Source organism: Schistocerca nitens, chromosome 5, assembly GCF_023898315.1.
Source record: "Schistocerca nitens isolate TAMUIC-IGC-003100 chromosome 5, iqSchNite1.1, whole genome shotgun sequence".
Lineage (NCBI taxonomy): Eukaryota > Metazoa > Arthropoda > Insecta > Orthoptera > Acrididae > Schistocerca > Schistocerca nitens.
The window spans coordinates 718,505,583-718,649,761 of NC_064618.1; positions in this window are offsets into that span (position 1 = coordinate 718,505,583).

Consider the following 144,179-nt stretch of genomic DNA (forward strand, 5'->3'; position numbering starts at 1 on the left):
GAAATCAATTTATTTAGTAAAATGTAAGACATGCTTTTTGTGTGTGTGTGTGTGTGTGTGTGTGTGTGTGTGTGAGAGAGAGAGAGAGAGAGAGAGAGAGAGAGAGAAATTTTTTTGATGACAACCTGTCACAATTGACTTATATCTGCAGCACATCAGTGAAGGGGGAATCTATTAGATTAATCAGCCACATTTTAATGTTATGCAGTAATGAAGCATAATTATCAAATATTATCCATGAAAATGTAGAGTATCCACTCAAAAAGCCAAGGAAGGGGCAAGCTAATGGTGAGCAACTGGAAAACGAAATAATATAAAATAATAAGAAATGGATAGTACTCAGTGAGATTCAAACCATCTGTGTATGATTTAGAGAGGTATCTTAGAAGATCTTATAATTTTTGTGAATCCTAACTCCAGTTCATGTAATTTTGGATCTACAATGTTGCTCATATTTATTTGTTTATGAAACTACTAGAAACTACTAAATTGGAGCAAAACAAGCTACGATTAGGTACACTCTATGCTTACACATGTGACATGTAGCTAGATTTCCAATGATTACTGCCCATAACAGGCAAACATTGATAGTTCTTCCCATCACAGATGTCACAAGCAGGAATATCTAATAGCTGCAGTAATTATACCTTTTCATTACATGTGTGAGAAACAAACGAGCCTTACATTGCAAGTTCTCAATCTTAACTTCAACTTACTGTGAAATTGAACAAGTAGAGGTAATTGCACTACAACTTTAATATACCAGAAACTGCACAAAATGCGTGTCAATAATAAAGAAATAAATTTTTTAGAGCATGTGAAATTGAGAAAAATTTAATTATCTTCTGCATCTGAGCATTATTTCTTAAGAGCATGATGAACATGATATTAATTAATAGTTTTGTGTCTCTTAAGTTTTCGATTTAGCAACATAACTGAATGGTGATGTTCACTTTTGTGCAGAGGATTAGGAAGTCAATTTAAGCAAGGAAAAAAAAGAAAATACTCATAATGGGAGTCTTTCATGAGTACAAACCGGTTTCAAGAATGCAAATAAGTATCTATCACCTAACATGTTCATTACCAGTACAGGAATTAATGTGAGAAATATTCTTTTCACCTAATTTAAATGTTGTTGCATGTGGTGGAAACACATTTCAAGACACATTACCTTAATTTCTCCATCTTCATCAACATGCCCTTGGCAGAAACAGACAAAATGATAATGTTTTCCTTTTTTGCTGCTGTCCACTTTGAACTTCACCATGAGGGTTGAAAATCATCATATGTGTCACAGTATTTTCATTTTATTTCTTTTTTCATAAGTGAATTGGACCATCAACCACAAACTTCTCTAATTATACTGACAAGTGCAGCCACACAGTAGACAAGAACCAGTATGACTTCAAGGCCCCAAACAAAACATGATTTTTAATTGGTTATGGAGTCTCATCTTATTGAAAAGATTTCCCTTAACACTGAGGCTGCATCACTTAGCACAAACTACATTGTTATTCTTTGAATATGTTTCCTTTTCCACTGGCGTCCATGTGTATGCTATATTACCCTTTCTGGAAAGGTAAAATGTATTATCAAATATTGTAGTTTTAAGTCAGTTTACACATCATGTGGAGTTAGACTGCATTAAGATATTTTATGATATTCAATCGAATTTGTCTTGGTAACTAGTTCCAACATAGGTTTCATCAATGAATTACAGTTAACATTTATGTTCTTAAAAATCGCAGTTGTTAAAAGAAATCAGAAGAGGTTGCTGTTTTGTGCTATCAATGTGATGTGTCTTTTCATCGCTACAGGCTAATTTTCGTGAGTTATTTACAAAGCATTATATACAGTTGTATTATTTGTCTTAATGGTGCGTGAATCAAGTAGCAGGTACTGTAACTTGATGTATTAACAGAACCAATTAATCCTAACAAAAATGATTTTTATGAAAGCAATCCCAATTCTTCAAATAGTATTGCATCCAAATAACAATGCAGTATTCTGTTGGTGGGAAGAATAATTTCTTCAAACATCTAATGATAACATTTCCTAAAGCTCTGAAAACTTCATCAATTTTGTATTCCACTAAATTAAAAGACATCTATCTTCGTTATTGAACTTCAGGTCCACTTAAGTATGGGATATATGATTAGTACCCAAATGTGCACAATACACTGTATACATACAACCAATCGTGTCTCTTTGTGAAGATAGTGAAGTCTCTCAGACGTTAGTGTGTCATCATATACTTTGGGTTTCTGTGATCAATAAATAATGAGTGAAATAATGATAAATAATGATATGAACTTTTCCACAGATAATGTACAAATTCAGTTTGGCAACAGATAACAAAGAAATTCATGCATCTTACAAATACTGATAAACGTTTATGTATGTATGGGAAAGATAGCCATGTTTAAAATTCGGGCATTTAGCTTAGAATTATAAATGAGGCTGCCACTAACACATGGAACAAGTGCCTTTTGTACCTGTCCACTGTGGGAACAGGCGCTACAATCTTATGTTTTTGTGTCAAAGCCTGCCTCTTCCAGCAGTTCTGCCATTTTGATGATCTTCATCTCTGCCTTCACTTGTTGAGGTATTCACTGTCATTCTGGCAAAGAACCCTTGCAAGATACTATCACCCAGGTCAGGTGAATCAAGGTTTTTTAAAGAGGTGTTAGAAAGGATAAAAAAAAGCTAAAATTTGCTTACAAATTAATACAAAACTACCACAATAAGAAATCAGTATCCACACAAGCTAAGATTAGACATGTTAATTAAGTTATTAAGACACAAGCAATATATGGATTAGAGTGCCTAACACTGAGTAAGAAAGGCGAATCAAGGGAACTAGAAAAAAGAGAGAGCAAAATACTAAGAAAAATTCTAGGTCCTGAGGAAAACAATGAAAATTAAAAGGAGAAAGGCAGATCTGTATAAAAATACTGAAAAAATCAAAGCTAAAGCGAGGAAAAGGCGGTTAAAATTGTATGGACATTTAAAAAGAATACAAGAAACACGGATTACACAGAAAATTTTTAATTGTGTTAGTAAACTGGAGAAAACTGTAGGGTGGGTAGAAGCAGTGAAAAAGGATGCAAGCAAAATAGGTGTTACATAAAAAAAAACATGTGACAGGAATCACTTCACTCTGCTGACAGAAAACGCAGACTATGAAGAAAATACGCACATCTTCGACCAAAGAAAGTGTGGACAGGTGATCATAGACGAGCGCTTGGAGAGAAAATCAACAAGTACTGGGAAGAAAGAAACAAAAGAGAAAAACCATAATTCTTAAGTTGTATGCAGTCCGCCCCATAGTTGGCCAAATTCATAAATTAAAAAAAAAAATAAAACAAGCTTATAACATGAATCACTTACTGTTCGGAGACTATAACTGTGGGGGCAATGTGTGAGAAGGCTTGATGTGGGGGTACAAAGATAACTACGCGAGAGCTCGTATGGTTTATTCATATGACACTACTTAATATCTTGCAATAAAGTTTACGCACAATTTCAAATCTTTAATAAATTTTTCCTCGCTGAAAACGCCCACAAAAGCATGAAAGGAAAGAGATTCATCTATTACTGTGTTTTCGTTGTCGATGCAGTAAAACTGCCGCTTGGGGCATGACGTTTTAATTTATAACTTCCTTACTACTAACTTTCTTCACGGGATATTTTGCAGAAAATATTCACGCATATCTCTGAATGCACCTGCAAAATTATATCCGTGTATGACACATACTTCAGAAGAGACGACATCGTAGAGACTGGCACCAGTGGTCCAGGGACGCCGGGGCGGTAGCACAGTGTGTTCGGTCAGAGAGCTGGCTGGTCTCTGTAATAAAAAACTGAGTCAAGGGATCAACAACAAACTTCATCGAATGTAATGTGACGTCCGCTACGACAAAAAGCAACGAACAATAACGAAAAAATGGAAGAAAGGGGGGTTAGTGTCTTTGTTTAGTAATAAGAAGGTCATCAGTACCGGTTTCGAAACCCGACACAATTTAAATTTTGATGAATAATCAAGAATGGCGGCCGAAGACAACCGGCACAAGAAGTCACCCTCGTGCTGCCAACGGCCTTCTCAAAGAGGGCGGAGGAGCGGATCGCTGGTTAGGGCGCTCTCTTGTCCTTCGGGTGGTAAACTGCCCCTAAAGGCGGAAGAATCAGCAATGAGCAACTGCATGAGAATGAAGAAGGCGATGGAAACAATTGCATTACAGACACATAGTGTGTATCCACAGGACATGCAGCCTGTAATTCAAAAAGGGTCACGATGATCTCTCCATTGTAAAAGATCCGGAACAGTCCCCCATTTGGATATCCGGGAGGGAACTGTCAAGGAGGAGGTGACCATTAGAAAAAGATTCAATAACCATAGGAAGGATAAATTTCTAAGAGTCGGTGCGTGGAATATCACAAGCTAGAATGTTGTAGGGAAATGCAAAGGCTCAATCTCGATACAGCAGGAGTCAGTGAAGTGAAACGGAAAGTTAAGACAAAGATATCTGGTCAGATCAGTATAGGGTAGCATCAACAGCAGCAGAAAATGGGACAACGGTGTTATGAATAGGCAGGTAAGGTAGAGAGTGTGTTACTGTGAACAGTTCAGTGACAGAGTTGTTCTTATCAGAATCGACACCAAACCAACACCGACAATGATAGTTCAGGTATACCTGCCGACGTTGCAAGCTGAAGATGGAGAGATAGAGGAAGCGTATGAGGATATTGAAAGGGTAATACAGTATGCAAAGGGAGATGAAACTCGAATAGTCATAGGGTACTGGAATGCAGCTGTAGTGGAAGGAGTAGAAGAAGAGGTTACAGGAGAATATGGGTTTGGGACAAGAAATGAGAGACAAGAAAGACTAATTGCGTTTTGCAATAAATTTGAACTAGTAATAGCGAATACTCTGTTCAAGAATCACAAGAGGAGAAGATATACTTGGAAAAGGCTGGGTGATACGGGAAGATTTCAGATAGGTTACAACATGGTCAGACAGAGATTCCGAAATCAGATAATGGATTGTAAGGTGTAGCCAGGAGCAGATATAGATTCGGATCACAATTCAGTAGTGATGAAGGGTAGGTTGAAGTTTAAGAGATTAGTCAGGAAGAATCAATACCCAATTAAGTGGGATACGGAAGTACTAAAGAACGACGACATACGTTTGAAGTTCTCTAAGGCTATAGATACAGCAATGAGAAATATCTCAGCAGGCATCTCTAAAAGGACACTCACAGAAGTTGGAAAGAAAAACATAGGTACACAGAAGGTAATTACGAAGAAACTATGGGTACCAGAAGAAATAATTCAGCTGATCGATGAAAGAAGGACGTGCAAAAATGCCCAGAGGAATTCAGGAATACGGAAATACAAATCGCTGAGGAAAGAAATAAGTAGGAAATGCAGGGAAGCTAAAACGAAATGGCTGCATGAAAAATGTGAAGAAATAGAAAATTAAATGATTGTCGGAAGGACTGACTCAGCATATAGGAAAGTCAAAAGAACCTTCAGTGAAATTAAAAGCAATGGTGGTAACATCAAGAGCGTAATGGTAATTCCACTGATAAATGAAGTGGAGAGAGCAGATAGAGTGGAGAAAGCAGATAGGTGGAAAAAGAACACTGAAGGCCTCTATGAGGGGGAAGATTTCTCTCATGTGGTAGAAGAAGAAACAGCAGATGTGGGATACAGTATTAGAATCAGAATTTAAAAGGGCTCTGCAGGACTTACGATTAAATACAGCAGAAGGGATAGATACCATTCCAGGAGAATTTGTAAAATCGTTGGGGGAAGTGAAAACAATACGACTATTCACGTTTGTGTGTAGGATGTACGAGTCTGGCGACATACCATCTGACTTTCAGAAAAACATGATCCACACAATTCTGAAGACAGTAAGAGCTGATAAATGCGAGAATTATGGCACACTCAGCGTAACAGCTCATGTATCCAAGTTGCTGACAAGAATAATATACAGAAGAATGTAGAAGAAAATTGAGGACGTGTTAGACGACGATCCGTTGGGCCTTAGGAAAGGTAAAGGCAACAGAGAGGCAATTCTGACGTCGTGGTTGAGAATGGAAGCAAGACTAAAGAAAAATCAAGGCACGTTCATATAATTTGTCGACCCAGAAAAAGCGTTCAACAGTGTAAAATGCAGCAAGATAATCGAAATTCTAAGAAAAATTGTGGTAAGCTATATGGACAGATGGGTAATATACACTCCTGGAAATGGAAAAAAGAACACATTGACACCGGTGTGTCAGACCCACCATACTTGCTCCGGACACTGCGAGAGGGCTGTACAAGCAATGATCACACGCACGGCACAGCGGACACACCAGGAACCGCGGTGTTGGCCGTCGAATGGCGCTAGCTGCGCAGCATTTGTGCACCGCCGCCGTCAGTGTCAGCCAGTTTGCCGTGGCATACGGAGCTCCATCGCAGTCTTTAACACTGGTAGCATGCCGCGACAGCGTGGACGTGAACCGTATGTGCAGTTGACGGACTTTGAGTGAGGGCGTATAGTGGGCATGCGGGAGGCCGGGTGGACGTACCGCCACAATCAGGACTGCATACGACCGAGGCACACAGGGCCAACACCCGGCATCACGATGTGGGGAGCGATCTCCTACACTGGCCGTACACCACTGGTGATCGTCGAGGGGACACTGAATAGTGCACGGTACATCCAAACCGTCATCGAACCCATCGTTCTACCATTCCTAGACCGGCAAGGGAACTTGCTGTTCCAACAGGACATTGCACGTCCGCATGTATCCCGTGCCACCCAACGTGCTCTAGAAGGTGTAAGTCAACTACCCTGGCCAGCAAGATCTCCGGATCTGTCCCCCATTGAGCATGTTTGGGACTGGATGAAGCGTCGTCTCACGCGGTCTGCACGTCCAGCACGAACGCTGGTCCAACTGAGGCGCCAGGTGGAAATGGCATGGCAAGCCGTTCCACAGGACTACATCCAGCATCTCTACGATCGTCTCCATGGGAGAATAGCAGCCTGCATTGCTGCGAAAGGTGGATATACACTGTACTAGTGCCGACATTGTGCATGCTCTGTTGCCTGTGTCTATGTGCCTGTGGTTCTGTCAGTGTGATCATGTGATGTATCTGACCCCAGGAATGTGTCAATAAAGTTTCCCCTTCCTGGGACAATGAATTCACGGTGTTCTTATTTCAATTTCCAGGAGTGTACAAAGTATACAAGAGCCAAGACGGAAAATAAGAGTGGACGACCAAAAATGAAGTGCTCGAATTACGAATGGTGTGAGACAGGGATGTAGTCTTTCACCCCTACTGCTCAATATGTACATTGGAGAAGCAATGATGCAAACAAAAGAAAGGTTCAGGAGTGGAATTAAAATTCAAGGTGAAAGGATATCAATGATACGATTCGCTGATGTCAGTGCTATCCTGAGTAAAAGTGAGCAAACATTACATGGTCTGCTGAACGGAATGGACAGTGTAATGAGTACAGAATATTGGTTGAGAGTAAACCGAAGAAACACGAAAATAGCAGAAATGATAACAGTGAGAAACCTAACATCGGGATTGATGGTCATGAAGAAGATGAGGTTAAGGAATTCTGGTGCCTAAGCGGATAAATAACCGGTGACAGACGGACCAAGGAAGACAGGGAAAGCAGACTGGCACTGGCAAAAAAGGCATTCCTGGCCAAGAGAAGTCTACTAATATCAAACATAGGCCTTAATTTGAGGAAGAACTTTCTGAGAAAGTAATTGGAGTATGGTAGTGAAACATGGACTGTTGGAAAACCGGAACAGCAGAGAATCGCAGCATTTGAGATGCAGCGCTACAGAAGGATGTTGAAAATTAGGTGGACTGATAGATTATCGAATGAGGAGGTTCTGTGTGGAATCGGAGAGAAGAGGAATATGTGGAAACACCGACAAGGAGAAGGGACTGGATGATAGGACATCTGTTAAGAGATCAGAGAATGACTTCCATGGTACTAGAGGGAGATATAGAGGGCAAAAACTGTAGAGGTAGACAGAGATTGGAATACATCCATCAAATAGTTGAAGACGTAGGTTGCACAGGGGAGGAATTCAGAAGACTGAGGACTCAGGAAAAAACATACAGGTGAATTATGTGTGAACCAGCAACCTCCTACTGAGGCAGGGGGGGGGGGGGATGATAATATGGAGAAAGAAGGGGGGGAAGAGATGGACAGACATAGAGAGGGAAGGAGGTGGTGGTGGTGGTTAGTGTTTAACGTCCCGTCGACAACGAGGTCATTAGAGACGGAGCGCAAGCTCGGGTTAGGGAAGGATTGGGAAGGAAATCGGCCGTGCCCTTTCAAAGGAACCATCCCGGCATTTGCCTGAAACGATTTAGGGAAGGAGGACAAGGACACATATGGGGAAGGAGGAGCTAGACACACCGTGTATGTGTGTGTGTGGGGGGGGGGGAGGGGAGGAATGGACATAGAAAGGGAAGAGGAGGAGATGGTCACACAGATGGTGAGGAGCAGATGGACAGAGGAACGGAAGAGTAGGAGATGGACTGAGAGGAGGAGATGGACATACGTATGGGTGGAGTAACTGTTGTATCCCGCCTGGAAGGCGCCGCGAGGGTCTGCTCCTGAAAACTGAAGGGTAGGCCGAATGTAAGATGCTAGGAGGAGCAGGTGAGGTAGAACACTTGGTACTGCAATTAAAAGTGGTTTTATTTAACTCTGGCTGAGATGAGCACTTAGGAGCGAAGCTGTACATCACTCAAACATCGGCTAGAAGGTACAAAGGCAAAATCAGTAGTGGCTCGCCCACCATGAAATGAGAAACAATGTTGCTTCGTCGTCTACTCGGAATCAAATGGGCAGAATCCGGAGCGGCGCTGGTAGAGCTGCACAGCGCTGGCTAGAGGGCGCTGTCGTCGGTGTCGCTGTCTTAGTGCAAACCTTGTAGAGCGCCCCTACGTTGTGGCATCCTAGCTATCGATACCACAGTAACTAAACAGGAAGAGGAGGTGGATAGAGAGGAGGAAATGGACAGAAAGATGGGGGAGGAGGAGATTGGGGGCGCAGGACGACATGGAAAGAGAGGGAAGGAGCAGATTGATAGATAGATGGAGGATCAGATGGAGGATCAGATGGAGCGAGAGAGGAGAGGGAGGGAGGGAGAGGGGGAGAGAGAGAGAGAGAGAGAGAGAGAGAGAGAGAGACAGGAGGAAGTAGACACTGCGGGGGGGGGGGGGGGGGTTGCAGAGGAGGTAGACAGAGAGGTGTGGGAGAAGGAGATAAGGAGAATGACAAAGAGGAGGGGGAGGGAGGAGATGCGCTAATGAAATGAAATATATACATACCCAGGCTACATCGGTTGCTCATTTACTAAAGTAACAAAGGGAATAAAAGAAGATGCTTGCATACGTCTCACTATCCGCACTTTAAGTGAAACATCTCCTTGCTGAAATAGTAAGTCGTTTAAGATTAATTTGTCAGTTATCTCAATGTAACCATAAGCAGGGCAAAAGTAATTACTATCAGTGTAGAAGTTATCTCCATTTTTAACTATCATTTATGTAGAATTAGATGCACCTCTTACCACTCCAAGGAACAAACATCTCATACCTTATTAAAATATTAGTACTTTTTCGTCTGGAGCAATGTTTCACCTCATAGGGTTCTCACTTGAGTTGTGTGCTTCTTGAGTGCACTAGTTGTTTGTTCCTCAGACACTGGAGCCCGCCCCCTTGCCCCCCCCCCCCCCCTTTCATCTAATATATACAGATTATAATATATGCAGACTACACTGTGCTCCCAGTAGCGGATGGTCCTTACGAGGGCGGGGGAAGACGGGAGGTGGCGGGAGGGGGAGGGCAACACCCAAAATTTTTGTCTGGCAGGCACTGGAGTAGACAGTCTTCTGCCTGATGAGCGATAACGCCCACTACCGGCTCACCACTGCCAGCGGCGGTTGCCTGTGAACCGCGTAAATGTGCGCGCTTTTCTCATTGTGTGCGATGTGGTTAAGCTGTTTCGAAAATACACAGAAAGGAGGGAGAAGACATGACTGTTTCCTTTTGTCTCGTACACTAAGATCGAGACTAGAGCTCTGATTGGAGGCTAATATTTTGGCGTGGACGATAGCAGAGGACTTGTGACAGCAATTTTCCTTCTTCTGATAGGTCAACAAATAAACACGAAATATGGCTGGATGCAGCTGTTTTCTGGGAGTATTCTTCCAGATGGGACACCAGAATTAGAGAGACGCAAAGTTCAAAAGTCATTCAGGTTCTGAGGTTGGAGTAGTATACTTTCAGGATTGAGGCTGCTGCTTTGGCAAAGTGCAGACTTCTAAGAGACGCAGAGTTTCCCGTTGGCAGCGTGGTGGCGACTCTGGTGCTGTGAAGACTGGAAAGCTCTCGTTCCGGTGTTTAAATTTAACCGAGATTGTCACCGTGTGAATTTTAGGTATGTCACGATAATGTTGGATGGTACTTAAAGCCGTATTCATGATTCTTATTTTAGCTGTTTAAATTCTTTCGTGATTCGGGAGTGTATGCTCGTTACCTTGCCAGGTGCGGACATTACTTCCGGTGCATACCTGTATATAATCTCTCCTTGTACAATAAGTAAAGCAATTATTTTTGCCAAATCTTTTAAAATCGAGGCAGTTGCGATCTCTGGAGGTAACACTTCTTTTATAGTATATTTCTCTGTACCTTGCACGCCAATCATTTGTATCATATGCAACTAAGACAGTTTACTGCTTCATGAGCCCTTTGTTCTCTTGACCGAGTGTTCTTTTTTAGTTTTTTCTCCAGGACTGTACATTCTAGTAAAATAAATGTGCAGTAATTGGATTTCTCTTGTTATTCCAGTAGTTAATAATCTCTAACACGTTTTGATTATGGATTAACCAGAACCATCAGCTGGACTTATTTCTTTGATAGTTCCTTTGTGCAAACCTATATCCAGATGGCAGCGTTTCAGTTGGGTTACCCTAACAAGGATAATTTCCCATTAGTAGATACGTTTCGTTTAGCTTACCCTGCCAGGAGTATTCATTTTTAACAGAAACACTTTATTTATGAAAACTTTGGGTTGTGCTAAGTAGTAATTGTTAACAAAAAATTGGATACGTTGCGCCATTTCCAAGTTAATTAGCATTGAAGTTAGTCAATCAGGCCGTTGCTCAAATCCAAGCAGCCCACCAGATACAATTTGTGTCTGTTGTTCTCATAGCGTAAGTGATAGCACAGAAGACTGCTCAGCCTTTGGCTTTGGTTCTAACCACACCACCGTCCCGTGTCCAGTTTTTGTATCTCTATTCCTCTTGTCTGATTTTGGAACCTAACCGAAGAACAGGTTTGGCCACATCATTCCTGGAGGGGCGCTTGAATTTGTGTACACAATAGCCTCATTGGCTAACTTCAATGAAAATTAACTCGAAAATGGTGCAAAGAATTGAAGTTTTTATTTAGCAATTATGTCTCAGTACAACCCACTCTACAACACCCTTACAAGCTCTTCAGATTACATTAGTGTTGAAGTTGCTAGATTTGCATGCAGGAGCAGCACAGTTTTATTTAATAGTTAACCAGCCTCTCTGATACAGTTTTACTACCTTTATCTTAAATCTCCTCAGGTAACTTCTGGCATGGATCCTTCCAAGTGTAGTATAGTCACTTTTCGCTACACCATCTATGCCTGTCTAATGGAAATGTTATCAGTGAGGTGTCGAACATCAACCTTCCTTTGTGCCTGCTGAAAACAAATATGTAGATGTATATGTCTTGCAGTTTTTTTATTAATACGATAATCAATTACTGATGTTCCACGATTGGTAATGAAAACTGGTAAAACGTACATAACAGACAAGTGCAAGAAAATTACATTAATGTGGTACATTTACTAGTGTAATGTCATGATGTAGGAACAGACGTTAGTTAATATGAACAGCAAAGTATATTATTAAGGAGAAACAATTGGAACAGATACCAAAGCTAAAAAAATTAATAGTGATCTCAACTTGATTCAGTGCCAGGGTACCAAGTAGAAATGTTAATAAATTGTTGCATAAAGGTATATGGAAAGGAGAGACTCTGGAATGCGTGTGCGTGTTACTAAAATGTGAGTTAATCTGAAGTCTGGTTCCCGTCCGTCAGTTACTTAGAAGTAGAAAGTTTAGGGAGTGCTGCCTGTGGTTACCAAGCATTCTAACACTGGCTTCAGCCTTTCGTGACAATGAATCACGTATTTTAGACATATCCGGTTTCATTCGGATTGTGTCACATGATCTCGTCACACGCTCCTGTAATGACTATGCATCGTCGATGGGTTGGGGATACACGAATTCTTTAAATGTCCCCACTGCCAGAAATCCAACATATTCGTGTCTGGTGAACGGGAAGCGGTGCTACCTGACCACCTCGACCAATGCATCGTCCATTAAACGTTTTGGTGAAAAACTATTGCACAAGCGATAGAAAATTGGGAGATTCAAGTTGTGCATAAACCAGTCACTCTCTTTCCATAAGGATAATTTTCTGTAATAGCGCTGGTAATCCATCGCACAGAAACAATGAGACACAGCATCCGTTTGGTAAAGATTATGGCCCTATGAGACTATTACCGAGAATTCCTGCCCATATATTGGTAGGGAAGAAATGCGAATGCCTCACTACAATGACTGCTCGAGTATATACATCTTCCCACATGTTCGTCTCGCGGTTATTTACTATGACATGTCTTATGCATCCTGTCTCATCTGTAAGTAAAACTCAGATTAAACTGCAGATGTACGACGACTCATATCGCTACAAGTATTAGTTTCCTGACATACCGTTACAGGAATTTTTCATTCTACTTTTGACCAGCATTATAGAGTGCGCAAAATGCCGTGGCCGCTGGGGATTCACTCAGAGCGCTGTCGGGGAAGTACCAGGAGCTGTAGGGGAAGTACCGTTCTAAACTGAAGCCTACGCTCGCATATTTTTTTTTTTTTTTTTTTAAATATTACGTGGGGTCCCTCCACTTGCGTCGTGACCATTCAAATGTGTGTCACCTCTGCTTTCGTTAGCATCTAACAATTCCGCCGAAAGTGAAGCTATTTATTTTCGCCTGGCTCGTTAACCATTTGTAACTTTCAGAGAAGTCATGAGTGGCGAATTTGGAGTAAAACCTACACATTTCTCTGGTTGAATTGTCAAAATTGGCTTCTTTTGCCAAAACACAGCGAAGTTTACACTGCCTCACCTCAAACATGTTGTGCAGAGACAGTTGCGAGAGAATTCTGAACAGTAGTCTGCTAAGTGAGGAACTGAGGAAAAGTAAAGTCAGTAGGTTATGAAAAAGCAGATCTTTGGTAGAAAAAAAGAATGTGTATTGTCTTCAGATACGTTATACCGAAACCCGTATCATTTCTGTTTTCACCAGCTATAGATGGCCCTTAAAAACTGCAGCCTTTCGCCGAAAAAAGTCTGTAGTTATTGGAATACCATGGTGGATAATAAAGTTTTACATAATAACGATATTATAAAATACTCTTCTCTTTCCGTGCTGTCACCAAAATCTCATTTCCATGTCTGAAACCGCTTATGAAAGATGAATGTTGTGCATATTTCACTGTAACTTTATCGCTAGTGCGGCGCGATCGCAAAAGAGTGAGGTACACGACATCAATTTCCTCGAGATTGGTGACATGTTGTTGCTGTTGTTGTTGTTGTTGTTGTGGTCTTCAGTCCTGAGACTGGTTTGATGCAGCTCTCCATGCTACTCTATCCTGTGCAAGCTTCTTCATCTCACAGTACTTACTGCAACCTACATCCTTCTGAATCTGCTTAGTGTATTCATCTCTTGGTCTCCCTCTACGATTTTTACCCTCCACGCTGCCCTCCAATGCTAAATTTGTGATTCCTTGATGCCTCAAAACATGTCCTACCAACCGATCCCTTCTTCTAGTCAAGTTGTGGCACAAACTTCTCTTCTCCCCAATCCTATTCAATACCTCCTCATTAGTTACGTGATCTACCCACCTTATCTTCAGCATTCTTCTGTAGCACCACATTTCGAAAGCTTCTATTCTCTTCTTGTCCAAACTAGTTATCGTCCATCTTTCACTTCCATACATGGCTACACTCCATACAAATACTTTCAGAAACGACTTCCTGACACTTAAATCTATACTCGATGTTAAATTTTTCTTCTTCAGAAACGCTTTCCTTGCCATTGCCAATCTACATTTTATATCTTCTCTACTTCGACCATCATCAGTTATTTTGCTCCCCAAATAGCAAAACTCCTTTACTACTTTAAGTGTCTCATTTCCTAATCTAATTCCCTCAGCATCACCCGATTTAATTTCACTACATTCCATTATCCTCGTTTTGCTTTTGTTGATGTTCATCTTATATCCTCCTTTCAAGACACTGTCCATTCCGTTCAACAGCTCTTCCAAGTCCTTTGCTGTCTCTGACAAAATTACAATGTCATCGGCGAACATCAAAGTTTTCAATTCTTCTCCATGAATTTTAATACCTACTCCGAATTTTTCTTTTGTTTCCTTTACTGCTTGCTCAATATACAGATTGAATAACATCTGGGAGAGGCTACAACCCTGTCTCACTCCTTTCCCAACCACTGCTTCCCTAACTGTATTTAAACTCTGCCACCTTCAGAATTTGAAAGAGAGTATTCCAGTTAACATTGTCAAAAGGTTTCTCTAAGTCTACAAATGCTAGAAACGTAGGTTTGCCTTTTCTTAATCTTTCTTCTAAGATAAGTCGTAAGGTTAGTATTGCCTCACGTGTTCCAACATTTCTACGGAATCCAAACTGATCTTCCTCGCGGTCCGCTTCTACAAGTTTTTCCATTCGTCTGTAAAGAATTCGCGTTAGTATTTTGCAGCTGTGACTTATTAAACTGATAGTTCTGTAATTTTCACGTCTGTCAACATCTGCTTTCTTTGGGATTGGAATTATTATATTCTTCTTGAAGTCTGAGGGTATTTCGCCTGTCTCATACATCTTGCTCACCAGATGGTAGAGTTTTGTCATGACTGGCTCTCCCAAGGCCATCAGTAGTTCTAATGGAATGTTGTCTACTCCCGGGGCCTTGTTTCGACTCAGGTCTTTCAGTGCTCTGTCAAACTCTTCACGCAGTATCTTATCTCCCATTTCGTCTTCATCTACATCCTCTTCCATTTCCATAATATTGTCCTGAAGTACATCGCCCTTGTATAAATCCTCTATATACTCCTTCCACCTTTCTGCCTTCCCTTCTTTGCTTAGAACTGGGTTGCCATCTGAGCTCTTGATATTCATACAAGTGGTTCTCTTCTCTCCAAAGGTCTCTTTAATTTTCCTGTAGGCAGTATCTATCTTACCCCTAGTGAGACAAGCCTCTACATCCTTACATTTGTCCTCTAGCCATCCCTGCTTAGCCATTTTGCACTTTCTGTCAATCTCATTTTTGAGACGTTTGTATTCCTTTTTGCCTGCTTCATTTACTGCATTTTTATATTTTCTCCTTTCATCAATTAAATTCAATATTTCTTCTGTTACCCAAGGATTTCTATTAGCCCTCGTCTTTTTACCTACTTGATCGTCTGCTGCCTTCACTACTTCATCCCTCCTCAGAGCTACCTATTCTTCTCCTACTGTATTTATATCCCCCATTCCTATGAATTGTTCCCTTATGCTCTCCCTGAAACTCTCTACAACCTGTGGTTCTTTCAGTTTATCCAGGTCCCATCTCCTTAAATTCCCACCTTTTTGCAGTTTCTTCAATTTCAATCTGCAGTTCATAACCAATAGATTGTGGGCAGAATCCACATCTGCCCCTGGAAATATCTTACAATATAAAACCTGGTTCCTAAATCTCTGTCTTACCATTATATAATCTATCTGATAGCTTTTAGTATCTCCAGGATTCTTCCAGGTATACAACCTTCTTTTATGATTCTTGAACCAAGTGTTAGTTATGATTAAGTTATGCTCTGTGCAAAATTCTACAAGGCGGCTTCCTCTTTCATTTCTTCCCCCCCAATCCATATTCACCTACTGTGTTTCCTTGTCTCCCATTTCCTACTGACGAATTCCAGTCACCCATGACTATTAAATTTTCGTCTCCCTTCACTACCTGAATAATTTCTTTTATATCGTCATACATTTCATCTATTTCTTCATCATCTGCAGCTCTAGTTGGCATATAGAGTTGTACTACTATAGTGGGCGTGGGCTTTGTGTCTATCTTGGCCACAATAATGCTTTCACTATGCTGTTTGTAGTAGCTAACCCGCACTCCTATTTTTTATTCATTATTAAACCTACTCCTGCATTACCCCTATTTGATTTTGTATTTATAACCCCATAATCACCAGACCAAAAGTCTTGTTCCTCCTGCCACCTAACTTCACTAATTCCCACTATATCTAACTTTAACCTATCCATTTCCCTTTTCAAATTTTCTAACCTACCTGCCCGATTAAGGGATCTGACATTCCACACTCCGATCCGCAGAACGCCAGTTTTCTTTCTCCTGATAACCTGATAACGACGTCCTCCTGACAAGGGAACCTCCCCATCGCACCCCCCCCCCCCCCCTCAGATTTAGTTATAAGTTGGCACAGTGGATAGGCCTTGAAAAACTGAACACAGATCAATCGAGAAAACAGGAAGAAGTTGTGTGGAACCGTGAAAAACATTAGTAAAATATACAAACTGAGTAGTCCATATGCAAGATATGCAACATCAAGGAAAATGCGAGCGCAGCAGCGCCGTGGTCCCGTGGTTAGCGTGAGTAACTGCAGAACGAGAGGTCTTTGGTTCAAGTCTTCCCTCGACTGAAAATTTTACTTTCTTTATATTCGCAAAGTTATGATCTGTACGTTCGTTCATTGACGTTTCTGTTCACTGCAATAAGTTTAGTGTGTGTTTTCCGACCGCACCGCAAAGCCGTGCGATTAGTAGACGAAAGGACGTGCCCCTCCAATGGGAACCGAGAACATTTGATCGCAAGGTCATAGGTCAACCGATTCCTCCACGGGAAAACACGTCTGATATGAGGCACTGAGAGCACAAGCGGACTAACCCACACTTTTTGTGAATTTGAGGTATTGACATGTTGTGATAACAGTATACGAGTATTATGCAATGCATGTTGATCTGTTTGTTTATCTGAAGGTTTGTCTAATGTAGCAACGTAAACATTGCTGTTGCACTCAACAGCCGATAGATACCGTTGAGAGCAGGAGTGGACTATGCGTCATAGTCCATTTGTGCTCTATGCTCTCCGTCCACTGCCATTGCGCGTGACGCCGGCGAACGAAAGACTTGTGTATTTAGTGTGGAACAACGTATTGGACCAGTGACCACGTGGACGTGTATTTCAGTTGATCAGCATGGCAGCCCCTGCGAAAAGCGTGGAGGAGCAATTGGAAGGTTCGTTTTTATTGTGTTCCATTCCTTTTTTGCGGATGACATTGTCGATTGTACACTAACGCGTTCATATGCAAACACGTCTAGATGTACCGTATCTCGAATGGTGACTTTGTTCAGAAAATGCAGGTTGTTTTCCATACGAAAACAGAATGACATACAAACAATACTTTATGTATTGCTATTTTGTGTAATCAAGTAACGATCACTTGTAATGTTATGTGTACAACAATGTTTTACCGCCCGCCGAGTTGTGTTGAGCAATTGCTTCGCCTGTGGATACCAATGCACACGTTGACCATTACTGTAGTGTAGTTAATATTACACTGAGGGATGGATATTGTTATTACAGAGATGTTTGCGTCCGATGGGGAAGTGCCGGGAGACGCGAGAGCGAGCACGGCTGCAGCAACAACTGTTCCAGAGGACGTGCCAGAGACGAACGACGATGCCGTGGTACGGAGCCGAGGAAAGAAGCGCCTTAGAAACGAAGATAAATGGCTTCGTAACGTTAGGAAAGAACGGAGAGCTCTAGGTCAAGAGTATGTAAACCGTAAGGGTAACCTTGTACCTCGAAAGGAATTGCGGAAAATCAGCGAGTGTACGTGCCGGTATGAGTGCCACAAACACATCAACGAAGAACAGCAGGAACAAGTGTTCAATGAGTTTTATAATTTAGGCAGCCACGATCTGCAGTCGGCTTTCCTGTTTACCATGATTAAAGTCGTTGATAAAGCACGGTCTTACGTAGGTCAGCAACATTCACGTAGGGAGAAGACGAGATTGTATTACTTGCTCAATTCAAATGGGTCTGAAACGAGGGTGTGCAAAAGATTCTTTCAGAATACTTTAGCCGTATCTGCTGGAAGAATCGATAGGGTACTCAAGAATAAAGGGGAAAAAGCCACCCCTCCTCGTGATGGTAGAGGTAAAGGTGAACCTGGTAATAAAACACCTCGCCACAAAGTTGATGTAGTAAAACGTTTCATAGAAAAATTCCCGGCGTATGAAAGCCATTATGCGTATCATAAAAATAACGGTGGAAAGTATTTAGGACCAGATTTAAATTTATCAGTCATGTATTCACTGTACTGTGCAGAGGAGCAAATGCCCGTTTCTCATTTTATTTTCCGCAAAATTTTTTACGAAAACTTCAATTTGTCATTTCATCCACCAGTGTCCGACTCTTGTCGAACATGTGATGCTTTGCAGGTAAAAGTAACAGCTGCCGATAATGATAAGGAGAGGACGGAGTTAATTGCAGAACGTGAATTCCATCAGCAAAAAGCTGCGTATGCACGGGCAGGTTTACATAGTGATACATTGCTTAGCAAATCAGATGGTAACGTTACAGTGATAACATTTGATTTGATGAAAACTTTGCCTACACCGATCATCTCAACTGGAGTTTGCTATTACAAACGTCAGTTGTGGACATATTGCTTTGGCATCCACAATATGCACAATGATGTATACATGTTTCTGTGGCATGAATCCATTGCGTCGAGAGGGCCACAAGAAATTGGTTCTTGTTTGCTGTACTTCATACGCAATTTTGTCAGGACTGAAAAACTAATTATGTACTCTGATCAGTGCGGAGGCCAGAATAGAAACATAAAGGTTGCTGTACTGTGCCAATACATTGTCAACAGCTCAGAGTTCTCTGTGAAGGAAATAGACCATAAATTTTTAGTTAGCGGACACTCGTACCTGCCCTGTGATCAAGATTTTGGCTTAGTTCAGAAACGAAAAAAGTATTTTCCTAATATTTACCGTCCTAAACACTGGAATGATGTGGTAGTGAGTGCCAGAAAAAGGAATCCATTCAAGGTAATTAATATGAATGCGGAATGTTTCTTTTCAACAAAACAACTCGAAAGAAACATCACGAATCGAAAAATGTCTTCTGGCAATTGTAAAGTACAATGGTTGAACATACAGTGGCTGCGGTATGAAGCAACCAACAGATTCAAAATATTGTATAAATACTCGAACCAAAACCAAGAGCCATTTCAGGAAATTGATGTGGCCAAACGAACATCCACATGCATCAGCAATCTCGAACTGCTTTATCCTAATGGAAATGTAATTACAGAGGCAAAAAAGAAGGATCTGCTAAGTTTGCTTCCGTATGTACCTCCACTTCATCATGATTTCTACAAAACTTTACAAACGTCATCAAATGCTGTAGAAACATTGCCTGTGGATGATTTTGAAATGTAACACAATGCGTAACATTACAGAAACCAATGCAAAATGTTACATGTAATGTGTACAATGTATACTAGTAATGAATACTATTGTCACATGCATCAGCGTACTAACGGACCTGTCATTGAGAATGTTCAACTACTTGGAGCGAAAATGGACTAAGCCACAACAAAACTGCTAATATTCTACTATATAGTACTTTTGTAATTTATCTATGTCAAAATATTGTTCAATAAAACCACAGTTACATCATATGCATGTTACAAGGCTGCAATGTATCACAAACATACATTATTTTGTGGGCCCGTATTATGAGACCTGTTTCCTCCATATTGACTTCTCCGGGGTTAGTCCGCTTGTGCTCTCAGTGCCTCATATATTCTATACGACACTGGTGACGGCATGTGCGTCACATGACAGGAATATGTTGTCGACCCACCTAACTTGTACACTTAACGAATGGGTAAAAAGATTCTTCTACCTTGCCCGATTTAGGTTTTCGTGTAGATGTGATAATCACTCCCAATATAATGATGAAAACATAAGAGTTTGTCACGTAAACTGAAAATAAAAATTTAAACTTTTCACTCGAAGGAAGATTTGGACCTAGGACTTCTCGTTCCGTAGCCGCTCTCGCTAACCACGGGAGCACGGCGCACCTAGACTCCCAGTGCCCTTGTTGCCTATCTTCGCATGGACTACTCAGTTTGTATATTTTACTAATTTTTTTTTATAGTTCCACACAACTTCCTGTTTTCTCGATTGATCTGTGTTCAGTTTTTCAAGGTCTATCCACTGTGCCAACTTATAACTAAATCTGAGGGGGGTGCGATGGGGAGGTTCCCTTGTGAGTAGTCCCCGCCCGGAGATCCGAATGGGGGACTATTTTACCTCCGGAATATTTTACCCAAGAGGACGCCATCATCATTTAATCATACAGTAAAGTTGCTTGTCCTCGGGAAAAAAATACGGCTGTAGTTTCCCCTTGCTTTCAGCCGTTCGCAGTACCAGCACAGCAAGGCCGTTGGTGACATATCTCTAACCAAGTCTAAAGAAAAATTCAATATGTTAGCTAAATTTCATACGCAATAACGTCTCATGTAGTATGCACCAAAGGCAAAAATCAAAGCGGCCTATATTTTCATTGCACACTTCTCCGAGTTTCGGGCAGTATCCTACTTTCACATGAATAGAACTGACTATTAAAGAAATGACGGGCACATCATCGTGAACCTGACTTATAAAGGTATAAATCAAGCAGAAAAGTTTTATTTATTTTTTTTTTGCAGATTAGTTTCTGTGAAATCGTTTGAGAAAGATTTTAGGTTGCGCCTCGGTTCTGTCATCGCTGACCAGCTGAAAGTGGAAACACTTTGAGGCCTCCACGAACGAACTCGCCCAGCGCTTTGGACGAAAAATGGTCACTGAACATCGGCCACCGTATCCTGTACGAGCTATACCCTCTGTAGCAGTGGGGAAAAAAAAAAAAAAAAAAAAAAAAAAAAAAAAAAAAAAAAAAAAAAAAGCCGTATACACTCACATTCCAGAGTCTCTGTTAAGACAGCTTTCAGGATGGCGACGAATCAAATAAGCGCATGAATAATAATTGTAGTTTGCAGTTTATTATTTTAGACTGATAACCTTACATGGCTTGTGTTGGTTGGACCAATAGTGTATCCTTGTTAAGAACATAAATTTCTTAACGGGCAGAATGCTATTACATTTTGAGTATGTGGTACCTCCTGTGTTCGTTAAATATTTTTACAACTGGATTTGTTTTTCAGAAATGGCATGTGAAGAAAATAGCAAAACTGATTTAAGTGCACCTGTTATTTCTTTTACCCTGTACGTACGTTTCTATGCAGGAATGGACAAGTACTTTCATTTTAAATGTAGAGCAGACTACTGTAGGTAACCTCGCCATTTCAGGAGAGAAGTCAGTGACGTCTCCCCTTCCTAGAATGGAGTGAAAGAGTCATGGCAGCTAATAATGTCTAGTCTGGGAAGATGGCAAATTCTTTTTAGTAGGTAATTCACGAGGAAAAGTGATTAGTGGTATGCGTAAGCACACTGAAAGTGTTTATCGCAGAAACGTAATCAATAACAGTTAAGTGGCTGGTATGCAACATGTCAGCTGGGCTTCAGTGCTGTATAGGGCCGTAAGATAATAGAACCATGTGGGTAAATGGCAGACAAACAATTAAAGCCTAACCCTGAATACAGATGAGTGTACCGTAGCCTTTGTCACACTTTAAATCGTTTAAAAATATTACGAAGTTCATTTTAATCCTTACACACGTAAAGAAAGATGTTTATGGAGACAAAATGGCAAAGTTCTCTTGCATTAACAACTATGAACGCCTACGCCAATAAAACTGAACGAGTTATTCGCTTACAAAGACTAATAGACATCCGACAAAAACGCAAGGCAACCAAAGTCAGTGTGTGCTCTCTTAGAGGAAAGTTCTTATAATACGAGAGGGTGCTGAAAAGTAATGCCTCCGTATTTATCTGAGAACTAAAGCTCTTTAAATAAAGCTTTATTAACACTTTACATCTTTGTTCTTGTTTGCATATTTGCTTGAGATCTCAGATTTGTAGCGTATGGCATGTCGGTGTGTTAAGAGTAGCATACTGTAATCGAGTTCTGATTTCGGAAAGTTCGTCCACATAGAGCATTCCACAAACATTCTATACCGACGCTATCAACGAACTTCTCTCGTCGGGAGAAATGTATTCGGCGCGAGAGTGACAAGAGAAATAAGTATGTAGGCAAGAGGAATAGACGTATAACGTTAACAAAGTGTTTCATAAATAAAACTGAGTTTTTCATAAAAAACCGCGTAAATTGTCATTAATAGTGACAATAGAAATGTAGGAGAGTGAAAGAAAGGCCTTTGCGGTATGTGGAAGATGCAGGTTGAGCGGCTCTGAGATTTGCTTCATAATGGAGTAGTCCCAAAAAACAAAGGTTTCATAAAAATTTGAATACTGTGCTAGGAGAAAAATTAAATCCCATCCGGGAACGTTTTTTCGGACTTTCCCAACTAAAGAGACATTACTGCGGCAAAACTGAAATATTTGGACGCCCTTCTCAAAATAAAAGTAATGTATGACCTCTATATTGCGAAATACCACAATATTTGCGTGGAGTAAGTTGTATATAAACCACTTGAAAGTTTTAAGAAGTTGGTGTGCGGTAAACGTGAGGAGCTAGTACAAATCTGACAAACTGCAAAGAGTATAGTAGCTGTTGCACAACGTGTGGCTTAGTCGCCGCAGTAAGGAATCTTAATCCAAAATGCAAGAAATGCAGGAGGATGTAAACTACGAAATGACGCAATTGAATATGCTTCGCTTTATGTAGACGTTTCCTTTACCTAATATACGGAAGCAAGAAATTTAGTTTAGGCAACTGTGTGCGAACACTTTCTATTCATGTCATGAAGGTACTGGCCATAAATCTGTATTAGGTATGTTCATTTCTTAGTCTGCGGATTCGGGCCAATATTCGCTTCCCTCCCTAAAAAAAATAAAACGAAGCACGGAAACCTTTAAGACAGGTGCGGGTAATCAGTAAAAATCGTAACGTTATTATACTTCTAGTTTTACCGACACTTGGGAATGTTTCGTACGATCGTTCGCAATTTTACACTACTAGGTCATTATTTCTTCCGCCTGAGTAACTTCTATGCGGTAAAACTAAGACCAGACAGGGAGCAAGTGCCGAAAGAATATGCCTTCATTGACCATCAAGCGTAAAGAACTATGCTGTGACTGACTTATGTTACTGCTACTGCTACTGCTACATGTTCTGAAGTTTAAAGACGGATGACCAGAGTTTTAGAAGGGAGGCAGCTGCTCGACATGCACACTTTCGATTGAAAGCGGAGAAAGTGTTTTCTTTAACAGAGTTCAGTGAAGCTGTTATTCGAACGATAAACCTTGATGTATAAGTGCTACTGTTTGCATTGGCAACGAAGATGCTCGGCATACTTTCTTTGAAAAACCTGGTACGTTGCCGATACTCAAGGCATATACTCTGAAATTGCGATTAATATGAAAAATGTTCAAGACATTCAAATACAAACAGAACATGGAATGTACCGACAGAACAATTCCTTTTGTTAGGTTATCCTGTATTGGTTGTTCGTTACGCTGCACTGCTGTTACACTTACCCCAGTGACTAGATCAGATGATTGGCCGAAGATTACGAGAGTTAGCAGCGCTCTGTGTTCCGTAGTTTTAACACAAGGACCATTTTGGATTACCAGTATCATAACTCATTTCAACACTTCATACTTTGATAATATTTGTTGGAGTAGTATAGTTAGCCCGGAGGTATCGCATAAATTTGTATAAACTTATGTAACGGTCACTGTATAATCACCAGGTTCTACTAACTTTCTGAACCGTTTCAAATATTGTTAGCAACACTAAACTCCTTTAAGTTAACAGCAACACAATACTACTTAGGTTTTGCAGCCACCTAAGGCTAGCACCTGTACCGAATTCGGAGGGATCGTCCCTACTGTTCTATGATTTTCTTGTGTCCCACAAGTTTAAGACGGGACACACCCGAAAGTCCCTACTTTGTTTACTTTTAGAGTTCTTATATCGTACTGCATAATTTTTAATCTCTTGTTCTCAAGTTTACCTTCTTTAACCAATGTCAATGCATGTCGAACACACGAGAGGAACAAAAAGGTTTAAAATTGGTTCTTTTGCCGCCTCCTCTTAATAACAGGCTTTAAGCTATTCAGTTCTATCGTCATGTTCTAAGTGAGAGCAAATTTTTAAAGATCGCTATCTGAGACAAGCACGTCTGAAGTTTTATCCCCATTGCTTTTCATCAACATACAAGGGAAAACATTTGACATTTTAAGTTTCAGGTATGATATTCGTTGTTTAGTGTTGGTATGAGGTAGAAGATTAAAAGCGTCACTGAGCATTGTAAATTTCGTACAGTGACGTCTTACTAGAAGAGTCACGAATTTTTACTTTACAAAGGTAGCAATCTTATCACTATCCGTTGCAAGACTTTACGAAGGCTTACTGACTCACGCCTGCAGCGCGTAGTGGGCGACGAAGCTAAAAATGCTCTCTCCAAGATTATCGTGGACACGCAACTTCAAACATTCAAAGATAAGGGCTACGTTGGAACGACATTATGCTTCAAAAAATACATCTACTTTTGCATCTGGGGCAACATGTGAGGTATAGTCGGATACCGTGGTTAGCAGTGCAATGCCCTCTGTCTAGGATCTAGGTCAGCGTCCTTTTTCCACCGTACGTTATGCTCTACAGTAAGAAAACTATGCGCGTAGATCAACACCGCTCTGAGAAACAAACCATCAGGCACGGTGGAATCTAGATTTTTCTCCATAACGTTGCTCAGATTGAACTTCAGAAATTGTATTTACTGCTTTGTTAAAGAAAGAGGTTTTTCCTCTGGCTAGGAGTTGCTTGTTTACTTCGTACTCTCTTCATATACGCGCTCCTTCAGCTTCATTTCTCCGGCAGGTTTACAAATCCTGCCACCCTCCCGCCCGTCCCGCACGCGCGTTTACACACACACACACACACACACACACACACACACACACTGCGGTAAATGTGATCACGCAATGTACGGACGTACGAAGTAAAGCCGGTAACTTCATTAGCTGTTTCAACTTATTACCGATTGACCAGATCTGAACATGTTACACATTAGTTCAACCGTGATTTTTAGTCTGCGTGAGGTGCTTCTTGTGCAGTTTTGTCTGTTACTGGCGTCAGAACGTTACCATTAGCTGAATTGCCGTCATTTACTCCATACTACAGTGGCTGCAACTTAGGTTATCAAAATTCCAGCCCTTCTTAATGTTTCATAATCGTCTATCCTCCAATGGTTGCACGTGCAGTGAAAAGTCTGCTTTAGTAACAAATACATCCAGTTTAAAACCCGTTCTATTTACACGGTAGAAGCACTAGGTGATTGGATTTTAACTCAAACGCGCTTCCTCCGTTTGTCTTTTACACACCTCTAATCCCTTTTGTCACCGACTTCACTGTCTTCCCATTTCTTGGTTAGAATGTAAATTTCAATTTTTTCCATAAAAATTTTATCATAAAAATTACATCCATACAGTCCGGAATTGTCTTATTTGCCAGTCATTACACAATTTCTTAAGTGTGACGATAAATACTGATACAGCACTGCTTTATTCACTAGTACTGCATAAAATTGGCAACTTCCATAAAATTTACAACTGGAACAACATCTTATAAAATTGGTTCTTATATGTATATGAACAGCATGCTGATACTACAACATTAAAAACTTGCAAATGTTTAGGACAGTATTAAAATTCAAGTAGCACCATAACTGCTGCATATCCGTCCCCGTAGACAGTTACGTCAGATTCCATTCACGTGCACTAGTTGTTCCAGCGTTGCCACTATGACCGGCTATTTCGGTTCCTTCTTTTCAGGTACACGTGCAACCGTAGTCATTTTTTCTTCTAGTGCAACGCACAACCGTCTGGGCTGTCCACGGTAAGAGTTTCCCGGTAGGGCCTCTTCATGTTCTGGAACCTGCTGCAGTGGTTCGTCTGAATCTTCGTCCCTCTTTTTGAGGTCTAGGATGACTTTCCCGTAGTTCTCTCTCTTACAGAGTTGTGTTATACCGACTGCCACCTGTAACAATATTCGGTTGTAAAAAATTGCGTTAATGTCCAAAACAAAGCTTTCGGCGCAAAGATACTCACTTTTTCGAAAGGCAATACTGAATGAACGTGTGGTTCTATTTCTCCAATCGAGTGTAGATCGAACAGTTCATTCAGTATATCTTGCGTCAGTCTGGGATAATTTTCCATGAAGCGGCCGATGTTGAGGCCAGCTACACTTAAGTTCTTGCTGACTAACTCCGCCGAAGATATGTACTTGGTATCCCAAGTTGGTCTCATTCCCCAAATGGTTGTTTTAGGATATATAGCTGTGCTGTTGGAACCTGAAACAAGAAGAATGGTCTTGTCACCGGTACGTCTTCGTTTGAGACCAACACTGTTGAGTTACCAATGACGCTTTGGATGTATCATTTTTTACATTTCTGCTGCAAGCTATGTGTCCACTTATTCGAGACCGCCCATAAAAAGCTTTCATGAAAAATAACCCTATCTATCATTCCTACCTTGTGCCTTTTAACATGGAGACAAATACTGACATTGCGAAACTATTTTAGAGATCTGAAGTTTACTTAAAGCACTTCTTATTCAAGGAAGTCTAACAAACCCCTTGGGTGTAAGATCGCTGTAGAACGATCCATATAGTTAGTTAGTTTGGGTTTAAGGGCGCTCAACTGCTGAGGTCATTAGCGCCCAGTCACTGTTGTGAGAGCACATGGAATCTGGTAAAACTCAAGGGGATGGGGGGACACCAGAAGGACCTGACAAATATGCAGAGAAAATAAGGAAAAAGGTTAAATGTCTTTGGACAAGCCAGTTAAAGTTATAAAATGCAGAATACGAGCAGCTGCTCGAGCGTCATCAGCTAAAACATCCGGTAAAGTAGATGGCAGGGACAGGACAACACGAAATTGACTAAAACGGGGACACGACAATAAAACATGGCGCACTGTTAATGCCTGACCACAAGGGCACTGCGGGGCTGGGTCACCGGAGAGCAGGTAGCGGTGGCTAAACCGGCAATGCCCAATCCGCAACCTGGTCAGAAGGACCTCCTCGCGCCGAGATGGTCGGGAGGATGTTGTCCAAGCAGTTGGGAGCGGTTTTACTGCCCGGAGCTTGTTTCCTTGGAGGGATGACCAAGCATCCCACCACAACGACACAAGCCTCTTACATACATCCCCACGAACGTCAGATGACGGGACACAATGGGAGGCTGGCCGAGGCAGGAGGACTGCAGCCTTGGCTGCAGCATCCGCAGCCTCATTCCCAGGCACTCCTACATGTCCGGGAACCCACAGAAAGCTGACAGAACCACCATTATCAGCGAAAGAATGGAGGGACTGCTGTATCCGTTGAATCAAGGGATGGACCGGATAGGGAGCTCCAAGGCTCTGAAGAGCACTGAGTGAGTCAGAGCAGAGTACATACGATGAATGGCGGTGGCGGCGGGCATACTGAACGGCCTGATGGAGAGCAAAAAGCTCGGCCGTAAAGCTGGAACAGTGGTCGAGGAGCCGGTATTTAAAGGTGGCGGCCCCGACGACAAAGGCACATCCGACATCATCGTCAGTTTTGGAGCCATCGGTGTAAATAAAGGTGTGACCGGCAAGTCGAGCACGAAGTTCGACAAACCGTGAGCAATACACTGCAGCCGGAGTACCCTCCTTCGGGAGCGAGCTGAGGTCGAGATAAATACGAACCGGAGCCTGGAGCCAAGGTGGTGTCGGGCTCTCACCCTCTCTGAAGGTGGTAGGGAGGGCAAAATCCAATTGTCTAAGCAGGCGACGGAAGCGGACTCCGGGGGGCAGCAGGGCAGACACATACAACCCGTACTGACGGTCGAGAGAATCGGCGAAGAAGGACTTTTAAGAGGGGTGGTCGGGCATAGACAACAGCCGGCAGGCATACCGACACAGCAGTACGTCGCGCCGGTAGGTCAATGGTAACTCGGCAGCTTCAGCATAAAGACTCTCGACAGGACTAGTGTAGAAGGCTCCAGTCGCAAGACGTATCCCCCGATGGTGGATGGAGTTGAGACGGCGTAAGAGGGATGGCCGAGCGGACGAGTAGACGAGGCTCCCATAATCCAGCTTCGATCGGACTATGGACCGATACAAGCGAAGCAGGACAGTGCGATCCGCTCCCCAAGATGAACCGCTAAGAACTCTGAGGACATTAAGGGAACGTGTACAACGGGCCGCTAAATAAGAGACATGTGGAGACCAACACAGTTTCCTGTCCAACGTGAGCCCTAGAAACTTAGTTGTGTCCACGAATGGGAGAACAACGGGACCGAGATTTAAGGATGGCGGAACGAACGCTTTATATCGCCAAAAGTTGATACAAACCGTCTTCTCTTCAGAGAACCGGAAGCCATTTGCTACGCTCCATGAGTAGAGGCTGTCTAGACAACGCTGGAGGCAGCGCTCCAGGAGGCATGTTCTCTGGGCACTGCAGTAGATCGCGAAGTCATCGACAAAGAGAGAGCCTGAGACATTAGGTGGAATGCAATCCATAATTGGATTGATCGCGATGGCAAAAGGGCTACGCTCAAGACGGAGCCCTGAGGCACTCCGTTCTCCTGGAGGAAGACGTCGGACAATACAGAACCCACACGTACCCTAAACTTTCGATCCGTTAAAAAGGAATCAATAAAAAGGGGCAGGCGACCGCGTAGGCCCCACCTGTGCATAGTGCGGAGGATACCTCCTCTCCAACAGGTATCATAAGCCTTCTCCAAGTCGAAGAACACGGCTACCGTTTGGCGCCTTCGCAAAAAGTTGTTCATGATGAATGTCGACAAGGTCACAAGGTGGTCAACAGCGGAGCGGCGGCGACGAAAGCCGCATTGGACATTAGTAAGTAGCCGTCGAGATTCAAGAATCCAGACTAGCCGAGCATTAACCATGCGCTCCATCACCTTACAGACACAGCTTGTAAGAGAAATGGGGCGGTAACTAGAAGGAAGGTGTCTATCCTTCCCGGGTTTGGGTATAGGAACAACAACGGCGTCACGCCAACGTATGGGGACTTGACCGTCGGTCCAGACGCGATTGTAGGTACGAAGAAGGAAGCTTTTGCCCGCCGGAGAAAGGTGTGCCAGCATCTGAACGTGAATGGCATCTGGCCCCGGAGCAGAGGACCGGGACAGTGCAAGCGCACGTTCGAGTTCCCGCACAGTAAAGGGGGCATTATAAGTTTCCAGATTCAGCGAGTGGAAGGAAGGTCGCCGAGCCTCTTCTGCCTCTTTCCTGGGAAGGAAGGCAGGATGGTAATGGGCGGAGCTTGAAACCTCCGCGAAAAAGCGGCCAAAGGCGTTGGAGACAGCCACAGGATCAACAAGGACCTCATTACCGGAGGTCAGGCCAGGTACCGAGGAGTGGGCCTTAATGCCCGACAGCCGGCGCAGGCTACCCCAAACGACGGAAGGGGGAGTAAATCTGTTAAAGGAGCTGGTGAAAGAGGCCCAACAAGCTTTTTTGCTGTCTTTGAAGACTCTACGGCATTGCGCTCGGAGTCGTTTGTATTCAATACAATTCGCCAACGTAGGATGGCGGCGAAAGGTACGTAAAGCACGTCGTCGAGCGCGGATAGCGTCCCTACAAGCCTCGTTCCACCAGGGGACAGAAACGCGACGTGAAGAAGAAGTAGTACGAGGAATGGAACGTTCGGCAGCATTGATGATAATAGCTGTGAGGTATTCGACCTGACTGTCACAACTGGGAAAATCGTGGTCCGGAAAGATCGCCAGGGAGGAGTAAAGTCCCCAGTCAGCTTTCAGTATGTTCCAGCTCGAAGGACGTGGGGATGGGGTGTGGTGCAGGAGACGAACGACACAGGGGAAGTGGTCGCTCGAATAGGTGTCAGAAAGGACATACCACTCGAACCGACGGGCAAGAGTGGTAGAACAGATCGAGAGGTCCAAGTGGGAGTAAGTATGAGTAGAGTCCGAGAGGAAAGTCGGGGCGCCAGTATTGAGGCAGACAAGATTGAGATGGTTGAAGACCTCCGCCAAGAGTGAGCCTCTTTGACAGGATGCAGGAGAGCCCCAAAGGGGATGATGGGCATTGAAGTCGCCAAACAATAAAAACGGCGGGGGAGGCTGAACGATCAGGTGCATCATGTCAGCCCGACTAACAGCAGATGACGGTGGAGTGTAGATGGTACAAACTGAAAAAGTAAAAGCAGAAAGAGTAATGCGGACAGCTATTGCTTGGAGTGGGGTGGTCAATGGGATGGGATGGTAATAGACATCGTCCCGAATGAGCAACATGACCCCACCATGAGCTGGGACACCGTCCACAGGGGTGAGGTCATACCGCTCCGAGGTATAGTGGGTAAAGGCAATACGGTCAGTCGGGCGCAACTTAATTTCCTGGAGACCAAGGACGAGCAGACAGTGCAGGCGGAGGAGCAGTTGTAATTCCTCCCGATTAGATCGAATACCTCTTGTGTTCCAATGAAACAACGCCATCGCTTGTCAAAAAGTTGGGGGAACGAGACGGGGGAAGAGCTGGTCACCTCGACGGCCGCGGAGGGCCAGGTTGCGAGGGAACAACGCTACAACCGACGGGAGGCGGATCCGGTTCCATCGACTCGTCGCCAGCTGCGGCCGCTGTCCCTGGTTGTGTAGGAGGGGCAGCATCGTTTGCCGACGAAAGGCCAGCTGAGCGCCTGGCAGCAGAGCGTCCCGGCGAAACTGAGGACGGCCGGGAGCGGCGACTCACGGATGGAGCGTCAGACGAAACGCGCCGGGGTGGAGAGGGGGATAGAGAGTACTTCTTGGAGGCCTTCTTGGAAGGCCGAGGAGGCACAGGGATGGTGGCCTGGACCCGAAGAAGGTCCTCACGCGCGGGGTCCGTTTTGGAACGCCGGACCTCTGAAGCTGGGGTCCGGAACGTTTCCCCGATGGACGCCTGAGAAGAGGATCGCTTCTCAGGTGGCATGGGGGCAGGAGGAGGAGGAAGGGTGGCCCCTGGGGCAGAGGGGGTGGGGGCCACGGAGGAGGATTTGGAAGGGAGGGATTTGGGAGGCGGAGGCAGAGCCCCCTGATGGGCGGAGGAGGCGGAGGGGGGACAGGATAGGGGTGAGGATACCGCTGAAGGAGTGGACACAACTGAGGCAAACGAAGTGGTCAATGACACGGGATGGAGGCGGTCGTACTTCTTCCTGGCCTCAGAATAAGAGAGCCGATCCAAAGTTTTGATTTCTTGTATCTTCTTCTCCTTCTGATCTGCGGGGCAGTCTGAGGATCTAGGCCAGTGGACGCCAGGACAATTAATGCATCGAGGTGGTGGGGTGCATGTATGTTCCTCACGAAGAGGACGTCCACAATCGCCACAAAGGGGCTCAGCCTCACACCGTGACGACATGTGCCCAAAGCGCAAACACCTAAAACAGCGCATAGGAGGCGGGACGTAAGGTCGCACGTCGCACCAGTAGCACATCACCTTTACCTTCTCTGGGAGAACGCACACCTTGAAGGCGAGGATAAAGGCCCCGGTGTCGATGCGACGGTCTTTGGGGCCGCGCTGGACTCGCCGGACGAAATGCACGCCTCGGCGCTCCAGGTTGGCCCTGAGCTCCTCATCAGATTGTAGCAAGAGGTCACGATGAAAAATAACCCCCTGCGTTCTATTTAGTGCGAGATGTGGGACAATGGAAACTGGGATGTCCCCTAGGCGGTCGCACGCCTGGAGCGCCGCCGACTGTGTGGCGGAGGTGGTCTTGATAAGAACGGACCCCGAACGCATCTTGCTGAGAGCCTCGATTTCCCCGAAGATGTCCTCAATGTGCTGAACAAAGAACATGGGCTTGGAGGTGGCGAATGTCCCCCCATCGGTTCGAGAACAGACCAAATAGCGGGGGAAGTACTTCGCCCCAAGCCGGCGGGCCTGTCCCTCCTCCCATGGAGTGGCCAAGGGGGAAAGGGCAGGAGAACCAGAACTAGAAACGGTACCTTTTCTTTTGAAAGACTCGGTCGCAGAGCGACCTGATACGTGTTGACGTTTCATCTGCGAAACGTCCGCCCCAATACCACCCACTCCGACAGGGGCTCTCCCCACGGGCGCCACCCAGCCGCAGCAAGGGCCACCTGGCAGGACGACCATTGCCGGGAGTCCTGATGCCCCAAGGAGACGGGCATCTACTCCTTGGCCGACGTGGGGAGGGTGCAGCTCAGGTATCGGCAGTACGATCCCTGTGTTGTCAGGGGGCTACAACCTAGAGGGTACATGACGACCCCACCACAACGGGCTGGCTACCGTGCTGGATTTCTGGTGCCATGGAAAGTCCATCATGATCGCTGGTGCTGATGGAGATGCACTATGGGCGTAACTTGGACAACCCATCAGGCGTTTAGGCCCAATTTGAGGAATAGTGGGTATGGTTACAACGCCGGTGCAATGCTGAGTGCCAAGGTCTTAGTGCACTTAGGACCAGTGGTACACCACGTAAGGTGTCCTTCCCCAAAAGGCTCGTACTTCTGTAGAATTTTGAAAAATGGAGGTCAAACCCCAAGGGGGACCATCACATGGAAAGTCGAAACGGTTGAAACTCCTTTTAGTCGCCTCTTACGACAGGCAGGAATACCTCGGGCCTATTCTTACCCCGGACCCGCAGGGGGAGATCCATATAGTGTCTACCTTTAACCGCAGTATTGGCTGCTAATAGCAACAGGGGGCGGAGCTGAGGGTATCCAATGGTGAACACAGGGTGAGGCTATGGAGCGTAGTTAAACTGCTTAGTGGGAGTAACAACAGTGCCACCGTGCTAGCGGTGTTGATAAAAAGCAAAGCAATGGCAATGCTTCTTATCTGCAATAACTGTTAGAGAAGTTGAGATTTACTCAGAAACGAAATCAAAATTTCGCAAAGTCAGGAAGAAGTGCCACATAAACAATATTTCTGAAACATGAGTCAGCGGGATGTGTGGTGTCGTACACGCTCGACAGTGCGGGCAATGTACGTGAAGTGTACAATGATTACGACACGTGTTTAACAACTGAAAGTGACCTGACTTTTGTCAAGCCATGTGTTTTATCTTCCTTGTCTGACAGAGCCACAAATCCCACCTCCAATGAAACGTAGTAGAGAACAATTGACGCAGCGGGTACTAAACGTAATTACCTACTTAGGAGATCAGTCGCAGCATAGTAAAGAAACAATTTTGAACATATTTCGAATAAGACCACAGTTGTATGACTAGCGCAGAAAAACTACGGATATTCAAGGGAGGACAAAGTGCACTTTTTACAGAAGCTCGATACAATTTACAGTAAGCATAATAGTGGCGTAAGTTATGCACGTCAAACAGCGAGCCATATAGTTCACAGTTATTTCAAGGACACCCTAACTTCAGAGAGTGCTACAGAATTTGTAGTAAGGGAATGAAATTTCAAATAAAGCGTCAAATTGACGATGCACAGGAAACAGCTGAATAGCCCGGTAAATTTCCAGACGACATGAACTCATTCCACTGTTCAGTAAGGAATTTGTTTTCAACTCAAACCAATCGGGATTTGAAGAGGGAATGCATATGAACGGAACCCTGCAACTCAGAGGTACCTAGCAAGTTATCAGGATCAAGAAACATCAGTGCCGGAAACCTTTGTAGACAATTACGCCGACTGTTAGTCTGGACGGAAATTTGGCTGCGAAGTTATTTGTGCTGCAAAAGTTGGAGGTGCTCTGACCCGTAAGATTCTCGTGCGCGTTGTCTTGCAAGAGCGGTAGGGAATATCTACGTCACAGCAAGCACTAGTGGGGGAAGGCCGGAAGAGAACTGCAACTAACGTATGAACACTCCATTTGGCCAATAGCTGGTCAACGCAACTTGCTTTTGCTTGATTCCTGGTCTACGTATAAAAAAAAAAATCATCGTCCTTTACAACTCCTTCCTGGAAAGGTTGAGACATTGAAATTCATACCACGTGAAAACAGCACTAATTTAACCTCTATTTTTTCCGTGCCTGCTACGCCTTAAAGGATAGCCAGTTTCACGGTAAGCTCCACGACCGACTGTTTCGCATTCGGTTGCATGCTATCACATTTCATTCGTTTCCATCACCCCGTTACACCAATAGGATTCTATTGGAGTTCGTTAAGAATAGATACGTAGCTGAACGTCGTGCACGGTTTGTAACACCAAGGAGTTCGCCTTCGAACTTTATGGTGTTAACCTTATTGATCACTGGCGTGCCGTTTTTTATTCGGCGTTCGTAGTCTACGTTAATGGTTTTGGACATGCCCATTTTGTTGAGCGTAACACATACATGTGAGTCATTAGCAGCCAACATTTCTCCTGTCAGTTACTTTCAAATGAGTTATTGAAGAATGAACTTGCAATCTCGCATTCAAGAAGTTCCTTGTAAAAAGTGTTACGTTCGTTTATATACCGAAACAGGCTAGAGCTGAGAATTTTTACTGTTCTGAAACAAAGTTACTAAGTGTTCCCGCGGCAGACCACACAGCTAGTCCTAAAAACTCTACAGCTGCTTCCAACTGTGTGCTTTTGAAGTTTTAAGATAAGGGGCTAACGGTAGATTTTTTCGTATCAGTCTTCTCACTTATGACCCGATCTCTTCGAGCCCTTCAAATTCAAGTAGCACTTATCAGCTAAATGCAGTAGTACTAGGAAGTAATTCTACATTACTTTTACCAAAGCAAATATAGCCGATCGAACCACCTTACTCTAACCCAAGTTAGGAGTTTTCGCCAAATAGACACTTTTTTCTGGTAAGCATAGACTTCAGAGAAAATAATCGTGATACTCATTTTAGATTGAGAATCTGTTGTAACCCACGTTTCTTTTTAAAAATGGTTTCGTTTCCTCCAGTCCCCCGTTGATATTTACTATACCTTCCTCTCTACTCCCCCTCCATCCCCCAGACGTTCTACCTCCCTACGAATGTGAGAAATGGGGGAAACTGATTTTCGAAGAACGTAATCGTTGCATCAGGTAAATGTGTGTTGTCCAGCACACTAGAGTTATAACACCATAGGGATCCAGTATGATAGTGGTGCCCCGCAGCACATTTTAAGGCATGTCGTTCCCCTTACCGTTCCAGATATGCTATCAAACAGAGCCAGCCAAGAAGTACTTACCGATGTTTATCAGCATTCCACGCTGGTTCAATATCTTGAAGCACTTTTCAACATCACTTCCACCATTGCTGTTTATGACTACATCCAAGCCTTCAGGGTGGACATCCAAAATTTCTCCAACGTAATCTTCTTCATGCTCGAATGCGCGATCTATTCTAAGAGCATTGAGTCTCCCGTGCTTTGACTCTGAGGCACTTCCGTAAATTTTGACGAGAGGTATTGTTTTCGCGAGTTCGATAACGGCTGTACCAACGCCACCTGCAATCAGATGCAATACTAGAAGTATCATCACTGTAGAATATTGCAAAAGATTTTATTAATTTTATAACAGACAGCAGAAAACATACCTCAAAGAAGGTAGATTCTTCATTTTCAAATTTTTAAAACTTGCTACTGGATGGTATTGTGGATATGCGACATAACTACTGTGAAGTATCGTTTGTAACTTCGAAATTCGCCGAGTAGTCTCGTTACGGTGGAGAGAATTTACATGTACTGTGAACCTTTACGTTGGGCGATTGTTTGCCATTTTCATAAACGATTAAGTCAACAACGCCTCAGACCTTTTCGCCCAACCTTTAGATATCAGTCGTTTTCAAAGGAGATTTTGCAACTGATTCGTAGAAATCTTTATGACCGTTTTCCATGAGCGGTGAGTCTCGATGAGGTCGACCAAACTCGTCCGTAGCTCCAAGAAGAGCAATGCTGTGTGCAGCGTCATTAAGCAGTAGCGGCGTGTGACGTACTATGACAGATGTATATCGGCGCAGAACTATGGACTGTCCATCAGCTTGTAGATGTCAATAGCTGTGAAGAAATTCGACGGAGGCAATGCAAAATCCGTTTACAAAACCGTAGCAGAGCAGGGAAACTACGCAGTCTGCTATTCGGGCGTTCCGACATGAACCGAAATCCTGAAGTTACCTGCTCAAAAGGCGTTTCTTTGATATGATAGCTTGTTTTTCTAGTTACACAGGGCATAAACCGGGTAGTGGTTCACAAAACCAAAGCACAGTTCGTGCTGAATGGTACAGACCATTTGGTCACAGGCTGTAATGAAATCAAAAGAAACTAAACCAGTCATGGCCATGCCATGAATAGTTTCTCATACAGAACGTGGAACATTGGAATCAATATTTTCCGGTCTTTACCCAACTGGTTGACAGACTGGCTGTCTTTGTCCCTTTACGAGATAAAACACTTCGTGGACAGTTTTTCGCATCTAGAAGCTGTTTAATCATTCCAAGGCGTCGGTTTGATAGTGCCAAAGGTGGAAAACTTTTTTCCGGAAGTGTTTGAACCATATACAACAGTGCGAAATTTTTAAGGCAAATATTTTCAGAAGAAAAAAGGAACGGTTTGTACTGAAAAAGGGCTTTATGGCTGGTCTTGCAAAAACGCGAAACGCGGCCCTTGTACAAATAGGCTAAAGGAATTTTACAGCCCAAAAGAATTTTTACTATTCGCGTAAGTAAGGAACCGATTTGACATTGTAGTAGGTAACCGTTTTCTGAGATTTCTGTTTCCTTAAGCTGCGAGAAGTTTCATCAAAAGCAACACACTTAGTGGAAGGTTACTCGACTTTGCGAAACCCATGACAATCTCCAAGGATAATGTGCAGGAATGTTTTGAGGATTGGAAGGAGGGAGGGAGGGAACGCAAATGTGTGTTCTTATCTCATCCTTTTCTGAATGCGGCCCTCTTCCAACTACATCATTGTTAAGACTACAAATTTGCAGCTTCAGTGTTTCGAGTGTCAATGTGGTGGAACTTTGGTGAATCGAGGTTGGTTGGTTGAGGTTTAAGGGACCAAACAGCAAGGTCATCAGTCCCTTGTTTCAAATATACTCCATTCTGCTAACGGGACATCTCAGAAAAGTCAGAATAAAATGGAAAAAGGGAAAAACGTAAAAGGGCAGTCACGTTGTCATTGGTAAAAAACAAACGAGGGAAGTCGGCAAGAGAACGAACCCAACACTATGCTGAAGCAGCATAGGCAAGACCACCTGTGACTTAAAAGGTACAACTGCTATAATGCAGAAAGTACGTATGGGAATAGAAAGACTAACCAAGCCTTACAAAAAGGGTAAAAACAGAGGAAAAGGGGAAGAAAAGAGGATTCCTGTCAGGGAGGTGAATCGGGAATCTCTGAACACTGCCTACAGTGGGAGACACCCAAACACTCACCGCCCTGCCCCAACACCATGGAGAGATTAAAAACCTTAAAACTGAGAATAAAAACCACTCTCCCGGAGGAAACCGAGAACCAGAGAGACCATCCGGGAATCGTCAGCCAACATCAAAGGTAAAGTGTGGGAGAGTCTGTACTTAGCACGCAGAGCCAAAAGAAGGGGCCATTCAACCAAAATGTGGGCCACTGACTGGAAGGCTCCACAACCACATAGCGGGGGTGGCTCATCACGCAAAAGAAAACCATGGGTCAGCCTGGTATGGCCAATGCGGAGACGACAGTGTGGTCGAGTCCTTTCGGGAGAGGCGAAAGGAAGAACGCCATGGGCCTGGTGTCACCTTAATTGCACGAAGTTTATTAGACAGTGGAGTAGCCTCCCAAGAATTGGCCCATGACTGTGAGAAGTGGGATTTGATGTGAAGCCGTAAATCCGCTGCAGGAGGGTTTACAGAAAACGGGGGGTAAGTAACTGCTCCCCCAGCAATCGAGGAATGTACCCGGTTTGCACAGTCATTTCTGAGGTGCGTGCGCCCTTTCTGGAAGTATGTATTTAGATGCGGTTGAGTTCAGGTGCAACATTCATTTTTAAATCTTGCCTATCCCTACACCGCATAGGATCGCCAACAAATTGCGAACCCTTTGTGAGGCTTACTGAAACTAATGCTCAGAATGCGCGCTAATTTGTGACCACAGTTGCTGTTCAGTACTATAGCTGACAGTGTATACAAAAATGAAAGATGGCTAAACCCGACGTATTTGTGCATAACACTAATTCTGAAAAGCCATTAGAAAATTTTTGCGAAATACATGGCTACAGCTTTACAACAAATCCTCGTAAGTACAGCAAAGATACGAAACTGCTAAGATGAGTGCTTGATGTATCAGTTGGGAACAGTTTAAGGTAGCACCATTAGAAAGTATTTAGGTTGAGGTAGATGCTAGAGAATTCATTGGAGGGACCGTAGAGGAACGTACTTTACAAATCTTTAACATAGTTCAGTTCTTCAGAAACTGAATTTTTCAGAAATTAAGAAAAGCAGCCTTCAGTTGCAAGGTAAAAATGTTAGTTTATCTAGGTTTCGATGCCAATAGTGGTATCTTTTTCAGGACCTATAAATTAACCCATACGGACGTATGTTACACATCGAAATACATCTAATGACTCCGTAACGAAGAAAAATCGTAGTACTTAAAAAAATTTAATTATTTTGAGGGCCAAACGTTGGCCATGTCACAGAATAAAACTAAAACAGAATATAGACGCTTAGTCATAAGATTGTGTCTGTCAAAACTAGAAACATTAAGACAAACTTAGACGGAGCTACGCCAGCCAGTAGTAAGAGTCACTAGTCAGCAACAAGGAAACTAGGTGCCGCGAGCAGTTCCGCAGCGAGGCTCGGCCAGCGGCCAAGCGCATGCGCGAACGCAAGAGACAAGTCGTCTCAAAATTACTTAGAGCAAACGTAAATTGTAAAAAAATTGTGACGGGATGCAGTCCCACAAATGGACAAACCTACCTATTGGTACAAGACAATTTACCCCAGAACTAGCTACAAAGCCAAGGCATGAAAGTTTACATTCATATATTCTCTTAATTTCTGAACTTATTTACAGTCCATGTCGCCTAAGATTCTCTTCCAGTCAGTTCCTGAGTGTCATCAATCTGGGACGAAGACGTCCTGGATGAGTCACTGATTCGTTATGTTACTGAGAGTAAGTCACTGAATTTCCAGTGTAACACTGGAGAAAATCGTTTACGTTAAGCAGAGACAGAATAGTACGTCTTGTGCTTATGAGAATTTAATAGCAGTTCGGGGTTGCAGGAAGTGTTCTTTCAAGTCATACATTTCGCACATTTTGTAGTCTATGGCAGATTACCGGGCGATGATTTACATATTTTTCTATGTCTAGGGACTAATGACCTCGGCAGTTGAGTCCCATAGTGCTCAGAGCCATTTGAGCCATTCTATGTCTAATTTTCACCCATGTTTTCCGCTAATACAACCGAGTAACGAATTTGGTTCATTAAAAGCCTGCATGCGTGTATAGCGTATCGAACGTTTTAGTTAAGTCTAGGTACCTCTAAAGGAGCTACAAATTGATCATACCAGCACAGAATGCGTAGTGCAGACTTTCAAATACTGTAAGTCTGTTCGATATTATAGATAACGGGTCCAGTAAAGGTTTACCTTTTAAGTACACAAAATTAGCCTACCTGCAATCGACTGCATAAAAATTTTATGTCTTGGTTTTAAATCGCCGAATTCGAACAAGCAGACGTGCGCCACTAAGAAGTTTAGACCAACGGCGACAGCATCTTTGAGATCTGTGTCTCTGGGCAACTCGAAACAGTGCTTCCGTGGCACCTGAACAACATGACGAAACAGGCCGCCCTGCATTTTCAAACAAAGCACTTTCTGTCCTACCTGAAATAAAAGGTTACATTCTTTAGAATGATGTTCACACCATATTAAACGTTCAGCCTATAAACAAGTACACTACCTCAAGATCTATTATGTCTTCTCCCAAGCGCGTGATGACTCCGGAACATTCACTGCCCATGATTACTGGGAAATTACTATTTCTTATGATACCCAAGCGTAAGTAATTGTCTGTGAAGTTCAAGCCGCAGTAACGAACCTCTATTTCAACGTGGTTGCTTGCGAGATTTACCTCGAGTGGCGTCTCTTCGACCTAAAGTATGATCAATTTGCATTAGAATACTACATATAAACAACGTTTAAATTCTGAATGTCATACATATGACTAAGTCACTAAAAACTAAAAAATTGAACTGATAAACTTTGCCGTAAAATTGTTACCGTTAAGCTAACTATTTATTCATGAACGCCCTTTGTATTTACTTTGGTTGGTTGGGTGGTTTGGGGAAGGAGACCAGACAGCGAGGTCATCGGTCTCATCGGATTAGGGAAGGAAGTCGGCCGTGCCCTTTGAAAGGAACCATCCCGGCATTTGCCTGGAGCGATTTAGGGAAATCACGGAAAACCTAAATCAGGATGGCCGGACGCGGGATTGAACCGTCGTCCTCCCGAATGCGAGTCCAGTGTCTAACCACTGTATTTACTTTCCCCAAGCTTGTGCAAACGTAGGGAGTCCAACACTTTACAGTTTTACACTTCCTTATCCGACAACAATTATGGAGATTTGCTATGTAACGCTTGTATAAGGGTCCTATGGGGCAACGTTCAGTATTCTGGAATAACAAGAACGATCATTCAAAGCAATACAGTGTAGTACACATGAGCTCTGAAATTCATACCTTACGAACTATGAGCGCTGTTTCAGTGGAAGATTCGTTTCACAGTAGGGAAGATGAAGTGCTCACAGCTCTTAAGGAATGCGCTTTGGAGTCCATGTTTATCGGACGTACTTGCTGCGAACGATCGTTTCTATCGTATTCCGAAAATTGACCATTCCTCCTGGGACATCCGGTACAGGTTTAGTGAAACATGACCGTATGTAATCTTTACCTGGAGATTACGAAATACAGCAATGGGTGTCCCTTTTAGTAGTAACTATTACCATTACATTGCAGAAGCAATTACTGCACGGTTGTAAGTAACTCTTTGTTAAACACTTAGCTGGTTGCTGTGTGTTTTGTATTATCTCAGAAGCATATTTGGGACAAACTTCCTTAGGTTAACGAGCTACTTCCGCCCCTTTTCAGATGCATGCTAACTAAATCTTTGAGCAAGTTAATGGCATGCTAACACGCTATCCACTGCAATTAAACTTTTCTCCTCTTACGGAAAATTACTTTTTGATCCTAACTTACTAACACTGGTCTACGGGGAACGTTATCAGAGGGCAAGACTGATAAAGGCTGAAATCCAATACCACAAGTTAAGCCTTCAGTCTGCCACTTTCGCATGAAAGAAAATGATTGGGGTCACGAAAGATTCGAGCGCAGTTACAAAGAAATTTTGCTACTCGTTACTTCATCATGGCAGACATACAGGGAAAAGCCGTTAACCCAAACATACGCTACATTTACAGGACTAGCAAAACAGTCACAGATACTTTACTGGACTTTATCTTTGATTAAGAGTTCTTTAAATTTCGGAGCAACACACAAAGTTGTCAACTTGTCCTCTTAGTTTTACTTCATTAACGTTATTTGAAGTTCTACATCTAATGTCAGTTTAAAGAAACATGCATCATCGAACTAAATAATTCAGCTTACCTTGATTCTCCTAAACTGACCATGTCCATGCAGCGTAATGGATTTCACCATACGGGTAGTATCTGTGGCTGGAATCTGAAATATTAAGCGCTTTCAGAAAACAGTTGTTCAGCTTATTGACAAAGAATAGTGGCTATTTTTAACCAGAACAGCAATTTAGCTTTCTATATTCTGAAGACAATCTACTCATACTTCAGTTTACAACGAAGCAGGTGTTTTAATCTCAGAATACTTGTGGCAAATTGGCTAGGTAACTTACCACTGTGGGTGCTGTGTATTGAAGCGGGAACGAATCCATGGCTGCAGGGTACTGACTGAAATAGAAAAATCCGTTTTTAATTACTTTCGCATACTTCCATCACTTAACCCCATCCCAGTGCGAACGTCACTATGTTTCATAATTTCGTTTTAACCGTTTTTCGTAATCAGCTTTTATAGTGGCACACATTTAAAATTTACCACCTCTTCCGCTTGTGATGATACTTCATTTATTACATTACACAAATATTTACAGCAACCGTTTCCGATTTCCTTTGTCGTCGCTATGTTGCTGACGTGAGCCAAAAATCATTCTTTAGATTTTTTAGTAAATTAAGTACCATGAGCTTTTGACACGTGTCGTCAGTTGTAGCGACGCGAATAAAGCTACAAAATATTTTCTCAATCGTTCTTGTCGGGTTAATCGTGAAAGCTCGTTCAGGACAGAAAGCTTTTAGTAAGTATCACTTTCCTTCTCATTGGAAGTGTAACAATTTTCGTTTGATCTGTCTCACACAGTATTACTTAAACAGGCCATGAAATTAATGGAACAAGAAGCAAACAAACTTAAGATCGTAACCGTAGTTGAAACTTCGTTGACAGCGCGCCGGCATAGTCTAAACACTGATAAATACTGTAGTATATTTTAAACATAGGAACATTAACGGAAATGTAACAGCAATTCCACCACGAAATCGACACCAAAGAAAGGCTGCCGAAAACTAACAAACTAAATGACCGTAGATTGGTAACCGAAACAGAATTTAATGGTTCTATCCACCCCTTCCTCCGCCCTCTCGCTTTAATGTTTTCAGACATCGCGGACTGCTGGTCTACGTACTCAGGTACTTTTATTGCATCCAAGTTCTGAGAGACTTTACTATTACAAAAATAGTCTCAAATTTGAAAAGAAAAGCCAATAGGTGTAGCGTAAAACCGTTAAACAATTCGATCACCAACTCAAATGAAGAATGTAGCTGGTCAATGTAACATCACTCAACCTTTCTTTTCTTTATTACAAAATTGTTAAACGTCACGTCTTTTCAAATATACGATCAGTGCAGCGGTCATGTAGAAATGCAACGGTGAATCACTTTAAGAGCTAAACGAGACATAAATAGAGGATAATGAACATTGCGTCCGACAAATCCTCTTACATTAATCAAATTTCACAAATAATACCTACCACGTAACTGAGAAATCAGACGCAACTGTGAAGAATAAGTTGTCATCAGTTCCTTATAAGACGCGATACATGGGCTTGGCTGTCTTCCAAAGTTGACTGGCCGTCCGCCTGTCACGTGGTGATGCGTATACTTCTGTCAAATCAAGACGTGTCTCATCGGGAATGGAGCTAAGTTGCTACGACTGACCGAGTTAAGTGGGCAGTATGTTTACGTTATTTCAGAGACTGACGAGCTATCCACACAGAGAGCTGAATTTATTCAAACTACTAACAAAAAGAACGTTGTCCTGTCTTGTATTTACTTCGCACTCACTTAATTTCTCACTGGACTCGCATTCGGGAGGACGACGGTTCAATCCCGCGTCCGGCCATCCTGATTTAGGTTTTCCGTGATTTCCCTAAATCGCTCCAGGCAAATACCGGGATGGTTCCTTTCAAAGGGCACGGCCGACTTCCTTCCCTAATCCGATGAGACCGATGACCTCGCTGTCTGGTCTCCTTCCCCAAAAACAACCAACAACCAACTTAATTTCTCACGGTTTACTTTGAGCTTCTCCTTGTACTGTAGCACATCCGGCCAGAAAAATACTCCTCGCAATACCACAAGGAAACGCTTGCAGTTACAGGGCCCTACAAGACGCACCAACCAACCGACCGACTGACAAGTTGAACCTGTGTAGGGGTTCTAAGTGACCGACCGACGAACTTTCCTTGCTGGGGTGTCGTTCGAGGTAGGACCACCTGATTTACAGCTCTCCTCATGCAAACGCCGCCCCCCCCCCTCCCGCGTACGCGTACTGAACACTCCACCCAATAAATTGTGCCTTGTGTAGAGCTGTCGTGTGTCGTGCCAACCACCCCACAAAAGTCCGTCTTTGGCTTTTGTCACTGCGCGTGGTTTTAAATCCTGATACACATAACAGGGTGAGAGTCGTACGAAACTTTAAGGACCTAGTTTCTGGAGAAATTTAACCTATATATGTTTGTGGTACATGTTGTGCAAGGAGTGAAGCAATATAGATGTGATAAATCAAGCACCTGTTCTATTTTTTAACGAATCGATAATGCTTTCGTGTGGCACGTAGAGAGAATCCGTAGACCTTCTGTACGTCCATTTTTAAGTTTTACTACCGATACTTACCAGAACTGAAATCTAAAAACAGAAATGTCGCCTTTTAATGGCTTCAATTCATAAAATGTACTTGTTTCGTTGTTTAAGTGTTTAAAACGCACGGCGTATATATCCAAGCCCTCATTTCTAACAATTGCTAAATGCTTCATATCTTAAGCATTCGTTGCTATATTTATTAGATGATGTGCGCCACTACCATGTGTAGTCTCTCTTCTTCGAATGTGAAATAAGTTTCTTAAACTTACAGGTCATATTTTATGCTGCATACATAGGTAAATTGATAACATTTACACAAACATCTTTCATTTTATTTATTTTCCTTTAACATGACGTATTTCCTCAGTCAACTATAAATCACTAGTAAATTTCAGAAATTAGTCTAGTTAATTATTGTGCGGATAAAACAGTGCTGAATTGAAGGTCTTCTTAACTCCTGCCAGTGGCCAGAAATCATAACGGATCTGACAGCCCCTCCTCGCAGCTTACAGTCTTTCTCAAGACTGTATTCTTTTCGCATTAAGCGTCATTTGATGATGTTCAGTAGCTCCGAAATGTATGATTAATCCATTCTTGAATCATTACGAAAATCATCGGCTCCATGCAGCTTAAGTAACAGACCGCATTAGTCACTTCTTTGTCCACAGCATCCTCTCGACTTTTTTGGTCTTGTTGCCTCTAGAACAGCCAAGACAAATCCCGTTTTTTTCTATGTTTAACCAAGCGAGATCTCATAAACTCAATGAACCTAAGACAAACAAATCACTGCAACAGTGCGTCGTTGTAATCGAGTGCAGTGGGTTGGGATATGTATAAGCTGCCACGAATTGGTCGGACGGTTGGCCGCTAAATTGATACGTGTGTAGGGACCTTAAAGAAGCGTTCTTAATGTACATGTATTTTCACTTACGTTCAAAGAACATCCGTGTTTAAAAATTGCGTTATTTAGTAATTCCATTTTTACACATTTCCGTGTATATGCACGTAGATGAAAGCTTGACAAGCATACCTGTACAATTACTTTGTGCAAAGTTGTCAAAATTACGTTCCATTCAGCTTTACCGGTGTGACAGATAAATAAAAAGTAATAAATACATAAATAAGTAAAAAGCACATACACACGGAAAGAAAACATGATGTGTGGTGTAAAGACTGGTTAATGGAACGAAAAACTCATTGTGAAATACTCAGTGAGTTGACAATATATCCATAGGAAAGTCATAAGTATTTCAGGACTGATGAGGGAAAGTTCGTGAGGTTCAAATGTGTGTGAAATCTTATGGGAATTAACTCCTAAGGTCATCAGTCCCTAAGCTTACACACTACTTAACCTAAATTATCCTAAGGACAAACACACACACCCATGCCCGAGGGAGGATTCGAACCTACGCCAGGATCAGCCGCACGGCCCATGACCGCAGCGCCTGAGACCGCTCGGCTAATTCCGCGCGGCGTAAAGTTCGTGAACTTCCTATCACTCACAACACCACTGATTAAAAAACAGGATTCTACATTGAGAGAAGCTGTAACAACTCACGAAATATTGACAGATATATTGCATTTCTCTCGAGCTGAAGTGACTATGAAACCTCCAATCCTCGTCTATACAAATCTGTAATGCGCAAATATTGACTTCTGTACTTCGCCTTTTTCTATCTCAGATTATAAGTACCTTGCATTTTCCCCATCCTTCAGTTGGGTCGAGGAAAGCTTTTGTGTTTAATGATAACATGTCTACTTGCGACAATGTCAGTTAATTGTATTATAATGTCCGTAACTTCCCTTTTAGTCTTGGTGTAATAGGCTTTCGATTTCACGCCCTTGAAACAAAACTTGTTTTCATATACGCAAGAAAACTTTTCCAGGAATTCGCAATTGATTTGTTGCATACTGATCGAAATTGTGTTGCTACGAAGATGCGATAATTTGGCGTTTGATTTAAGAAGCCAAGTCGGCCGCTGTGGACGAGAGGTTCTAGGCGCTTCAGTCCGGATCCACGCTGCTGCTACTGTCACAGGTTCGAATCCTGCCTCGGGCATGGATGTGTGTGATGCCAAAAAATGGTTCAAACGGCTCTGAGCACTATGCGACTCAACATCTGAGGTCATCAGTCCTCTAGAAATTAGAACTAATTAAATCTAACTAACCTAAGGACATCACACACACCCATGCCCGAGGCCGGATTCCAACCTGTGACCGTAGCGGTCGCGCGGTTCCGGACTGAAGCACCTAGAACCGCTCTGCTTCTCGGCCGGCCTTTCCCAAGGAGTTTGCAACAAATTACACTAACCATGGGCACCTCACAAACCAGCACAAAGTTTCAATCTGTTCCTTGTTTCCCTTTGTTACTACATCAACAGGTTAACTCCGCGAATTACAGTGACTTGCGTGACAGACGGATAGTTTTCTTCTGTCGTCTCTTATGGTTTCCTCCCGTTCCACTCATGGAAGGAATAAGGGAATGGCTCTGAGCATTATGGGACTCAACTGCTGTGGTCATCAGTCCCCTAGAACTTAGAACTACTTAAACCTGACTAACCTAAGGACATCACACACATCCATGCCCTAGGCAGGATTCGAACCTGCGACCGCAGCAGTCGCACGGTTCCGGACTGCGCGCCTAGAACCGCGAGACCAACGCGGCCGGCAATAAGGGAATAATGACAGCTCGTATGCCTCTGTGTGAGTTGTTATTTTCGTAATTTTATTTTCACAGCCTCAACTCAATCGATATTCCACGACCTCCACTGAATCGGCATGTACCGCGGTGAGGGGGGGGGGGGGGAGGAGAGGGGGGGAGAGGGGTGAGGGCTGCCACCGAACATTCGCAGTTTCCATCATGAAAGACAAGCAAGTTCTTCAGAAGAGTTCCGCCTCTTACTCTGAGTGTCAGCCAGTTGCATTTTTTAACTTTTTGTTACTTTCTGTTTCCACTGTTAAACAAGTGTGTGACCTCTCGCATCTCTCATCTTCACATAGTTTTTTCTCGTCGGTACGCGCCACTCCGAGACCACACACACACACACACACACACACACACACAGAGAGAGAGAGAGAGAGAGAGAGAGAGAGAGAGAGAGAGATTTCCCATTAAATGTTTACGATAAAGGAAGCTGATCTCATATTTAATAGTAAATTAAGGTGCGAGAAATTTTACGTATGCTCAATGCTTCTACCTCTTTTTGTGTTCAAATGGTTCAAATGGCTCTGAGCACTATGGGACTTAACATCTAAGGTCATCAGTCCCCTAGAACCTAGAACCAATTAAACCTAACTAACCTAAGGACATCATATACATCCATGCCCGAGACAGGATTCGAACCTGCGACCGTAGCCGTCGCGCGGTTCCAGACTGTAGCGCCAAGAAACGCTCGGCCACCCCGGCCGGCTCTTTTTGTGTCTATATAGTATATTGAAACTAAAAGCAATGGTAAACTATCACTGTTATTTTTCCCGAGGCATGAAGCTCTACTGTATGGTTAAATGTTGATGGTATCCCCTTGGGTAAAATATTCCGGAGGTAAAATGGCCCCATTCGGATCTCCGGGCTGGGTCTAATCAGGAGGATATCGTCATCCGGAAAAACAAAACTTGCAATCTTCGAGCAGGTGGGTTAGATAATTTAAAAAGGGAAATGAGTAGGTTAATGTTTGATATTGTGGGCCTAGTGAAGTTCGGTGACAGGATGGCTCATATGGCTCTGAACACTATGGGACTTAACTTCTGAGGTCATCAGTCCCCTAGTACTTAAAACTACTTAAACCTAACTAAACTAAGGACATCACACACATCCATGCCCGAGGCAGGATTCGAACCTGCGACCGTAGCGGTCGTCCGTTTCCAGACTGAAGCGCCTAGAACTGCTCGGCCACTCTGGCCGGCGGTGACAGGATGAATAGTACTTCTGGTCATGTGAGCAGAGGATTATAAATACCAAATCAAATAGCGGTATTGCAGGAATTATTGTAGCAATGAATAAGAAAATAGGAATATGGATTAACTACTACGAACAGCATAGTGAACGCATTATCATTGTCGTAATAGACAGAAAGCCAACATCCATCATGGTAGTGCTACTTTATATGCCAACCATTCCCGCAAACGATGAAGTGACTGAAGAAACGTATGACGAGACAAAAGGAACTATTCAGATAGTTAAGGGAGAAGAAAAATTAATTGTGAGGGGAGACTAGAATTCGACACTAGAAAGAGGAGGAGGAGAAAAAATAGCAGGTGAATGTGGTCTGGGAGAAAGGAATGAAAGATGAAGCTGACTGTAGAATTTTGCATAGAGGACGGTTTAATCATCGCTATCAACTGGTTTAAGAATTATGAGAGAAGGCTGTATATATGGGAGAGACTTGGAGACATAGAAAGATATCAAATTAAGATGGTAAGACAGAGATTTCGACAATTCTAAGACACTCGCAAGGGCAGATGTGGACTCTGACCACAATTTATTGGTTATGAACCGTAGAGTAAAACTGTAAAAACTGAAAAAAGGTAGGAAATTAACGAAATGGGACCTGGATAAGTTGAAAGAACCAGAGGTTGCTGAGAGTTCCATAGTGAGCATTAGGCAATGATTGACTGAAACGGGAGAAAGGAATACAGTGAAAGACGAATGAGTAGCATTCAGAAACGAAATAGTGAAAGCAGCAGAGGATCATACAGGTAAAAAGATATCGTTGCGTATCACAGAAGATAATTTAAGTGATGAAATGAGAAAATATAAAAATTCAGAAAATGAAGTAAACGAAGGAGAATACAAACGTCTAAAAATGAGACTGACATGAAATGCGGAATGACTAAACAGGAATGCCTGGAGGACAAATATTGCAGCATGTATAACTAGGGGAAAGGTAGATACGGCGTACAGGGAAATAAAAAAAAAGAAGCTGTATGAATATCAAGAGTTGAGACAGAAAACCAGCTCAAAACAAGAAAGAGAAAGGTGATAGGGCTATGTACTTGAAGGCAATATTATAGAACGAAAAGAGGAAGTGGATGACGATGAGTTAGGAGATGATACTGCAAGAAGAATTCGAAAGAGTACTGGAAGACCTAACTCGAAACAAGGCCCCGGAATAGACGACATTTTGTCAGAACAACTGATATGCATGGGAGAGCCAGCCATAACAAAACTATTCCATCTGGATGCAAGATGTACGGGACAGGCGCAAAACCCTAATTTCACGAAGTGTAATAATTTCAGTTCTAAAGAAAGCAGTTTCTGACCAGTGTGAATGTTACCGAATCATCAGTTTAAGAAATCATGGTTGTAAGATACCAACATGAATTGTTTACAGAACACTGGAAAAACTGGTGGAAACTGACCTCGGGGAAGATAAGTTTGGATTCCGTAGCAATGTAGGAACACGCGAGATAATACTGTAGTCACGACACTCTTGTTCGTTTTTGTCATACACTGTGGCAGCACCTTTCCAATCGGACATAAAGCTACACTTCTCAAAACGATATCGGGTGACTGAGAACAGTAACGTTTATAATGATTTGTAACATAGTTTTTACAATACGGAGCGTATGTAGGGCAACAAAAATCGGCAGTAACTAATAAATTACGCCACATTTGTAATTCTTTATTTTCTTAAGGACCTTAGGAGGTATAAAAGGGTACACTACAAGTAAGTGCATTTATGATTCTCTTATAACCTACAGATATATAATGACGAATGGCTTTTTCTTTTTAATAACAAAAATGGCTAGTAAACAACAGAAGACCTGATTTTTGCAGAAATAGATCGTATATCTATTCAATGACTTTTTTTTTCTAAGTATACTTCCACTCAAATCGGTGAATGTGTATTGCGAAAGTGGAATGTTGGAAACTTGTATGGTATTCAGTACCTACATTAGGCTATTTAACATCCTGAATAAGCCACCACATCTGTAAATGAAAGGTAAACCACTCAGACCCGATAACAAAACGTCAGAACCAATTAAATTGGCTCCAACACAGATGACAACAATTCCACAATTGTTGCGGAATCTGAGCCATAAATGCCAAAAATCTTCAACACATTCGCTTTTGATACAAATGTAGTTACTTTTACAAAAATGTTTGTGTATCTGGTAGTCCAGTGAAGTTTAAGAAGGTGTGAATCATTAGACTCCATACAAAACATTTTTTGTCGAGAAAAGTTCTTACAATAATAAGAACGGACAACAACAGAAGTATAGGTTTCTTATGCATGTAATATTTGTTTACATTCTCTGGCTTTCTGTGGGGAAAGCTGCAATTCGAGTTTCTTCATGAGTAAGTTGTAGCTTAGGCCTTTGTGACTGATTTAGTGAGATTCGGCAGTTCTTACATTTATTTCCCGACTGTTCATGTCTCCCGATCATTTACTAACGCCTAGAACGCACAAATATGATAACTGTTTCATTAATGAAGTAGAAAAATAATCGAAAACAGACATTAATCTTACGGCAGGCTTCCTCGCCGCCAGGGGCACTTTTCATCCATTTCGTAATGATTGACCACTGACTTCTGACTTTGGGCTCGTATTTTGGCAACATCGCATTACGAATATCGATATGTTATACGCTGCTGGAATCGTGGAAACGTTTACTTTTGTTTAGTGTATGAATATTATATCTTCGTTGGAATGGGGGTGACATATGCGGTAATATTTAAGAGAAACCGTACTTTTTCTAGCTTTGTTTCGGCGAGTGTCGACTTTAAGGACGCATTAAATTCATACCGTAATTATGAAAAAATTTCCTTAAGGTAGTTTAAAGATACAACCTTTTTCTATTTACAAGCATATTTTCGTAATTTTCTGATTGCTCGTTTTATCGCTATAATGTCAAACGCAAGATGCTGCTACTGAGCTTACCGTTGTAGCTGTTGCGACGGAAAAGGCACTGGCGTTAAGCTTGAACTTCCGTTGATTACATCATATGACCGCACTAATGAATGTTCCTCGTCATTATTATAAAAGTTTGTAAAGCAATTAATTGTTTTAGTAGCCGCAATGTACGTGAGGCTGTGAGTGGACGTAGTTGTCACATCAGCGCTCAGCCATTGTTGTATTAGGCGATAAGCGCCTGTTCTTCTGAATACTGCAACTTCATAATCGCCAAATAAATGCTCGATATGCAAGCAGCTCACAATAAATGAACATTTGTAATGCAAATTTCAATAGTAAATTGAAAAGTGGGTTAGCTCGAATAAATTTTGCAGTAAAGGATGATGACTGAAATAAAAGCTACCTTAGTCGTTTTCGTTGCTGGCTGAGGTCTAGATGCTGCTATTGCAATAGTCTACTTAGGTCACCAACGGTTCTACTGCTATGCCAAGACAGTGGGCTCTTCGCGGACTACTATTTTCAAGCTTGAGTACACGACTCACTGAATTCCTCGACACACTTTCACGAACACTTTCCAGAGTGGAACGACACAACTGTAAGTATAATTTACTTTAAAATTATTTATTATTTTTCTCCTTTGGTAGCTTGTTCTTAACAAATTCCCAAATACTTTTTATGGCGTTCAATTCGCAGTCCGCTACAGGCAACCACAGAAGTTTAATTTCCTTATCCAGTGATCGCAATATGCTTTCCAAAAGGTATTCCTGCGCCCTGAAGGGCGGTCGTGCATGTTTCAGTAGGCCAGCTTCCGTAAAGTCCTCATATGATGTGTCATTAGATGGAAGCTCTAATTTATTACTTTCCATCCATTCAATAATAGAATCCTTTCTCCATTCCGTAAACGGATTTTGTGTTACTGGATTTATCATCGTGTGATACGGAGCCTGATAGAAAACAATCGCACATCTATTTAGTAATTTTTCGAGAACGCTCAAAAACCACTCTTCGTAGTATCCGTCATTCATTTCAGAATGATAATCTGCACCCCCTTTTTGTCCAATACAACATAAGCCAGCATTTTATACGAACCCAGCTTCGTTCCCAGTGTGGCACATTGCAGTCCTTTTTCCAGAACCGGGCGGTGTTTGAGTGCCTCCTTTCCAGTCATTCCACTCTTCAACACTTTCTCTGTGTTAATCGTATATATTTTCTGATGCGTAAGGCATTTCTTGTTCCTGCCAACCAATCTTTCTGGAATGATTTGCACCACACCAACCCTCATCAGTTTAATAAATAGTCGATCTACTATTGAGCAACCGTCTTATTTCCCTCAAGAACTCGTCTCTGTTTCCTGCTAGATGACTGTTTAACAACAGCAAAGGTTTTTTATTGAACCTTTGTATCTGAAGCCTAATTTTCGAATATCACGCCAAGGTGTTGTTTCACTCATATCAGGAAAATCTTCCACTTCAGTCTCAAACTGCCACTGCCACTGGTGAAAACTGCTTGTCCACATAGAAGTTGTGTATTTTTCTTCTTTTGAGTCCCTGCGTAAATTCCAATACAAACGTCTGTCGCCTGCCATAAATCTTTTTTGGTGCAGCAAGACATGAATTTTCTCTGTATTCTCTCGATATTCGCTTCACTATACTTTCATTAATACCGAGACACTCGAAAGTTCACTTTACTGGCTATGATACGGAGCTGCCCACGCCCTGTCTCGAAGTAACCAAGTGCACAGATCACCATAGACTTTTCACACAAGCACAAGGCAACCAATTATATTACGAGCACTGTCTCACACGAATACACAACAACGGATGGGAACATGATTGTTTCCTATCTGTTGGGAAGCCGGAATGTAAACACTGTATATATGAACAATGAAGTGGGAGTACTGTTCAGAGAATCGGTGACAGCACACGCGAGCACGCGACGCACAGAAACGCAAAAGCAAATAAATTAAAGATGTCATGTTAGCAATTTATGTAGATTTACGTGCATATAAACAAGACAGCTGTGAAAGCCAACAACAGAGCTTGCATTTACACTTTCCGTCTTGTTAATATGTACCACAATTAGATGAACTGCAGCAGTCTACGCCCACCATCATTAGGACAAAACGGGTAATTGGAAAGCTACGGAAATTGGTCTGTAAGTTGAGGATGGTTGTCTCTTTAAACTTACAAAGAAAATTTTTCTCCTAGTTGTGGTGTGCCCTCTATGACTCCTCAAATTTGACACTTGCTAAAAAATGGCCGAGAAAGCATGCTTTCTCTTAAATGCAGGGTGGTCCATTGATACTGACCGGGCCCAATATCTCACGAAATAAACATCAAACGAAAAAACTACAACGAACCAAACTCGTCTAGCTTGAAGGGGGAAACCAGATGGCGCTATGGTTGGTCCGCTAGATGGCGCTGCCATAGGTCAAACGGATATCAACTGCGTTTTTTAAAAATAGGAACCCCCATTTATATTACATATTCGTGTAGTACATAAAGAAATATGAATGTTTTAGTAGGACCACTTTTTTCGCTTTGTGATAGATGGCGCTGTAACAGTCACAAACGTGTAAGTACGTGGTATCACGTAACATTCCGCCAGTGCGGACGGTATTTGCTTCGTGATACATTACCCGTGTTAAAATGGACCGTTTACCAATTGCGGAAAATGTCGATATCCTGTTGATGTATGGCTATTGTGGTCAAAATGCCCAACGGACGTGTGCTATGTATGCTGGTCAGTATCATGGACGACATCATCCAAGTTTCCGGACCGTTCGAAAGATAGTTACGTTATTTAAGGAAACAGGAAATGTTCAGCCACATGTGAAACGTCAACCACGACCTGCAACAAACGATGATGCCCAAGTAGGTGTTTCAGCTGCTGTCGCGGCTAATCCGCACATCAGTAGCAGACAAATTGCGCCAGAATCGGGAATCTCAAAAAAGTCGGTGTTGAGAATGCAACATCAAAGTCGATTGCACCCGTACCATATTTCTATGCACCAGGAATTGCATGGCGACGACTTTGAACGTCGTGTACAGTTCTGCCACTGGGCACAAGAGAAATTACGGGACGATGACAGATTTTTTGCACGCATTCTATTTAGCGACGAAGCGTCATTCACAAACAGCGGTAACGTAAACCGGCAACGGAAAATCCACGATGGCTGCGACAAGTGGAACATCAGCGACGTTGGCGGGTTAATGGGATGAAGGATAATTGGGTCCCATTTTATCGATGGCAATCAAAATGGTGATTTCCTACGTAATGTTCTACCGATGTTACTACAAGATGTTTCACTGCATGACAGAATGGCGATGTACTTCCTACATGATGGATGTCCGGCACATAGCTCGCCTGCGGTTGAAGCGGTGTTGAATAGCATATTTCATGACAGGTGGATTGGTCGTCGAGGCACCATACCATGGCCCGCACATTCACCGGATCTGACGTCCCTGGATTTTTTTTTTTTTCTGTGGGGAAAGTTGAAGGATATTTGCTATAGTGATACACCGACAACGCCTGACAACATGCGTCAGCGCATTGTCAATGCATGTGCGAACATTACGGAAGGGGAACTACTCGCTGTTGAGAGGAATGTCGTTACACGTATTGCCAAATGCATTGAGGTTGACGAACATCATTTTGAGCATTTATTGCATTAATGTAGTATTTACAGGTAATCACGCTGTAACAGCATGCTTCCTCAGAAATGATAAGTTCACAAAGGTACATGTATCACATTGGAACAACCGAAATAAAATGTTCAAATGTACCTACGTTCTGTATTTTAATTTAAAAAACCTACCTGTTACCAACGGTTCGTCTAAAATTGTGAGCCATATGTTTGTGACTATTACAACGCCATCTATCACAAAGCGAAAAATGTGGTCCAACTAAAACATTCATATTTATTTACGTACTACACCAATATGTAATAAAAATAGGGGTTCCTACTTTTAAAAACGCAGTTGATATCCGTTTGATCTATGACAGCGCCATCTAGCGGGCCAACCATAACGCCATCTGGTTTCCCCCTTCAAGATAGACAAGTTTCGTTCTTTATAGTTTTTCGTTTGATGCTTATTTCGTGAGATATTTGGCCCGGCTACGATCAATGGACCGCCCTGTATAATCGTGTATAACGGCTGCTTTTCAAATAAAATTTAATATTCATACGCCAAATGAAAGTAGACAATTTCACGATTGCAGCAAAGTATAGCACATCGACTTCCGTCATGCGATGTGACCAGAATATGAGCACAAAGTCAGACGTCAATCATTATGAAATAGATAATAGTGACGCTCCACCTGGCAGACGATACCATTGTTTACAGCAGTGAGTGGCGCGACTGTATATGTTAGACCATAGTAATACTGATTCTAAGACGTATCTTAGATGCACATCTGAATACTCCAATTCTTGCACACCCAGAACTGTCACGCGATTTGTTTGGCTACTGATTCATCAAATACTGGGATACGTGCTCATCTGTACCAGGAATTTGAGGAAAATTGTACCATTGTACAAAGCAGTACAGCTTTTGCTAGTCGTGTTCTAATGAAATCAGAAAGAACTTATTCGGTAACTGAACTAAAGCTCTATAAATCATTTGGGCATTTTCTGAATTTCGTTTTCTCTTTTCTGGCAAACGCATTAAAGTCCACACAGACCAATATGCACTACGGTTTTTAATCTTCAAACCTGAATTATGATAGGCCAAAATTCTGGGTACTGTAACTTCAAGAATTCTTTTTTACTGTAGTTCACATTCCTGGCTCGCAAATTATTGTCACTGACACTTTATCTCGAGCAGCTATTCGCTTAGAAAAAATAAGTAATATAGAAACGAGTCTTGCGAAAACCTTCAGTGTACTGTATATACAGAAATTTGAGTTTGAGAACTTTATTGCTTCCTCTTTACAAGATATGGCACAGAAAAAGGATAGGGATCCCTTCTGAAGAGACCTGAAAAATAAGTGGCACTGCGAAACAAACACGGAGGTAAGACAGTATTGCCTTGTATTCAAGGACGTTCTCTTTAAGTGATGTACTGTTAACGACTCACTTTGGGTTTTGGGTCTTACGTATTCCTGATAGTTTCTTAAACGAACTAATTTCGCACACATGTATCAGTCACGCTAATTTTGGACGTTTTGCTTCAGAGACTTGGAAAAGAGAATCAGATAAGTTTTATCTGTATTCAAATTGTGTCAAACAGCAAAACCATGTACTGTTACGCACTGTTCTCCAGTACTTCCCAACATTTTTATAAAAAAGACTTAGCAATTGAAGTCTCCTTGGCCCACTACAGAGAACAACTAACAAAGCTGAAAGGGTTTTCATATGTTTTTATTGCCGTAGAGCTGACTTGTAAATCTCCCTCAATCACCCCATTACACAGAACAACTAACAAAGCTGTGTCACATGCTTTTGCAAACCGTTTCCTACGTGAAGTTGGACACGTTGACAAGGTAATTTTGAGCAACAGCTCCCAGTTTCGGTGAGGCTTCTGGGCAAGAACTTCAATAAATCACAAGTTTAAACCCATATGCATTCCTCTCTACTGACAACAAACTAATTCTTCTGAAGACTGGCGCAAGCAATCAATAAACTTTGCAGATTATACTGTGACCAACACTACCAGAATAGGCACATAAACTTGTTTGAAAGGATTTCAAACGAATTGACACATAATTCTACTTCATTGCCCCCTACTTGTACTTAAGAATGAACGTTTACCAGACCGAATCAGCGTACCACTTCCTTACTCTCACAAACTAGGTCACAAAGAAGTAACAGACTTACCAACAAGTAACACCGAGAAAGCTGGAGAGCGGAAACTTAAACACTCATCAGAAAGTAGTGAAGTTTGAAGTCTTGTTCCACAACACTGTTGTCGTGAACGACACAGGATCCATCAATAGCCAGTATCGCTTAGCAGTTGAATATGAGATCTAAAGCACACTTTACACGGAGAGAAAGTTTTTGTAAAAGATTGTTCAGTACTTTCATTTAGGGATAAATTTTATGGAAAACTTACAGTTTCTGTAATGCATTGTGTAGCTGTTTGTATTGTTGCAATCTTCCAGAAGACTTGTGCCTCACATGTGATCGTACAAAAATAATGCCTTCAGAGAAAAGTTAAACAAATTTTAATGTACTGCTTTACAGATTAGTTCATTCTATTCTGGAGGTATTCTAATGTCCATTATCCTTATTAACATTTCGCCACTGCAATATGTTTGCTGTTGGCAGTAACTTTTTGTAACAAACCACGTAAATATCCCTCGTAAGTTCGATTATATAGCGATAAATGATATAGTTCAAATGTCGACGCAACTCCCAAGAACGGAGGTTAGTGCTACGAACAAATGACTCCACTCCAACAAAATATTCCTTTCACAGACTCAAATAACCTCGCAGGGCAGCTCTTCGCTCGCGGACAAAGAAATGGCATTTTGAAATCATATGCAGAACACTGCAATATGAAATTTAAAGTTTCGCGAGAGTTGGCAGAGGTTAGGACAGTGAAGATGAAATTTCATAAAATTATTAAATGTTGTGACTGGGTTGTGGCTTTGAGTTTGGTGGTGGGAACACAGGTACCGCTGTAACTCAGTATAGAATCACCTGATGAACTCTGTCGACACGGGTTGGATAGTATTAGAGTACTGCGCTCGAGTACGACCACCACTTCAAGAAAATACTAAGACTTCCTTAGATGTTTTGACGATTTCTCATGGCAGGCCTTGGGACTTCGGTGTGACAAGCTATGAAGTTAACAACTACCACATCTCCTTGTGCGAGATTGCATTTCTGCGTCAGGTGTCAAAACGTTACGTTATTATCCATTATAATAGGTGCGGTAGATTACAGAGCGATATAAAAAGTATCTTTCTTGTTTTTAGCGTAATTTGAGTTAATAGGAGTATGCCTCGAGTGTAGAGACCGTATTTCAGTACACGGCACAAAACCCGAATGGATCATACTGGCTCCTACAGCTTACTGCAGTTTACAGTGGTTCTTGCATTAGCATGCTGAATGGCCATCTTGTCTGGATCACTAATTCCCGATAGATCCTTATTGGTTAACGGTGTCGTTTGTGATATTCAATCATTGTGAAGATGTTTATGGTGGAGGCCGTTGTATAACAGGTTTTCGTCTTTCGTTTTTCGTTTCGATGAAGAGAAGACCATGATATTTGAAGGTACACAAAATCAGAACAGTTATATGAATGGTGGGAAAAGGTGCCCTTGCTTTTATATTATTCCTTTGGCGTTACTCCCCATCAGATTGCTTTAACGAAGAGAGAGTTTCAATTGCAAATTTCTTTGTTCCTACCGTGAACTATAACGATACTTCTTTAACGATACGTAACTTTATTTAATTTGCTCTTATTATGACCCCCAAATTGCATGTTACTTCGTTTGAGATTACCAGGCTGGAAGAGTAAAAACCATACCAATATCCCATCTTTTTTCAGAGAAGTGTATATGTGCCAGTGCATGTGAGCTTGATTTCAGCTGCTTTTGCTGTAATCATTTATATCACAGGTAAATGAAAGGTACATATCTGAATTTTAAAAACGTCACTTTAGGTAAGAAAGCAATACGCGTAAGACTAACAGTGAGAGGGGACGGGATCATATAACAGCGTATTAACTTGCATGTACAGGGTGTTTCAAAAATGACCGGTATATTTGAAACGGCAATAAAAACTAAACGAGCAGCGATAGAAATACACCGTTTGTTGCAATATGCTTGGGACAACAGCACATTTTCAGGCAGACAAACTTTCGAAATTACAGTAGTTACAATTTTCAACAACAGATGGCGCTGCGGTCTGGGAAATTCTATAGTTCGATATTTTCCACATATACACCATGCGTAGCAATAATATGGCGTAGTCTCTGAATGAAATTACCCGAAACCTTTGACAACGTGTCTGGCGGAATGGCTTCACATGCAGATGAGATGTACTGCTTCAGCTGTTCAATTGTTTCTGGATTCTGGCGGTACACCTGGTCTTTCAAGTGTCCCCACAGAAAGAAGTCACAGGGGTTCATGTCTGGCGAATAGGGAGGGCAATCCACGCCGCCTCCTGTATGTTTCGGATAGCCCAAAGCAATCACACGATCATCGAAATATTCATTCAGGAAATTAAAGACGTCGGCCGTGCGATGTGGCCGGGCACCATCTTGCATAAACCACGAGGTGTTCGTAGTGTCGTCTAAGGCAGTTTGTACCGCCACAAATTCACGAAGAATGTCCAGATAGCGTGATGCAGTAATCGTTTCAGATCTGAAAAATGGGCCAATGATTCCTTTGGAAGACATGGCGGCCCAGACCAGTACTTTTTGAGGATGCAGGGACGATGAGACTGCAACATGGGGCTTTTCGGTTCCCCATATGCGCCAGTTCTGTTTATTGACGAAGCCGTCCAGGTAAAAATAAGCTTCGTCAGTAAACCAAATGCTGCCCACATGCATATCGCCGTCATCAATCCTGTGCACTATATCGTTAGCGAATGTCTCTCGTGCAGCAATGGTAGCGGCGCTGAGGGGTTGCTGCGTTTGAATTTTGTATGGATAGAGGTGTAAACTCTGGCGCATGAGACGATACGTGGACGTTGGCGTCATTTGGACCGCAGCTGCAACACGGCGAACGGAAACCCGAGGCCGCTGTTGGATCACCTGCTGCACTAGCTGCGCGTTGCCCTCTGTGGTTGCCGTACGCGGTCGCCCTACCTTTCCAGCACGTTCATCCGTCACGTTCCCAGTCCGTTGAAATTTTTCAAACAGATCCTTTATTGTATCGCTTTTCGGTCCTTTGGTTACATTAAACCTCCGTTGAAAACTTCGTCTTGTTGCAACAACACAGTGTTCTAGGCGGTGGAATTCCAACACCAGAAAAATCCTCTGTTCTAAGGAATAAACCATGTTGTCTACAGCACACTTGCACGTTGTGAACAGCACACGCTTACAGCAGAAAGACGACGTACAGAATGGCGCACCCACAGACTGCGTTGTCTTCTATATCTTTCACATCACTTGCAGCGCCATCTGTTGTTGAAAATTGTAACTACTGTAATTTCGAAAGTTTGTCCGCCTGAAAATGTACTGTTGTCCCAAGCATATTGCAACAAACGGTGTATTTCTATCGCTGCTCGTTTAGTTTTTATTGCCGTTTCAAATATACCGGTCATTTTTGAAACACCCTGTAACTGTAGGGAGCGGTGGAGAGCCTATATTGTACGCGAAGGCGAAATAGAATATATTAGACAAATAATGAAGATATGGGATGTAAATGCTACTCCGATACGAAGAGATTGTTACTGTAGAGGAGACTGTGGTGGACTGCGTCTAACCGGTCAGAAGATTCATGACTTCTAAATGAAACAGAAGAAAAGATATTATCAGGTTCCTCGAACTCACAGTTTTGACAACACTCGTAAGTGGTCAGAAAGTGGGGTCGCTCTTGTCACTAAACGAGAGGACGTGTTCATATAATTCAAACTTTCATCTACGGTATTTACTTATTAAATGAAAATGTTTTCTTGCGTATTTCGCTGTGGTCTCAGATGTGATGTAAGCTTACGATTACACACAGAAAATTGGCATCATGACGAAGAATCTGACAAGGATTTCGCGAAGTTTGGGCTGATTTATTAGAACACTTCATTCATATTAGTACGACATGGCATTATACGGCGTTAGGCGAACAGGTTCTTGCCTGTTCTCTATTGTCGTCAATCCTTGCAGGGTAGACATTTTTATGAATGGTACGTAAGCGAGGAAGAGTTGCTTGGAAACATGAGCTAGATCCAGTTGGTGTTTTTCTGTGCTTAAATTTTTTCGTCCGTCTAGAGCATACAGTATACAGGGTGAATCACCTAAAACTTGCATCGCAAATATTGCGGGAGTAGGAAGTCCTATTGACGTGCGGTTTTCACAGAATGGATAAGTATTCAGGGACTCGTATTGTTAGCCAATACCCAGAGTTCAATAATTCTTAGAAAGTTTATTTTTGTGGAAACATTCTCTTTTTAAACGGAACATTGCCTATAGACATTAACAAACTAAAAGTAGGGTAAATTAGAATGGTGTCTTTTGTTGCAGGAGTCTAATGCGAGTCGTCTACAAGATATCATAATGTGCAAAGTTTCCACGTCGACGCTTGTTTGTTGCACTCAACCTGCGTAGTCTCTAGGTACGATGTTATGTTTGCTTACAGTGTGCTTTGTGTGTTTCGTGAGTGGATTACGACTTGCCAATCTGTGTGTGACAGTCCAAGCTTAGGCTGCGAGTGGACGATGGGATTTACCAATTCAGAAAATGCCTACATGCTCATTATGTATGGATATTGTAGGAAGAATGCAGTTCTTTCTTGTACGGTGTATGCGGCAAGATATCCCATTAGACGTCAACTATATTGGCAATTATTAATCAACCTCTTCAACTAGTTACATGAAACTGGTAGTGTAACGATTAGACAACGTAACAGAGGAAAACAAACGACGACAGAAGACGAGTACATTAATGTTGTTGCTGCTGTTGCAATTGATCCGCACGTTAGTTCCCGCGCAACCGCACAGGGAAGTGGCATAAGTCATCATGATAAGGATGGAACGTATGTCTACGAAGAATGTATAGGACACTTGTCTGACTGCATTCTTCCTACACTCTCCATACATAATGAGCATGTCGGCGTTTCTCTCCGCCAAGACCTGCTTGGACACCATTATGAGAATCGTGTTAACTTCCGCACATGGGCTTTAAGACAGGATACTTCAGATGTATCACGTATCTTGTTTAGTGGCGAATCCGCAATTAGCACTTAAAGCCAGGTAAACAACCGAAACATGCGCTTTTGGGCCGTCAACTACCTCCGTTGTTATATAATTGCGTAGGCGTCCGCGGCCATAGCTAGTCGACATAAAAGTTTTCTGGGTATGTTACCGCGTCATAATGTATAAAACTAGTGCTGCTGGAGAAAAACCAACGTTTCGGCCACGGTTGCAGCGGACTTCTTCTGAGTCTAACCCCCGTTCTCTTCGCCAGCGTCCATGGAGTGTAAACGTGTGAAGTGAAATAGTGAACCATCAGCTCATATGCCCGTTTATCATAGACGTAAAAATGAACGAGCAGATGTATCGTAGCCTTCTAGCAGACCATCTACTATAAGTGCTTGAAGTAGTTCATCTGCAGACTAGGAGGAACCTATGGTAGCAACATGATGGCTGTCCAGCCCATAGTGCACAAAGTACTGCAGCACGTCTACACCAATTGTTTCCAAGATGTTGGACTGGATGCAGAGAACCTGTAGCTAGATCGACCCATTATCCCGATTTGACGCCTGTAGACTTTTTCTGCGGGGAAAGCCGAAACTATCTACAAGGACATACCAACTATATCCGATAATATGCAAAGCCGTATTCTCGGATATCTCCGCTGAAATGCTAACACGTCTACGGCAGTCTTTCGATACCACGATGGAAGTGACTATTGTATCTGCCGTTGGTTATTTTGAACACAACCTGTGATGTTTAACTGTCTCGTTACAGATCAGAATCCACATAACTAATATTTGCACCTATGTTGTTCTTTAGTGTGAGCTACCACAGGTATTGTGCAAGTTGTAACACCAGTAATCGATAGATTTATCTATATTCCCTGTTGGTTCTCTAGTGATATTATACAATAATGTATCTTCATAGTCAAGATCTTTGCTTGTGTAAATATGTAATAATTATGTTAATTATTTTGGCGTTTCAAGAAATTATATTGTATCCGTACCATTGGTTGTATGTGTAATACTCTGTGAATGTAATAATTTGTAAAAAGTCTGTACATTTTACTGGTCTTAAATAGGAAAGCTAAATCTAAAACCTGTAGTAAAGCCGCACCATACGGAAGTAGTTTGGAGCGACTGGAAAAGATGTACTTGGCGCGCAAGGCACTTGATTCCTTAGTGGCGAGGGGCGTAGTCGATTTCTGACTGTGATACTGAATGTTTAACGGCAGCGTTGGTCAGCTATTGTGGTTCATTTGCACGCATAACTTGAGGCAAGACGAGCTTGCGAGCATGTAAATTAGCCTCGGATGGAATATAAAGTGACCTATCGACCATGGTATCATTATTGGCCCTGTTCGGTTAAATTTACGACGCCAAGAAGATGTAATTAACATTTTACAATGCAACAAACGGCACTGATTACGTATTTGTTTATATGTTCAGATGTGCTAACAAAACTAACGTGGTTCCATTTAAAAAAACGTAGGTTAGTGTTAAAAAACATATTTCCGTGCATTTTTGTATGGTTTGTATTAAACAATTACACTAGCCCCTCTTCTCACGTTCGGTCTGTGGAATCGGTTCGTCAGTATTTGATGTGGTTTACGAAATATATCCAGCGGTAACGTTAGGTGACTCACCCTGTATATACACTCCTGGAAATGGAAAAAAGAACACATTGACACCGGTGTGTCAGACCCACCATACTTGCTCCGGACACTGCGAGAGGGCTGTACAAGCAATGATCACACGCACGGCACAGCGGACACACCAGGAACCGCGGTGTTGGCCGTCGAATGGCGCTAGCTGCGCAGCATTTGTGCACCGCCGCCGTCAGTGTCAGCCAGTTTGCCGTGGCATACGGAGCTCCATCGCAGTCTTTAACACTGGTAGCATGCCGCGACAGCGTGGACGTGAACCGTATGTGCAGTTGACGGACTTTGAGCGAGGGCGTATAGTGGGCATGCGGGAGGCCGGGTGGACGTACCGCCGAATTGCTCAACACGTGGGGCGTGAGGTCTCCACAGTACATCGAAGTTGTCGCCAGTGGTCGGCGGAAGGTGCACGTGCCCGTCGACCTGGGACCGGACCGCAGCGACGCACGGATGCACGCCAAGACCGTAGGATCCTACGCAGTGCCGTAGGGGACCGCACCGCCACTTCCCAGCAAATTAGGGACACTGTTGCTCCTGGGGTATCGGCGAGGACCATTCGAAACCGTCTCCATGAAGCTGGGCTACGGTCCCGCACGCCGTTAGGCCGTCTTCCGCTCACGCCCCAACATCGTGCAGCCCGCCTCCAGTGGTGTCGCGACAGGCGTGAATGGAGGGACGAATGGAGACGTGTCGTCTTCAGCGATGAGAGTCGCTTCTGCCTTGGTGCCAATGATGGTCGTATGCGTGTTTGGCGCCGTGCAGGTGAGCGCCACAATCAGGACTGCATACGACCGAGGCACACAGGGCCAACACCCGGCATCATGGTGTGGGGAGCGATCTCCTACACTGGCCGTACACCACTGGTGATCGTCGAGGGGACACTGAATAGTGCACGGTACATCCAAACCGTCATCGAACCCATCGTTCTACCATTCCTAGACCGGCAAGGGAACTTGCTGTTCCAACAGGACAATGCACGTCCGCATGTATCCCGTGCCACCCAACGTGCTCTAGAAGGTGTAAGTCAACTACCCTGGCCAGCAAGATCTCCGGATCTGTCCCTCATTGAGCATGTTTGGGACTGGATGAAGCGTCGTCTCACGCGGTCTGCACGTCCAGCACGAACGCTGGTCCAACTGAGGCGCCAGGTGGAAATGGCATGGCAAGCCGTTCCACAGGACTACATCCAGCATCTCTACGATCGTCTCCATGGGAGAATAGCAGCCTGCATTGCTGCGAAAGGTGGATATACACTGTACTAGTGCCGACATTGTGCATGCTCTGTTGCCTGTGTCTATGTGCCTGTGGTTCTGTCAGTGTGATCATGTGATGTATCTGACCCCAGGAATGTGTCAATAAAGTTTCCCCTTCCTGGGACAATGAATTAACGGTGTTCTTATTTCAATTTCCAGGAGTGTATATACATGCTGGTGTCCAAAAGTTAAAGCAACAAAACACTCTTTTCTAGATCTATGTCTAATTCACTATATAATCATACAAACTGTCAACAGATGTCCGTACCATCGTGTTCTGCACGGAAGATGGCATTTCGATGAACGGGAAACAACGCCGACGATGACGTCAGGGCACCTATCAACGGAGTAGTGTTTTCTAGGTTGTCCCACATCCACAGCGACATTCATGATATTACAATACCAGAAAAAAGAAAGGCCTACACTATACTTCACTTAACCTATCTTTGGCACATAAAAGGGTAAAATATGCTGCTATAAAACTTTTTGATAAATTACCAGATGAAATAAAATGTCTGACAGACAGCAGTAATAGTTTCAAAAACAAATTGAAATCATACCACCTTGACAACTCCTTCTATGCCATAGATGAATTCTTGAATAGGAGTAAATAAATCTGGAATATAATATACGCATTTTGTACCATTTAAGGGAATGGTATAGATAATAGAAATATTTAGGTATAACACTATAATGTAAAAAAAAAGAAAAACTTGTTTCTTGTGCATTTGACACGTTCCACATCATAACGGTTTTGCGTGCTATTGATCAGTGGAACACGTAACTAACTAACTAACACAATCGCTGCGTACACAGTCACAGACGGTGCAGTATTGCATGGAGAAGATGCCTACCAGACTCTCTGCGGTGGAGGACCACAGGAAGAATGGAAGCAGGACAATGGCAAACTGATGTGGCACGATAGCGTAACGTCAATGGTTCTGTTGTTTCTGGGATGAGGCGACAGTTTATAAAGACCGAAACTGTATCACGAAGACCAGGGCAGGACCGACCACGTTTGAAATCAGAAAGACAGGACCGTTATTAGGCTGTACGGGCACGACGCTACCGCCTTGCTACTGCGCAGTAACTGGCATCTAACCTCGCAGCGTCCACTGGACGTGTTGTATCGAGGCAAGCGGTGTATAGGAAGCTTCGACACAACGGCCTTTACTGTCGGAGACCTGCTGTGTGTGTGTGCCTCTTACGCGTCTTGTCAGAAGGGAACGTCTAGAGTGAAGTCGTCAATATGCCACCTGGGCACTCGAACAATGGGCCAATGTTCTTTTCACAAATGAGTCCCGATTTCGTCTGGAGAGTGATTCTCGACAAATTCGCATCTCAAAGAAATGTAAAACACAATTCTGAGACCCGAAAATTGCGGAAAGAGAGCGATATCGGGGAGGATTACTAATGGTGTGGGCATGGATTGTGTTGACCGTTCGAGTACATGAACTTGTACGGGTGAATCAGCAAGGTTTAACTTCTGTCAGGCATCGTCACGAGATCTTGGGACCTCATGTACGGTTGTTGCGAGGTGCTGTGAACCCAGATTTTGTTTTGATGGACGATAATGTTCGACCTCATAGAGCACGAGTGGTTGATGTTTTCTTGGAAGCGAAAGGTACTGAACGCATGGCGTGGCATGCTTGCTCTCACGATTTGAATCTCATGTGGGATGCACCAGGCAGACGGGCTGCATCACGTCAGGCTCCAACAACCACTATATAAGACTTGCGAGCAGCTCCTCAGGAAAAATTGGTGTTATTGCCTCGACATGGCACTGATGACATCCCACTTGGAACTGCTCCTTAGGAAGAATGGGCGTTATTGCCCCAACATGACACTGATGACGTTATTCCCATCTTGCCCCGTCGTTGTCAGCCATGTATTGCTTTCAGAGGTGGTCACACCCCATACTGAACACATTAATCAGTTGTCGGAATATATGTGCAAATCTATTAAGTTGGAAAAAACGAAGAACATTTTCGTCTATTATGCGTGTTGCAGTTGCTTACGTTCTGTATTTTTTACATTGTTTCTACTTTTTATCACCTGTTCATACTGTTTTTCGGCAATATAAATACAACCTTGCAAAATTTCCGTTTGTTACTTTAATTTCGGACACTAGTGTAATTACAGTCTACTTCCGTATTAGTAATAGTAGTGTTACTGTTTCACTAACTTCGCAATTACGATATTATAGTCATTAGGCACTGTCACAGTCAGGCAAAACCCTTCACAGAAGGTTAACATTATCGGCGATTGCCAGTTTGGTAAGGGCTGGTTGTATTACAAAGTATCGGTGAGGGAACTTTTCAAAATACAATTGCTCGTAAACTTCTCGTCCTAGAATCCTGCAACAAACACCACTGACATTCTAATTTACCATACTTCAACGTTTTTAATGGCAACAGTCATTGCTCCGCATTAAAAATGTGTAAGAGTGAGAAAAATACACTTTCGAAGTATTATTACAATCTGTTGACTGGCTAACAATACGAGCTCCTGACTACCAATCCATTCTGTGAATACCACACATCAATAGTACTTTCCATTTCAAAATTTTATTTTGTGTTGGTCCAGAGCCTAAACTTGTTTTGAGAAAGAAAACATGGTCCAAACAGGTTGTATTCTTTTTATCATTTGTGCGATTGTAAGGGGTCCGTAGGCCCTTACTATAAGTTTGCACTCGGCACAGGTCGACAGGGCAAACAATCGATAGTGTCGGGTTGCGAGAGCGAGTGTAGAGTTGAAGTCAGTGTAGTTCCCAGGTTGCGGGCCGAGCCGTGCGGAGGCCGGTTGCTGTGATACAAGGTTTACCGACAAAGGGAGTGGCCATCGCCGCGGTTTAACCCCTTTGTGTTAGAAAAATACGGGAAAGTGAAGAAGTTTAATTACGACTGTGATCAGTGATATTTTTGTGACGATATTTATTTGGTTTCGCGTCTACCGCGCCGGCATCATTTGGATTGCAGTGTTGGATTGCAGTGATTGAATTTGCGTGTGACAATAATGAATAACGAAGAGGCCTGTGCTGAGATTAGCCGTAATTAAACATGTATGACGAAGGCAGTGGCTGTCTCCTTTTCTTGTGTTTTTGAGACGAATATGGGATCTTGATTAATGAAGCTGTGTTGACGTTCTTCTTGTCACCAGACATTTCATTATTACAGCATTTGAGAAGGACAAAATGGAATGTAACAACTCCGTAGCAGTCAAATCCGATTGCCAGCCCCATTAGGTACACGGTCACATTAATTAATTATTATTTGGGCTGCTATCAGATCCCGATCGAGCGGGATACATAAAAATGGAGTGTTACACGATCCAATTTCAACCTAGGGCCGTTTTCAAGCTTAAGATACGTTTTCGTTGTAAGATACGTGTTTGAAAATGATCCACGGTTGAAACTGGTCAGTTACACAGATAATAAAAGGAATACATCCTACTTTTACCATGTTTTCATTCTCAAAACTTTCTTTTTCCGCAGTTTTTGCGGTGCAAATTTCAGATGATTCACCATATATATTTTCAATGATGAGTTTTCACTGTCATCCAACCAATTTCAGATCCGAATATTTTGGTTACAAGAATAAGCCGTCAAATCATATAAGAAATGAGCATGCCACGATGTAGTACAATACTGTTCTAAGACTGTATCAATGTGGACTCTTACTTCACAGTAATATTTAAATGAACTGAACAATCCTTACCCTCTCGCGTCTAGTTGAAAGGCGTCAATCTTTCCGCCTCTCGTACAGTTTCGCTGGTTACACCATGCCAAGTTGGGCAGAATACGCTTTCTCTGTCTGCATCTGCTAGTATTTTCCATGCTCATATTTCCATGCCAGGGTGTAAGATCTCTCCTTACTGACATCTGACCGTCAGCTCAACCTACAACCACATGTCCCAAACTTGGATGATTGTTCATTTGGAATGAATGTGGGCGTAATAACAAATGCATGTAACTATGCAAAATCAGGTGGAAGCTCTCGGGTTAGATATACAGCAGCAACCTGGAAAGGCAGTTGAACGTTTTTTTCGAAGCTAGATCCAGTGGCGGCATTCTGGCGTTACTCTGTGTCGCCAGATGCAGCCGCGCGTCTCCAGGCGTGGAGCCTCGCGGTTGGCTGTTTCCATATCCCGGCATTGTAATGCAGTCTTCAAACTTTCAGCCGTTGAACGGAATGTAAAATTTTGCACCGAGAGAAGTGGGCGTTTACTTTCCAGCATTCTGACTGGAGGAAACGCTTGCTCTTTCTAAAAGAGGCAGTTTAGGGAGTGGTCAGTCTGCCCCCGCAAATTTCTGTCGCTCTGTACGCATAGGCGAGGGAGTTTTGCAGTGAATACTTACCCAGATGTGGACTGCTTGATCAACTGAGTAACTATTTTGAATGGTAGTTTCGATTTCTAGTTAAAATTTTATGACGATGAAACTCCGCTGTTCACAGCAGTACGGAATTCTCGCTGGTCACGATTTCAGTATCGTTTTATGTAAAGTCAGGTTGAATCTAATTCATCGTTGGGTCGATCGTGAAGTACTTCTGCTACACGTGCCGAGTTGATTATCATGATTCTTTTCTCTGTGAGTGATCAGCTGGCATTGATGGTTCAGTAAGTAATGGGAAGTGTTGAATTTTGCTTTCGAATCTTTGTGTGTAAACAACTGCACGTCCATATTGTGCTCCATTATCCACTCACTTCTTTGCTGACAAATGATCGGTACGTCAGTATTGTACGCTTCTACGGTACCATAGGTTTAGCATTTTTATGTGTGCTCCATGTAAAGGTAAGTTAGTCTTAGGAGTACGCTCCATTTGTGAAATTAATCTTCATTTACTTAATTCGTTAAACTTCACCCCAAAGTGCATGCCAGCACCTTTCCCCATGGCCTGTAATATTTAGAGTCCTCTGCCTAGTGGTAGAAAATTGCTTAACATGCTTAACTTAGAGTGATCCGTGATGGGTCGTTCTACAGTTCAGTAATTAAAATACCGTTGTGCAGGATACAGACTAAGGCTAATAATCAATTAAAATCCACGGAACTTCAGACTATTTGGCTCTCAGGGCGGAATAAATAATCTCAGTCTCGTTGTTTGTGCTCAGTTTACACTCAAACCTGCTCAACAGACTGGCAGGCACCACTTGGGGTTGCTATGCTGCCACTCTACGAACTGCTGCACTGGCACTGGTGTATAGTGCTACAGAACACTGTGCCCCAGTCTGGAGCGGAAGCCCGCACACCAAAAAAAGTGGATGTACGACTAAATGCTACTCTGAGAACCGTCACCGGCACTCTCAGACCAACCCCCGTTGAGTGGCTTCCGGTGCTGGCAAACATCGCTCCTCCTTCCATACGTAGAGAGGAAGCAACTCAGGACATAGTAGAAAAAATTGAAGCAAATACAAGGCTACCCATACATGCCGACAGTCCGCAGCTCGTGGTCGTGCGGTAGCGTTCTCGCTTCCCGCGCCCGGGTTCCCGGGTTAGATTCCCGGCCGGGTCAGGGATTTTCTCTGACTCGTGATGACTGGGTGTTGTGTGATGTCCTTAGGTTAGTTAGGTTTGAGTAGTTCTAGGTTCTAGGGGACTGAAGACCATAGATGTTAAGTCCCATACTGCTCAGAGCCATTTGAACCATACATGCCGACATGGGAAGACCCACGAGACTCAAGTCCAGGAAACCTTTCGTCTGGAGCACAACATTGGGCACAGAGGGTCTCGATGCTAAATGGAAGAATGCATGGCAGGGTCTGAGAAGAGGCGTCATGGAAAACCATCACCTAATCCACGACCCAACCAAAAGGGTTGAAGGCTTCAATCTCAACAGGAAACACTGGTCGGCTCTAAACAGATTTCGCACGAGAGTTGGACGATGCAGACTGCAAACAACGAAATGGGGCTATACAGACGATTCGTGTTGTGACTGTGGCGATGTACATACAATGGACCATCTTCTGGTTTGTAACATTCACGGTTTCAGAGACGGCTCTCTGATGTCGTTCCACAATTTAGCGGGCAATGCCAGGAAATGGCTCCATAATCTTATTGTTACTGTGTAATTAATTGACTTCAAGTTATGTGATTTTTGTTCCATTTAATGTAATAATGTAGTTTCCCTAACATAATTGTAATGTAATAACTGATATAATTTGTTTCCACATTGTCAGTTCCAAACGTTTATTGTGATTTATATTAATCTTATCTGTTCTTTGTAAATGTATCTGGCAGATCGAACGCGAAATAATAATAAATAAGTTACCACTCACCTAGCCAAATCTTATTATAAGGCGAAGTGAACCACTTTTATCCGACGTGGTAACAACTTTTATAGTAGAACGCAGCAAATTTGTCTGCTCATGCTTGGCTCCCCGCATCACAGTCTGTGCTGCTAATAAACCCACTTCCAATAGAAACCAATAGAAACAATTGTTACTGAACGCTCTGCAGGAGTTTCAGTGTTTGCATCAGTGCTGGAATTTTCATTCATGTTTTCAACCTGCAAGTAACGCTTAGGTATTACTTTAAGTGAAGCCAATATCTGATTAAAATTTGATTTACACAGACGTTTTGGAGTAGGACCAGGCCTATAAGTTTACTCTGTGATATTATGTAATACGAATCGCTTTCGTTTAATAAATGACGATTGATAAGTGTTGTGGAGAAACTCTTGTCAAACATTGCACTAAATATAAGACGTTTTCCACTTTTCCATTATGTAACTGTTGGTGTAGGAATGTCTTCTCCTTCATCACTTTCTTCCAGCAATACGTGCTACCATAAATAGCGATCACTAGTTTGAGAAACATGCATTTACTTCCACTAACTGTTCACGACTGACAAGGAAACCGTGAATACCCTTCATCACCGATATCCTCCAGATCTATGGTGTACGCAGGATTTGCCCATTGATGAAAGTGACTGAAGGAGCAGCTCGACAGCTCGAGATGGGCTAGCGTTAAGAAAAAAATACCATTTTTGTCACGGCTCGGGTGAAGCCTGAACCATTTAAGTTATTGTAGCTGCTAGGCAACGGTTAGCGGTGTGGAAGGAGTGCAGATCGGCAGTCAGAGGTTCCCGTGTTAAAGACACTATGTGAAAACTATTTTATCTTCTTTTATTTTCAGTTGTTAAGTTATTTACCTTGAAAATATATTCAACTAATTATTTTCATAAACGGAATGAAAAGGAAAGCGAAGGCAAAGTATAGGAATGTCAACATTGCTTCATCACAATCTGGGAAACTTACAACCAGCCCTATATAGAAATTTTTTGACTGATGCAATGAAGCCCTACGTACAGGAGAACAAATTTCTTCTGTTAACTGACTCGTGGTGAGGACAAACAAATCGATAATTATACGACGAGATTTTTAAAGATGAAGAAGAATTTCCATAGTGCAGTGTTAAAGTGATTACCCAAATGCTCAAGCTAGTGCGAAAATGAGATGTTTGTTTTTATCGCGAGGTAACAAATTTGATCAGAAACCTTCAAAATTACTCTTATCTAATCGAGAGAAAAAAGGAAATCACATCCCGAGTAGACTGCATCAGAACATAGTCTACTGTACATCACCAGCTAACTTCGCCTATGTTTGGCGACGTGAAGCGTTAAGTGTGGTTTGCTGCTAAACTGTGCGATGAGAGCCGGCCGAAGTGGCCGTGCGGTTAAAGGCGCTGCAGTCTGGAACCGCAAGACCGCTACGGTCGCAGGTTCGAATCCTGCCTCGGGCATGGATGTTTGTGATGTCCTTAGGTTAGTTAGGTTTAACTAGTTCTAAGCTCTAGGGGACTAATGACCTCAGCAGTTGAGTCCCATAGTGCTCAGAGCCATTTTTGTGCGATGAGAGAGAGAATCTTTTATGGGTGTAAGCCAAGCATGTTTTTCTACAGAAACATTAAAACAAAAATGGTTGAACTGTCTCTAAGCACTATGGGACTTAACATTGGCGGTCATCATTCCCCTAGACTTAAAACTACTTAAACCTGACTAACCTAAGGACATCACACACATCCATGTCCGAGGCAGGATTCGAACCTGCGACCGTAGCTTCAGCGCGGTTCCAGACTGAAGCGCCTAGAACCGCTCCGTCACAGCGGCCGGCCATTAAAACACTCATGTTATTCTATTAAGGCGACATTAATAGCGTGTGCGACATGCCGTGAAAATTACAGCTTTCCGTGTTTTTACGATACATATTACTCTGGCAAAGTGTAAATCATCAGCTGTAAAATAATGAAAGCATATAATTTTATATACGAATTTTTCGTGTACGGCTTACAGTCACTTCCTGGAAAACTATATGGAATCCCAATTTCCTTTTTTATTTTTTCCTTTCTCTTTCCTGCCTTTAATGAAAATTATTGATAAATACCACACATTAAATATGTTAGTAATGTAAAAATTGAAAACATAAAAAATAGCTCACACACACAGAGTCGAACGCACGACCCTCAGCTTAGCACTCTCTCCACTGTGTCAGCCAATCGTCATAAAACAGGATGCTATAAATGGTTTATGCCTCGCCCGAGCCGCGCCGAAAATCCTATTTTCTTTTAAACGCCTGTTCGCTTGGAGCTCCTACTTCTCTCACTTTCATTTCTGACCAAGCACTGCATGTCATAAATCCGGACGAAATCGGTGATGATGAGTAGACTCGGTCCCCTTATGAGCTGCAGACTATTTGCTCGTGGTGTGTTAAGGTAGCGCGCTCGCCGCCAGCGCACTCAAATAAAGTACAGTACTGTAACTTCTACGCTGGAGCGCCAAAGGAACTGGTATAGACATGCGTATTCAAATAGAGAGATATGTAAACAGGCAGAATACGGCGCTGAGGTCGGCAACGCCTATGTAAGACAACAAGTGTCTGGCGAAGTTGTTACATCGATTACTGCTACTACAATGGCAGGTTATCAAGATTTAAGTCGACGCACAAGCGGTGGGACACAGCTTCACCGAGGTAGCGATGAAGTGAGGATTTTCCCGTAGGACCACTTCAGGAATGTACCGTGAATATCAACAATGTGGTAAAATATCAAATCTCCGACATCACTGCGGTCGGAAAAAGGTCCCTCCAGAACGGGACCAATGACGACTAAAGAGAACCCTTCAACGTGTCAGAAGTGCAATCCTTCCGCCAATTGCTGCAGATTTCAATGCTGGGCCATCAAAATGTGTCAGCGTGGGCACCATTCAACGAAACATCATCGATATGGGCTTTCGGAGCCGAAGGGCCACTTGTGTACCCGTGATGGCTGTACGAAACAAAGCTTTACCCCTCGCCTGGACCCATCAACAACGACACCGGACTGTTGATGACTGGAAACATGTTGCCTGGTCGGGCGAGTTTCGTTTCAAATTGTGTCGCGCCAATGGATTTGTAGGAGCATGGGAACAACTTCATGAATCCATGGACCCTGCACGTCAACAGGGGACCGTTCAAGCTGGTAGATGCTCTGTAATGGTACGGGGCGTGTGCGGTTGGAGTGATGTGGGACCCCTGATACGCCTAGATACGACTCTGACAGGTGGCACGTACGTAAGCATCCTGTCTGACCACCCGCATCCATTCATTGTATTGTACGTTCCTACGGCTTTGGGAATTCCAGCAGGACAATGTCATACCCCACACGTCCAGAATTGTTACCCAGTGACTCCAGTAACACTCTTCTGAGTTTAAACACTTCCACTGGCCACCATACACCCCAGACATGACATTATTGAGCATATGCCTTGCAGTGTGCTGTTCAGAAGCAGTGTGCTGTTCAGAACTAACCCCCCCCCCCCTCCCCACCGCACTCTTTCGGATGTTTGGACAGCCTGCAGGATTCATGGTGTCAGTTCCCTCCAGCGCGACTTCAGTCATTGGTTGAATCCATGCCACGTGGTACTGCGGCACTTACGTGTGCTCGCGGAGGCCCTACACGATATTAGGCAACTGTACCAGTTCCTTCGGCTCTTCAGCGTGTTTTCTTCATACTACAGCGACTGTAGCGAGATGTGGCTGGCCTTCCAACTTTAAAAACATTTGCGATAATTTAGTTACATTTTGTACACAGTAAAGTGTCACCCAAAATAAACCAAACGTAAAGTAGCCGGCGACCACAGTTTTTGCTGTCAAGCCTTAGAATTTTATGCTAGAGAGCACTTGGAAATAATGTATCACAGTGACTATGTCCCATATCGAAAAACGGCACTTCATTATCAAGCTGTGATACGAAACTATAAGACACGAGAAAAACAATTAATATGTCAGTTATTTCCCTCAGCATGGAATGAGAGATAACATGTACAGTAGTGAATAAGACGCAAAAAATCGAAAAAAGCTGTTTATAATTTTTTAAAGAAAAAGAAGAACATGTAGTGAAAAACTAACTCCAAGAGTTGATGTGGCTTTACTTTATTTACATGCAGTACTTTTTACAGTTTAATGAGCTTCTATTGTTTACAGCAAGAAAATCGGAAAACTCATTTTTTTTTTCATACACTGCTATCAGCTCCTTTTGGGAACCGCTCGTTGCTTTCCTGTGTGGTCCTTCCTCTTACTACTGCTTATTATACTCGTACAGTTATGACTTTAAATGGTTCAAATGGCTCTGAGCACTATGGGACTCAACTGCTGAGGTCATTAGTCCCCTAGAACTTAGAACTAGTTAAACCTAACTAACCTAAGGACATCACAAACAACCATGCCCGAGGCAGGATTCGAACCTGCGACCGTAGCGGTCTTGCGGTTCCAGACTGCAGCGCCTTTAACCGCTTATGACTTTAATAGTACGTCAAACAACTGCTTACTATAGGTAGGCATAGCACTTGAAATCCACAATGAATAAAATAAACAAAACGTATCCATTCACCTTTGGCTTCAAACACTGCTGTTTACTCTCTATTTGTGTCATAGTCGTGGTCAAAAATCGTAGCTATCTGTGGCACTCGCAGAGACCGTACTACTGTGACACATACTTATCTGTTATCACGATGGTAAATCAACAGTAATTGTTGCACAGCTCTGCCTACGTCACCGGCCTCCCTTTGTCATCTTTTCTTACTCGGCTTCTTCTATTGCCAGGAAACGATATCGGCCAGGAATTTAACGCCACCTGACGTAGCAAGCTATTGTAACGATTACGACTCAACAGTAATTTACGTATGAATATTTAGGTATTTTTGTACTTACAATGACTTTGGGAGCAATCAAGAAGTAAATCGGGAGTAAACTGTACTATCTTCAGGGCACTGTCTCAACTCTTCATCATTCAAGATGATAAACCTGATGCCACTATTATTTTGTTCCTTGCGTTCTGAAATGTACTGAAAATTGGAAAAGTTCGTCCTCCAGGTGCTGCTCTCATGTGCTGCTAAAGCTTCCTGAGTGACCATGTAGTAAACGTTATATGTAGATGACACTTTTCGTTCTTTGAAAGTGTTGATATAAACAGAAGGGCAATAAATTGGAGTTGAATCGAGTGAGTTTTGCCATTTAGGCGGCAAAAGATTTGATGGGGGCAGAAATAAAACTCATTTAAAACGCAGGCTGACGGAAAGAAGAACAGTTTTTCTTAAAAGATAAAAACACTGATGTCAAAGACAAATTTGAGTGTTAGGAAGCCTTTGCTAAAAGTATTTGTCAGCTTTCCTGCTGTTCTTAATGGCGTATGTTGTTGTCTGTATTCACAGGCATTATCCCTACCTAAGCATTACCCATGGCCAGAGTCACAGAGACGGAAATAACACTCGCTGGTGTATTATTAAGTTTTCTACTCTTTCTGAGGAACTCGCCACACCACATAGTGGAACTAGCTGGGGTTCCCGGCTTCGCTCGGGAAGTTGATATGAGATTGTGTAGTAGTTGAAATAAAAGGATGAATTTTAAAACATAAGAATTAAAAAATATTGAAAACGTATTCTAACCATTTACAATATTTGCTTATAAACAACAATTTTTGATTTTGTTATCTGGGGCATATAAATACAAAATTTCGAGTTTCCTACTCGAGTGCAAGATACATACAGCTGGCAGTGAGAGAAGCAGGAGTCTTTGAGATAGCCGGTCGTGGTGGCCGAGAGGTTCTAGGTACTTCAGTCTGGAACCGCGCGACCGTTACGGTCGCAGGTTCGCATCCTGCCTCGTGCATGGCTGTGTGTGATGTCCTTAGGTTAGTTAGGTTTAAGTAGCTCTAAATTGGCGGCCGAAGACTTCCGGCATAAGAAGTCAGTCTCATTCTGCCAACGGCCTTGTCAAAGAGGGCGGAGGAGCAGATAGAGGTTCAGGGCACTCTCTTGTCCTAGGGGTGGGAAATTGCCCCTAAAGGCGGAAGAATCAGCAATGATCAACGACATGAGGATGCAGAAGGCAATGGAAACCACTGCATTAAAGACACGTAACGTGTATCCACAGGACATGTGGCCTGTAATTGAAGAAGTGTCATGATGATCTCTCCATTGGCAAAAGATTCCGGAATAGTCCCCCATTCGGATCTCTGGGAGGGGACTGCCAAGAGGGAGGTTACCATGAGAAAAAGATTGAATAATCAACGAAAGGATAACGTTCTACGAGGCGGGGCGTGGAATGTCAGAAGCTTGAACGTGGTAGGGAAACTAGCAACTCTGAAAAGGGAAATGCAAAGGCTCAATCTAGATATAGTAGGGGTCAGTGAAGTGAAGTGGAAGGAAGACAAGGATTTCTGGTCAGATGAGTATCGGGTAATAACAACAGCAGCAGAAAATGGTATAACAGGCGTAGGATTCGTTATGAATAGGAAGGTAGGCCAGAGGGTGTGTTACTGTGAACAGTTCAGTGACCGGGTTGTTCTAATCAGAATCGACAGCAGACCAACACCGACAACGATAGTTCAGGTATACATGCCGACGTCGCAAGCTGAAGATGAACAGATAGCGAAAGTGTATGAGGATATTGAAAGGGTAATGCAGTATGTAAAGGGGGACGAAAATCTAATAGCCATGGGCGACTGGAATGCAGTTGTAGGGGAAGGAGTAGATGAAAAGGTTACAGGAGAATATGGGCTTGGGACCAGGAATGAAAGAGGAGAAAGACTAATTGAGTTCTGTAACAAGTTTCAGCTAGTAATAGCGAATACCCTGTTCAAGAATCACAAGAGGAGGAGGTATACTTGGAAATGGCCGGGAGATACGGGAAGATTTCAATTACATTACATCATGGTCAGACATAGATTCCGAAATCAGATACTGGACTGTAAGGCGTACCCAGGAGCAGCTATTGACTCAGATCACAATATAGTAGTGATGAAGAGTAGGTTGAAGTTGAAGACATTAGTCAGGAAGAATCAATACGCAAAGAAGTGGGATACGGAAGTACTAAGGAATGACGAGATACGTTTGAAGTTCTCTAACGCTATAGATACAGCAATAAGGAATAGCGCAGTAGGCAGTACAGTTGAAGAGGAATGGACATCTCTAAAAAGGGCCATCACAGAAGTTGGGAAGGAAAACATAGGTACAAAGAAGGTAGCTGCGAAGAAACCATGGGTAACAGAAGTACTTCAGTTGATTGATGAAAGGAGGAAGTACAAACATGTTCCGGGAAAATCAGGAATACAGAAATACATGTCGCTGAGGAATGAAATAAATAGGAAGTGCAGGGAAGCTAAGACGAAATGGCTGCAGGAAAAATGTGAAGACATCGAAAAAGACTTGATTGTCGGAAGGACAGACTCAGCATACAGGAAAGTCAAAACAACCTTTGGTGACATTAAAAGCAACGGTGGTAACATTAAGAGTACAACGGGAATTCCACTGTTAAATGCAGAGGAGAGAGCAGATAGGTGGAAAGAATACATTGAAAGTCTCTATGAGGGTGAAGATTTGTCTGATGTGATAGAAGAAGAAACAGGAGTCGATTTAGAAGAGATAGGGGATTCAGTATTAGAATCGCAATTTAAAAGAGCTTTGGAGGACTTCCGGCAAAATAAGGCAGAAGAGATAGATAACATTCCATCAGAATTTCTAAAATCATTGGGGGAAGTGGCAACAAAACGACTATTCACGTTGGTGTGTAGAATATACGAATCTGGCGACATACCATCTGACTTTCGGAAAAGCATCATCCACACAATTCCGAAGACGGCAAGAGCTGACAAGTGCGAGAATTATCGCACAATCAGCTTAACAGCTCATGCATCGAAGCTGCTTACAAGAATAATATACAGAAGAATGGAAAAGAAAATTGAGAATGCGCTAGGTGACGATCAGTTTGGCTTTAGGAAAAGTAAAGGGACGAGAGAGGCAATTCTGACGTTACGGCTAATAATGGAAGCAAGGCTAAAGAAAAATCAAGACACGTTCATAGGATTTGTCGACCTGGAAAAAGCGTTCGACAATATAAAATGGTGCAAGCTGCTCGAGATTCTGAAAAAAGTAGGGGTAAGCTATAGGGAGAGGCGGGTCATATACAATATGTACAACAACCAAGAGGGAATAATAAGAGTGGACGATCAAGAACGAAGTGCTCGTATTAAGAAGGGTGTAAGACAAGGCTGTAGCCTTTCGCCCCTACTCTTCAATCTGTACATCGAGGAAGCAATGATGGAAATAAAAGAAAGGTTGAGGAGTGGAATTAAAATACAATGTGAAAGGATATCAATGATACGATTCGCTGATGACATTGCTATCCTGAGTGAAAGTGAAGAAGAATTAAATAATCTGCTGAACGGAATGAACAGTCTAATGAGTACACAGTGTGGTTTGAGAGTAAATCGGAGAAAGACGAAGGTAATGAGAAGTAGTAGAAATGAGGACAGCGACAAACTTAACATCAGGATTCATGGTCACGAAGTCAAAGAAGTTAAGGAATTCTGCTACCTAGGCAGTAAAATAACCAATGACGGACGGAGCAAGGAGGACATCAAAAGCAGACTCGCTATGGCAAAAAAGGCATTTCTGGCCAAGAGAAGTCTACTAATATCAAATACCGGCCTTGATTTGAGGAAGAAATTTCTGAGGATGTACGTCTGGAGTACAGCATTGTATGGTATTGAAACATGGACTGTGGGAAAACCGGAACAGAAGAGAATCGAAGCATTTGAGATGTGGTGCTATAGACGAAAGTTGAAAATTAGGTGGACTGATTAAGGTAAGGAATCAGGAGGTTCTATGCAGAATCGGAGAGGAAAGGAATATGTGGAAAACACTGATAAGGAGAAGGGACAGGATGATAGGACATCTGCTAAGACATGAGAGAATGACTGCCATGGTACTAGAGGGAGCTGTAGAGGGCAAAAACTGTAGAGGAAGACAGAGATTGGAATATGTCAAGCAAATAATTGAGGACGTAGGTTGCAAGTGCTATTCTGAGATGAAGAGTTTAGCACAGGAAAGGAATTCGTGGCGGGCCGCATCAAACCAGTCAGTAGACTGATGACCAAAAAAAAAAAAAAAAAAAAGAAAATTCTAAATTCTACTGGACTGATGACCTCAGATGTTGAGTCCCACAGTGCTCAGAGCCATTTGAACCATTTGAGTCTTTGAGATTGATGCTGCAGTATTTTAAAGTTTGTTCTTGCGCTTTGTTGATTGTAAAACTGTAGGCTAATTTGACTGGAAATTGCAGTATTTTAAATTGGAATGGCAGTTGTAGAGATCAGTGGTATTCTGAGGATAAACAGTGTGTGTCCTTTGTACTTTCCAGTTATAAGTCCGGCTTCGATGATGTTAGTCTATAGGTGTTTGACGATCATACTTGTTCCATTATATAGTTTTGCTGAGTTGAGGATCCAATTTTAAGTCGAAGGCAGTGTAATGGCATTCCTGGCGCTTGGAAAGAGCACAGAAATTCTGTAAGAAAGTTTATACTTTCTTCAATGTTTACCATCGTGTCGATATATTTCACCGGGAATTTTCTTTTGAATATGAAAGTTGATATTGTCGAAAACATTATTTTAGTCGCCAAAATTGCGGTTTCAAATAGCCAGTTCGTATTGCTACAATTGTGAACAATATTTGGATAGATTTGTTCAAATGGTTCAAATGGCTCTGAGCACTAAGGGACTTAACATCTGAGGTCATCAGACCACCTAGAACTTAGAACTACTTAAACCTAACTAAACTAAGGACATCACACACATCCATACCGGAGGCAGGATTCGAACCTGTAACCGTAGCAGTCGTGTGGTTCCGGACTGAAGCGCTAGAACCGCTCGGCCACCGCGGCCGGCTAGATTTGTTCAATGAGTTCCTTTTTAGCAGTGATTATGTTGCAGAGATCATTGTTGAGATTAATGCTGTCGGTCGTCTGGTCAGTGGGATATGTGCCTTCACATATTTGTAAAAGTTGTTGAGCAAAATGTTCTGTTGTTGCGTCTTTCCATAATTCAACTCTTATATTATTTGTTAGTTGCAATATTTGTGTGTGTGACCAGTGATGTGATATTTTTAAGCTTGCATTGACCTCGTCTGCTGGTGTTGACTTGGATGGAATAACTGGAAGTCTAAAGCTCCTGAGAGTATGAGTAGAACTCCCCTCACCTCTTCAGAGTCTCCTCACAAGTCTTGTAATGTTCTGTCCACGCCTTCGAGTGATTTTTTTTTTTTTTTTGTGCCATTATGCATTCGTGTCAGAAGATAATTTTAGCTTCCTTTAGACGTTCAATCCGTGCAGATGCTCTTGAGATTTTACATACCGGAATTCTTCTTCGTCTATATTCAACGTTAATTATAGGGCGGAATGGGCAGTTCGTCCTCCTTCGGTAAGTGTGTCTGCAACGCCGGATGGTGCCAGTGAAAGTGCGATGAGTTGTTTAGCACGTATTTCCGCCAGCAATAGATTTATTAGAAGCGTTTTCCAGGTGCTGCCTGCTGCGTCCAAATAAATAATTCCGCCGGTGTTGTTGTCGATCCGGTCCACGATACCGTTGTAAATTTTCTTTTGAATGTCATAGAGGAGTGATTTGTTGTGAGAAATGTATTGAAGTGATTCGTTGATGCTGTAGCTTTTTTCCTTTGTACCTTCGAAATTTAGCACACCGTTAGCATATTTTCGTGCTGCTTGCATCCCAAGTTGTACTAAGGTCTGGCTGTTTATTGCTAAACATTTACATTCTAGGTGAAACAGTGTTTCCCAGAAGATGTCGTTGAATTAAATGGTCTGTTCAGGATGAGCTTGTCGGATCTGGTACACTTGTACTCCCTTTGAAGGAGTCCCATAGCTGTTTTGGATTCGATGGGCTACATTTTGTTAGAATTATGGCGAATAAGTCTCTCATTTGTTCAGCTGAAGCTGTGAGTGAGGCTCCTTGTAGTGTTAATGCCCAGTGGTTGTCGTTTCCCTGCATGCTTCTCTGTACGTCTGGCAGAGGTAACCGTCAACAGTCTTGAGATCTGTAAAAGTTGTTAGTATCGTATTTCGTGTAGCAAGATCCGGAGACAGAAACATTCGGTGTTATACGATCCGGTCTAGTGTGAAATTTTTCATGATTCCTGGATGATTTTCTACTCGAATTTCTTGTTTTCATCGTTGAAAGTTTTTTCTTGTGTTCCTCGTATAATAGGTAGGGACATCGATATACAGTAATGTTTTCGCGGATGGATTCGTTTGGATTAGTTGGTTAAAAGTGTTCATGTGATGTTCTGAGATGGTTCGCTTGCAATTTTTCTGGCGGTCTCTTTTGTGTAGTAAACTCTCCGTCCATCATCCAAATGTACTGTTAGTTACTGAACAGTTAGTTCCCGTTCGTGTACGGGAAAACCGAAATTCCGTCACGATGCTTCGTTACTGTAGATGTATCTTCCCATTTGGTATATGATGATCTCGTCGTTTCTGACTTGTTGTTCGCTGTCTTTGGCTGTTTGAAATACTGCATGTCACTGACTTTATTCACATACTTACAGACATATTTGATGGATTTCACTGAATTGCGGTATTATATGCTTCTGTGTGCTTGGAACGTTTTGTAAAGTACTCTGTTATATCGTACTACCAATTAATTATCTATTTCCAGTACTTCGCTACCACGTATTCGTATTTATGCTGTGAAGCCAAGGCCGTCTTCTGTATTTGGGACAGCCATCAACATTGGTTTGTGTGCCGTCCAAGTATGGTCTTTTCCATCACTCATACGTGGCGAATTGAGGTTTAATGGCCCGCATGGTCCGTGAATCGTGTTTTTCACTACTATATCGTACAGTTCCGCATGGATGAATTTGTTGATATCGATGAGATGAATTCTGTTGCGTAGCCCATGAGACTGTGTGAGTGAAGCAGTCCTCGTTCTTGCCATTCGGTTCTGTACATCCTGCATCTAACGGTTCGAGAGATGTGGTATTTTGTGATGACTTAAATATATCTCTTTCGTTTTTGCCGGAAAACTCGAGCTATTATGTCATGTCGATGAATGGGAGCTTCTCCGTATCTTAGTTGTTCTTTGATTTCTGGCCACGAGGATCTGCATGTCAATGTTATGAAGATGTCGCGTCATCCATATTTTCTTATGTACGTCATGGCATCTTAAGCGCATTCGTCCAATGTGTCTCGAGCTTCCTGTGTCTGATGCATATTGTCATTGTTCCAATTGCGTCAATGTTTCCGTCATTTATGATTACGTCTCGAAGGTGGATTTATGCTTCCAAGCGTAGTTTCTTCTGATTCAGCCCTACGTAAAGCATCCTCTCCAACTTTTGCCTACATATCTACCAGGAATTGGAATATACGGCGAGTGATGACAATTTGTTTTTATGTTTCATTGTCTGCGATGATTAAGCGGTAAGCATAGAACTGCTTGGAAATGACGTTTTTGCTTGTTTCTACACCTGTTTAAGGTTGGATTTGTTCCACATTAAACAGACATCCTTTCTATCCGTGTAGAAATATTAATAGATATTCCAAGGCATCATATAAACGGTGCCTCTGCATTGCGTTTCAATTCTTTTTCTCTTCGTTGTACAGTTATGTCATTATCCACATGTCGTACAGTGTTCACAATTAGCTACTTCATCTATCTGGGTGCATTAATGGGAGGTTTACTATCTTTTGGTTCAAAAATCGATTTTTTAAAATTGCATTTTTGGATCCATAAAAGTAATTATAATCCACCCCTGAAACAGTTTTTCCGAATACGGAACGGAAATATTTGTTATTCGCGGTTGAACAAAAAAATTGCACTTGCCTAAAATCGGCCTTTTCCACGCACCAGCTTTTTCTTTTGGAGGACGAGTTACTGTACCGGTGGTTGGGAGGAAACACACAAAATTCAAATTAAAGATTGTACTCGTGCGTTTGGAAGTTAGCCCCCAAGCATTTGCATTCTGGTGCGAAGACTGTGGAGACTGCGACTTTCCTGGCAGTGAGCAGCTTCAACGAAGAGTATTCAGCAATTCTGAAGACCATGACAACGATGGACGTCACACTGGGACTCTATTCGACGCAGTTCGCCAAGCATTGGGACGATCACAGGATTCAAGCTGCCGAAAACCGCTTGTCACCGGCCGTACGAGCGGCTCTGGAGCAGTGCAGAATGGCCCGGATCGGGCAGAACGCTCTCTATGAGGAAGGACTAATCTATGGACCCGTAACAGCAGATTGAACGTAACTTGCATAATATTGCATTTATATGTAGTCGAAACTTCAAACGCGTTTTTCTCGAAATGACTTTTTTTTCTTTTTATCGCGCGGTATGGTAACTTCAAATCTACTGAACCGATTGGCATGATTCTTTGTTCCAGACGCAGCTAACTAAATTGTTTAGGAGTTGTACCACTTTTATTCCGATCCATCAACTATAAATATTTTTACTTCGACGAAGTCGAAAATGGCCGCCATTTTGTTTCCTATGGTCCAAATAACTTAAGCGAGGTACAACTCCTAAAGAATCTTATATACTTCGCTAACGTCAACTCAATTTTGATTTCAGACGAGCCAGCTGACCTGTGACATACCGCGCATGGAGGTCTACATAGAAATTTTGTTTCGTTCCGACGGCACTTCCGCCTTTGCTCTACGACATTTCCGGTAGAAAGAATTCCGGTTTTTAGAGGACGTATCAATAAAGATTTGACCAAATTTGAGACTGATATCCCGAGAAAAAAATTCTCAAAGAACATGCTTTTTTTCGGGCCAAAGATAGTAAACCTCCCCTTAAATAGGTTTTCGGTGTTTTCCAGGTGGTCTTTCATCAACTCGAATTATAACTTCATAGTCATCAGAAATCATTCGGTCTAGTGCTGTTTTGAATATTTTAATCAGTTGATTGTATTTGTTTAATATCCTCTGTACATCTTGAGCTACTTCTCGTCCCAGTCCACTGATATTTGTACATTGTTAATCAGTGTCTGCTTCTTCGTTTTCGATTAAATGTACTAGCATAAATTTATGGTCTTCGCTGGGTAGTGGTAGTAGTAATCCCATGTTGTGATAGATCTGTCCTTGGATAGAAAAAAAATTGATTTCATCTATTTTAGTATTAATTGATTCGACACCGAAAGAAGGCATTTGGATCTAGGCGTTGTGCACTTCTACATTTTGAAGAAATTGTTTTGATTCAGGAGTCTCCACTACCATGTTACGTAAAAATTACTACGGGGGTTCGCATTCGGGAGGACGACGGTTCCATCCCGCGTCCGGCCATCCTGAGTTAGGTTTTCCTTGATTTCCCTAAATCGCTCCAGGCAAATACAGGGATGGTTCCTTTGAAAGGGCACGGCCGACTTCCTTCCTCTTCCTTCCCTAATCCGATGAGACCGATGACCTCGCTGTCTGGTCTCCTCCCCTAAAAACAACCCAACTACGGAGGTCTTCCCAGTACGGCAACAGAGTCTTTCCATTAATGCAACAGATTCCTGCTGTTTCTCTACTGAATTTTTTGCGTTGCCAGACTGACCAATTTTCTCCATTTTTCCAATTATGATGTGTTTGCGTTTGATATGTTCTTTCCTCTAGGCGTTGTGGAATGCTTCATTTGCTAGGTTGTACTGTTTACTTGTCTTCATCCGCTCGTAGGGTGATATTTCCATGGCTGGCTTGACTTCGCAGTCTCTTATTATAAGATTGCGTCGGAATACTTGATTCCTCATATCGTTCATTTCATTGTTCTTCGGTTTTCTGCTTCTCACAGTGCTCATTCTCGGTCTTTGGGAACTTAATGGAGTCTAACGCTCTTGGTCTGTTTCGTTTCTTCGCTGTTCTTTACGTTTTCGCTGTTTTACTTCAGAACCGGCGAGAGCTCCTGCTCTTTTACATTTGGGCATTGTCGAAAATATAAATCAAAACACGTATTAAAAGGAAATACACTACGTACATTTTAAACACTATCCACACTTTAATTTCGATTTTCACTCAGTCACTCTGTCACTCTGACTACTCGCACTTCGCTGTTGTTTTTATTCACTCTCTGTACTACTTTTTCGCTTCCTCCCTTCCTCACTGATAAGAAACCGACGCTCGAACCCACAAGGTGTACTTACCAATGGGAAGCTCCATCAGTGAAGAATTCCAGATCATACCAACAAGGCTTCGAATGGTCCACAATGTTCAGAACATTACACAACATTCCAGAGTGTTGTGGTGTGTTCTACAGTGATCTGGGGTGTTCCCGAACATTCTGGAATCATCCCGAATATTCCAAACTATTCCCGAACATTCCACAACATCCCGGATCATTGTGGAACATTCCGGAACATTCTAGAATGTTGTGGAATCCTCTCAAATACTATCTAATGTTCTGGAAAGTTCTAGAAGTTTACAGAGGGCTATACTTCCTATCCTTTATACCTTAAGCCCTTCAGGTAAAAACGGGAAGCTTCTTCATGGATGGGTATAGAAGGCTGCACACCATACAACTCCCTCGATCGTAATGGGACTAGTTTCCGTGTTTTACCGGAACACACTTTGTACACATACTTTTTTAGTTCATATTTACTGATTAAAAAAATAAGGGTCGATTTTCATTCTTCATTATCTCTAGCTTATACACTGACGAGCCAAAACGTTATGACCCCTTATAACATGTTGGTCCATCTTTGGAACGAAATACGTCGTAGATTCTGCGAATCATGGATTTGACGGGTTGTTGGTAGGGTTGTGGAGATATGTCTCACCAGATGTCCACACACAAGTAATTTCCTTAAGCAGCGGGTCCCCTATTAGCGTACGCAGCGATGGTGCCTGATAGCGACCCAAATGGAGTCCACTGGCTTAACATCAAGCGAATTTCGTGGCCGAGACATCAATGAGAGTACATTATCACGCTCCTCAAACCACTGTAACGCGGTTCTGGCTTTGAGAAATGGACAGTTATCCTGCTGGAAGATGACGGGGAAGACATCAAGATGAAGGGGTGCAGGTGGTCCACAACTGTCAGCATGTCCTCAATTACTACCGCAACTCCAAAGCGAGCGAAGGCGAATATCTCCCACAGTACATTAGTGCTCCCACCAACCTGCGTCCATGGTGCAATCCACTTTTCGAACCGGCGTTCGCGTGGATGACAGCGTATGTGGAGACGACCATCGACCCGGTGTAGCAAAAACATGATTCATCCGACGACGTGACACGTTTCCATTGATCGACGGTCCAGTCTCGATGATCCCTTCGCCACTGCAATCGGAACTGACGATGTTATTTTGTCAGTATGTGTGACGATGTTGTTTTGCCAACATGTGGCTCTGAGCACTATGGGACTTAACATCTATGGTCATCAGTCCCATAGAACTTAGAACTACTTACACCTAACTAACCTAAGGACATCACACTACACCCAGTCATCACGAGGCAGAGAAAATCCCTGACCCCGCCGAGAATCGAACCCGGGCGTGGGAAGCGAGCCAACATGTGAACATGTAGGATTGGTCTGCTGCGGAACACCGTGTTCGGTGGAGTACGAGGAGCGGTTTGCTTCGAAACACTTAAGCGCGCACAAACATTGATCTGTTCAGGCAAAGATGCCACAGACAGCCACCTATTCTGCTTTACATAACAGGCGGTGGCCTCAGCATTGCGGGACCTTGTGACTTGGACCGAGGTGAATGGAGCTCTGTAGTGGAAACAAATAAATCATTTGGAAAGTTCTCGCCAAGGTTTAATATGGCTCCTCCTGACAATCACCCACTGCATTTGGTGTCAACACGCCACATTTGACGACTGATGACACAACAATACAGTGTTTGGTTGGCACAGACCGTTTCAGTGCCGTCAAACAAGTCAGAGTGGCGAAGGTGCACTGGAAAACTGTGCAAAAATATGGGAAACGGAACCCAAGGGGAGCTCCTGGTGCGACGATGGAAAAAAGTGAAAAATGAGTCGCTGATCGATTTTCACCAACTTATGATACATTTTGAACCTGATATTTTGATTTCCGTTACTGCCAGACGATTTCTCATTCTGCCGGCCGAAGTGGCCGTGCGGTTAAAGGCGCTGCAGTCTGGAACCGCAAGACCGCTACGGTCGCAGGTTCGAATCCTGGCTCGGGCATGGATGTTTGTGATGTCCTTAGGTTAGTTAGGTTTAACTAGTTCTAAGTTCTAGGGGACTAATGACCTCAGCAGTTGAGTCCCATAGTGCTCAGAGCCATTTGAACCATTTTTGATTTCTCATTCTGCACAGGAAACCATCACACATGCTGTTTCCTAAGGCAATCAAATTTTGCCTCACTTTACTTTTCCTCTTGACGTGGCATCCTATGAATTCGCCTTGTTTCCTCGGATGAAAATATAGTTGCGTGACTGGCATCTCCAGAATGATGACAAAATGATTTCTGAGGCAGAACTTTCCTGAAAAGTTAAACTGTAGAACTGTACAACCAAAATATTCTCCAAGCCGTTCATAGTTGGGATAAACGTGTCTCATTGAATGGTGACCATACAGAGAAGCACTAAGAACATCACCAAGACTGATGTTCTTAGTCCTTCTCTGTATAGTCGCAGGTTGATTTACTGAGATGATATTTAAAATTTTGTAATATCTAGCACTCGTGGTGAAAGATGGTTTAAAAAACGAAACAACTGCGAGTAGGACTAGCGCTCTGAGGGTTCCGTACAAACTTAATTTTGTAGATAGATAATCCTTTGTTGTGGCTCAATGACCTGGTGCAAGTCTTGCTACTGTATGCCGCTTCGGCAACTTGAGTGTCCCTTATCTATCCCAATCCGAACCACGTGTTGTTTCTGGCAACTTCTCACAACGCCGGGAGGTGAAGACTATTCGTGGCTTGACTAAGATTCGATCCCGCGTGCCGGGCGGTGTGGCCGTGCGGTTCTAGGCGCCTCAGTCTGGAACAGCGTGACCGCTACGGTCGCAGATTCGAATCCTGCCTCGGGCATGGATGTGTGTGATGTCCTTAGGTTAGTTAGGTTTAAGTAGTTCTAAGTTCTAGGGGACTGATGACCACAGATGTTAAGTCCCATAGTGCTCAGAGCCATTTGAACCATTTTTCGATCCCGCGACCTTTCGGTTTGCAAGCACACGCTTTACCGCTTGACCACCAAGCCAGAAACGTAAATGGATAGTTCATCTGTAGGTTTTGATGAGTGAGTTTGTGAGTTCCAAGACATATTACATCCATGGCGATGTCTTACGATTGCATTGACTTAGAAGCTTATATTATTTACACAACGAAGGGTCCGTAGTCCTTAGTACTTGGCATAAATTTCAACTTGATAACTCCACACGTTCCTACGGAAAGGGAGTCTTAACAGTCAGTCAGAGAGACAAACGGACGGACGGCAAGGTGATCCTGTAAGGGACCTGTTTCTGCCAACTGGGGTGCGGAACCCTAGAAAAAGGAACAAAGCGGTGCAACGACTGACACAAAGGATTCGTAAAATGCGGGAACGAAGTATACGATCCGACGCTTTCATCCTCATGACACATCATGAAAATACGGCGAAAAAGACACACAAGCTAAAGACGACGGATGTATGAGAGGCAGTCAAATGAAAACCGAACACCCGCTATGGTTCCGTTCAAAAGTAATCACCGCACCCCTTAAAACATTTACCCCACTGGGAGAGGAGACGCTCACTTCCTGTTTCGAAGAAAGCATTCCTGGACGTTTTGACTTTCCCGTTTCTTCAAAGTGCCTTCATAACCCTGCCCATTGATAGAGGTTCAACGCTCGAGGAACGCAAAGAGCAGTGTCCCTGCAGTCGAAGAAGAAGGTCATCACGACCCTCCCGGAACCTATATGAACAACTATGGATGTCTTTGGCGGGAGAAATGTGGGATATTCCCGCTGATGGCTTCGCCGTTTGCCCTCGAGCTGTCGCATTGTTGTCGGAAGAAATCACCATTTCTCACGATAACGCCCGCCCCACACTGCCAATCTGGCGAAAGCTACGCTACGGGGACTTTACTGGGATGCATTGCAGTACCTCTGTACAGCCGGGCTCTTTTACTCGTGTGATTCTCAAATATTTTGCGGACTGAAGAAAGACCTGCGTGGACGTCGTTTTAGTCGAACGCGAAAGTACAAGATGGGGTGCGGTCGTGGATGCATCGGCGGCTGGCCGCGCTCAATGAAACAGGAACTGATCATCTCGTCTCACAGTGGGTGATTACTTTTGACTCGACATATTCCATGGTCCCATTTTTGGCGGGTGTTTGATTTTCATTGGACTGCCCCTTATGGTTGGAACGTTTCACTGCACCTGTCGACTTTTTCCTGTGTGTCGATCTGTTCTTCAGGTCTGATTAGTGTAGCTGAAAGATCAGAAATGTGATTGTTTGCTAATAAACAGTAGCTTTACTTAAGAAGCAACTATCTCGCACTGAAGTTTCCCTCCGATCGCCGTGATTATTCCACGCCGCTTAGAATCTCTATACTCGCTTTGGCAGAGCCTTCTGCACCGGTGAATAAATCGCTCAGAGAGGCTCAACGTGTAACTATCTTCAGAAAAAGACTTTAGACGGTTTTGAGACATCCGCATCGACGGTATAAGCACACTTTCCACAGCAGCTCGGCCAAATCCTCAAATTCTTTGCTCACAGCTTGAGCACTCGTCTCTTCGTTATCACACTGGTGTTATAAATTTATCTACAAGTTGTCTCATATCAAAGAGGTGCTTGCACTCTGAAAGTCGATCTCGAACCTTCTCACTGTTAGAATAAGGAAAATCCCTGAAAGGAAATGGAAAAATGTGCGCCTTGTCCTTTGTTTTCAAACTACTAAGTCGCTCATTTTCGTGGCAGTAATTAGTAACTACTTCATTATTAAAGACGTTCAAATTTGACGAATAAAAATCATTTTCGTTACATATATCCCGTCTTGCAGCGCAAAGGTTTTCTCAGTACACTGCCAGGTAAGAAAACTGAAGCGTTCAGAAGAGGAGAAAAGAAAGAGGAAATGGATCAGCACCAAAGTCATAACCTCAGAACGCCAATAAGTAAAAGGAATTAAAAGCGACCGTTCGTTAAGCACAATCGACAGAAGGGAAGAGAGCTAACAGCAAGGACTTCCTCGTGGAGCAAGGCCCACAAAATACGCCGTAGAGACAAAGAAGTTCCCTAACCAAAGTTTAAATGTCTTTCCCCATATTGCTTCGTCGGACAGAGTAGTAAAACGCGATGGAAAGACCACGCGTCGTTCGATAAAACGACCGATAACTCCGACGGCAAGCGTATACCGGACGTAAGCGGTTGAAGAAAGAGCATCGGATCAGGAAATAGCGAACCGTCAGAGGTTGATAAAAATCAGCACAAAGTACTCCGGGATCACCACTTGACAAATGGTGATAGCTAAAAAGGGAGTGTCCAATACAAAACCTTGTTACATGTTCCCCTCACGACGAGTCGACGAGGGCGGGTCGGCCAAGCCTTTGGGAGGGATTTAACTCGACAGAGCTTGTCCCTGGGAAGAGAAGACCAGTGGCGATGCAGAAGTTACACCAAATTCCGACCGACAGAAACACATATATCACCTGAATGAAGGGAAGAGGTAGGAGGCAGAGGTAGGAGGACTGCAGCCTTGGCAGCAGGCTCAGCAGCCTCATTTACCGTCAGACCGGCGTGACGTGGAACCACATGAACATCACGGTGGACGCACAAGATCATCACTGTGACTGCTTCAACAGCGAGCAAACGGAAGCTTTCTTGAACCCTTCAACTAAGGGATGGTCCGTGTACAGCAAAAAAAGCTCTGAAGGGCAGTGAGAGATTTGGAGAATACGACACTAGTAAAAAGCCTGTGTCGCCGGATCCACTGGGTGGCCTGATACAGGACGAAGAGTTATGCGGTAAAAATCTCGCAGTGTTCTGGAATCCGATACCGAAAATGAGTGAGTGTGTGTTGGTATTTCAGTGTTTACAAAATAAAGTAAAATTTACAAAAATCTTGACTGGATGAGTACACTGATCGGTATGACGTTGTACTCTCTCCATCCTGCATGCATGCTGTAATTTCGTTGGGATGGGTGTTGAACCGTGATTTATTTTCAAAGAATATTCTTAAGAATTTATGTTATTTACTAGCGATTCATCAAGAACATTAAAACATTTAATCACACTATGTAAACATGGAAGTAGTTGCCAGGAAGTTACTGATGAAATCATAACCAAATTCCTTTTAACAAATGGGAATTTTATTCACTTTAATAGTGCCTAAAAGCATTTTTTAAAGAAACAGATTCAAAATTATAATCAGAAAGCACTCTCTAAATATCAAAGTTTCAATTTAGTCAGAGACAGAAAGAAACAAGTTTTGACTGTATGAGCTTTCGGGCAGAGAACCTTGCCGCTCCCTTTTGACACGACCGTAGTTGCGACCGCTCAAACAGCCTCTGAAAGACTACACTGGTGCAAATCTGCAACACACCAGATTACTTTAAACTAAGAGTTTTAACAACTTACACAAGCACACAAACTATGCACCCCCCGTAGGAGGGATGGAAATGGTACAAAACACTACCAATTAAAGTATTAACCTTGCCACCAAAGGTGCAACTTGATTTTAACTTCAAAGAAAAGTCTTACAGTGAAAGGGTGGCATATATATATACTAAAATGGTCATTTAAATAAAAGCCCATTAAATGCAATCTTATATAAAATTCTACAAGGTTGGCCAAACAATAGTTAAGATGCTCTACAGTACACAGATACCGCCCCTCAAGATCATAGGCAATAATATCAAAGTTTCCAAAGATCACAATCTATTTCAGGTATTAGGCGGTTACAGTCCAAGCAATAAATTCGTTAACACACCATATCCGACAAACATGACAGAGGCAGCTACTAACGGACGGTAGATTGATAGGGAGATTACCGAACAACCAGACGCAGGTTGCTCTAACCCGCCCCTACTCCAGAAGGGAAAAACGGACAACCCAAATTATAAACAACCACCTTCCCGTGTGTGGGCAAGCGGAGAAGAATGGTGGGACGACCCCAAAGCAAAACGGCTGGTGACCTCACCATGAAAACAAGCAGAATATAACAAAAGTAAATCAAAAAACATATCACCAATCACATAACATCCAATAAACTGCGATTTGTCCAGAAGACCAGGGGGAACACCCCCAAATCGGTCTCCCGAACCGTCCGCTGCCAGCCGCCTCAACGGACGCAGGAAGGCGAGTCGATCTCTCGTCTCACGGCATCGCAGCTCGCACCGACCAGACTGATGTCATGGGTTGACTCACATGCGCCGACGCTCAAGACGGACAAGTCATCTTGTGTCTCAGTGTAAGTAGGCTGTTTATGTTTTCTTATTGGTAACGCCACGTAGCGCTCTATATGAAAAATCACTGGCTGTGCTGTGTGCAGTCTGTGGGTAGTTTGCATTGTTGTCTGCCATTGTAGTGTTGGGCAGCGGCAGCTGGATGTGAACAGCGCGTAGCGTTGCGCAGTTAGAGGTGAGCCGCCAGCAGTGGTGGATGTGGGAAGAGAGATGGTGGAGTTTTGTAATTTGTCATGAACTGCTATGTATATTATGACTATTAAGGTAAATACATTGTTTGTTCTCTATTAATATCTTTCATTTGCTAACTATCCCTATCAGTAGTTAGTGCCTTCCGTAGTTTGAATCTTTTATTTAGCTGGCAGTAGTGGCGCTCACTGTATTGCAGTAGTTCGAGTAATGAAGATTTTTGTGAGGTAAGTGATTTGTGAAAGGTATAGTTTAATGTTACTCAGGGCCATTCTTTTGCAGGGATCTTTGATAGTCAGTTTGCAAAGGTTTTCAGAAATTACTGCGTTGCGCTAAAAATATTGTGTGTCAGTTTAAGCACAGTCATGTATAAATTGTTCAAAAGGGGACGTTTCATATGTCGACCCTTAGCCGAGGATACCTCACTGGAATCTTCTGATTTTTTCTTGTAGTTTGTGTAATTAGTGTAGATTTTGTTTATTGCTGGCGCGTAATTGTAGAGAGAATCTCCTTTGTAGTTGCAGTCATTCATTGTTGTACAGTAAAACAGGTGTGGCATGCATGTAGATTTGCACCAAGTATTTCGCAGCTGCGCTTGCAATTAACTACATATTATTTTCAGTGCTATGTTAATGTGTTCTCTTATTTTTGCTCTTCAAATTGTGCTTTTCTGTGTTATCGTGTGAAATATTGTGACAATAATGGCGTGTGAAAAACGTAACACTAGGCTCCAAAGTAAACTGAGAAATAATAGTGACGACGAGCGTAGCTTGCCAGCACCACTGTGTAATGAATTAACAGACGTTCAAAGTAGTAATTTGGTAACTGTGCATAGGGAAATGGAGCGGGCTGCAAACAATGGCGTAGACAGTGAAACAGGTAGTGAACAGGGAAGCATTATCGATCGATCGCTCGGCAACAGCTCGCCTCAGGAATCCGAAATGACAGGACACAATTTCGCAAATACTGTAGATTCAGGTTTTGGGTCATCACCGTTTTCTCAAATAAGTCAAGACACATTTTCTGCTTGTCAAAATGTGAATGTTGCCGGTGCAAATGCACTGCCGAAAAGCGTAGAGAAACAGATTCCAAACACTAATACATTATTAATGCAATAAATGGAACAAAATCAGAGACAAATGGGACAAAATCTTAAAAAGTTAGACACAATGGAACAAAATCTTCAAAAGTTAGACACAATGGAACAACACCAGAGACAAACACAGCAACAGTTAGACGCAATGGAACAAAATCTTCACACCACGCTTGAGCAAACACGTGAAGATTTAACTACTGAGTTACGTAACATTGAATTGAAATGTCAAAAAGTCTGTAATGACGTAAAAACACAAATTTGTGAGCATTTTCAACCTATTTTTTCGCGGCATGAAAATGCATTACAGAATCACGAAGCAGCCATAAAGGAACTGCAAACTATTGTTCATGAAAATCATGAGACCTTGCAAGCTAAATTTGACTCAGTTGCATCTACCGATTCGGTTACGCAACTTGCAAAAACTCAGGAAAACTTAAAGGACACAGTACATACTCTGAAACTTGGTTCATAAAAACACACTGAGGAAATAAGTACACTATCGGAGAAAGTAGTTGAACTTTCGGATCAGCTAAATAATTTATCTACGAAGGTAGATGATAATCTGAATGACACAAAACCGGTAGTCTTTAATGAAACAGAAGAGTGTGAACAAATTAGGAAATTCAATCAAAATCAAATCAATATACAGTACAAAAGATAAATTCGGGAAGTACAAGATCAGTTGGCACAAGTAATACAAAAATTTCAAATTTCAGAGGACACTCGCGCTCCAACACGGGAAGAGGGACTTAGAAATACGGAAAAGCCGCAAAATAATAACACAGGGCATTTCGGAAGTTATGAAAGAAATTGGCAATGTGCACCGAATTTTGAGATGGAACGGCCGACACGACCTAACAATGACCGATATGCGACTCGCCGACATGATGATTTTGACTATAAGCTGTTCATTACTACACGTAAATTCAAAACATTTAAGAATTCTGGCAACGACATTCATCCACAAGCATGGCTCCATCAATTCTCTCATTGTTTTCCTCCCAACTGGTCGTTAGAACACAGATTAGAATTTATGTGTGGCTACTTGGAGAATGAACCAGCTGTAAGAATGCGATCGGTCATTCACGATTGTCACAGTGAAGGAGAATTTTATCATGCCTTCCTCTCAGCGTATTGGTCTCAAGCTACACAAGACCGAGTAAAACATAGCATCATAATGATGAAACGTTTCGAAAAATCTGAATTTTCCAGTCTTATGAAATATTTTGAAGACATGTTGCATAAGAATCAGTACCTTTCAAACCCATACAGGCCCTCAGAACTCATCTGCATTTGCTTAATCAAATTACCTGAACATTTACGGCATATTATTTTAGCAGGACGTTGCAAAGACGACATTGAAGCTTTTCAGGGACTGTTACAAGAACTAGAAATTGACACTGATAATCGCGGAACGCGAAAACAAGAACACAACAATTACAGGTCACATCCGTTGCAATTCCGCGATGAAAGAAATAATAACTGGACACGACAAGGCTATTCTCACAACACAAATCGAGACCAAAACAGACACCACCCGTATGACAACCGTTGGCAGAGTAGTAATAATTACAGGGAAAGATCACCTCTTCGCGGTAATGAATATCACTGAGACAATCAGAGAAACAGACAATATGGGAACCAAAATAATTATTATCAAGGGAGACAGAATAACTTTAGACGCAAAGGTCCAGCGCGCAGTTACGACTCAGGGAGAAATTCTCCACCACGTGACCGACAAGAAAGAAAGTGTGTAAACTACCGACTTAACGACAGACGTGAATTTCATCAGAACTGGCGGGATTCTAACAGAGCTGGGCCGGCCCTCTCGGCAAGGCGAATTTGTAGAAGTTCGGTCTCCTAATCCCAATAACGACGCGCGCCAACAAAGAAACAGACAATGACCCGCACCACAGGCAGCCACCTGCGCCGGCTGGCTCAGAGAAAAATAACACAGACGCTAACCTTGAGAAAAGGTTTAGTATTCCTCACCGACGTATAAAACATGACAATTGCTTTTCAGTTGAAAGTCTGCGTACTGGGAAGAGTAAAGGTTTACACCACATATCACATGTAAAACCGTTTATTGAAAGATAATCTGCTTTTTAACTTAGTCTTGGCTATAAAATTTTTCACTTTACATTACCAGTATGCTTTGTCAGACTTAGAATCTGTTGACATGCAACAATGTTTGAAGTTAAATATCCAGTCAAGAACCTAGGGAACATTTTTAAACAGAAATTACGATTGCATTGTTATAGTGAACAGATGACACAGTGTTGTCATTTGTACATTCTTGCTTGTTAGTTACACGATTACGTAATGACTATCAGGCTTACATACTTCGAACATGTACTGGTACTGCTAATGAGATTTTAATGCAACATTTTGGTTTAGTTGAAAATACATTATGGATTCAAAGTGCTTTCTGAGAGATACCAGATGACACAGTGGTTAGTTTATTTGACAGCTACACGACTATATCACGACGCTACTAATGTGTGACACGATTTACATTGTTGCTTTTGCGGTGTATCCGTTTTATATCTGCACAATTTTTCTGAATTCTTCTATAAAAGTAAAACATGTTTTAGTAGTAACTTTCGTGGTATAGCTACAAGGAGACAGCCTTTTCTGTAGCACAACAATATGTTACAGCACAGTACTTTCTTCATCACAGTAATAAGAGTAATAACTAAGATATCTATACGCAAAGCATTTCACTTTTGTTTATCATGAGGTAAGTACATTGACTTTTGAGGAACTTAGCTTTCGGAGGACAATAACTATGACACTTCCTCAGAGATTATCATACAACAAGCCGCACAGTTTAGCGCTACAGGACACGCATTTCAGTGATTAATTTTGTACTTAAAACATTTATTTTTAAAAATTTTTGAATTACAAAGAAAGTTTTCCGTGCTACATTTTATTCCATTGCAATGATCTGTAACACCTGAGGGTATAATTACATTAATCCTCAGGGTGGTACACACCTACTTTGTGTACCATGTGTTTGGCAAGCACAAGGAGCCCTAGCTAATATGGTATTTGCTTATACAACTTTACACATCGGTACCATATTTCTCTAACACAGAATTACACAGCTATCTGATTATTTGACAGAGATAAACATTTTTTTTTACTACATCAGTGACAGATGTTTACGCAATTACACAGTTGGATAACTTCACACTTATGAAACTGTATTTTGTCTGTACTTTGTAAACTGTTCATATTTTTTCGGAACCATTGTGATACTATAAGAGCTTTGAATGATGTATTTGGTAAGGGAGCATGATTTTAAAGTACGTTTGAGGTAGATGACACTCTTGAAATGAGCAGAGAATTTTTTTTAGGTTTTGACATTATTGCAAAAAGCTACGACGTTTTTGAGATTTGACTGAGGTGTTATGATGTTATTATTATGACGACGATGTGTATTATGCTGTTGAGGTATGTTTATGATCAATCAGATGATGCTATATGAGGAATTTGATTATGCTACGTATTTATTATAATGAAATATTGAAGAATGTCTACGAATACGTATATGTGTAATAAGGTAAGAAATAATGAGTAGTGGTTAGGGACGCTGATTTGTGAAAAAGGTTGTTGGAAACCAAGAATCGTACTTTAAGAGTTATGAAATGTGTGTAAATGCATGAATGTATCACAGTGCCAACGAAAACGTTTTGAACACCGTTATATTCATAGGATTTTGTTTCTACAGATTTGTAACCCAAATTCTTGACCTGTGAAATATTTTTATATGAGACTGTCACTGTAGCGGAAACTGGTGTCGTAAATATTTCGGTAAGAAAGTTAAGTGACCACCTGCACGTAATGCGGTGGGCACCCAGCTGGGTGACAGTCGCCTGAAAAAAAAAAGCCATTAGCATGTGCCTTTCAGAGGTACAGGTGGAGAAAAAAAAAGGGAGGCCATTATCCTCGCTATTGACATTCCTTTGTAGAAAGCATCGCAAATACGACACGCTCGAACTCGAAAACATATGATTACACTGTGGAGCTCTTAATTTGTGATATTTACTAAAATGCCTAATGAAATGATGAGAAACATTTTACATCCATTGTCTTTCTAGTTGAGAGATTGCTCATTTTGTTTAATATCTAGTTTCTAGCGGCACTGCAACATTGGTTAAAATAAAATTTTATAGATGTACTAATATAAATATTTTCTGTCTACAGATCGAGTAAATAATAATTTTTTCAAAAAAAATGAGGGAGCACAAAAAGACATTTACCTTCACAGGAATTGCATAAATAATTTCTTTACGATTTGGTAACTTATCTGCTAGTGTAAGTTCTCGTGATGCATCACTCTAGTGTTAAGATGTGACATAGGTATTAGACATGGCCATTTTTAGTGTAAGATTTTTCTGATTGAGCTATGTCATGTTTAGATATAAATTTTGCATTTGCTGCTGCTGTTTTCCAGGCATAGTGCTACTAAATTTCACTTTGTATTATTCTGTTAAGCTAGTTTTACTACTGATTTATTTTTCTTGTTGCTGCACATTGGCTCATATTAGTTGTAATGTTGCATTGCTTGGTAATTTAGATTTACTGTAGCTTGCTTTGCAAATTTCCATTTTATTTGTCAGTGCTGTTTGTGTTAATTGTTTTGTGCTGCTGCATTGCCTCGTCCCTTAGTTTAGCATCTGAGCTCAGTAGATTTAAGTTAGCTTAAGAGGGGATAGACTATATAAGAGAATGAGTTATGATGAATTGGAAGAAATGCATTGAGAAGTTAAACGAAAAAAGTACAGAAAGCAGGTATAGAGAGGACCTTTTGGGACTAATGATGAACGAAGGGAGATCTCCAAGAAGTAAAGAAAGTTTTGTTTGCAAAATACTGCAGTACAACAAACCCTGTCCTTTCCATTTGTATTAGTCCGCTATATGTTTGTGTACCCTTGTGTATTTGTTTTCTTCCTGTCTCTGTGTAGTTTCATAGAATTTTTTCTTCTTCTAATACTAAGCTACATTCACTATGATGAGGAATACTGTTATCCTCAAATATAATTGGCATTAATAATATGTTATTTACCTTGTAAATATGCTAAGACATTATTTATTCTGTTTTGTTTTAATGCTCATGTGTGAATTTGATGTTTCAAAAGTTATTCTGATCTTTTATATATTTACTTATGTCATAATTCCTGTAACACTGATGTATATGTCTATTTCTATTCTTTTGTAAAGCCTGTTTTACTACGAATGTTATCTGTATTGTTATGTTCTTTAATGATGTATTTTGTACCTTTGTTATTGTATTCTCATGTTATAAAATTGTAATTGACACCAGTTCATCATATTATTAACTTGTAAGTTACATTTCACTGCACACATTTCTGTGGTCATAGTATATGGACAATATGTGAGAAGTAGGGACTGTTAGTGTTTGCACGTGTGTTAATAATTCAGCAAGGGACTGGATAAAAGCATCGCTGGTTCTAAGGACAGTTTCAAAAACTTTGTGAGTGCACAAGTGGTGGTTATGGACTTGCTATATTCTCCGCAAGACTCTTCGATGGTGATTGTGCACCGGCACAGTTGCAACAGATGACTGCTGGCCATCTCTACAAGGACTACAGTGGGTCTGCACCTTTGATGACCCACCAATACCATTATTTCTACAAGGACTACAGTGGGTCTGCGTCTTTGCTGACTAACCAGTACCATTATTTCTACAAGGACTGCAGTGGGTCTGCGCCTCTGGTGGCCCACCAATACCGTAATCTCTACCAGGACTACAGTGGGTCTGCTCTGTGATTACCTACCTACCAATACTCTTCAAAATTTCGACTGACTCTGCTGTGGGTTTGCTCTGTTGTGGACCACTACCTGTCTGCATGTCAAGAGTCAGCACTGTCTTTCCGTTGGAAGGACAACACTACTTCTTCAAGATTGCATGGAAATCCACTACTTCCGTGTGCATTTTCTTTTACTGCTCAGACTTTGAGAAAAATACTGCAATGTTACTGTGATGAATGATCAGGACTGTCTTTATGGACTGTGAGAAAATTTTAGCTTTTGACCAACATTGTATCAAGAAGTGTGTGCATTTGATATCTTTCTTACTGTAATTATGAAAAATTTTTTCAAATCTGTATTGGCCAGTGCCCAAAACAATTTGTAAATTTTTTTGTGGGGAGCATGAGGGCTATGTAAGTAGGCTGTTTATGTTTTCTTATTGGTAATGCCACGTAGCGCTCTATTTGAAAAATCACTGGCTGTGCTGTGTGCAGTCTGTGGGTAGTTTGCATTGTTGTCTGCCATTGTAGTGTTGGGCAGCGGCAGCTGGATGTGAACAGTGCATAGCATTGCGCAGTTGGAGGTGAGCTGCCAGCAGTGGTGGATGTGGGGAGAGAGATGGCGGAGTTTTGTAATTTGTCATGAACTGCTATGAATATTATGACTATTAAGGTAAATACATTGTTTGTTCTCTATTAATATCTTTCATTTGCTAACTATCCCTATCAGTAGTTAGTGCCTTCCGTAGTTTGAATCTTTTATTTAGCCGGCAGTAGTGGTGCTCGCTGTATTGCAGTAGTTCGAGTAATGAAGATTTTTGTGAGGTAAGTGATTTGTGAAAGGAATAGTTTAATGTTACTCAGGGCCATTCTTTTGCAGGGATCTTTGATAGTCAGTTTGCATTGCGCTAAAAATATTGTGTGTCAGTTTAAGCACAGTCATGTATAATTGTTCAAAGGGGACGTTTCATCAGTGAGCGACTGACCAACCGATCGATTCAACCGCCAATGACCATTGCCTGAGCAAACTCGAGCCTAACGCGTAGACTCAGATGCAGGAACAAAGCCCTGACCGGGCGACCACTCGCTGAGTTCTCTTACTGGCGGAGTGGAAAGACTATCATTTTGCCTGCTTTAAAGGTTGATCCGAACAACAGACATACTAGCACTCCGAACGACAGACAGGCACTAACTGCCTAACAAATGCGTACGAGAGACCCAGACCCAGAGACCCAGACTGGCGAGCTGATAGCGCCCCTTAAATGCACGTAAACAGGCAACCTTTCCCCTTTCCCACCAGAGGGAGACACGAAAGCTGCAATTGCCACAGCGGCGCCACCACCAGAAATGGAGGGCAGCTGCTTCACACTACGCGCAGCGGCGCGCTCTTCAAAACAGCAATTTTTACCATGGCTCAGGTGTCATACTGTGGTTGTATCCTCACCTGATGCAAGTTGGTGCACAACCTGTCTTTGATATCCTGCGTATTGGCAGTGGGACGGAGTTGACATCAAAGCTGATGGCACAGATGCTCTATCGGTTCTGGGACCTCGCTGGCCACGGCAGTGCCTCAACGTCACATGGAAAGGTTGTAACATCCCCACAGAAATTATTAATGTAATTTGAACCATATGTAAACTCCCAACAAAATTATTATAATTAAATGAAAATGAACCAAGCATAAACTCCCCACAAAAATAATAATTAAATGAATTTTTTAATATTGTAACCTCTGAACAAAATTGGCTCCCATTTATAATCTGTGTGCAGAAATGTATTCACATTTAATGTTCCCACAAAATTCTTTTCTCATTTTAATGTTAAGTTCGAAACAGAAAAATTCCTAAACACCAAAATAATAAAAAAAAATTCAGTAACCTGGTAAATTTTATGACGACAGCCACGCTGCGCCTCGGCCATGTATTCTGAATAAAAAAAAAGGCAAAAATTCTTACCTCAATAAAAACTGCAAATATATCTGCTCTTACATAAACATTTTCGACACTGCTCCGTGCAATGCTGGCCTATGCTTTGTGATTCGTGAAAGGAATAATTATTCATTGAAAAAAAAAATCTTTAAAATTGAAATGAATGCTTTCTTAAAAAAAAACAAATTACTTTATATTATAAAAATTATTATTGGGGCATTTTATTTTGTAAGAAATTAAATGACAATTAATATACATTACTAGATATGCGCAAGGCTGCTTCTTTACCTTCTACAACAATACTCATCCTCCAGAGTCCTGACCAGAGTCCCGAGCAGAGCAGACAGCCGACACGCGACGACTACCGCCGACTCACGCAGACTACTCAAGACTACTGTCGACACGCGCAGACAAGCGCAGACTCGCGACAAGCAACAACTAACGACATACTGCTCTCTGGTCAGAGACTCTCCTATGCCTTGCCTATTGCAGGCAGCGCATGTAGCGCATACCTCACCTCTTACATAACCCTCCACTGGGGGGGGGGGGGCAAAAATTTGGCAGCAATGGCGAGTCAGTTGGACTTGCCATGAGCAACAAATTTTTCCTAATTAACTAGGTTTACAATCACAGAATATATACTTATATATAAGTGCAGAACATGAAATAAAATATAGTGCACATGCACTGAGTACAGAACATATCAAGCAAAGACAAAATGTGCACACAATGAGTACAAAACATATTAACAAATGACAAAAAGTGCACACGCACTGTAATACAGAACATATCAGGAAATCACAAATGTATAGGCAATGAATACAAAACAAATTAACAAATGACATAAAGTGCACACGCACTGTAAAACTCTTTAGCATTTTTACAACAAATAAAGATGTGAAGGTGTGAAATAAAGTGCACACGCACTGTAGAAGTCTTTAGCATATTTAGGACAACTGATCACATTAAGAAATGAAAATGAAGTGCACACGCACTGTATATATCATTATCATTTTACAAGAACTAGGAAAGGCATGGGGAGGATTGCATCATGGTTGTAGCACATTAGGTTGCAGTGAAAGTCCATATCTTTCTTCAGAAGCACAACACCAAGTGAGAGAATCTGAAGTTCTTTTCCCTGAAGTATTAATCAGTGTAGCCAAGACACTGAAATGTCGTATTAATATTCCATGTTATCATTTTGGTAGTACATTAGGTACACCAAACAGTGGGACCATAATAATATCTCCATCGCTCAAGGTGGTGGACAAAATGTTGTGTCAACACCACGTTCTCGTAAGGTACACCAATGTAGAATTAGTGCAAAAACCAAATATAGTGCTCCATGAGCATGAGGATAGACAGGACAAACGGATATTACAGTAATTTCTGGTAATTAGGTTGGAAGGTGAAGGACATTAAATCTTATACCAGTCATCACTGATAATTACACTAGTCTATTAACTGATTTTAAGTAAATCGTGGCACTCATCACCCAGTTACTGAACATTTCTGTACCATGTATGAAGTATTACAGAATAATGTTCATAAGTTATCTGTTAACAGAGAACATTGGCACTCATTGGCCAGTTATAAATCATCAGAAGTCATCATTCAAACAGGAGCTAATTCATATATATGGCATGAAAGTGACACAATATAAATTTAAAGTATAAGAAACAGTGGCATTCGTTGGTCAGCAAGTATTGATTATTAAAAAACATTTTTCATCATTCAAGTGACATATGACATATTTAAAAATAATTATTGGCACTCATTGGCCAGTTACTAAACATGTAGCAAGTATTGAATATTACAAAACACTATTCATAACTCATCTGATTGCAGTAATTATTGGCACTCATTGGCCAGTTACAAAGTATTCATATAGTTTTACAAAACATTATTCAGTGTTATTCTGAAGTCATCATGCAGCAAGTATTGATTACTACAAAGCATTTTCATCATTCAATTGACATATGACATATTTAAAAATAATTATCGGCACTCATTGGCCAGTTACTAAACATGTAGCAAGTATTGAATATTACAAAACATTTTTCATCATTCAAGTGACATATGACATATTTAAAAATAATTATTGGCACTCAATGGCCAGTTATAAAATATTCATATAGTTTTACAAAACATTATTCAGTATTATTCAGAAGTCATCATTCAAAACAAGAGTTAATTATTGGAATAGCATTAATGATAAGTCATCATTCAGTATTACTCAGAATTCATCATTCAAGTGACATAGGACATATTTAAAATGTAACACACTGTATTACTCAAGGTCTGTAGTCTACTAATACATAGACATAATGGATTCAATACAACAGAGAAATCTGTATTATATTTAGAACTAGAAATATATCTTAAACTGGTAGCATTATTTTGTTGTATGCTGGTAATAGTTGAGACTGGTAATATTTTTTTTTTTTTTTGCTAGCAATGCATTGTGTTGGGATCGATAATTAATTGCTGGGGCATGAAAATATTTGCTTTTGACTTATTGCTGGAAATAAGGATAAATAACGTCATTCGTCATGAGTCAGCTGTAGCAAGGTTATGAAACAAAGGCAGTATATGTGATCACATTTATAAATGATAGACACAACTGGGTAAAAAAATGTAAGTACTAGAACAGGTTTAATAAGTAACAGGTTTAGTAAGTATCATGAAAAGCTTCTCCTGGAAAAAATACAAAGTGGATTATTCAGCTGAAAGAAGAAATGCATGTTATGCTGAAAAGTAGTGAACTTCGAATTAACAGGTAATGAAATGTGTAAAAAATATATATATGTTCTCTAGCTGTCCTTTCCAAAACCTTCAGTCATCATACCATGCGACATAAGACATACTGTCAAAACGAACTGCAACAAATACCTAAATAACTACATAGCATTTCTTAACTAACAGTAAATATATAAACTTCATCATTATTTTCATCTGCAAAGAAAAACTTCATTATCCACATCACCATAATTCCATTATTATCATCACCTATAAAGAAAAACTTCATTATCCATATTACCATATTCTAGCATATTTCATCACTAAAACTGAGATGTGTAGTTCTGACTGACAGTCTGCATCAATCGCCTCGTATTCTGAAAGAAAAAAAAAAATAGTTAAGACTGCTATCATACGATGTGTATAGTATATTCTTGTTAATGCTTGTTAATTCTGATCCATTTACTCTTCGTGACGAGGTATTGCATCTTCTTTCGGTCATTCCGAAGGTGAAATTCCCATTTCTGTTTAATGTATTTCTTTTACACGTTATTTCTTTCTGAAAATGATGAATAAAGATTAATATCTTGCATTTAAATCACATACTCATTAAATAAAAGCTTGTTTCTAGTGATATAATTGAGCATACAGCGTAGCATGACAGAAAACGTAATATGTCAAAAAACATAGACAGTGTTCAGATGGAAAAATGTACACAGAATATCACAATGTAGCAGCAAAAAAAAAAAAAATATAAAAATAGTCACGATGTTGAGAAATCATAAGGCAAAATGTCAAAGTCAACTGGTGTTTGTTGTATCTTAAAGATTACATAGTGCATACGAACAAAACAGTAAAACAATCATACATACATAAAAATGGAAAATGTGCACGGTCTGATGTGTAACAACAACAAATGCCTCTCTTTGTCCAGCTTGTATGTTGTGTAGTTGATAGAGGCGAGAGTTGAAGACTTTAATGGAGAAAGAATTTGATAAAAGTAATATGTAACTAGATAGAATCGCATAATTGGTCATAAAATGTGTAAGTTCATCTTGAAAAATGTGCACGGTCTAATGTGTAACGACAAGAAAAGCGACCTGCTAACCTTACCTTGCCGGGCACTTGCCAAGAAAAAATACGATAATCATAAGTAAGTAGTCACATAAATATAATTGCATAAGTGGTCATAAAATGTGTAAGTTTATTTGGAAAAATGAGCATGGTCTAATGTGTTACGACAAGAAAAGCGACCTGCTAACCTTACCTTGCCGGGCACTTGCCAAGAAAAAATACGATAATCATCAGTAAGTGTTCATATGAATATAATTGCATAAGTGGTCATAAAAAAATCAGGAAATGGCATTACAGTGTGATAAATCATAAAGTATGTTCATTCAATAAAAGGTTTGACGTTGGAGACGTGGTGGTTCCCTTTGGTTTTTCTGGTTCTCAAAGTTTCGACATGTACTACATTGGGGTGAGGAATGCTGCGAATTCGATATTGACCTGCATATAGAAGCTCAAATTTACTACATCTAGCTTTTCCTCTATTAGATAAATAATGTGTGCGTACTAATATCTTCTGTCCAATGTGAAAGTCACGGCGTGTACAAACCTGTCTTCTCCGGCGCTCTGCGGCACGTTTGATGTTGTTCAGCGCAATGTCAATTATTTCATGGTGTCGTCGTCGACGAGATGTAAGAAAGGTTACTAATTCTTTAATTTTGTTAGGTGGTTCAACATTTTTCAGTATAACAGACGGAGATAGCATAGTAGATTCATTTGGTATGGAATTAATTACATCCTGGAATGAGAGTATGTGTGTGTCCCAATCAATTTTTTTTTTATGGCAGTATATTCTACACAGTTTACCAATTTCTTTCATTAATCGTTCACAAGGGTTCCAAGAAGCATGGTACCTGGATATATAGATCGGAGAAATGTTTCTAGCTCGTAACATACGTCTCCATATAGCAGATGGAAACTGTGGTCCGTTGTCGGAAATTACTTTCAATACATGCCCTACGTGAAATAGAAAATGTTTTACAAATGCTTTCGAAACAGTTTTAGCAGTAGCTTTGCGTAACGAAGGTAACAAATTTTGAGGTGAGTTCAACAGCGACAAAGATGTAGCAGAAACCTCTATTAGTTCTGGGAATCGGACCAAAAATGTCTACAACGGCCATGTGTCTCAATTTAACAGGTAGAATGGGATGTAATGGAGGAATATGTGAAGTCGTATCTGACTTAGCTTTCTGGCAGATTTTACATGACGCTAAAACTCGTCGAATACGTTTCTCCATGTTGGTAAAATAACAGTCCTGTCTCAGTATAAGAAAACATTTTCTGACTCCGTAATGTGCGTAACTTAAATGAGTATACCAGATTAATTTGTTAACAAGTTCGTCAGGAATGCATAATAAACAATTGTTGCTGTCAGGGTGAGAGCGGTGAAACAGAATGTTATTGCGTACAGTTCAAATGGCTCTGAGCACTATGGGACTTAACTTCTAAGGTCATTAGTCTTGCGTACAGTGTAATGGTTTCTGATGGTAACATTATTCCTATCTTGCCAAAGGTGTTTAATTTCTTTCCATACGTTGTCTTTACTCTGCTCTTGTGCTATGTCTTGTACTGACGACGAAATGAAATTCTCAAATGCAACTTGTTGAATGTACATGACGCTCAAATTTCCTTTGCAGAAGTTGGTTGCGATGTCTTGCTGATTGTTGCTGAGAGAACGGGATAGTGCGTCTGCTATAATATTTTGTGTACCGGGAATGTGAACAATTGTAAAATTAAATCCTGTAAATAAAGTTTCCATCTGCTTAATCTGTCGTGTGTAAATTTAGCCGAAAGTAAAAACTGTATCGCTCTATGATCTGTGTAAACGGTAGTGTGTCTTCCATAAAGAAAATGCCGAAATCTCGTAAATGCCCAAACAACACATAATGTTTCAAGTTCTGTAACAGAATAATTTCGTTCAGCAGGTGACAGAATGCGACTCGCAAAGGCTATATTTTTAATTACTGTAGTGCCATCTTCTTCAATTTCCTGACAAATGTGTACACCTAATGCGGTGTTAGAAATGTCGGTAGCAATGGAAAAATTTCTAGTAAGATCTGGGTGTGATAAAAATGGTGCATTCAACAAGGCATGTTTCAAATAACATTTTCGTGAACAAGATTCTGTGTATCTGAAGTATTGCTTACGTTGCTGGAAGATGCAACCTGGACTGTATCTAGTCAAATTCTATCTGATGTGCTATTATTTTCGGGAGGATGCTGTAGCATTTCAACTATTTGTACTGTTCTGTTATTTCTTCCTGACGTATTACGTTCGGGATGATATCTACTGTCTGGTTCATTCATGATAATATGTTGTTGCGGATGATTTTGCTGCTGGTAAGACCGACTGTTATTAAATGTACGCTGAAAATTGTGCTCATTACTTTGACGTCTGTCCTGATTTTTATATGGTGCATTGCGATAGGAATTGAAATGGTGTGTTTTCTGTACGTACTGGTTCCCTTGTTGCTGTGCGTTACTATTTGTTGGAGCTGATGCTATACGTGCACGCGGCGTAACATTAAAGCTTGGTTGACCTTGTGCATTACATTGTTGGTTAGGTATGCTAACCGGTTGGTTTTGTTGCTGTTGCAGAGAAAAACCTCTATTGTTACCAAAATGTGGTTCCTGTTGCTGATAATTTTGACGATTGCTGAAAATGCTGTACATACTGATGATTACAATTTTATCTGTTATTAAAATTACGGCGATAGTTGTCATTTCGTGAGTGTCTAAAGAGTGCTGTCACTTTCGGTAAAATTTGTCATATCGGGTTTTCTTTACTCTTTCATAATTATAGATAGATCGATAGTTGAAGAGCTGTTTTGATAGATATAATGGACAGTAGAAGAGAAGGCAGCAGTGCAGAAAACTAAAGATGAAATAGCACTACTATGGCTCGGGGCCCTGTGCACGCTACGGCACATATTCATTAAAGCGTAATGAATCCCCTGAGGTCTATTACGCGCTACAAATAAATTTTAGCTTTTGCGTTACAGGCAATGGTGGTGAAAATTCAAAAACAAATTGTTGTATCCAAGCCAATGCTAGTTTGTGCATTACAGGCAATGGCGGTGAAAATTCAAAAGCAAATTGTCGTATCCAGTCGAAAGCGTGTACCTGTGCTCTGTCATTTTTAAATACCTTAGATTTTTTTACAGATACAGATTGCTTACAATCAACGTTATCGTCACTGAATGTGTGAACAGATTCACTATTGCATAGGAATCTGTTTGTGTGTGTCACTTCGTATTCTAAGTCACGTAGTCTCTGTAAATTACCTAAATTACACTGGCTGTGTGAGTGTGACAAATGTTCGGAATGTGCCGTATGCTGTGACGTGTTATTGACTGAAATATTTTTCATCTCTGTCACTTCTTGCTGTAAAGTTGACAATTTTCTACGTAATGTATTATTGGACGAATCTATCTCACTGATCGTCTGCTGTAAATTTTGGAATTCAGGTGTTTGATTAAACGAAATCGGTGAAGTATCGTCTGATTTACTGTCATTATTACTTTCAATAACATCAATACGACTGGCCAATTCATCATATTTTTCGGTCAGTATTTTTACCTGATCATTGTTTTTAGTGTCACAAGCATTAATTTGTTTTTGTATTTTACGTGTGGTTTCGTTCAATTTTTTAACGTCAGCTTTGATGACATCGGAATCCTGTATTAGTTCTAATTGTTCGAGTCTGTCGGTCACTGTCTGAAAGTCTACTGTGTGTGTGTCTGTTTTTGTTTTAAGATCGGAAATTTCATCACGCAGTTCGGTGTTCAACTGTTTGATAGTATTAATTTCGTCTGATACTGTAGCAATATTGTTGTCTACGTATGTTTTTGCTTTCGTAAACAATTTACGTTTTACTTTATTTTGTTCCTCTAAGAATTTAAAGTAACGCGTTTTACTGTTTTGTAGGTGGTGATTAAAACGTTCGCCAATTTGACTGTTCTATTGGTCAAATTTCGCGTCTACCTTTGCATCCAGTGTGCGCGAAAGTTCTGCTGACATTGATTTAAACTCGTCGCGTAACTGTGTTGCGTTTTCAGAGCATTGTTTACTGACGGCACTAATTTCGTCTGTAAGTAATTTAGTTGTTTCTGCATGTCTATTATTTAATTCTTGTGCCACAGATCTAATTTCTTCACTACTTTTCCTAGCACAAGCCTTAATTTCCTCACGTAATTGTTCTTTAGTATCATGACATTGCGCGGCAACGGCTGTAATTTGTTCATTAAGTTGTTTGAAATTTTTATTATTTTCATTAAGTTGTTGTTTGAGATTTTCATTATTTTCATTAATTTGTTTGTGATTGTTGTCATATTCTTTCTTAAACTGTAGCAATACTGCCATAATTTGATCCAAGCCGAAATTAGCGACTCTATTTTCTATGCTGTGTGTTGGTGTATCTGCATTTGTCACGTTTTCTGTAACCATTTCGTCATTCTGTAATTCTTGAAAATGTTTCCCAATCGGATGTGCACTGTAGTCACTATCTCGGAATCAAATAAATCTGTCGTACTTTGAGTACACTGTTCATTTCCGTTAGATAAACTTATCTGTTCACAATTCAAATTTTGCAAACCGGGTGTGTTAAACTGGGTAACGTTCATTGTAACAGAACGTCCCGCGTCTTCAATTGTCGTTAAATTAACAGAGGACACAACTGAATTTGTTTGCTCATCATTAGCATTAAAATCATTACTAGTGGTCGGTAGGCACTGATTGTCTGTAAATGAAGGATTGTCATCATTACACTGAGTGTCGCAAGTACTATCGGTCAAATTATTCGAGTCGGCTATTTCACTCATTAAACATCGCGATGTACTGTTAACAGTTTTTCGCGGCATTTTCACTAATCAAAATTAAGCACAAATGAAACAAGGACAATGCAAAATGCAACAAACATAATTACAACAAAGAGCAACAAATTGCCGATGATCTGTGAAAGAAAGAGTGACAAATTGGTAAATGCGTTTCGCCAGATGCAAACTACATTTAAGTAAATAAGAGCAGATATATGACTACTTATCAGAATATTCACAAAGAAATACGATCCTGGTCGGATGTCGCCAAGTGTAACCTCCCCACAGAAACTATTAATGTAATTTGAACCATATGTAACCTCCCAACAAAATTATTATAATTAAATGAAAATGAACCAAGCGTAAACTCCCCACAAAAATAATAATTAAATGAATTTTTTAATATTGTAACCTCTGAAGAAAATTGGCTCCCATTTATAATCTGTGTGCAGAAATGCATTCACATTTAATGTTCCCACAAAATTCTTTTCTCATTTTAATGTTAAGTTCGAAACAGAAAAATTCCTAAACACCAAAATAATAAAAAAAAATTCAGTAACCTGGTAAATTTTATGACGACAGCCACGCTGCGCCTCGGCCCTGTATTCTGAATAAAAAAAAAGGCAAAAATTCTTACCTCAATAAAAACTGCAAATATATCTCCTCTTACATAAAAATTTTCGACACAGCTCCGTGCAATACTGGCCTATGCTTTGTGATTCGTGAAAGGAATAATTATTCATTGAAAAAAAAATCTTTAAAATTGAAATGAATGCTTTTTTTAAAATTACTTTATATTATAAAAATTATTACTGGATCATTTTTTTGAAAGAAATTAAATGACAATTAATATACGTTACTAGATATGCGCAAGGCTGCTTCTTTACCTTCTACAACAGTGCTCATCCTCCAGAGTCCTGACCAGAGTCCCGAGCAGAGCAGACAGCCGACACGCGACGACTACCGCCGACTCACGCAGACTACTCAAGACTACTGTCGACACGCGCAGACAAGCGCAGACTCGCGACAAGCAACAACTAACGACATACTGTTCTCTGGTCAGAGACTCTCCTATGCCTTGCCTATTGCAGGCAGCCCATATAGCGTATACCTCACCTCTTACAAGGTCATAGAGACACTGCCATGTATAGATGAACATTGTCCTGTTGAAACATGGTGCCATGATACTGTCGCATGAGAGGTTTACAAGTGAGCATGCAGGTTGTTTGTGACGTACCGTTGTGGTGTCACAGTTCCCTCAATCACTGTTAGCCCTACCTGGAAGTCATACCCGAAGGCTCTCCATACCACGACTCCAGGAGCAGTGCCGATGTGCCTCCGGCGGCCGCTGTGGCCGAGCGGCTCTAGGCGCTTCAGTCCGGAACCGAGCTGATGCTGCTGTCGCAGGTTCGAATCCTGCCTCGGGCATGGATGTGTGTGATGTCCTTAGGTTAGTTAAGTTTAAGTAGTTCTAACTTTTGGGGGCTGATGACCTCAGATGTTGAGTCCCACAGTGTTAGAGCCATTTGAACCATTTTTATGCGTCTCTAAAACATTGGGATAAAGGGACATCTCCCCAGGTCTCCGCCATATTCACCAACGATGCTCATGTGCCATTGTGAAGCACCGCGATTCATCGCAGAACACAGTGTAACGCTATTCATCAGCGGTCCACACTTTCCTGTCAGGGCACGACTCCAAACGCAGGCGTTTGTGTCGTGGTGTTACTGGCAGCCTACGCATGGCACGATGTATCCCTAGTCTGCCACTGCTGACCCCTGATCAGTGGGGCGGGATGACACTGGACGTTGCACAGGGTCCATTACTTGTTCTCGGATGGCAAGCGCAGTTGTGAAGGGGTTACGATGTGATCGTTGCACAATACGGCGATCCTTCATTGTGGTGGACATACGTGCTCGATCCGAAGTTTGACGACGGCTGCTCTAACCCTCACGTCCCCATACAGTCCAGCGCTGGACTACTCTCACATCTGACTGCCCCACCTGTCCTTCACAGTGATCGCTCAACATGTGGCGATGTTCACGCGTGGCACGGACACTAAACGCGGAGAACGCTAATGCACTTTGGTTAACGTTCTAAATGTAACAGACAATTGAAGCTATAATCATTACGTATGCTCCACTATGTGTACATTTAGAAAGTTACAGTGATATTCTGCGGTGTCTTTGGGTGATTAATATTTTTGTCCCTTTATAAGCTGAAACCGATGTTTTATGAGGAAAATACATATCACCCAACGCTTGGAGGCGTTTACGGGAACTGAGGTCTAAGCAGAAGAAGAAAATACATAACATTTCAGATGTTACAGAAACGTCGTTTCAAACAGAACAGCTTCTGAGGTATAACAAATAGCAAACTAGATAATTGGCATAATATTCAGCAACAAACCATCTACTGCACCTCTGAAGTGATTTACAGTCGCTGCGAGGTAATCTTTACAGTACAAAGGTACAGATCCCAAACGTGGACATCTGGAAGAAGCCATCCGTTTAAATTCTCTGTTGCGCAGGTTCCCTGAGCATAGTACAACGAAGTATGTGCATGACTTTGGATGGCGCTTTGCATAATATGAAATGTTGTATCTGTTCGCGGAAATCAGCTATAGTATTTAAAAAGCGAGGTCTGTATGCCAGTACCTTATACGTTATAGGCGCTATTTGAAGCGTGGTTGGTTGGTTGGTTGGTTGGGGAAGGAGACCAGACAGTGTGGTCATCGGTCTCATCGGATTAGGGAAGGAAGTCGGCCGTGCCCTTTCAGAGGAACCATCCCGGCATTTGCCTGGAATGATTCAGGGAAATCACGGAAAACCTAAATCAGGATGGTCAGACGCGGGATTGAACCGTCGTCCTCCCGAATGAAGCGTGGTTGCTGAGGGATTCATACAGTATAGTGGAAAAGATCACAATTAATTTCTTTCTGCCTTAGAATAGTCTGTGTCCCCTTCTATGCTTCTTAAAGAAACATATTACAGCAAAACAATAATGACATAATATAATAAGTAAGGAAAACAGCACGTGCACGTTAACAGTGACATGCTTTACTTTATCACGTAAGTAAGCCGCAAAATAAGTGTATGTGGCACACGAACCTGATACGTAGTGTAAAGCAGACGTGCTGGAAGAAGGCGTGGAAGACTTCCCAGAGTTCCATTACGTCTCTTGTATCCTGCACCAACCACACAGTTGCATCGTGGACTGGCAGTGACGAAACCCGAAGTGATACACGGGGTATGGTGTTTAGCTTGCGTATGCTCATTTTAGTGAGAATCAAAGTGTCCCAAAATCACCACATCCTGACACTTGGACACCGTAGTGCCAATACCATACAAAAAAATCCACAGATTTAGTAATCAGAAGCTGAAGAATGAAGGAGTTAAAGGAATCCTGACAAGAAAACCAAATGTGTGCAGATCACTAACTAAGCTAAATTTCTAGGCCATATACAAAATTTTATCACTTGGAAACATTTGCTAAACTGGAGATGAGCAGCGGCATTCTCGTCTGGATGATGTACATGCATATTACGGTATTGTGCTCGGGAAATTATATGCCAGTCAAGACTATGTACCTACAAATAAACAAAGTTAACTACATTAACACTGTCCCTCCCCTGGAAGTTCAGGTTCTCACCCTGTTTTGAAGCCCCAGCAAGACGCTGATTGCCCGATAACTATTTGGGAGCCTCAGAGAACTCTTTGGCAGCCGCAGATATATACCATACAAAAAAATTCACAGATTTAGTAATCAGAAGCTGAAGAATGAAGGAATTAAAGGAATCCTGACAAGAAAACCAAATGTGTGCAGATCACTAACTAAGCTAAATTTCTAGGCCATATACAAAATTTTATCACTTGGAAACATTTGCTAAACTGGAGATGAGCAGCGGCATTCTCGTCTGGATGATGTACATGCATATTACGGTATTGTGCTCGGGAAATTATATGCCAGTCAAGACTATGTACCTACAAATAAACAAAGTTAACTACATTAACACTGTCCCTCCCCTGGAAGTTCAGGTTCTCACCCTGTTTTGAAGCCCCAACAAGACGCTGATTGCCCGATAACTATTTGGGAGCCTCAGAGAACTCTTTGGCAGCCGCAGATATTTGACTGTGTTCAGAACTGTGTTCTGAACCCTGAGATAGGAAGTTTTGAAATATTTAGTGAGAGTTGGAACGTGTATCGGAAAGACAGATTAGACACCGTAGGAGGTGGTGTCTTCATTGCAGTTGACAAAAATATTGTGTCTACTGAGGTCGAAGTAGAATGTGATTGTGAAGTTATCTGGACACGTTTAACAGGGATAGGAGAATTAAAGCTAATTGTTGGGTGTTATTACCGGCCACCAGGTTCCACCGTGACAGTTCTAGAATCATTCAAAGGGAGTCTACACTCTGTATCGCAGAAGTACCCGGATCATGCTATATTAGTCGGAGGCGACTTCGACCTACCTAGTATAGACTGGGATGTCTATGGATTCATTACAGATGGTACAGACAAGCCGTCGTATGAATTACTCTTGAACACATTATCCGAAAACTGTCTTGAGCAGCTAAATCGACAGCCAACGCTTAATGGAAATATTTTAGATCTGGTAGCCACGGACAGACCAGACCTCATCGACGGTGTCAGTGTTGAGACAAGGATTAGTGATCATGATGTTGTCATTACGACTATGGTTACGAAAGTTAAAAAGTCGATCAAGAAGGCTAGGAGAGTATTCTTACTACCAAGAGCAGTTGTTAGCATCTCACTTAGTAAATGAATCCACTTCATTTACTTCCGGTACGATGGACGTGGAAGAATAATGGGCAAATTTTAAACACATTGTAGATTACGCATTGGAGAAGTATGTGCCGAAAAAGTGGGTTACGGACGGAAAAGACCCACCGTCGTTTAACAGCGCAATTCGGAGAATGCTCAGGAAGCAAAGACAGTTGCACTCGCGGTACAAGAAAGATCGGGAGAATGAGGACAGGCAAAAGTTAGTAGAGATTCGTGCTGCTGTGGAAAGAGCGATGCATACAACCTTTACCACCAAAAGATCTTGCTGAGACCCCAAGGAAATTCTGGTCTTACGTAAAATCGGTAAGCGGGTCGATGGTTTTCATCCAGTCACTCACTGATCAGTCTGGCCTGGCAACGGAAGACAGCAAAACGAAAGCTTAAATTTTAAATTTAGCATTTGAGAAATCTTTCACACAGGAGGATCGTACAAACATACCGCCGTTTGAGTCTCGTACAGATTCCCGTATGGAGGACATAGTGATAGACATCCCTGGCGTTGCGAAGCAGCTGAATGAGTTGAAAATAAATAAAGCACCAGGTCCTGATGGGATTCCAATTCGGTTTTACAGAGAGTACTCTACTGCATTTGCTACTACCTAGCTTATATTTATCGCGAATCTCTTGCTCAACATAAAGTCCCGAGCGACTGGAAAAAAGCGCAGATGACGCCTGTATATAAGAAGGGTAGAAGGACGGATCCTCAAAATTACAGACCAATATCCTTAACATCGGTTTGTTGCAGGATTTTCGAACATATTCTCAGTTCGAATACAATGAATTTCCTTGAGACAGAGAAGTTGCTGTCCAAGCATCAGCACGGTTTTAGAAAGCATCGCTCCTGCGAAACGCGACTGGCCCTTTTTTCACATGATACCTTGCGAACCATGGATGAAGGGTATCAGATGGATACCATATTCCTTGACTTCCGGAAGGCGTTTGACTCGGTGCCCCACTGCAGACTCCTAACTAAGGTACGAGCATATGGGATTGGTTCCCAATTATGCGACTGGCTCTAAGACTTCTTAAGTAATAGAACCCAGTACGTTGTCCTCGATGGTGAGTGTTCATCGGAGGTGAGGGTATCATCTGGAGTGCGGTAGGTCCGCTGTTGTTTTCTATCTACATAAATGATCTTTTGGATAGGGTGGATAGCAATGTGCGGCTGTTTGCTGATGATGCTGTGGTGTACGGGAAGGTATCGTCGTTGAGTGACTGTATGAGGATACAAGATGACTTGGACAGGATTTGTAATTGGTGTAAAGAATGGCAGCTAACTCTAAATATAGATAAACGTAAATTAATGCAGATGAATAGGAAAAAGAATCCCGTAATGTTTGAATACTCCATTAGTAGTGTAGCGCTTGACACAGTGAAGTCGATTAAATATTTGGCGTAACATTGCAGAGCGATATGAAGTGGGACAAGCATGTAATGGCAGTTGTGGGGAAGGCGAATAGTCGTCTTCGCTTCGTTGGTAGAATTTCGGGAATATGTGGTTCATCTGTTAAGGAGACCGCTTATAAAACACTAATACGACCTATTCTTGAGTACTGCTCGAGCGTTTGGGATCCCTATCAGGTCGGATTGAGGGAGGACATAGAAGCAATTCAGAGGCGGGCTGCTAGATTTGTTACTGGTAGGTTTTATCATCACGCGAGTGTTACGGAAATGTTTCAGGAACTCGGGTGGGAGTCTCTGGAAGAAAGGAGGCGTTTTTTTCATGAATCGCTACTGAAGAAATTTAGAGAACCACCATCTGAGGCTGACTGCAGTACAATTTTACTGCCGCCAACTTATATTTCGCGGAAACACCACGAAGATAAGATAAGAGAGATTAGGGCTCGTACAGAGGCATTTAGGCAGTCATTTTTCCCTCGTTCTCTTTGGGAGTGGAACAGGGAGAGAAGATGCTAGTTGTGGTACGAGGTACCCTCCGCCACAGACCGTATGGTGGATTGCGGAGTATGTATGTAGATGTAGATGTAGAACAACGACTACCTTGTCATATTCTCATGTCCTTGGTCAGTTGACAGTACAGGATATGCCACTGAAGAGAGATATACTATCACATACATCTTCCTGAGGCAGTTGCCTTAGATGCTAGTTGGTTAGTCTGTGAGGTCCTGCAATCTTTCTAGTAGGCAGTGTTAAAAAACTGGCCGCCCACCTATTCTGCAGTAATGGAGTCGAACCCATCGCCTGTATTTAGGCAATATATTCATTTCGTTACACATACATTTAGCTTAACCTTTAAGAGGAAAGACCACTATCATATGCCAGCGTAAAATATAAGCGGCGATTTTTAGAGTTTTTTCACGTAATCCTTATAAGTTTTGATGGTTTACGATCAGTTCAACGAGGCAGATACAGCGTGACACTATGACATTTGCATCGTGTGAAACTTGTTTGCTGTACGCCATTTGTCTCTCGCACACATTCCTTGTGACAATCTTAATACGTCAAATAGATCTGAATTCCGTATAGTTACAAAAATCTCAAGAATCAATATTCATCTTTATCACACTCTCAATGCGCCAGATAAATCTGCACTGAGAAACAATAATACGTGCGAGAAATCTGTACTGAGAAACTTTAAGAAACTCAAGATACTGTATTCAGTTTTATTGCATTTATTTGACTAACAACATGGTAACATTCAGTTTATTGGAGTTGAAGGAAATACTCCGTCAGCAACAATAGCGACATCAGGGATTTTCGCAGAGGATCCCCGGGAACTCGAGAGGCCCCGTCCACGACAAACACGCCCGGTACCGTCGCAGCTTGTGTTCTCGGTAAACGTGGCCGTCCACGATTGACGAAGTTGCAGCGTCTTCCCCCAGAAGTGAAAGTTAGCACGACTTGATGACACACCTCTGCTCCAACCTGCGAATACAAAGCAGTGGTGTCGATCTGCAAACGGGTCACGAAATGAGACGAGTTCGTAGCAGAGGTGGGAGCTAATATGTAGCGAAATACCATCGGTGCCAACCTGCGAATACAAAGCAGTGGTGTCGATCTGCAAACGGGTCACGAAATGAGACGAGTTCGTAACAGAGGTGGGAGCTAATATGTAGCGAAATACCATCGGTGCTTACTTACCTGAGGAAGTTCTGCACACTGCTTCGACATTGCCATATGCATTAGCTTTAGCATTTCTTGCGACTTTTTAACCACCTCTTCTATTTGTGACTATTCGATGCCCTCATAGCTTGGTTGTGTATTACCACAAGCCAACGATGCTATGTCCGTTTGGCTTACTAGCTCATCGCTACAAGCTAGAGACGCGATGTCCTCTTGGCTTCCTTGTACACTACTAAAAGATAACGACGCCACGTCCTTTCGGGTTCCTTGTACACTACTATAAGCCAACGACGCCATGTCCTTTCGGGTTCCTTGTGCACTACTATAAGCCAACAACGCAATGTCCTTTCGGGTTCCTTGTGCACTACTATAAGCCAACGACGCAATGTCCTTTCGGGTTCCTTGTACACTACTATAAGCCAACGACGCCATGTCCTTTCGGGTTCCTTGTGCACTACTATAAGCCAACAACGCAATGTCCTTTCGGGTTCCTTGTGCACTACTATAAGCCAACGACGCAATGTCCTTTCGGGTTCCTTGTACACTACTATAAGCCAACGACGCAATGTCCTTTCGGGTTCCTTGTACACTACTAGAAGCCAACGACACATTGTCCTCTTTGGTTCCTTGTACACTACTAGAAGCCAACGACGCGATGTCCTCTTGGCTTCCTTGTACACTACTAGAAGCCAGCGACGCGATGTCCTCTTGGCTTCCTTGTACACTACTAGAAGCCAACGACGCGATGTCCTCTTGGCTTCCTTGTACACTACTAGAAGCCAGCGAAGCGATGTCCTCTTGGCTTCCTTGTACACTACTAGAAGCCAGCGACGCGATGTCCTCTTGGCTTCCTTGTACACTACCGATGTCCTCTTGGCTTCCTTGTACAGTACTAGGATCCAGCGACGCGATGTCCTCTTGGCTTCCTTGTACACTACTAGAAGCCAACGACGCGATGTCCTCTTGGCTTCCATGTACACTACTAGAAGCCAGCGCCGCGATGTCCTCTTGGCTTCCTTGTACGCTACTACAGGCTGTTCTCCCATCACTGTGCCTGCGAGTCTCTGGTGTAAAATAACCAGCGCTTTCTCATTTATAGTTGTACGACAATACAGTGAGTGATTTCCCTGGAAACGACCGCTGACGTCATTGCTTCTCCCATTGTCTATGATTATTTTCGCTACGTACTACAATATTACACTGCATTACATGGTCTACCAAACGATGAAAGGTATATTACTTCAGTCATTGGGCTTTCCATTTTTCATCTAGGCTGAATACTTTCAGCTTATATTCGCCAGATCCATGTTAGGTAACTTGAAAACATCTTCCCAGACGCCGCGTATTAATCTTTTCCGACACTCTCCAGTTTAGTGCCAGTACTTTCCTCATTTTCAAAACGTATTTGAACTGGCAAAACCTCACTGTATACACTTTTTTTTAACGCAAGACGTTCAACAGCAGCTGAACCAGCAGAATCTTAACCGGAAGAAAAGAGATGGACATACATATCTTTTTATTTTATGTCTTCCTATAATCATATGATATGAATACCAGTATCGTTCCATTAAAAGCTCACGATCTAAAAGTCAGGCCTCTCTTATTTTCCTTTTTATGCTTTGATCTCCTGACTTGGTTGTGGGCCAGACATTGACGTTTACCCTGAATGTCGGAGCTAACCCAGCTTGTTGACTCATGAGCGGTTGTGGGACTTCCAGTTCTCGTCCAGGTTTAAGTCCCGTTATTGGTCAGCCTAGATCGCAGCGAAGTTGAGAAGCTTCGTGAAGGAAACAACTTACCATTTTCCTCTTAGTACTACTCTCTACGAACTTCCTAAAAAACGAACGAACCAGTACTCGGTAAGTACGCCAATACTGCTTTGGTTTCAGCTAACGAATACATCAGTTCCCTTGTTTTTCAGCGTCTGTTCTATCATGACTCGGTGAACTACACAGTGTGAAAGACGGCCATACACGAAATGTGCACATATATATATATATATATATATATATATATATATATATATATATATATTCGATTGTCGGAAATTTACTGAGTTTTAATACGTAGATGAATTGCTTCTTGGTTTCTGGGTCACACAGAAAAATCTTCGTATTGTCATATGTAATAAAAGTATTATTTTAAAAACTCGTCCCTTACTTAGTCCACTCGGAAAGGTCAGGATAAACTTACTTTCTTTCTGTTTACAAACACTATTCTACCAGATATGAAACTTCTTGGCAGATTAAAACTGTGTGCCGGACCGAGACTCCAGCTCGGGACCTTTGCCATTCGCGGGCTAGTGCTCTACCAACTGAGCTACCCAAGCACGACTCACGGCACGTACTCACAGCTTTACTTCTGCCAGTATCTCGTCTCCTACCTTCCAACTTTACAGAAGCTCTCCTGCGAACCCTGCAGAACTGCAGGAGAGCTTCTGTAAAGTTGGAAGGTAGGAGACGAGATACTGGCAGAAGTAAAGCTGTGAGTACGTGCCGTGAGTCGTGCTTGGGTAGCTCAGTTGGTAGAGCACTAGCCCGCGAAAGGCAAAGGTCCCGAGTTCGAGTCTCGGTCCAGTTTTAATCTTCCAGGAAGTTTCATATCAGCGCACACCCCGCTGCAGAGTGAAAATCTCACACTATTCTACCAGATTTTCGTACATTGCTCTGTTAAATACGTAGATCACCTTATGTGTCGAACACCTTCCTGTCCACAGGCAATATATCAGCAGTAACACTTGCATTCAAACTTAGGACTTTCCATGTGGCTTCTAGAACTTTCACAATGTTTTTGTCGGTTATTGATAAACGTCGCCAACCTTTCTGGTGACGATCTTCTGGAAAGCTCCTGTCTAGGGAAAACCTTTTATGTTGTTCGAAGACAGGAGTACGCAACAAACACTCATCTTCATACGTTTCTGATCCCACCTGAAAAGTGATGTTACTGATTTCTGAAATTTCACTCGCTGTTCACTTCAAGTACGCACCATTTTTCGTCGCAGCGCAAATCCTTTCTGATATCTGTGAAATGACCTTTCTTGAAATTCCTAAAGATGTATTAAATTTTACCCTTGTTTCTTGTGGATGCAGTCAGTCTGCAGGAACAGAGTCAAGGGCGTGTCTGACACGACGGCCAGTGTCAACAAGAAGTGTCATTTTGACTCTCTTTATAAACAAAATATTGTCTGAATAGTGATTTTATTTGGACAATCGTTAGAGCAACCTCGAACCAGTGAGGTACAATACGCTCTATGAAAAAGAGTCTGTGAGGAGTCCCCTTTTGGTAATACTGATATGTTTTGCTTTCGCTTTGTGTCCGCAGCCGTAATTGGAAAGAATGTATCACCGCACAAATTTAAAATCGCTCTGTATATTTTCAGGATAAAATTATAAATTATACATTTCGTTTGTAACGAGAAGCAGAACGTCGTTTTCCCTTCACTTTTGATTAGCGCACGAGGAGAGCTTTTGCGACGAGGCACTAAAGGTTTTAACAAGTCCCACGCATTCTTAACCGGCTTCACGCCTTTTGAAGGAACGTGTTCGCAAAGTCAGCGTAGTGTGCTCATGTATTATTATCTTGGAAGATGAACCCATCGCCGAAATTCTGACTGATGGTTAAGCTATTACACTAACTTCGGAAGCGATGAGAGGCGACGAACATCCGTACGTGACACTGGCTCCAAAAATAGTCGACCAACCTTTCTGCTGGGCCCACTACATGTGAGACAAAATGGTTGGTACTTCTCTGTGTCCTTTCCCTTCTACGAATATCGTCAAGTGAACCCTTCATTCGGCGCCGGATAGAGCCTGACCCCATTATTCCGAGTACCTTTGCAGATAAATTTTCGCAAACCTCTTTACTCATCACTGAGGGATTTGTACTGTTGTTCGTAACGGACGCTAGATTTTGAGCGGAATTGTCTTTCCCCGCATTCTTTATGCTTGGATCTACTGCCGCATTACATTTCTTTTGAGGAATGTTAAATGAATTTCCAACGTTAGGCAGTTTCTTCATTCGAAATAAACACTTTATTTCGTTTCCAGTTTGTTAATTTCACCACTTACAGCATTTTCAAGCAACTTAATGATACGACTAACGACATAAATTGTGGTCAGTTTCAGATAAAAAAAAATTACATACGTCCTAGGTACGTCTCATAAGAATTACATTACATTCTATTCTTACACGTGTAGGGAACAGGATGGGAAAAGCAACATGTAATGTTGTCTCTTCTGCAACAAAAAGACGGTAGGTATGCTCACAAGCTGTATGTAGATACACTAACATTCTCACCACAACCCAAAAAATAACGTCGTACCATATTTTTGTCTGTTTATTTGTTTCTTTCTTTGTTTGAAGCTGACACAATGTACGTTTCTATATTACCGACACTTCTGTTTGTACCAAAGTGAAAGAAATTACCTAGGTGCAAATTAAATAAAGTGTATATTTAGAATACGCAACAGCCTGTGTCAAACATACATACCGGGTAGTTGTAATTAAAGTGCTGGTGCTCACGGAGGTCCAGTGTAGCTGTAACTATCGTATGGCAGCGAAACTTGGTAGATATGGTAATGCGTTAATGCGAAACCAATTTAAGCTGGAAAACAAATTAGTTCCGATTCTGGCCATTAAGTGCAAATCTGACGCTGTTCATTGTTTATATGACGGTGAAACAACCACACTGTCATTTGACAAACCATAAGGAGAGTTGACAGTGTGGCTATGGAAAAGAGAGACTGTAAACGGCATCAATTACAGTGTTGGACTGAGAGAGTATCGCCGACTGGAAGGACTAAGGAGAGGTCAGATGTCATTAAATGGTTTAAAGAAGATGATGATAAAACTTGAAACCACGGGTCAGCTTGGTGTGGCACCTGAAAGTCGTCCTATCCCGATAGAAGTTATTGACTAGGTTGATGTTGCTGTAACTGACCATGAAACAAGGGCCCCAGGCAGTGGTGGTGCTCGCGCAGTCTCACGCGGTCTATTTCACACTCGTACCCGTACACAGCACAGACGGCGCAGCAAGGGAAACCTGACGATCCGCAGCACCGTCCTGAATTTGGTCTTCGGTTTTTGCCACGGGTCGAAGTTGACATACGGCCGGGCAATATTCTGTGGAGTGACGACTCTCGTTTTACATTTTATACTACAGGGTGCAGTGATACATGGAACTCTGAATTAGGGGTACTTTTAAACGCGTTTTGTGCACGAAGAGCCATTGAACTTGCGATATGTGTCTGTGTGGTGTTGATCCAAAAGCACCTTTATTCTCGGTCTATTCCTCTTTGAATAGAATACAACCAGATGGCCTGTCAGGTGTACCGCGATGTCTACACGTTATCGAGACCCTCTCGTGCAGCAAGAGATTCCTGATGTGGAAGAGCGCAGCGGTGAGGAAAGCACCGTTTTGCAGAAGAATGGCCTACGAGACCACATGATCTGAATCCATGTGACTTGTGACTCTGAGGATATCTTAAGAACGCGTATACCAAACACACGTTCGGTCTCTACCTGATCTGAAGGTCAGCATACTGCAACACGTTACTCAGATTCCATCCGTACTGCTGAGAGCAACTGTTTATCTCGTCGTTTCAAGGATGTGGCATGTCGTCGACGTTTTCGGTGTAAGCAGCGGTTAATAATAGAATAAACATTATGTCTGCCTATTTTCCCATATTTTTGCCCACGTCCGTTTCATAAACAATTACATATTAAGACATTTCTATACGCCTTTCTTGCATTAACAGTGCCAGATTTTCACCTCGTGGCCAAAATTGTAACTAATTTTCCTTTCAGCGTAGATCGATTCCTCATTGGAGCGTTAAATTGGTGTTCTATTGAGGGCAGGACACATGAGGTAGACAGGACGTACATGGAAAGTGTTGCTGCGTGGAGCTTTACCCTGAAGCTCCCTGTCGGAGGGATAAGGGCTTCAGAGAAAAATACTGCGTAGTTTCTCAACCAGGGTACCTCCTCGGAAGGATGATGGGACGTAATTCACAAGAAAACGCAGACAAAAGCTTGTACTTCTCAAAGATTTATTATACATGTCCCCAAACACAGTTTTACAAAATCTTTTACAAAACCGTCCTTTCAATAGACACCAATAACAAATATAATTAAAAACTTTATACAGTCTTTACAAAGGTGTATGGCATGAAGCAAGTTAAGTAAAGATTCTTGCTTTCAACTAAATAACAAATAGCCCCAGATAAATATAAATGACAAGCATAATTTCCCACAAATTTAACAAAAATTTACCGGGACTACATCCCCATTGGTAAAACAAGCAACAACACGGAATATTAAATAACAAATTTTAAGTAAAAAAGCAAATGCCCAATGAGAAATATAGGCCAATAAACAGATCATAGAACAACAGAATTCCACCAATTGTATAGTGACTTATTCCACTGAACTCGTGAAATACCTTTCAAGTATAAGACAATATTTAGGCACAAAAGACAGTTATCTTAATAGTCAGTTTAAGTTCCACGCAACAGCGAGCACAGCCCCACGGATGACCCACCCTAAAACAAGAGTGACCAAACTACTAGGCACAGGGGACGCATCTTCGTGCCACCCGAACACGTTAACGAAAGGAATCTTCAATAGTTAGGAGATAGTGTACTCAACTTCTGTCAACCACTACGGCGAACAGCGGCCCTGACAGGATAACACCAAGTAGCGCCCAGCGTCACCAAGACCTAACCGGCCGAACTGACGCCGTCCGAACATATTTCAATCAAGGCGCCGTCCCCTGTATTGGTCAATCCGGAACTGATTGTGACCGCCGCTCGTAGTACACTGTAACATTAAAAAAAAAGGACAGAAAGACACACAACCAAACCGAAGAAAATAACACAAATCCTCTTATTTTACAGTTATGCCCCCTCCCTCTAAATTTAGTACCCTTAACACATGGCCGGCCCGTGTGCCCGTGCGATTCTAGGCGCTTCAGTCTGGAACCGCGCGACCGCTACGGTCGCAGGTTCGAATCCTGCCTCGGGCATGGATGTGTGTGGTTTCCTTAGGTTAGTCAGATTTAAGTAGTTCTAAGTTCCAGGGCACTGATGACCAAAGATGTTAAGTCCCATAGTGCTCAGAGCCTTAACCCATGCAAGACCTCAAACAAGTAGCACGGAAAACTATTCACTTCTTACAGATCAGAGTTATTTACGCCTACAAACAGACCCCAGTAACATGCCCCCTTCAAACACAGACCACAGAATGAATCACAAGATACTCAAGTAATATTACAAGCACACTGTCTTAACACTGAACATGGCCTGCGCAATATCCTAGAACGACTCACGCAGACTTCACGCTATTCCTGCTTACTGCTCTCGTCACTGAGCAATGTTTTACAGTCTTTAACACCACTACTCAACATATACCGGAACCAAGAGCGAATTCCTTATTCCCGTCACGGCGGGGATAATCACATACAAGCTACTGTTTCCGGCTGTGGACACAAATTACGATCAGATTGATCACAAACACAACTTCAAACAAAAAGCTGTTGCCCATCGTTAGTTGCGGCAAATGACGAGAATCCACACAAATACACAGGCATCCAGCATGTTGTCGTGGTCTTCACTCCTCAGACTGGTTTGATGCAGCTCTCCATGCTACTCTATCCTGTTCAAGCTTCTTCATCTCACAGTAACTACTGCAACCTAAATTATTCTGAATCTGTTTAATGTATTCATCTCTTCGTCTCCCTCTACGATTTTTACCCTCTACGCTGCCCTCCAATACTAAATTGGTGATCCCTTGATGCCGCAGAATATGCCCCACCACCCGATCCCTTCTCCTAGGCAAGTTGTGCCACAAATTTCTCTTCTCTCCAATTCTATTCAATACCTCCTCATTAGTTATGTGATTTACCCATGTAATCTTCAGCATTCTTCGGTAGCACCACATTTCGAAAGCTTCTATTCTTTTCTGGTCTAAGCTATTTATCGTCCACGTTTCCCTTCCGTGCATGGCTACACTCCATACAAATACTTTCAGAAACGACTTCCTGACACTTAAATCTGTACTCGATGTTAACAAATTTCACTTCTTCAGAAACGCTTTCCTTTCCATTGCCTGTATACATTTTATCTCCTCTCTACTTCGACCATCATCAGTTATTTTGCTCCCCAAATAGCAAAACTCATTTACTACTTTTAGCCTCTCATTTCATAATCTAATTCCCGTAGCATCACCCAATTTAATTCGACTACATTCCATTATCCTCGTTTTGCTTCTGTTGATGTTCATCTTATATCCTCCTTTCAAGAGACTGTCCATTCCGTTCTGCTGCTCTTCCAGGTCCTTTGCTGTCTCTGACAGAATTACAATGTCATCGGCGAACCTCAAAGATTTTGTTTCCTCCCCATGGATTTTAATTCCTACTCCGAATTTTTCTTTTGTTTCCTTTACTGCCTGCTCAATATACAGATTGAATAACATCGGTGATAGGCTAAAACTCTGTATCACTCACTTCCCAACCACTGCTTCTCTTTCATGTCCCTCGACTCTTATAACTGCCATCTGGTTTCTGTAAAAATTGTAAATAGCCTTTCGCTCCCTTTATTTTACCCCTGCCACCTTCAGAATTTGAAAGAGAATATTCCAGTCAACATTTCTCAAAAGCTTTGTCTAAGTCTAGAAATGCTAGAAACGTAAGTTGGCCTTTCCTTAATCTATTTTCTAAGATAAGTCGTGGGGTCAGTATAGCCTCACGTGTTCCAATATTTCTACGGAATCCAAACTGATCTTCCCCGAGGTCGGCTTCTACCAGGTTTTCCATTCGTCTGTAAAGAATTCGTGTTAGTATTTTGCAGCCGTGGCTTATTAAACTGACAGTTCGGTAATTTTCACATCTGTCAACACCTGCTTTCTTTGGGATTGGAGTTATTATACTCTTCTTGAAGTCTGAGAGTATTTCGCCTGTCTCTTACATCTTGCTCACTAGATGGTAGCGTTTTGTTAGGCCTGCCTCTCAAGGCTGTCACTAGCTCTATTTAAATGTTGTCTGCTCCCGGGGATTTGTTTGGACTTAGGTCTTTCAGTGCTCTGTCAAACTCTTCACGCAGTATCATATCTCCTATTTCTTCTTCATCTACATTCTCTTCCATTTCTATAATATTGTCCTCAAGAACATCGCCCTTGTATAGTCCCTGTATATACTCCTTCTACCGTTCTGCTTTCCCTTCTTTGCTTACAAATGGGTTTCCATCTGAGCTCTTGATTCACATGCAAGTGGTTCTCTCTTCTCCAAAGGTCTCTTTAATTTTCCTGAAGGCAGTATCTATCTTACCCCTAGTGATAGACGCCTCTACATCCTTACATTTGTCCTCTAGCCATCCCTGCTTAGCCATTTTGCCCTCCTGTCGATCTCATTTTTGAGACGTTTGTATTCCTTTTTGCCTGCTTCATTTACTGCATTTTTATATTTTCTCCTTTCATCATTTAAATTCAGTATCTCTTCTGTTACCCAAGGATTCCTACCAGCCCTCGTCTTTTTACCTACTTGATCCTCTGCTACCTTCACTATTTCATGTCTCAAAGCTACCCATTCTTCTTCTACTGTATTTCTTTCCCCCATTCTTGTCAATCGTTTTCTAATGCTCTCCACGAAGCTCTCTATATCCTTTGGTTCTTTCTATTTATCTAGGCGCCATCTCCTCAAATTCCCACCTTTTTGCAGTTTCTTCAGTTTTAATCTACACTTCATAACCAATAGATTGTGGTCAGAGTCCACATCTGCCGCTGGAAATGTCTTAAAGTTTAAAACCTGGTTCCTGTATCTCTGTCTTACCATTATATAATCTATCTGAGACCTGAATGAGATTTTCACTTAGCAGCGGAGTGTGCGCTGATATGAAACTTCCTGGCAGATTAAAACTGTGTGCCGGACCGAGACTCGAACTCGGGGCCTTTGCCTTTCGCGGGCAAGTGCTCTACCAACTGAGCTACCCAAGCCCGACTCACGCCCCGTCCTCACAGGTAGGTACTGGCACAAGCGAAGCTGTGAGGACGGGGCGTGAGTCGTGCTTGGGTAGCTCAGTTGGTGGAGCACTACTTGCCCACGAAAGGCAAAGGCCCCGAGTTCAAGTCTCGGTCCGGCACACAGTTTTAATCTGCCAGGAAGTTTCATATCTGAGACCTTCCAGTATCTCCAGGCTTCTTCCATCTATAAAACCTTCTTTTATGATTCTTGAACCAAGTGTTATCTATGATTAAGTTATGCTCTGTGCAAAAATGTAGCAGGCGGCTTCCTCTTTCATTCCTTAATCCCATTCCATATTCACCTACTACATTATAAGGTAGTACAATATACACACTTACTAGTGTATTGGAGGTCATCACCACCAGCCCGCCGCCGACACACTCCTCAAATCAAAGCACAACGCCACGAGCAACCAACGCTACTCCCTTTAACGGTCACTCCGAGACTCGCCGGCACAACATGTGCCCAAGCAGCGGGCAAGCACGACCACTTGGACCTCGTAGCGGAAAAGCGAGAGAACCATAGCCGGAAGCGCCGAGCTTAAGTAGCCACCAGAAGAGGAAAGCCAAAGAGAAATCGGGCATGCCAACTCGAACCTACTAGATAAGAGAATCATTGGCGCCAGCGACTCCACCATGGCTCAGATGAGACGAACCTGCGTCCACAAATACGGTATGATCACCACGGAAAAAGCGACGTTCCTTGGGCCAAGAAAGGTCGCCTCCGCTATAGAGAAGATCGGACACATTAATAAACATTTGAAAATACAAAACAGAAAAATAGTTAACATGAATAGGGTGTGGGATTCTTATAGAAGCAACCCCAATCAGACAGAATGAGAACCTGATGGTCACCCATGTCACGTTTCCGCCAGTAGCTGACCCAGGCAGTCAACCTGCGATCGCAGCAAACAACCGGACGTGGGTCACAGTTCGTATTGCTCCACTAAAGGGGCGAGAAACTGCATTTGCACTGCTTTGCTGTTCCGTTCATATCTTCCGTAAGTGCTTGATCGCACAGGGCCAAGGTCCCTGAATTACGTGTGTAAGTGGGTGCAACCTAGCCAACGCTGCGTTTCTTACTTTCTGTTGTGTAACGGGTTGACCTACATCCCGGCGGCACCGACTTAATAGAAGGTACGTACTCGCATATCTAGCTCGCTATGGTGAAAATGACAGTAACACAGCATATACACATATGGCAATGGAATCTTCTTAGTTGGATACATAACAGCAAATAGATTAAGAATCGAAAGTATGATACTTTCGAAATACTGACGCGTTTTTCAGGAAAAACTACTTACATTTAAGGGCGTCTCCACTCTTCAGCAGTTGCTCTGCAACCCCGTTCGACAGTTTCTCACGATCATAGTAATCTTCCCCCTTCACATTTCTCTTCCTCATCATTCCAGTCACCCCCCTCTCCGGGGTTAACCTCTGACGTCCACATTTCCTCATTCGTGGCAGCGACAATTCCAGGATTGCTTTTGGCCATCGCCCTTGCTCCTTTTGCCGTTCATGGCCATACCACTGCACTGCTCTATTCTCAACTCTTTGCACGACTGGTTGTTCCATACCCATTATCTCCCTAATGTCCTCATTCCTTCTCTCTGTTCTGGATATCCTAGCTGCCCTCCTTATTCCATCCATTCTGTATTCTGCTTCTCTGCCGCTCCACCAGAGTCCATCCTTCTGCAGCGTACGTTCATATACTTTTAATTTCTGTTTGCAGAATAGTCGTCCTTGGTTCTTTTGATATTTCCCGTCTCCAGAGAACTCCATTTAGCATTTTAATTGCTCCTCTTGCGTGCTGGTTCCTGTGTACCACATTTGCTTCACAGCTTCCCGAGGAATGGATAATGGATCCAAAGTTTTTAAACTGTTTTGCAGCGTCAATAGTTCCCTGTGGCAGTACTAATTCCCTTCTATCTCCTCAAACTACTAGATATTATGATTTGCTCATATTTATTCCAAGACCGCCTCGTTCAAATGCTTTCATTAACTTCTTCATCGTAAATCTGACATCCTCTCTACTTCGTTCTATCAGTACCTGATCATCGGCAAATTGTGATGAGTAAATAGTAGCATGCTGCAAATGAAATCCCATACCTCTGCATGACTGATTACACCGTTTCAATATATACTACAAACATATTTTAATCAGGGTCGGTGACATAGTGCAGTCCTGTCCAAACAGAGGAAAAAGCTGGCATAATAAGTATGTATGTGTACCACATGGACGTGATACTGCATGACATATTTTTCCGTAAGCCTTACTCCGTTCCGTGGACGAAGTGAGGGGCTGTTGACCGAGAAAAAAGAAAAATGCTTCAGCCGAAAGTGACTGATCCATCACATTTACCGTACTGTAGTCGATTACTCACAGTAAATGAACATAACGACCAAATACATCTCGTTTCTGATATGTGTAGTATTAATAAAGTAATTCTATTACTTTTCATGCAGTCAGATGTTCTAGAATAACAATTACAAAAAAAATCATGCAGTTTGGGCTATCTGATTGGCCTAGATCTCCACTATTCCTATTGGCAGTTCTTATTCTCCAATGAGTCACGAAATATACAGTTTTTGTCCGCGCTGGCAGAAGCTATTAGTTTTGTGTTCTTATGTTTAGACATAACGTAAATCCGGGTGTATTTACTATCGCACTAGACACAGTTCTCTAACCAGACACCCTAGACAAAGAAGCACTAGATGTTGATATCTACACTGCTACTCCTAAATGGGTAAAATACCTTGAATTACTGGACCGAACGTTACGTATATTTTCACATGCTGGAGTCACAGTTAACGTGTAGAAACCGAAGTTTGGTCGTTACGAAACAATTTGTTTTGTCATGTTATATATTCTGCAGGAATAGCACATGATCCTGAAAAGTACAGTGAAAAATTTTCCCTCTCCGAAGACAAAAGGGTAGTTGAAATCCTTCCTTCGCCTTTGTTACTTTTTCGTCGGTTTGTTCCTGGAGAGTTACTTAACGGTCCAGATTTGCTGAGCCTGTTTAGGAAGAATTCTGCGTGGTACTGGTCAGAAAAATCTCGCAGATTTCGATGCAATAAAGAATTCCTTAGTAGATTCTGAAATGCTATCTCACTCTGACATGAGTTTAGATTTTGAGTTTCCATTGACGCATCCTTTTCGGGAGCAGGTGCATGCCTCTTTCAAACGGCTGAAAAGGGTGGTAATATTGAAGTTAACATAATTAGTTTTGTTAGTAGAACTCTTTAAGGGTGCGAAGGTGGATATTCTGTTTCTGAGTCAGGAGCTCTGGCCCTAATATGAGCGTTTAAGGAGTTCAGTTATTACACATGTGGAAAACACGTTAAGGTAATTTGTGACTACCCCGCTCTGAACTTTTTATTGACCTTGATTTCAAAGTGGTGCAAAGGTTGGTAACTTGCTTTAAATATTCAGAAACGTAAAACTGTGCACTTCACAAAACGGAAAAATGTAGTATCCTATAATATGAATGAGTCACTGTTGGAATCGGCCAACTCATACTAATACCTGGTTGTAGTCTTTCGTAGGTACGTGAAATGTAATGGTCACATAGGATCAGTCATGTGTAAATCAGGTGGTAGACTTCGGTCTATGTGTAGAATACTGGGGAAGTGCAATCAGTCTACAAAGAAGATTACTTAAAACTCACTCGTGCGGTCAGTTCTAGAATATTGCTCAAATGCATGGGACTCATTCCTAATACGAATAACAGGGGATATTAAACGTATACAGATAAGGGCAGCACGAATGGTCACAGGTATGTTTCATCCGTGGGAGAGTACCACAGAAATACTGAAGGAACTTACGACTTTTGAAGACAGAACTTCTAAACTATCCAGAGAAAGTCTGTTAACCATATTTCAAGAACCTGGTTCAAATGATTGCACTAGGAATATACTACTGTCACTACGTATTGCTCACATGGATCGTGAGGGTAAGATTAGAATAATCACTACATGCACAGTGGCATTCAGCACAGTCATTCCTCCCGCGCCCCATACGTGAACGGAACGAGAAGAAACCACAATAACAGGTACAATGGGACGTACCCTCTGCCATGCACCTCACTGTGGTTTGCAGAGTACAGATGTAGATGTAGTTGTAGTATCTGTAAGCTACTATATTCCTGTAGTAGAGCTGCCCATCTAGTAATACTATGATAGTTTCAATATAATGCACATAAAAGGCAAGAACAGTGTTATGGATGACGATTTGTCGAGTCTTCCGCAAGGAGTGACTGATCTTACGGATTTAGCAGGACAAATAACTCATCATAGAACAGCGTTAATGAAAGAAACTCACTACAGACAACAGTAGGTATGTGTAACAAAATGGCTACATTATAGGATGCAAATCCGATGTGGCTTAAAATAAAGACTCTTCTTACACAAAACCAACCTGACAAAATTTTTCAGCATTACAAATCTCAAAACAACGTTGTATTCTGCAGATGTAGTGTTTTTCCTGACAACTGATGTATGTGCATTCCAGATACTGGTTATGTTTGGGATCATTACGATGCCACAATAGTTTAAGAAAACTATATCTATATTGCTACTTTCCAAATATGCGTCGGGAAGTTAAACAGCTATTAAAAACTTGGGTATTGTCAAAATGCAAAACATACTAGTAAGCGCTGCCTCCCGGAATAACACTCTATCTAACAAACACAGCCACCACAAATTGTGTCTCTTGATGTCAACGGAATAGAGCCTTTGGACGAGGTGGTGTTAAGTATTTAGTGACCCTTTATGATTTTCTCTCAGAATATACCCAGCTATATGCTACAAAATCGGCGGCAGCGTCGTTTAATACTAGGAGGATCTTCAAACGTTATATGCCAACAGATGACAAGACAGTCACATTCCTCAAAGACAATGAGTGAAGTTGTACGTGCAAGAAATAGAAAATATTTTTTAAAAGAGAACAGCATTAAACACATTTTGAGACCGTGGTACCACCCTCACAGTAGACTGGTGAAAGCGTTTGCACATAACCCAGTCCATGTATAAGAACTTATGCCACTACACAACACACACAATGGCCATAATTTATTGAACCGTTTGAAAATATTCTAAATAATTTGTCCATTTACGCAACACCATACACATCTACAGAGCTACCATAATCTAACCAACGAATGGATAAACTAATTGCCATGCCTGCCTAAATAAACCTGCTCTGGGAGAAAAAGTAAGGAACTTGCTTGTCGCACTCACTGACCACGCCAGAATTATAAAAAAACATACGACAGAAAGTCAGGTCACGTACATATACGTTTAGTTGGATAAACAGTACTGCCCAATTCACATCCGAAATCGTCTGCTTTACATAAAAGAAATAGCAATCAGCTATTACTCTCTACAGAACCCTATTGAATGGTCAACATACCACACCCAGGTGATTATCTTTCGGCCTTTTGTACTGTCACCAGACCTGAAAAGATATATACACGTGTAAAATTAATGATCTTGTTCTCTGATCTCAGGAAGTATTAGATGTACAGTCGTGCTAAAAAGTATCCGAAAGACCTGAATTGCATTTCGCCTGATTTGCATGCAACCCGCATAACAAAGATGTCTACCAGGTCCTCTAATCGCTCCATGGTACAGTCGTTCGACTATCGGAAATGGTTGCAACAAGTTACCACTAGAAAACACTGCTCTGTATCGCAATAACTCAAGATGTAAAGTAATACCACGATACTACAAATATTAGGGAACACCTTATCACAGATAAGACGTTATTCACGAGCAGCTAGTTGAGAATATGTATGAACTTCAAATGACACGACTAACCGCCTCATTCTGCTTATGGATTTAAATCCTGGTCATGCAGACTAAGATTTCGTGACTGACAGAAAGTAACAGTCATTCCTGACTAGGCATACAGAGAGTGATATACCTCGACTTTAGACTGTATCAGTTAGCAAATATCACCTTTAAAATACATAACGTAAACATTTTTAACGGACGCGGATTCCTAACCAGCTCTTAACGACCCTGTTAACGAACTAAGAGATAAGTTAAATATTGCTTCTTCACAAGTAACTTACTTCAAATGCCGTGAGATAAGGCTTTGCGCTGGACAGGGATTCGAACCCAGAAACTAATCGGATTGTTATCGAAGCACAAACAACTGCGACATATCAGATTTTCTTGGCAGTAGCTAGATGTTTTAACTAAAATGACGAGACGAAACATTAATTTTTTCCTTCCCAGGACTAAAACCCGGCACCTATCGCTGTTATATTCTAGAGAAAACGAACGTTAAATATGGGTTTGTTACAACATCAGCGACATGTGAGCATGTTTGAACTAGAATAATACGACGAAGAGTTCAGTGCCGATTGGAATCCAACCCCACACATATCGTTGTTGACTACACACAAAGAAGCGTCAGCTACCGAATTTTTCTCCACCAGCAGCTCGGAATAACATCCTTGATCTTACAGTGATCTGTCAAATAGTTCTGTGTGTCACTGGGAGTCAAAAACGTCAGATATCGGCAGTGTTGACAACGAATGAAAATGTATTAAAAATCAAGATTATTTTCCACCAGCAGACAGGTGTTCTCATGCTACAGCTTGATAATATATAATGAAAACTTTAGTGCCAGGCGAGGATTCGAACCCATTCACGCGCAATATGTGGAGATGTTGAGGAATCTGCAGTTTTGAGCAAACAACAAATTGTAGTCGAGCTGTATTGTCACGAAGGGATCAAATTCCGCGTTTAGTGCGGTGTGAGTTGCATTCCCAGTTCAGAACCAATTTTATCGACATACAGAAGCTCAAATAAAAGATGGAATAAGTTTCCTGTGACCCTACATAGTGTTTGGTTCGTCACTAGAAAGAAATAACTAGTATAAGAGAGGTTACTGGTGGTAGAGTTTCTACATGTCTCCACTCCTGACTTTATTGTGGTTCAACCTAACGTCTACATGGTAGAGAAGGAATATAATGTTCAATGTGAATTTCAGACCACAATGCCATTATAGCTTCTTCACTTGGTGTAGCCAGAAGTGAATAGAATCTGTCTCTCCCTATGAAAAACCATCGGCAGAACTTGAAATCGAATCCAGAATATAAGTATAGGAACATATCATCAATCCAACAGACCACCTAATCCTTTCTCTGTGACTCATTTTTCTATCATAACACCGTTGCGGCACACTCGATGAGAATTCTGACAGACAGGTTCCCTGTAGTGCTTTGCAGTATGTTCAGTACATTCATTAACTTGGTTGTCCGAATCGCCATGAACTAGTTGCCTCTGCTACCCGGTGCATAAAATTTGATTCTATTTTGTAGTCACTGAAGTAAAATAACGTGACTGCCACCTACACAGAACTACCTACAGTGTTGGATGCAGAAATTTAAATAGGAAATGTTTCTTTCCAATTGAGCTACTCTATTGCGCTATCTGTTTGTTGAAACCGTCGAGCAGTGCAAAAGAAAAGTTGTAACTGTATGCCTCTCAGAAGTCTAGATCCGGCCATATGCGTTATCTCACAGCACTGTGGAATGCAGAAGTTCTGGGGGAAGTGTTGTTGACTTCTGGACATGCTGTAGCTACGTGATAGCTAGTAGTGTAACGGTAAGCATCGCGCACTGTAGCTAAGACGTCGCGAGTTCTATTACATTTGCTGCTACATTTTTTAACACGCAATTTTGGTGTCTGCTGAAGTTATCAGTTTAATGCAACATTGAACATAATTCCCTTCACTTCTCAACCCAAAATTGTCGCATGTGGAAAAGGGCTAACTTCTTCGACATTTTTTTTATTTCAAGTTTAATAGACGGCCAGGCAGCAGATGCATGTCGAAGCTTTCGTATTATGTCTGGGGAGAGCGCATCGTGCCAAAGTAGTCAGATAAGTTTTTTTCTACATTAGCTGTCGTCTGGTTGGTTCAAGTGGCTCTGAGCACTATGGGACTTAACATCTTAGGTCATCAGTCCCCTAGAACTTAGAACTACTTAAACCTAACTAACCTAAGGACATCACACACATCCATGCCCGAGGCAGGATTCTAACCTGCGACCGTAGCAGCCCCGCGGTTCCGGACTGCAGCGCTAGAACCGCACGGCCACCGCGGCCGGCAGCTGTCGTCTGGTAGTGGCATTTTATTCTTCCTCCAACCTTTTTTAACAGATTTAACTCTGAACAAGTTTTTTACATGCTTGTTATCAATTATCTGCATGTGCACTGTCAGACTGTTACAGATAACATAAGAGAATTCGCATGTATCGTTGATGGTTAATTTCTCTCTCATGTGTAGTATTGTTTTAACAACACTAAAGGAAAGCTTACGAAAATTGTGCACTGTATTATAAGAAATTAAATAAAACTATCCACGATAACCTTTCGACGAAAGTCTGTTTTAATAAAATTGAATATGTGTAGACAAGCGTGCCTCTATCGACCTCTTTATTTCATAAATAAAGTTATGTATTCCTAGAAACCCAAAATTTATTTGTCAGCAGCGGAAAGAGGCGTTACTTGTTGTGCAGCGTTGTAAGGTTTTCACCGTTGCACTATGAGCTGAAAGTATTTTCTTGTAGTTTGCTTATCAATTCGTTTCCTTCATACTTATCACCATGGCATGTGAGTCTTAAGTGAAAACAATATTGAATTTCGTATCGTTGACGGTCGATTCGAATATCTTCAGAGACGATTGTATTGTGAAGCAGCCTGGCAGTCAGAAAGCAGAGACCTGTGACCATTAACACAACGTACTGAGTCGAGCTACCAAGACGATTTGTTATGTAAAGGTTTTCTTCTCATTTCGTTACAGAATTTTTTCTGGAAAATCGCAGCTCCATAAAATATATCACAAAAAAAGCTCGCATACGCTGGCCCGGAAGAGCTCTGTAGCGTTATAGGAGGAGAATAACGCGCTCGTGTCATAGGAGAATACGGAGAGGAGGCGCGAGGTTTGGTTAGTATGCACAGTTTTCTCCTACCAGTTGTGTCAAACATTGAAGTGTGTAATCTTCCATCACGATTACAGTTTCCCACATAATATATACGAATAAAGCACTTGCCTTGTTACTTTGTGACAAAAGATTATTTCAGAACAATAAAAAGTCTTTGGAAATCAACTTTGCCCACCTGTCATGAAAAGTAAGATAACAAACACTTTGAACCACGAAATTGATTGCATCTATGCGCAGTCTTGTGATCATACAAGTAGAATTCATGAACTGCACGAGACTGTAGAAAACTGGTGGTGCTAATGGAAGCTGTAAGAAACACAGTTAACTAATTATTCTGTACCACGTAACAATCAATTCATTCGAAAATTCAGAAGAGAAGAAACTAAAAATTATGCCCATTAAGATAGAAACTAAAGGGCAGATGCGGGCACTGTGCAGATCTGAACTTTTTCATTTTCAGATCTACACAAATAATGTATACTAACTAGAGTATTCATTGCTTTCGTAATGTTTCCCTCTTGTTTAGTCTCCTAATGGTGAACTGTATCCACACCCATGAGTCTGATTATTTTTTCGTATTCTTCCATCTACTATCTTTGTGTGTTATTGTTCGGTGTTCAAAAAGCAAAATATGCCTGCTCCCACGAGGTATTAGAACGAGGTCGCAAGAAGGCTAACGAATTATAATCAAAATAAAGAGAGACGCCAATTTGCCTGTCGTCATGGTGTTAAGTCGACTGAAATAGTTGGGTATTAATGCCTGCATCACTGGCATCCCGTTGTCGTCTTCTTTTACTGAGATTTTCACATTACCCAGAACACAAGACGCCGAGATAAATGTGTATATTCTCCGTGACGAAACATCCCGCACTCCATTCATACTGATCCATTCGTTACGTGCATCGGCAGCAATCAGTGATAGGAAAACTGTTGTGAGGTGCCGAATAACAATAACAGTGGTAGTAATAACAAATCAATAATGTTTACTGCATTACAGACAATTGTTAACGGTTAACAAAATAACCAAGAAAAGCTGAGTGTTTAATAGGCGCACTGCGTACGCGTTCTTACCACTTTGTTACTGAATTCTGTTCTGGTTGTTTACAGAGAGAACAAAAAGAACCCTGTAGCCATAGATATCGCTAGTACAACGAGATATTACCTATCAACTATCCTTGCTTTACATCACGAGACGAACATGACGTCACTGAGGTGATATTTAAAATACATTTCTGTTTTCTCTCTCTGTCTCTACCTTTCTTTTTATTTTTATTTTTATTTTTTGAGGAACGCTTTGAGAAGCGCGAATAATAAGCATGTAGGCATATAACCTGTATAATGTTATTTTCAAAAATGGCTCTGAGCACTATGGGACTTAACTGGTGAGATCATCAGTCTCCTAGAACTTAGAACTAATTAAACCTAACTAACCTAAGGACATCACACACATTCATGGTCGAGGCAAGATTCGAAACTGCGTTGCGGTCGCGCGGTTCCAGACTGAAGCGCCTAGAACAGCTCGGCCACCCAGCCGGCACAGTTATTTTCATCAGGATAAATAATGCAAAAATACAAGTTTTAAATGTATTATTGCGTAATTCCAGTTACTGACAGTCTATTCGTGAGCTTTCTCGCATTCAGTGGGGTGAAACCTGTCACAGAAGCAAGCAAAACACAAATATTTCTTGCACCATGCGCAACACACAAACAAAATCTCGCTGCACTGACGTGTTGACCGATATATTGCACGGAAAACGTATCTGATTCATGTTGCTAAATACAGCTCTATCAGACATCAATTTGAATGCGTGCCAAGTGTATATAAGTATATCTTCAAATACACAGAAAGGCACATAGAGGTATTCGACTGAAACATAGCCATGAACAAGACTGTAAATGGGGTCGACAGCATCGTCGTCTACCATCTTGACAACTCGAACGGTGACAGTGCTCGGCCGGTTACTTACGTTTACTGGTATCAAAGCTACAGCATGAAAACACAAAAATGTTAATAACCCGAAGATCATTAATTTTGAAACCCATAGAAAGTAAAGCAGTCATCAGTTGGAAGAGTGGTTTGAACACCACAGTGCTTTAATAGGCACGGTCTCGTTGGAGGTGGTATGCCGTTGCTTTCCTTCGACCTTTGAGTTGACTTACCTAGCCAGTTAATAGGGGAACCTGCAATTTAACGTGGCTTTCGGACCAGAGTGCAACTCGGCATTTTTCACATCAACAAACACTGCCCGAGGGGAAATAAGTGTAAAATGGCACATAAAAATCGTGGGACTGACGAGGGATCGAACCTGAGACCTTCGTACCCGTAGTCTTGCTCTTTATCACCTTCCCATCATGCAGCGAACACTGTGGATCATGCTTGGCATTAAAATTAAGGATCTCTCGTTTGTACATGCGTTGGAACTTGCGTGTCCCTTAGGAGACCTTCCGTTTGGGATTACCCTCGTATACGTGTGTGTAAATGCTTTCCAATGCCCACTCAAGGAAGACAAGGATACACAGTCTAGCTTCAATATTATAAATACGCCTCAGTTTGTGGATGAACTTAGACTTAGGTTGATATGTTGATAATAATTTTGAATATTTAGCAGTGCTATACCCATTGGTGTTAAACTCGTTTAGAACCAATGATTCCAACAGCTACAGAAACACTACTTGTGATACCTCTTAAACAAAATACTTACACAGTGCTATCAGACGAAAAGATCAACCTGACGCAAAAATGTGGGAAGTTTGTTTTACAACCTTCGTACCTGGATAAAGAGCTTTTCCTATTTGAGATATCTGTGAACGTTGGTGCTTAAGACGATTTCAGAAGAAAGTAAATTCCTTAAGCTACGCCAGTGTTTAAAGAAATACTCCTAACAGCACTAAATCGTGCTTTATGACTCGTTTACCGGACTTACGCTGCCGCATTTCGCTGGTTGGAAGGCAAAAAGCTTACTGACAAATTTCACAGAAGGAAATGGGGGATGAAATGTCTCCCACTCGAAGGTCATGTTTTCTTTAAATGAGTACAAAAGCAGGTAAAACGAGCTGTGAGGTTGTCAGTATAAGCAAATTGCTGTTGTCAATATGATGTTGCACCGCCCAGGGCCTGTAATGATAAAGGGCCCGTTTAGGTCAGGCAAACTGTATACAGAAGTGGAAGAGAGAGCACCACTAAATTCCACAATCCGTATGCATTGCATACACACAGAAATTACTGTTACAGTGTGCTTATGGAGCGTATTTTCCAGTGGGAAAGAGCACTGGCAAACAGTCTTCGCTACATTAGGTTACTTAAACTGGTGTCACAATGAGCTAGAATTTATGGTCAGCGACTAAGTGTAAGGACAATGAGTCCAATACGGGTTTTGCAGCTGTGAAATACTTTCCTATACTATAGAAGCGAATATTAAATTTGAAATAATATTGCGAAAATTTTGGATTTGGATAGCTTAGAATGAAAATCTTTCTCTCTATTGCAAAGGAAAACAATTGATTTTCTAAAACATTCTCTGTCATACACAACTTGGAACAGGTCATGTCGACCATATCATATGGATGAAGTGGCAGTGACGTATATCGGAAGGCAGTAAGATCCCTTGGCTTTTGGTTTGGCAGTATTCGACAGCCATTTCTAGGCGCAAGTAAATGAAGAAAGGCAGAGCGTTTTCCTTATCAACTAACGTCTTCATCAATTACTTTAGTTTTAATGTGATCTACGAGTAATTGCTGATGTTTAATATTAACATGAAACGGATTTCGTAGACAGGGAAAGACCCTGTTCTTGGGCAACTACTTCTATAATGACCAAAAGGCCTTAAATGATCTTTAAGGACATGTGGTCCAGCAGCGGTATGAAGAAAATGATAGTATTAATGACGATAATAATCGAATTATCCGGTAACTTCACACTTCACAGTGGGTTTTCTCGAACTAAGACATTTCCTGAATTAGTGAAAATTTCAAAATGGCTTCACATCGAGGCTATGATGCCTGGAAGAGTCTTTACATCCAGCTAACATGAGAATAGCATAATCTCCGGGTCAGAAGCTTGCTTCTACCTAACCATTTAATAGACTCGCATTTTTTCCACCGTTACTAATTTTGTAAGCTAAGTACATCATCCGTTATAGCACATTTATGGGGCTGGGAAATGGGGTCACTTTGATTTGGTGGAACAACTATCACAAGTGCAATGCGTGGGTTCAGGCATTTACTTTTAAGAGGCACAAATAGGTTTACTTTACCTTTGGTAATCTCAAGAGTCCGCATTAAACATCACGTTATTTCATTCCCAACTGGACAGAGCCGGTTTACGTTGAGGAATGACATAGGCGGAAGTCATGGTAAACAGAAATACTGTCGCAAGTAAACTTACTTACATTAGAAAATTTTATTTTATTTGATGAACCGATAGCCATTTAAAGGAACAAGGCTCTTATTTTACTTGTACTTGATTGAACTAGAGACGTTGAAAAATTTGGTGTTGGACGGTGATTCGAATTCGTATTTCCTCTTTCGTGGATCTGGATATCACGGAACAGTATACTTCAATCATTTCGTTCCTTTTTCCAAGATGATATCTTCTCTAGGTTTCCTCCAAAGGTAATTACGTGGGTCTGAATCCAGTACTAAAATATTCATAATTTCATTTCAAGCCCTATCACGTGCACACCGGTCTGCTAGTGAAAATTAACGTGCATTTTTAATGTCTGTTCATGTGTTGCAAATAATTTCTGGTCAAACACGCACACATCTTACTGTTGGAGAGTAAGCAATTGATACTTAAGCTATATTCGTGGAAGATAAAGAAGAACGATAGGAGTGCGGTTCGATTGTCACTGAGGACAAAAATTTGTATCCTTATTTTAGATTCAAACACTTAGCAGCTGGTAAGAAAAACCGATACGTAACATTTGATTTTACTTAGTTAACAATCCGATTACGTGTTGGGTTCGTATCTCCGTCACAGAACTTCACACAATGCGCTTCATCTTTACAATCATACACACTTTGTTACTTCTGATTGGAGGTATATCTAACATCTTTCGTGGTTAGTTAACAGGGATGAAAGGGTCTTGATAGGAGTCCCGGTTTATTACAAAAAGTGTCTTCTTTTATTTTCAAGTTAAGATTTGGTTACGGACACTGGCGAAAATTTCGGTAATTCATGACACTTCAAGGCTAGTCAGCAATATGATATGATTAGATTAATACTTGTTCCGTAGATCAGGAATACGACATTTCTTAACGATGTGGAACGTGTCATCTTAATGAAAGATTTCTTTACATACCAGTATTTAATTTCTTTACAACAATTTTTTGCCCTCTCATTTTTTATTTCATCTCTCCCCCTCCCTCTCTCTCTCTCTCTCTCTCTCTCTCTCTCACACACACACTCACACACACACACTCACACACACACGTTATCTCTTTATTTTTATTTGTTTGTTGTGCTCGACTATCGGAGAGGCATGAAAACGTCCTTGAATGAGTTTCCTAGTTTTGAGTACAGTTACGAAAGAAATATAAAAACAACTATGAGAGTTGCTGATTTATGATGCTTAGTTTGCAGTCAGTTCTGAGTATTATTAGTAACTACGCTTCCGTGCCTAAACCTAGTTACAGAAATGCGAACCAGAGGCGTTACGTATTCCAGGCCGTAGCAGCCGCGTCTTTGAGACGCCACCTATGGTCACTTCCCAGCCCGCTGTAGGATCACATCGGTTCGTCTTCTTTTTGCTGTTACTGTAACTGAGATTTGGCAACAAGGCAAGGCATGGTTGGAAACTCTGTGATCGACGAGTTACTTCCTGGTGTGCATGGAATTAAACCTCAAATTTCACTTGATTTTTCTTGTGATATCCATTGAATAATCTGAGTTATTATCGCTTGAGGTGTAACAGAAGAGTGTAAAGTTACGGTTTGCAGCCCAGGACAGTCGTTGCACGTGGAAATCGCAACTAATCTCGTCCTTTAAATAGCAGTTTACGAGTTCTAACCACTATAAGCCTCGTAGGAGGAAAGCACAACAAATACCTCTTCGCTAGCTCTGTGGTGACGTGCTGACCTGTGAAAAACTGTCTGTCATGGTTCGCGGTTCCATTCTTGCTGATTGAAGTTT